At 38.1% G+C, this 144,179-nt stretch overlaps 1 long non-coding RNA gene across 1 annotated transcript; it reads right to left on the reverse strand.

Moving 5' to 3' along the window:
* Positions 1–63,882: 63,882 nt before the first annotated feature.
* On the reverse strand, positions 63,883–117,234 carry LOC110207673 (uncharacterized). The gene is made up of 4 exons (XR_002324272.2): positions 116,934–117,234; positions 104,092–104,187; positions 64,723–64,761; positions 63,883–64,111 (listed from the first exon to the last, which is right to left on the reverse strand). It is a non-coding gene; the product is annotated as an uncharacterized LOC110207673 (long non-coding RNA).
* Between the last annotated feature and the right edge of the window lie 26,945 nt (positions 117,235–144,179).

Raw genomic sequence — 144,179 nt, forward strand, 5'->3', positions numbered from 1 at the left:
GGAAACTTCCCTTTGTGTTCTGGCCATGCCAGAGGAGAAAAGCCATAACAGGAAATAGGGGACTGGGTTCCCCCCCCCCCAGTTTCACCACTGTGACCTTGTCACTGCTCTGTGACCTTGAGCAAGTTTCTTCTCATCTCTTCTTCAGTTTTCTCACCTGTCAAAGGAAGGCCAGGACCAGGTGATCTTCCAAGAGTCCTCCCAACAAAAAGGTTCTGTGATGCTCTGTGACTCAAAGGAAAGGACCCAACTCAGAAATCAAAGGATAGGGCCTTTGTAACATTTTGGTATTCCAGTCATTTTCCAGCAGGTGGATTCTCTGTTGTCACACTTAAAGAGAATGTAAAAATTTTAGTGAATCCCGTAAATGTTTAATGATATGAGTTGCTCCTTAAATACAATACCCTAGCAAGTTGCAACCACTTAATAAAATGACTGTGTGCTGAGTAGATGCTGGTAACCCTTTTCACAGTCGATTTTGGTTTGACTGTGAGCCCTGAAGCATCTCTTTTTAACTCTGCAAACTTCAGAATTCTGATGAGGCCAAATAGCAACTATATTCAATCAAGACATGTATATTCCCTATTTAATCAGATCACTCAAGACTGCCAACAACCATCTATTATGCAGTCTATGGAAAGCCAGTCTTTACATAAAATTAAATGAAAGTTTATAGGGCTAAGGCCTTAACCATACACTCTCTTTTGTGGCTTTTCTTTCAGTGTATTATTTGTCAGGTTTTTATAAGAACATTATTGCTTTAAGAAAAAAAAAATTTAAACCCTGAGAAATTACTCTCAGTCTAACGAGTTCTTTTCCACTGACTTCAGACATCATTAGGGGATGGCTATAGCCTGGGGCTGTGCATGAACTTTTTCTTCTAACTGTACACTTTATGTATAATTTAGCTTTCTTGCCTAAATTATTCAAGCAAATAGTGAGTGAAAATAATGGAGTTCACTGAAACCTTCCAGGGTATTAAAATAAAACAGTTTTTTTTAACGTTAGTTTGAATTTTTAGGCTTTTTAATCATGGATTTCAAATGGAATACGCCTGTCTCCAGCTTTTCTTCGCTTGTCCCCCTGTGCCTTTTTCAGAAAGAAAAGAAGAAAGAAAAGCAACTTCAGTAAATATCCCATTAGTTAATAACCATTACTGATGACTGCTTGAGGTTGAAATAATGGTATTTGGGAAAAGCCTACAGTTGTCAAGGAAGTAGTTGGCAAGAAATTTTCCCCAGTTTCACAGGAGCAGAGGCATGTTTGAAAAAGAATGGCAGTTGGATTAGTTTAAAATTGAGAATTACAATAGAAAGATTTGTACTCCATCCATCAAAATTAGATTTCTTTAAAGACACACAGGCACACAACACAGTTTAAGTAATAATGTTTCATCTTTGATATTCATAATCTTGAAACATTTCCTTTATCCTGGAGAGCACTGGAGAAAGATTGAAAGCAATTGGGAAGCTGTGATTTTCTGGTATATCTAGCAGTATTCCGCTAGATAGGACCCTGCTCTATTATAAATGATTGCATTGTTAAATTCAGGGAACCACAATTTACTGAGTAGCATCTCCTGCCATTCAGAAATCAGAAATACTATCAGCTCATCATTGAAAAATACTTTGTGACAGTGATATGAAAGTTTTTTTAGCCAATAAAGAAACAGTAGTGACCAGAATATGGAAGAGAAATTATCAATCAAATGGGGAACAGGAACCAAATACAGAATTCTGAATAGATCAACTGAAAATTGAGGCTAGCAGGATGACACTGGGTAAGAACTGAAACTCTTCTCTGGGGGTAAGAATTGAAGACTTATAATCTTTGTTTATTTACCTTAAAACACAGAAGGGAAGAACTCTCAAAAAATCAATTTCCAGCCAGGAGAAACAAACAAACGAAAAACAGGTATGGACAATGACTATCACAGAGCACTAAGACCTTTAAAAAAGCCCATTCTACTCATTTTATCTTCTGTAATGGAGTGAAAAGCTTGAACTGGGAAAGACAGAAACACATAATTATATTTATTATTCAACAAAGGTTTTGAGTTTGTCCCAGAGAATAACTGCAGCATCTAGAAAGATAAAGCCCAGAGAGCAAGTGATTATATGATGGAAAGAACATTCAATTGGGAGTAAAGAGGCCTGGATTCTGAGTCTGGTTCTGCCATTAATTAGCTGTGATGTCCTGGGAAGATTGTGCCAAGGGGCCTCCTTCTCCCTCAGGTGATCGTGGGTTAATCCTCAGGCTGCCTCTCTGCCTCAGGTGGAACATACTTTTAGGTGGCCTTTGATGGACCATCGCTGTCATCACAAAGGAGACCAAATGGCCAGGATCATAACTGAAGTTGGGCTTCTGTCTTTACATCAGAATGGTGGATCCCTGCCGTCTGCCCCCTCTCCCTGGAAGATGGAGATAGAGACCATAGCCACACTCCTTCCTGATGAGGACCCTCTTTTTCACCATCCCTGCTGGCCTGCAGTGTTAACTTACCACCTGTCTGTCCTTGCCCCTCTTCTTTAGAAAAGCGTCAATGCTATCAGCTTCCCTTTGTGTGTTCTCACCCTGAGGCAAAGCTTAGACTGCCCTGCCCTACCTGATTTCCCTCTGTATAGAGGAAATTCTTGGTCGGTGCTTATTGAACTGGATGGCTTCTAAGATTGCTGACAGATTAGAGATTCTGTTTTTCTGCTCTTCATCAGGATAATTTAAAAGAGTCCTGAGGTGTATGCAGCTGGATGCCCCTGTGCTGATTATCCACAAGCTGCTCTGCTATTACAGTTCCTGTTGTCTTTTATGGTCTTTCTGTCCCCTTGCTAAGAACTGTTACTTGTTTATACTATCACTGCGCTTGACTAGCAAAAGCCATTTCCCCATCTTTTCATCTGCTGCTTCTAATTTGTTGTGAACTTCAATACTAGGTCACTAGGCAACCAAGCATGTTTGAGTTATGTTTTAAATAATAAGAGCATATAGATTTTGAGGAGGACCTGAGGGACTTTCTATCACAGACTCTGAGTCGGAAGGGATCGCAGAAGCCATCTAATTCAACTATACCTCATTACAAACCAAGGGCCACCTGGTCATCTGAATTTTACTTGAAGGCACAAGGAACCTACTACCTCCCAAGGGAAGCCATTCCACTTTTGATACCTTCTGTCTCTCTCCACTCCAGTCCATCCCTATATAACGTTGCCAAGTTGATCTTCCTTAAGCATGGATCTTACCATGTCACTCACATCACTTAGTCAATATCCTATTTTCTTTAGGATAGAGTATAGACTTCTTTATTTTGCTTCCAGGCCCTATACAACCTAGCCCCAACCTATCATTTCAGTTTCTTTGGCCATTACTTCCCCTCCTTCACTCTGGAATCTAGGAATATTGTTCTTCCTTCTCTTCTTCTGTTTCATGTCTTCATCCCTTTTACATTCCACTTTGATGGAGGAGCACTCCCTCCTCACTTCTCTCTCATAGAATCCCTCTCTTTTTTCAGATTGAGTTGAAGCACCACCTTCTAAAGCTAAGCAAGTTCTAGCTTGCTAAAATTTCCAGTTCTATCATCATCCAATTCCAATTTTAGATAATTGCATTACCAACACTCAATGAAGTCTCCCATTTTGTAGTCCATGTTTCTACCACATCCTCACAGCCATTGTTTACCAGCTCCCAGAAATATTTCCAGCTTGCCTAGTGTTTTAACATATAGATCGCAGTTTTCCTCCCTACTCTGTCTGCTGTCATTAAACTCAGTGACTTCCACATCTCAATGGCTCATCTGTCAACTTGATCTTGAAGACCCTCAACTTCCTGTAATTCTATGATTTTAAAATCTACTTTACTAGAATCAATCAACAGTCTCATCTTATCCCTCATCTTTAATAAGAATTATTTTTTCTCCAAAATCTTGGAAATGAGGGCTCCTCCTCTCTGTCCATAACCTTCTTTCATCTACTTTTCTTATTCCATCACACCTACAGAACTTGCTCTTCCACCTCCTTTTTCCTAATATACAGCTTGATTTCACACAGTATATTTTTCATATTGTCTGCCCCATTAGACTCTGAGTTACTTGAGAGCAGGAATTGTTCTTTGACTCTCAATAACTCCAGGCTTAGTGCAATGCTTATGGATTGATTATAACATATGATCAAAACTTCAATATTTCCTATTCATCCAAATATCTAGTGCTGTTTTGCTTAATTTTGCCTCACTATCTGGACTGGATGCTGCAATCAGTCATTTCAAAGCTACCCTTACTAGAAACTTTGATCCCTTTCTTCCTTAATCTTCTGATATATCAGTCACAAAATCTGGGTCACCCCTCCCTCATCCCCAGTAGATGACCTCATCTCCTACTTTCCTGAGATCAGTCAAATCCATCAAGTTGGACCTCCCTAATCTTTCTCCCTTTCCGCTTAGTTTATCATTCTAAATTGTAAGTTTATCTAGATCTGACCATGTTTTCTACTTTTTCAATCTTTCTTAGAAGAAGAGGTATCCCTCCAGTATAGAGTGCTGGGTTTGCAATTAGAGAACCTAGCTTCAAGTACCACCCACCACTGGATCTATTTGAAGAGGGCAGATCTAAGATGGTAAAGCACAAGCCAGGACCCAGCTGAACTTTCCTAACATTTCCCCCCAAACAATTTTAAAACAATGCCTCAGATCAAATTTTAGAGCAGTGGAACCAATAAAAGGTCAGCGGGAGACATTTTGCAGTGTGAGACAACTAAAAGATCAGCCGAGATGTCTATAATACCAGGGTGGATGGAGGCCCGAGAGCAGGCAGGGGGACCAGGTAGGCCTTAGAGGTAGCTGCAATAGCAGCCATGGCAGCAGCAGTATTGGGACCCCTGCCCAAAGATGATACAGGGGCAAGACAATTGATCAGAAAGAAATGGCAAGGGACCCTTTGCTGGCACTGGGTGCAGCTGGTGCTGCCCATAAGCAGTTCTGAGTGGCAGTTCCAGGATGGAGAGGAGTGCTTGTGACTGGTCACAAGAGACCCAGAACCGTGGTCACAGTTTCAGGGCCAAGAGGAATACCAGGACTTGCAGCTGCAGGGGAGCAGCAGTCCTTCCTTGGTAAAGACCAGAGTGCAGACCAAGAGAACAGGGACCACACCTCTCTCAGAATAACACTATCTTGGAAACACTGAAAACTTGCAGACCCCTAGAACTAGCTCTGAAAATAGCGGCACATAAAGGCTGAGACTTGGCATAGTGCCTCCCCAGCCTGAGGTGAACAGAGCCTAACTTTAACATGAAGTTCAAAGTCAAGAAATAGACCGATAAAACAATCAAGCAACAACACTACAAAGAACTTGACCATAAAAAAAGCTACTATGGGGTCAGGGAAGAAAAAAGCATAAACTTAGAAGACAACAATGTAAAACAGCCACAAGCAAAGCATCAAAGAAAAATGCTACTTGGAACCAAGACCAGCTAGAATTCCTGGAAAAGCTAAAGAAAGTAAGTGGTAAGAGATAAAGAAAGTAAGAGTGGTAGCGGAAAAAATAGAAAAAGAATTGAGAGTGGTGTAAAGAAAATTATGAAAAGAGAATTAACAGATTGGTAAAAGAGGCAAAAAAAAATCCTGAAGAAAATACCACATTAAAAACAGAATTGATGATAGGTGGTCAAAGAATACAAGCAGGCAGTTTTCAAAAGAAGAAAACAAAGCTATCTCTAGTCATATGAAAAAAAATTCCCCAAATAACTATTGATTAGAGAAAGTAAAATTAAACAACTCTGAGGTACCACCTCACACCTATCAGTAATGACAAATGCTAGAGGGGATGAGGAAAAATAGGTACATTAATGAATTGTTAGGGGAGTAGTGAACTGGTCAAACCATTCTGGAAAAAAAATTGGAACTATGCACAAGGGGCAATCATGCCCTTTTATCCAGCAATACCACTACTAGGTCTGTATACCAAAGAGATTAAAGAAAAAAGGAAAAGGACCTATATATACAAAAATATTCATGGCAGCTCTTTTGTGGTGAAGAATTGGACATTGAGGGAATGCTCATCAATTGGGGAATGGCTGAAAAACTTGTGGCATACGGCTATGACGGAATAATTTTGTGCTGTGGGAAATTGATGAGGGAGATGGTTTCAGAAAAACATGGCAAGACCTATACGAAATGATGCAAGTAAAGTGAGAAGATCCCAGACATCATTGTGCATAGTAATGGCAATGTCATAATGATGATCAACTGTGAAAGACTTAGGTACTCTAATCAATAGAGTAATCCAAGACCCCCCCCCCAAAGGAATCATGATGAAAAAATGCCATCAACATCCACAGAGAGAACAGATGAACTCTGAGTACAAATTAAAGTATCATTTTCTTACTTCACTTTTTGTGATATGGCTAATATGGAAATATGTTTTGCATAATTTCACATGTATAATTGATACCACATTGTTTGCCTTCACAGTGGATGGGGTAAAAGTGGAAGGAAGGAGGAGAATCTGGAACTCAAAATTTAAAAAGAAAAGAATATTAAAATAAATAACTAATAAAGAGAAAAAGAAAATTACAAATACCACCACTGATGCTTATTACTTTTGACTTAAGCAAGTCACTTAACTACTCCGGACCTCAGGTTCCTTACCAGGAAAAAGAGGGGATTGAATGAGAGCACCCCTAAAGAACCCTCTATGTCTAAATCTCTGATACTATGATCTTCCTTCCTTCCTGAAAATAACAACTTCACCTGGAGCCTTGTTTTTTATTCCTTCTGCTTCCTCCTGGACCTTGCTCCATCAGGTTATTCCTACTCTTGTGTCCTCAACTTCTTCTATAACTGACATCTATCACTTTGTCTATGAACATTAGATAGGTAACTAGAGTGAGGTGCCAACATTTAGGAGATACCGATAATGTGTATGTCCCTTTAGCCAATAGAAGCAATCAAATTTAGTGCCTAGTAGGATAGAATAATTAGATCTAATAGGACATTATTAGATTGAATTTCCTCTTCTGCACATATGCAATGGTCACATCTCATATGAGTCCTATCTTTCTCCAGAAACACTTTGCTCTCTCCCAAGGATACAGCCTATCCAGAAACAATCGAATAGTGATACCATAGCTCAGGATCTTGGCCCCTATGGAAGGGTCTGAGGTCTATACTTTCTAGGGTTTTTCTCCTTTCCCCTCCTCACTCAACTGAATTTATTATCTTTAAAATATTCTTTGGTTTGATCAGACTTTCCTGCTGCTTTCCCAGGGAGCTAAATTTTCTAGTTATAATTCTGAAAAACATTCTAAGTCTTTCTATAACCTTCCTGCCCCCAAGATACCATCCTATTTCTTAGCTTCATTTTACCTTCATGCTTACTAAAGAAGTCTTCTGTAATTACTATCTCTGTTCCATCTTACCTCCACTCCTTCCCATTCCACTGAAATGGTCCTGTAGAACACCACCATTGACCTAATTGCCCAATTTAGTTGCTTTTCCCCAATTCCCATTCTCTATGTTGATCATTACCTCTTCAAAAATCTCTTCTCTTTTGGTAGCCTTCATGCCATCCACTGTTCCAGTTATGCTTCCACATATCTGACTATTCCTTCTGTGATTCCTTGACTAGTTCTCTTTTGTCCTGCTTCCTAAATATGAACCTTGTTCAAAGCTCTTTTCCCTTCTCTTTTTACTCTGATATTCCATTCCCCTTCATGAGCATGGATAGTTTCAACCATCATTTTTATGCAAATCACTCCTGCATCTGTGCTAACTCTCTGCCATATTCTAATCCTACATTTCCAAAGGCCTATGAGACATGACCTTCTAGACATATTGCCATCATTTCAAGCAAGTATATAACCTAACTTATCCTCTCTTAAAAATTAGGTGCATCTCCTAACATTCGTATTTCTTGAATTTCTGTAAACCATCCTCTGAGTTACCCAAGTCTAAAATATTGTAATAATCATAGGATCATAGATTTCAAGTTGGAAGGAACCCTAGAAATCATCTATTCTCATCCTCTTATTTTTCAGAAGAGGAAACTGAGTCCCAGAGAACTGAGTCCCCCTTCCCAAGCTCACACAGTTAGTAGTCAATAGAGGCTGGATTCTAATCCAGGTCCTATGACTCTAAATCCATAATTCTTTTCACTGCACCATCCTAATTCCCCTTCTTCCACTGTCCTCTCTCTTAGCAACCATTAACCAAGAACTAGCCATTCTTTCTTTCCAATGGCTCTCGCATTTGTCCCTTACCTTCTGTTCTGTCAGATTACCTCACCTCATGCCTGGACTACTTCAATAGTCCCACAACAGTCTCCCTATTTCCAGACTATCCTTCATCTAATCTAGATTACTTTTCTATACCAGATAGCATCACTCTGAAGATGACATCTCACTGATTGAAACCCTTTAGTGATTCCCTAATCAATTATTTAAAGAAATCTAAACTCTGTACCTTGCAGTTCAAGGCTTTCCACAATCTGGCAATATGACCCCTCCACCCATGCCTCCTACCCATAAACCCTTCACTCTGGCCAATCTGGGCTAGGCACTGTTCCTTAAGCATCCACTTTTCCCTTCCTGTTGCCAAGGTCTTTGCCTATGCTTCCCACTGTATCTAAAATGTCTTACCCCAAATTTTTGCATGATTATAAATATATGGGGTTTTTTTAACCATCTCAATGAGTGGGAGAGGAGGAAGAGAGAGTATCTGGAACTGAAAAAAATTATATATTGTATGTGCATGTGTGTATATCTATATACATATACACAATATACATACATACATACATACATACACACATATCCATCAAGGCCCCACTGCAGTGCCATTTCTTTCATAATTACTTTCTTGATCATTCTAACCAAAAATGCTGCCTCCCTAACATCATAGTCACATGCTCCTATATCCCTTTGTTTGCACCATTTATCATTTATCACATCCTGCCTTTTGCCATACATAATTTGTGCATGTCTCCTATCTCCTGCTAGAGTGACTATAAACTCCTTGAGGGAATGGGCCATGCATTTCTCATACATCTTTGTGTCCCCTACAGCACCTAGCTCAGTACCATAAACAGAGCAAGAGTTCAATCTGTATTTGCTAAATGAAACTTCAATAGATATACAGGGGATTTCCTTTGACATGAGAGCTGTTAAAACATTAACAGGAGTTAACAAGAGAGATTGTGGACTGTCCTCTGGAAAGCTTTTTAAAAAATGAGATTGATTCTTATCTCTCTGGAATGGTTCAGGTGAGGCTTAGCCTGAAGGGAGAGGAACAACTCTCTGACCTTTCAAGATCCTTCCAACCCTATATTGAATACTAAAAGTACTGACTGCTCCTTTCTCTTACTTGTGATGGATAAGGGCAGACACTGGATTTTTGTCACTGAGGCAGGGGGATGGACGTGATGATATCTCAAGGTCTCTTCCAAACATAATATCAATTTAATAAATATTTTTGAATGCCTGATATGTACTCAATATTCTTTACTGCTTTGGAGGGAACCAGAAAAAATTTTTAATGTTCTTATAGATCATTATTTAGATCCTAAATATTAATTGATATAGAGCAATTCAAAGGGACTTTTGACAAGAAGCTTAACAGACTGGGTGCATGAATCTGTAAACTTTGTCGCAGATGTTTTTGAGGCTAAGTTGGAGAACAAAAGATCTATAGAGTTGCAAAGTTGTCCAGAAAATACAAAAATCACGTGGAAAAGCTGCTGGATTTGCAATTAATAATAATAATAGTTAACATTTCTGTAGTGCTTATTCTGTGCCCAGTACTTGTGCTGAACATTTTATAATTATTATCTTACTTGATCCTCACAACAACCCTAGGAGGTAGGTGCTATTATTATCCCCACTTTATAGATGAGGAAACTGAGTCAAACAGAGGTTGAGGGACTTGCCAAGGGTCCCATATCCAGTAAATGTCTGAGAACCTGTGTTCATAATCCCACCTCTATCACTTACTGTGTGACCTTGAGGAAGTCATTAACTTCTCTGGGTCACATTTTCCTTATCTATAAAATGAAGAGGTTGGACAAGTTGATCTCAGTTCTCCCTTCCAGTTCTGCCTCCACGATACTATGGTTTTCTGTTCTATAAGGAAAGACTAAACCTTTTCCCAAAATGTTCCAATGAACAAGTCTGGAAATAAGAAAAGCCATTTGAAATAATGAGGAATTCCTTCCTAACTCTAGTCATCTCAAGTGAGTTAGATGAGTGTCTCCTTGCAAGAAGAATAATAGCAGTCTCTCTAATCAACATCCCCTTTTGAATAGGCCTCTGTAGCAATGAGCAAGACTCAATGGGCCAATTACTGTATTTAGGATTAGGTAGCTGTGCCTTCAGCATCTGATTATGATGCTGAATGATTCCACAGACTAGCAAATCCATTGATGTATCTCCAGGATGTTGTTTGCATACTTGTAAAGTTCTTTTAACTGCATCTAATAAAAAAAAACCTAATAAAATATTCCCAAGTATTTTGTAAATGCACTATATAAGAGAACCAACTAATATTTAGGAATGCATGGGGCCAGAGGATACCAGATATCCTTTGTGCACAGGCCTAACCTAAACCAGCAAAGCTGTTAAATTTGAGGAAAGGGAAGAACAAAGGGGAAAAGACCTCACCTAACTCATAATAACAATAAGAATGATAGCTAATATTTACATAGTGCTTCCCATATGCTAAGCACTGTATTAAGTGCTTTGCAATTATTATCCTCACAACAATTCTGGTAGGTAGCTGCTGTATCAGTCCCATTTTATAGTTGAGGAAGCTGAGGCAGTGATTAAGTGACTTGCCCAAGGCCACACAGCTGGTAAGTATCTGAAAATGAATTTGAACTCAGGTTTTCCTGACTTCAGGCTCAATGCTCTATCTACTTAGTCATCTGGCTAGCTGCCCCATAACTTCTTATCCTATCTTACTAGATATCCTTGCAGATGTTGTGTAAAAGGTATTATCAAATTTCTTCACTGCTTCATAGACTACAGTTCACCTCGGTAAAGTCTCCAGTGCTACACAATCTCTTCCTGTCAGTGGTGAATTTGTCTTAGGAACTTCCATCTGAGGAAGCACCCACATTAGCACCATGTTCACTTTGTACCCTTCTCCCTTTTCTCTTTTATGTTATCTTTCCCCTTTTAGATTGCAAGCCACTTGGAGTCAAGGCTTAGCATAAATCTTTTTTTTTTATTTTTTAGGCAATTGAGGTTAAGTAACTTGTCACATAGGTAATAAGTGTCAAGTGTTTGGTCTGAGGCCAGATTTGAACTCAGGTACTCCTGACTTCAGGGCCGGTGCTCTATCCACTGCACCACCTAGCTGCCCTAGCACAATTCTTGATACATAATAAGCACTTAATTATCTAGATGACTTTGGCAAAGACTAAAAGCTGTTCCTCCATCTTTCCCATCCACCCTAGGACACTGTATTGTATGTTGCTACAAGGTCTTCTGCAACTCCATTTGGAAACTGAGTTGAAATTCCCACAAAGTCTCTTCTTTTCCTTCCCTATACCTTAGCTTCTACTCTGGATTCAGTAACTGGGACCCCATTGTATCTGTTTGTATTATTGCCTTAGGTGAGATACACATATCCCCAACTCTGAAAAAAAAGTATTATATAATGTTTTGTACATAGTAGGTGCTTAATATATGTTGCGTGAATAATAGAAGGTAGAAAGAAAATATAATGAAAATATACTCAACTAAGAACCTGGAGATATGGATTCTAGTCCTGATTTTGCCTCTCATTTGTTGTGAGACTGGACACTTCTCTTTGGGTCTCAGTTTCCTCTTTTTAAAATGAGCGGCTTAGATCTTGATGGTCACTTTAAGTTCTAGAAATCAATTTTTCTGTGACATTAATTACTAGTGACTGCTTTAGATGTGGTAACTTCAAAGTCAGAAGTTTCCTGTCTAGCTTATTCTAGGGACATCACAATATTGCCAGGCTCAGAGCCATATCCATAATATGGGGGTCAACATTATTGCTCTTATTTTGTGGGTTAACTTGACTGTAAAGGAAGCCCTGCAGGAGCCTGGATTCAGCAGCAAGTAAAAACTTGTAAGGTTTGCTCTTGATTCTCAGCATAATGCTTTCAATCTCAGCAAAAGCTGTCTGGAAGCATTTCTCCCCTGAAGGGAAGTTGTTTGCTCTGAAAGCCACACAGGTTTACAAAGGGTTAGTGTAGGTTTGGAACAGATGAGTTCCTAAGGGAGTGGGTGGAAGATGTCAAGAACATTAGGAAAAACTCATCCAACAGAAACCTATGGTCTTCATTCTTTTCTTCCCCTCTCCAGAACTCTAAGTTTGCAGTCAGTCAGAAAGAAAACCAAATGCAGGTATGCTTTTGCCTAGCCTTTCATGGCTGAGGAGCAGATGAGTTTGCAGAAGAACTAGAAGTGGAAATCCTACTGAGTGTGCCATTCCTTAGCACGATTTTGCTCTACCTTCCTTATATAAACAGGGTAAGTAATTCATTTTTTTCAGGGAGTCCTATATTCATCAGAAATAGAGCCGTGATCGGGGAGAGCTACTGAGGTTTTGTTCCAGGTCACCGACATGGGGGAGGTGGGAGTTCATTCTCCCTAAAATGGTCCTGTCATTTTTATACCTCCTAGTCCGTCACCAGCACACACTATGTGGTCTTCCAACTTGTTATCATCTCCCAGCCTCTGGACAATCACCCTCAAGATAACCTACTGATTTGCTCTCTACATGACTTCCAGCAGCTAGCTCAGCAAGTCTTTGGAGAACATCTGGGCCTCAAAGCTGGAATAGTCTGCTGCACAAAGGTTATCTCCCTCTACCAACCACCTCACCTTCATTTTTATGCCTGGGACAAATGTAATTGAACAATCAAAGCTGGCTGAGATGAAGGAACAGAGATGATAGCCTACCTAAGTGTAGCCTGCCTAATATGTACATACATACATACATATATATACATATATATATATGTATGTACATACACATATACATATACATATACAAATATATATATACATATAACAAAAATTATAGATGATATACTGTACATATAATATATATTATACATAATATCCTCATATATAAGTATATGTGTATGCATATGTGTGTATGTGTGTGTTTATACTTACAGCTTATTGAAATGTTAGTATGTAGGCTTCCCATTAGCTAGAGATTTTATATGTAGTCCTGTCTGGACTGATGATGATTGTTTTAATATCTAATAAGGAAATTAAGTAGCATAATGTTTGGATTTATATATTACTCTGCTAGAGAGTAGTCCAGACTATTTGGTTTATAAATCATACCCCTTCCCCTTCAACTGAGTTTTCCCTGGGCACAAGAATTCTTAGTAACAGTTCTGGCAAGAAGGAAGGTTCATGGAAACAGAAATTGGGTGAATGCAGTGATCACTTCTAGGAAGAACTGTGCTGTTCTCTTGGACACACAGAGTCATAACTGCAAGCTCCATAAAGGCCCAGCTGTTGTCTAGGTTTTCTCGGCATCCTTTATTTCTGTGTTCTTTAATCTATCCTCCATAGTAGCAGCATAGTGCCTTGGGTGTAATCAACATGCTGGAAATATTTATTGAATGAATGGTTGGATGGAAAAAGAACCTCTGAGAGTATGTGTATTAATGGAAGCACCCCTCTCTGAGGTCTTCCCAATCAATCCTCTTGGTCTGAGAAGGGGGAATGATGCATCCTCATCTCCAGTTGACCTCCCCTCAGGGCTAGCAATAACCAGAATTCCTGGGAAGGTGGCCCATTGTCCACAGGGACTCTCTGATTGGATATAAGAACATCTTTTATGACCTTGGCCATTACCTGATGATGTGGAAGGACTCCTCCCCATGGGCTAGTCCCCCTATTTACTGGTCCAAAGTTTCAAAATATTCAAAGTACAAACGCAGCCCTGTATATTCAGAATTCACCAACACAAACCATTCTTTCCATCTGTACATTATGTATCATGCAACCACCTGGATTCCTTTTCCCCAGGGGTAAAACCTCTGACTTCAACTTATCTTAGCTCCCTTCCTTAGGGTCCCCAAGGCATTTAATAAATGTTTGTTAAAGGAATGGATTTTTGAATAAATATCAAGTTGTCATGAATTCTCTATTAAAATTATATTTGAGGGGCAGCTAGGTGGAGCAGTGGATAGAGCACTGGCCCTGAAGTCAGGAGGAACTGAGTTCAAATCTGGCCTCAGACCAAACACTTGACACTTACTAGCTGTGTGGCCTTGGGCAAGTCACTTAACCCCAATTGCCTTAAATAAATAAATAAAATAAAATTATATTTGGTGAAGATAGAAATTTTGTAAGAAAGCTTCAGTGCTGTTCAGGTCAATGTCTAACTGGTTCAGTTTCCTAGTCTAGCCCCAGGTATCTTCCACAGCAATAGTTCCAATGGTTTTCAAGTATTTTTCATTTGTTTGCTAGTTTGCACTAGGCAACACTGTGTATAACATTTTCCTGATTTTCCTTGCTTTTAAAAAAATGGCATTGTTCCAGTCCTCAAAGGGGCTATTTTACACAGGCAAAGCTGTCAACCCTAGGTGCTTCCATGGTTTCTCCCCTCACTATCTTCAGGGGGTAGGGAACCTGGGGAACCTCTCCTTAACAAAAGGATTTGTTTTGTAAAACTTGGACTCAGTCAGAAAGCCACACCCAAGGACCTAGAGAGCCACATGTGGCCTTGAGGCTGCAAGTTCCCCACCCCTGTATCTAAACCATCAGCAACAGAGCTTTCAACCTCATCATTCACCTGAAAATGCTCTCTCTGGTTACCACTGATCTCTTAATTGCCCAATCTAATGGCTTTCTCTGAGTCCTCATCCTTCTTGACCTCTCTGAAGCATCTGACCCAGTGGGTCTTTTCTTCTCTTGGATAACATCTCTTCTCTGAATCGCTGTGACTCTGCTGTCTTGGTCCTCCTCCTACCTGTCTGATTGCTTCTTCTTAGTCTGTTTTGTGGCACCCTCAACCATGCCACACCTACTAACTATGGATTCCTACCAAGATTTTGTCCTCTTCTCCCTCTATACTATCTCACCTGGCAATCTCATCAACTCCCATGGGTGCAATGATCATTTCTATGCATATGATTCACAGATCTATACACCCAGCCTTAGTCTCTCTTCTGAGATACAATCCCATATGACCACCTGCCTTTTGGACATCTCAAATTCATTATTTCCAAAATAGAACTCATTATATTTTCTCCAAAACCTTTCCCCTTCCACACTTCCTTACAGTTAAGATACCACTATCTTCCCAGTCACCCAAGCTCAAGACCTTCATGTTATTCTCAGCTCCTCACTTTGGCTTACCCTGTATATGCAATCCATTACCAAATCTTTTCATTTCTACCTTCACACTATCTCTTGTATTTGTTTTTGTCTCTTCTTATGCTGCCACCACTTTAGCTCAGATCTTCATCACTTCTTACCTAATATACCTCTGGCTTTACTCTTCTTACTCTAATACATCCTCCACTCAATTTCCAAAGTGATTTTACTAAAGTTCTGGTCTCAGGTTATCTCATTCTTCTCTCTTCTCTACTCAATAAACGTCAGTGACTCCCTATTATCTTCATGATCACACATGAGGTCTTCTTGACATTTAAAGCTCCTCATATCTTGACCTGTTCCTACATTTCTTCCTCCCCCCATTTCTAATTTTTTGCTACCACAAAAAAAGCTGTTACAAATATTTCTGCACATGTGGGTTCTTTCCCCTGCCTTTTAAAAAAATCTCTTTGAGATATATGCCTGGTAGTGGTATTGCTGCGTCAAAGGATTTTCACAATTTAGTAACTTTGTGAGCCTAATTCCAAGTTGCTTTACAGAGTAACTAGACCAGCTCACAGCTCCACCAATAGTGCATTACTTTGACATTTAAATCTCTTCACAATCTGGCCCCTTCCTGTCTATCCAATTTTTTCACCCTTTCCTCACCTTGTTGCATTCTATATTCTGGCTCTACTGGCCCACTTTCCATCCCTCAAAAATGACACCCCATCTGACATCTCTGTGCTTTTTTACTGACTGTCCTTCATGCCTGGAATGCTCTCCCTCTTTCCATCTGCCTTTTGGTTTACTCAGCTTCCTTCAAGGCTCATCTCAAATCCCACCATTTGTGAGTCCTTTCACAGCTGTTAGGGCCTTCCCAAATGAACTTCCAGCTACTCTGTATATATCTTTTATTTACACTTAGTTTATTATTTATAACTTGTTATTTAAATATAGTTACATGCTATCACCCCCTTTAGAAAGTGAATCCATTGAGGACAGTGGCTGGTTTCACCTTTCTGTGTATCACCAGTGTTAAGCACAGTACCTGGAATGTAGAAAGTGCTCATAGTAAGTAACTGACACACTGATGTCTTAGAGTGAGTATATAACTTTAGAATGTTTATATAAATAGTAATAAATGATTTAATATATTTTATTAAGGTTTTGTAAAGTGTTTTACACACACAATCTCATTTGATCCTTACAACAACCCGGTAAAGTGGATACTATTATTATCAACCAATTCTACAAAAGAGGAAACATGTTTTAGGGGGTGAAGTGATTTGCCCATCATTTTCTAGCTTGTAAGACTTTGAGGCAGGTTTTTAACCTAAGTCTTCCTGATGCTAAGCCCGACACTCTATCCACTATGTCTCTCTTGATAAACTACATATATATCTAAGACTGTAAGGGACACCATAGTTATCACTCTGCATTAGTAAAGAGTTTTCTCACCAGGAATTCCTGTACCAATAAAAGTTAGTTTGGAAGGCTTTTTAAACCATTATGCTAAAAAAATTCCATCAGCTGAACCATAAGCTTCTTGTGGAAAGAGACTAGGCTTTGTACTTTTTTATTCCCCAGAACTGAAAATGATGCATATACAGCAATAGATATTCAAATATATTTTTGATACTCAATTAAATAGATAGACAGTTTACAGTCCTACCAAGTCATTCTCTCTATGAGATCCAGCAAGTCAGAAGTCTCTGGACTGGCTCCACAACTCAAAGCTAGAGAATGTAACTCCAAGTCATGTGAACCTAGAGTTCTTTCTTCAGAGTCAAGAATCAAGAAGGATTGTGCCAACTCACTTAAGGGTTGGTCTAAGACTTAAGTCATTCAACTGAAATTGCTCTCTCCAAAGTTATCAATGCTAAATCTAATGGCCTTTTCTCAATCTTCATCCTTCTTGACCTAACCATTAAGCTGTGACCTGTGCTTGAGAGCAAGAACTGTCTGTTGCCTTTCTTTCTACCACTAGGACTTAGCACAGTGCCTAGCACATAGTAGGTATTCAGTAAATGTTTGTTGTTGTTGACCTCCCAGCAGCCTTTGACATTATATATCACCTTCTTCTCCTTGATACTCTCTTCTAAGTTTTTGGAACACTGCTCTTTTCTATTGCTCCTTCTACCTAGATGACCACTTCTCGGTCTTCTCTGCATCCATTAACCCTTTAACCCATTAATCATAGGGGTACCCCAAGGCTCTGGCATAGGCTCTCTTCTCTTCTCCCTGAATAGAGTTGAATGATGAATTCAAAAGCCAATTTGCAGAGGGTTAAGTGAGTAAGAGGAAAGGAAGTAAAACCATCAACTATAGATGTCTTTCTCCAAAGGTTTAGCCACCAAAAAGAAAAATTCTAGAACAATAGCTAGCAACAATGAATGGATCAAGTGAGGGTTTTTTGGGCTATAAGATATTTGTAGGCAGTGCAGAAGTAGCCAGTAAATAGGTAGATATTGAAGATTAATGAGAGAATGGGGATGGTAGAGGAGACAATCTCCTTGAGAAGATAAAATGGAATAGGATCACTTGTAAATGTACACAGGTAAGCTTTGGCAAGGAGAAAAGCCATCTCTTTATGTGAGATGGGGTGAAGGAAAAAGAGTGTCAGAAGACATCTGGGTTATGTGAAATGAGAAGGGAGATGAGTGAGCTGTCAGCAAATGTCCTCAGAAACGTCAACTATTATTACTGATAAAACCAATTAAAATATACATATACATATGCACACATATATGTATATGTGTGTGTGTGTGTGTGTGTGTGTAGCTTGTGGAAAGAAGGAAATATAGAGGAAGATGTAGGCAATGTAAAGTTAAAATACACCAATTAAAATCTACTTTTAAAAATATAATACAAGACCAAGTGTTTCCAGTCTTGACAGGCATTATGGTATATAGATAACTGACCTTAGAATAAGGAGACTTGGGCTCAATTCTTGCTTCAGATATTTACCAGATGTGTAGTCAGAGATAAATGGCAAATGATTTAAGTGATTGGAACCTGAATTACTTCATTTGTAGAATGGTGATAATACCTAAGTGGCAGAGTTGTGAAGAAAGTGTATTGCGAACTTTGAAAAGTTTAAAAAAATGAGTGTTGTTGATATTAATGAACCAAGAGATATATTCTGCAAATCACAGGAGTTTTATTTATTTTGGCACCTTTTTGTTAATTTCCTCCTATACCAAGCACTGTGTTAGGCACTAGAGATACAATGACAAAAATGAAAGATGCCCTGCCCTCAGAAAGCTTCCATTTTAGTGAAGGGAAAGAGATATAACAAGTACATTGATACATAAATACAAAGTAATTTATCTCTACATCCAGTGATTATCATCTATCTCTGTGCCATATAGAGCAGTACCTGAAATTAGAGAGAAAAGTGGGCCAAGGTGTTGTCCACATATCATACAAACATGCTAGACTTGATTGTAGGATGAATTTGCTGGAATCCATATCCTGGCTTGTTGTACATGCAAAGGGAGAAAATAATATAGATGTTATTCCTTCTGTTTGTTTTCAAAAAAAGGTGCAATATGGTAGTTTTTTTCCCGTGGTAGTACAGTTCATGTCAATGGCCCTCTGAACATGGAACCCCAATGGCACAGTTTCTCCCAAACATAGTCTACAAAGCCCCTACAGACAGTAAACCAGAGGCTTGGAAACCTCCAGTTTGTATTCTTTACCAACAATCTTCATGGATGGGGTAGTCCAATATCTCACTCAGGGCTCCTGTTTTCCAAAATGCTGAAGTGGGGCACCCATCTGGTTTCTATAGCAGAAGCCCAAGGCAGTGGGCAGGGTAAGAAGTACCAATGAACTGCAGCTCACATTATAGTCAAAAAAAAGGAGAGAGAGAGAGGCCAATTTAAATAATGTTTGATGATTAAATTAATTATATAAGTATCATTCTACTAAACCTTCTAATTAATTGCATTAAATTATATGTTATGTTGGAAGCCACCAGGAGGGTAGCACCAAATCATGCTGCCAGGTCAACAGGTGAAATGTGAGTCAAAATTGTTGGGCTAGACTTTAATAGCCATGATAAAAATATAAAAAGAAATGTATGTATGTATGTATATGTATATATATATATATATATATATATGTATATATATGTAGTATAATATGTGTGTATGTATATATATACACACATGCATACATATGTGTATATGTGTGAGTATAGATATATATGGAGAGAGAGAGGATTGTAGCCCTTCATTCATAACCATAATAACCCTTCATTTGTGTTGTTTGAAAGATTGTAGCACAATGAGATAGCTATCCAAAAATCCCCTTCCCCAAGTATTGCAAATAGTTTCTTGTCCTCAGTTGCTCCCTTTGATTATTAGGAATCCAGGCCTCCCTCCCTGGTCCTCCCTCTATAGAATGAATGAAGACAGAAGGGAGTGGTGAATAAAGTGAGTATGTTCTTCAAGATCATCTATGAACTTTGCTAAGCTACTATTGATCAAACACTTATTAAGTGCCTACTGCATTCCAGGTCTAAAACTAGGCTCTGGAGATCCAAAAAAAGAAACATAACAATGGCTACTCTCAAGGAGCTTCTATTCTATATAAGTAAGAAATAATGAAAGGGAATGGGGGCTATACCTAAATATCAATGATAGATTGAGCTCCTAGGTAAGGAGATTTCACTGGCTTAGGTGGCTCCCAGGTAAGGAAGCCCTCTCTCCCAATGCACATCAGCAAATGTTCTGGCTAGACAGTTGCCTATAGCACCGAGTTTGTAAGAATCACACAAACACTATGTGTTAAAGGTGGGATCTTCCTGGCCCTCTACCCAAGACATGATGCTTCCTCTGGAAATGTACCATAATCAGAGGAAAAGGCAAGCCCCCATCTTAGTGCTGTACTTTCCTCTCCTGGCTGCCTGTGGCTTCACCAATGCATTAAGAATTGGAATCTAGGAATCTAGGGGTGAGGAACCTATGGCCCCGAGGCCACATGTGGCCCTCTAGGTTCTCAAGTGTGGCCCTTTGACTCCAGATCATTCCATATGAGGCTATGCATGAGACTTGGAGTCTCAAGGTTTGAGTTCGAACATGACTTCCGTAGCTAGTAGTACAGTTTGGACCAAATCACGTAACTGCTCTGAGCCCAAGTTTCCTTGTCTGTAAAATGAGGATAATTCTTGCATACCTACTTTATAGGATTCTTCTAAGGAAAGAAAGATGAGCATCAGACTAGTAATCTCAAGATTGCGGCTAAAATCCCATATCTATAGTGTGTGCTTGGGCAAGCCCTATAACCTCTAAGAGCCTCAGTTTACTAATCTGTATAATTATATGGCTGAACTAACTGACCTCTTAAAAGGAAGCTTCCTCTTGATGATACAGCTGTAATTTATGGTGTCAGAGAGTTGCCTGGCGCACAGAAAAGTTAAATACTCATGATCATGTAGATAGTATTTGGAAAGGGCTGGACTTTAACCCATGTCTTCCTGACCCAAAAGCTGGCTTCACGTACCAGAGGGACTTAAAGAAACCTCCATTCCAGGGGTAGTGCTATTCCATATCACACTATCTAGGGCGCAGGTGGAGGAGAGCAGTTGAGTGAGCAAATGCAATTTTCCAAACATTTTGAGTACATCTATACTATTAATTGTGATTTTAAGTAGAGAAGTGCTAACATCCTTGCCCCATACCAGGAAATATTAAGGGTTATGAAAATATCCTTAAACATTTGGCATGGGAATTCTAATGCCAGCCTCACATGTGCACCAATATTCTTTAAATGGATATTTTATGTATATATACTATATATATATATATATATATATATATTATATATATATATATATATGCTATACACACACACACACACACACACGGGTTTTTTTTATAAGCATTAAGAGTGGTCAACAATTGAATAAGGCCAACTTGGGACTGATCATACAGTCTTCATATGTAACGAAGAGAGGGCTGCCTGACTTAATAAAGCACAAAGGTACGTAATTTATTGTTAAAAAAAAAAAAAGAAAGAGAAGCATGACATTTCAGAGTAAATTCCATGGAAAATGACTGTGCTGGGTTTCAATGAATCAGGCACTGAGCATATTTCCTTAGAAACCATGTCTGTATTTTCTTTCTTTTTTTTTTTAATTCAAAAGAGCTGCTTCATTCAAATGCACAAATGAATTAACATTATGTGGTTAAAATGTTGCCCGAGAAATTAAAATGATATTTGAAACATAAATCCTGCGTGCTAACAACTCTTGTTATAAGCACTAGCCAGAGTCAACAGACAGACCTTGTTTGATACCAGGTTCTTTCTAGAGGCCAATTCTTCAGTTCTCCCAAAAAAAATCTGAGCAAAGGCAGAAAAAAAACCAGTAGGAATAGAAGCCATCAGCGGTTAGGTGTGTTATAAATACATTATTACTTCATTGTAGTGGTATACAGGCTTTGGCTAGACTGCTAAATGACCTCACTGGTTGTCAGTCCTTGAGTTACTCTCAGGGAATGAGCATTCAAGAGACAGCACTGGCGGGCTCGGTATGAAATAAACACAGAAGCAGCACAGTCAATCCACCACACAAGCATTAGGATTCCATGAAGGTAGAGGAAAGCTCGGCTGATACACGAAGAACTCAAGATAGAGTTGCCTTAAACACACACACACACACACACACACACACACACACACACACACACACACAACACACACACACACACACGTCAGTTCTTAAGTAGACTTTTTATATATAGAACTCCATATAGTCCTTTGGGAGTTCTCATTCTAACTGTTTTCGCTCTTAGAAAGATACCTCCAGGAACCCCAAAGAAGCCAGCCCAGTTCCAAGGAATCCTTTCCCCACAGTAGAAAGACAGAAAAGTCGGCCTGGCTGGGACAGTAAATGTTCATGGCAGCTGGGCCACCATTGGGGGATTGTGTTCTCTACACACATGTGTAATGGAGAACTCTCCTCAGGGGCAGGATTCCCTCTTCAAGATCCAGGGAAAGCCCTTTGAAGATAAGAAGTCTGCCTGCCACCAAATGGAAAATGGTGGGTGGCCAAGGAATTGCAGCAGCAGCCATGGAAAAAATGGAAAGCAAAGAGAAAGAACACCTGGACCTGGGTTGTCCTCGCTCAGCTCAAGTTTCCTCTCAAGTCTTGGGCAGGCCTCAGAAGTGGCCAAGGCAGTTGAAAATTTCACCAGAGAGAGAGAACAGTGAGTCACAGGACCAGGCAGGTGGGAGGCCTGAGTCCATTTTCTTGTTCTCCTACCAAATCTGACTTGACCTGAACATGGCACTCCACTTTTCTGTGCTTTTCTATTCCTCATGGAGAAGCAGAGCTGGCAAGTTGCTTCTGAAAGGCTTAAAGATTCTTACAGAGAGGGAGTTGGAGAAGAATCATGAATTGTTATTATTTATCCATTCTCATAAATCTGAAAAGGCTTGGGAGAGAGCTGAGAATGAGATCATTTTAATGCAAAAATGACTGCTTATTCTTCTTCCTCTTCACCTTTTGTATCAAAAGCATTTACATGGCTCTGGATATGTCATCCTGGATATCTTAACTGATCATGACAAGTGTCATGGTACAGGTAGAAAGAACCTTGATGAAGAGCCAAATGACCTTGTTTGAGTCTCAGCTCTATTACTACTATCCATGTGACCATGGAGAAGTCTCTACACCCATCTGGCAGTCATTATTCCCCTCTGAAAAATTAGGGAATAGGATTCAGTGATTTCTCTGGTCTCCTCTAGCTCAAACATTCTAGGATTTTCAAGGTTCTAAAGAAAACACAGAACTCAGCCATTAAATCTACATGCTGTCTTGTGGGCATTGAATCATTAAATGCAATTTTTGTAGTGATCTTTGTCTAGTCCTTTTTCCCAAACTGGGATCAGAAAAATTCTCTGGAGGAAATTGTTTCTTGCCTTCCCTTTGTCTAGGTGTGGATTATCATTGATGCATCCCCTAGTTCTGTATTAGAATCAAGCAGTTTTGAATGTGGAAGTGCAATAGCATCTGAACAAATGAGCATTCTGTTGAAAATATTTTGGGAAAATCATTAATGAAACCGGAGTGTTTAGTAAGTAAGCTGAAACATATTACCAGCACACATGAAGTTGTATAAAAGGCAACATGGAGGAAATGTATGTCTGGAAAGGGAGGTGGGGCAGTTGGGTAGAAAGAGTGACAGAGAGCAGATGGTTGCCTAAGTGCTGCACAGATGTCCACACACACACACACACACAAAAATAATGAAAGTACCTAGAAGACAGCTTTTAGGAAGTTGGGTAGGTCCTTTGTAGAGGAGATTTATGTATGGACATGGATGAAAATTATACAGGACAAGAAGCCATGGATGGGTTGAGATCTGCATGGTTGGAGAGAGTACACACACTGGTGAGTTCATGAATTCATCCAAGTGTCAAAGTACTCATTTTGGAAAATTACTTTGATAACTATGTGACCTTATTCCCTTAACGCATCTCACAGCTGGTCCATGAGCTCTCAGTCTCCTTTCATCCTCCAATAAATGAATGAATGAATGAATGAACATTTATTTAGTACTTACTATATTCCAAGCACTGTGCCGAGAGCTAGGAATACCAAAAGAGAAGCTGACATTCTAATGGGGTTATATAACATATATTTGGAAGTGGTAGCTAGGGAGGGATATTTTGGTTTGGAAAGTTACAATAATGGTGAGTAAATCTTCCACAGGTGGTCTATCCAATATGAAAGGGACCTTCTTCAGGGTCTCTTGGCGTTGCAGGTATACCAATGGAGCATATCAGCACTTTTGCATCCATTTTGGCAACTGCAGACAGACTTAGTGCCATAAGATTTATGTGAGCACATCCTATTTGTTTCACACTGTTAAGAGCTATGGAGGGAGAGAGGAACTATAGATAAGTAATGATCTCTGCTCTTAGGGATTTTGTGATCTTATGGGGGGAAAAATACACTCATGAGTCGGATACCATTGGGGAATGGGGAAACATCTGGATCCATGATTTTATCGCTGTGGGAAACTCTCAATATGAAAACACCTTCCACCAATGTAGATCAGTAACTTTTTGCAAAGCTATAAGTGCCTTGGAGTGGTGCTTTTGAGATTAAAAGTTTAAGGGCTTGTATGTGCTCACACAGCTAGAATACGTCAGATTGAGGACTAGAACCCAGAGCTCCAAGATCCCCCATACCACATACAAAGCCATCTTATCCCTGACTTCCTTCAAGTCCCAGCTAAAATCCCACCTTCTACAGGGAGCTTCTCCCAATTCCACTTAATTCTAGCTCTTGCTCTCTGTTTGTTACTTTTTATTTATACTAGACGTAGCTGGTTTGTGCATAGTTGTTTCCATATTCCCTTACCCGTTAGACTGCGAACTCCTCAAGGGACAGGATCCACTTTTGCCTTTCTCTGTAAGCCCAGTGCTTAGCACAATGAGTGGGACGTAGAAGGCACCTAACAAACATTTATTGTCTGACTATGCTTGTGTCCAAATAAATGATAATGACAATAAGTGCTATGAGTGCTGAATAAGAAAAGAGCAGTAGTGGTTGGAGTAGTCTAGGAAGACTTTATGAGAGAGATTTCTTGGAGAAGGTAAGTCTTAATCTGAGCTTTGAAGGATGAAAAGGAGATGGAGAGACAGTTATGATAAGGGAGGTCATTTCAAAAAGAATAAACAGAATAAGAAAAAGCATCCAGGGATTGATAAAATTCCCACAGTGCATATTAGATAAAATCATGAGATAAGGGTATAGATTTAAGGGTCCACATACTTGGGTGAAGTTACATCAGCATCACAATTCTATAGTGCCATCTCTCCTTTCCTATCATCAGAACTAATTATTACTATATTACCTATTAAATATTATTTAATATTTGCTATAAATCCATGCATTTGTATAGCACTTCATCCTCATCAAAGCATTTTTACAGACAATATCTCATTTGACCTTCAAATAATCTTGTGAGGTATATAGATATCTACATTTTACCTATGGAAAAACTTAGGCATATAATGGCTAAATGATTTGTCCAAGGTCGTATAACTAGTCACTGATAAAGTAAAAGATAGACTGCATATTCCCCAGATTGGTAATCTGTTCTTCTCTCCATCAGTTTCCACAGCTAATCAAAGAGATGTGTTGTGAGATAATGAAACGGGCACTGGAAAAGTAGCCCAAAAAAATACGTTCAAATTCCACGTCTGCCATATACTAGTTGGGTAACTGAGTAAGTGACAGCCTCACTGAGCCTAACCTTATCTGTGAAATGGGAATGAATATATCATGTCACTTACAGAATGCACAAGGTTAATAAATGTTTATTGCCTGTAAGCACTGGGAAAGCCAGAAAGTGTAACAGAATTTGATATTGTTATTTTGAGTACACTCCCCTAGAGCTGTGTGCACTTGGTATGTGGGAGATGGGATAGTAGTAAATTAGACATATCTGGAAAACCTGTTAAGATGCAAGGCACTGAAAACTGGCATTATGATCATGATTATGGTTATTGAATTTAAATGAGAAATTAGTCACTATACATACAAAGATATCTGTCATCGTGCCCAGTAGCCCCAATCTTTGCACGTTGCTAATATGGAGTATTCCAACTCCGGCAGATCAAAATCCATGGCCTGCTGTGGCATGTCTTATTGAATTAGGGCCACTGTGCTACTTACTGGTCAGTATATTTTCACTCTGAGAATTCTAACTGGCAGAATTTTTTTTTCCTATGACTGTTCAATAAGGAACATCAGGGAAGGAAGAAGCTTATGTCAATGTGTTCAGAGACCTCAGCAAGAGATGAAGGTTACGATGAGGAGGAGCATTTTTCTGGTGGGTTTTGTGATGTGACATACGAGATATGTATCAACAGATGAAACAAGTCTAGTGGCTGAGTCACAACTCACCAGGATAGGATCTGCAGATGCATCATATACAGGCTTCTACCACTGTGGCTGCTTCTAGGTTTCAAAGGCAAAATTGAAACCATATCTTGTATGACTGAAGCCATCAGTCACTGCAAGAAGGTTACATGTAAACAAAATAATGCAAACCATTTTGCTTTTGCCAGCTGTTAAAATTTTGCAAATCCTTCCTAGAGACCATCTTAAGTCAGGGGAAGGGAGACACTTTTGACTTTAAAATTGAGCCTGTTTTTAAAAAACGTTCTGGGGTAAGGAGCAGCAGTGCGCAGAGGATTAAGCAAAGGGACCATTATTTCCCACTCCTTAACCCTTTTCCCTTATTGCCAACCAGTCCTCAGCTCTTTTATTAATCCCTTACATTTGGAGAGTTCTTTGTAGTTTTCAATGCACTCTCATGTCTGTTTTCTAATTTGATCTTCACAAAAATTTCATGAGGTAGGTAGAACAGGTACTATTATTTTTACAGATGAAACAATGAAGGCCAGAGGGGAAGTCATTGGCCTGTAATCCCACAGCAAGTTAACTGTAGAGTCAGGAATTTTAGCACATAGCTCTGAGGCTTTCTCCACTATACTATACAGTCTTTCTTTCCTGGTGTAGAATGGCTCACCTAAAGAAATGAGAACACTTGAAACATTTGCTTCCAGAACTTATGCTAGAGTTTACCATGGACCCCATAGTATTATGGTTAAATATGACTATGGAATGAAACTTTGCTGGAACCACCTGAAAAATATAATAATAATTATAACAGTATCAATAACAACAACAATAATGATAGCAACATATTTCTATAGTCCTTTGAGGTTTGCAAAATACTTTCACAATATTCCTAAGTCTGTGAATTATGTCATACAAGTATTTAAACTATTATTATACCCATTATATTTAATATTCATTATATCATAATTATAATGCTATTTATTATGTTTTAGTATTTATTATATCTATTATGCCTAATAGATATTTTCAGCATTTATTCTGTTTTTTACAGATGAGGAAACTGATGCCTAAGAGATTGAGTGCTTTGTTTACTGCTCCTTTTTTTAAAATTTCCTATTCTAGTACAGCTGAATTTCAGTTCTTGATTGGACCAAAACCCATGCCCCTTAAAGTGGCACATAAGCTAATATTGTCATTTTTATATTTAAGAAAATAGGTAAAGAATTTGAAACAATAGCTCAATTTTATTTCCTCTGTCTCTGGGGCAATAGCTGAATGGCAAAACTGGCAATATTCAGGGATCCTCATCAATCTCTTAATGTTATCTTTCTGTATGTCATTTGTTTAGGCACTTTTCCCCCTAAGAAAACAAACAAAAAAAACCCCCAAATAATAATAACAGCAAAAAACCAATCAAACACCAACTGACTCCCTCCAGTATGTCCCCACACTTCCTCAGGTCACAGACTGGAAATCTTCCTGTTCCCACAAACCATTGCAAGGCCATTCAGCTGTTTCTTTCTAATTCTATAGCTGGACTTGAAAGAGGGCTTGCTTAGAGATGTCTCCGTATCATGTTGTATGCAAAAGCTTACTATAACATGTGCTGTTTAAAAGAACTGAAGCTGATTTCTTCTAGAAGAGAATTGGCTGCCCCACTGAGGCCTCTGGTTCGACTCCTCTCTGCAAAATGCATGGAGAACTCTAAACGTTACAGTGATTTGGTTAATTGGGTAAAGACAAGAGCTTCTGGACAGCAGAGTTGATTTGCCATGTTGGCCTGGCATGCAGCACCATGCAATGAAAAAACAACTCAGCAGCCTGGGTGTATTTGAATACGGAGTTATTTTATAAAGCCTGCACTGTGTGTTTTGAATGCACATTTGCTGTTATGAATAACAGCAATTGTTTGGCTCGGCCTGTCTTTGTTTGAATGCCAGCTGGCATTGACTGGGGCTGTGACACATGACACTCCAGCTGTGTCCACATGTTTCTGGGTTGCAGTATCCACTTATATAATTTGCTTTTTTGATCAACAGTTGAACCATTTAAGTGAGCTCATCAGATTACACATGCCAGCTACTTCTCTGCAAATAATTCTATTGCCCTTTTTAAGAAAATCATTCTTCTTTTCTTATTATGGTGATATTGCAACTTCATTAAACCTAGTGCAGAAAAAGATATATTCCTAATTGAACTTGAGTATTTTTCCACTGAATACACATAATTACAAGACAATAGCTTAGCATTTAATCAAACGAACCATTAAAATAGTAACTAATGATGGTCTTACTATGACTGACAGACCCAACCGGAGCATCTTTAACTTTCTCCACATTTGATTAGGATGCCTGCATTAGTCGTAATTAGATTTGTGAGTGGGGAATGAGGCCTACCTGAGTAGAGCTAAATGATCTTAGCAGCTTGGGGTCAGGAGTTTCTGTTCTGCTCAAAAGGATTTTATTTCTCTGAAGCAACTTGGAAGAATAAAGAAGACATTGAACCCGATCCAGCCTATATGTGTATTTTTGTGACCTTTTCCTGTAGGACTAAAAACATTCACTTAGCACTGTCTTCCCAGTCTCAGAGAGTTGGAACCACATGCAGTTGCTGTTTCACTTCTTAAGAAAAACCTAAATTATGCAACACCAGGGATCAGACTGCAAAAAAAAAAAATCATTGTTGTATGGTGAAATCCATTTCCATGAGGTTTCATGTTATGCCTTCAATTTTGTGTACCACAGTGGATAGAGTGATGGACCTGGAGTATAGGAGACCTGGGTTCAAATCTGATCTCTAAGTCACTGAAGTTCTCAGCCTCAGTTTCCTCATCTATGAAATAGGAATAAAAATGCATCTAGTACTTACTTTATAGGGTTGTTGTGGAATTTAAGGAGAATTCAACCTTCTACTACCAAATAAAAGATGGAGGACAGCGTAATATGCAAATGTTCATTCATCCTACATGCATTTATGAAGTAGCTACTGCATTTAAGGACTGTGCTAGGCTCTGGGAAGATACAAAGGTAAGATTTCAGTATAATTTTTAGGTGACAATAAAAACTGGAGATCCTCATTCTGAAATGAAACTCCAATCATTCCTCGATTATCTACCTTGTACACAAACTATGAGCTATATTATTATTATATTATCATCATCCCTTATTCTCTGTCTAGGGCATTACATCATTCATTTCAGCAGCCTTGGGACTTTTCACTGTCCATGACTATCCATCCATCTATGCAGAGATTGTCCAACCTTCAGTGTTTTGATGTGGTTCCTGCTCAGAATATAGAGTTGTGATGAGCAAAGAAACACAAAGGGGGGGGGGATGAGTTGTTGTACATCAAAAAACAAGCAAACAAACAAACAAACAACTTTTTGCCCTTTTTCATTCAGAGGGAAAAAAATGGAATAAATTAAACAATGAGTAGAAGAAAGATTTCCAGCCAGGTAATTTCATCTTCATAAACTGTACATAAATCATAAAGTGCTACGTAAGTGTGTGTTGTTGTGATTATAGTGGACCCCTGTGAGAACCTTGTTTTCACTGCGCATTCATTCTCCTATTGACATGGGTAGACATTGTCTAAGAATTAGAGAAGATATAAAAAGAAAACAAGCATCTGTTAAGTACCTACTGTGGGCGAGGCACTACGCAAAGCACTATCGTCTCATGTTAGGGCAGCGAGGTGGCTCAGGGTAGCTGAGTGGTGTGAGAGATGGAACACCAGGCCTGAAGCCAGGAAGACATCTCCCTGAGTTCAAATCTGGCCTCAGACTCTTACTAGCTGTGTGACCCTGGGCAAGTCACTTCACCTTGTTTGCCCCAGTTCCTCATCTGTGAAATGAGCTGGAGAAGGAAATGGCAAACCCCTCCAGAATGACTGCCAAGAAAACCCCAAATGGGGTCAGGAAGACTTGGATACAACTGAAACAACTGAACAACAACAACAATTTCATGTGATCCTCACAACAACCCTGGAAGATAAGTACTTTTATTATTCCCATTTTATGGTTGAAGAAACTGAAGCAAATAGAAATAAATGACCTTGTATACCTCTCCTGTTTCTGTCCTGATCACCACCGTCTTTCCAGTACTCAGTCCAAAACTTGAAGTCATCCTTTCCTCCCCACCCTACCTCATTTTACCTACCCAATCATCTGCCAGATCTTGCTGATTACACCTCTTCAACATTTCTAACATTTATCTTTTTCTCTCCACCCACACAACTGCCTTCCTTGTTCAGGCCCCCGTCACCCCCGACCAGACCATGAAAATAGCCTCCCCAATCCATCTTCCACTTAGCTGCCGAAAGGATATTCCTAAAGCACAGGTCTGACCATGTCATTCCCCTGATCAATAAATTCCAGTAGCCTTTTCTTGCCTCTAGGGCAAAAAAGCCCAAACTCTGTTGTTTGGCATTTAAAGCCCTTTACAACCTGGCTCTGACCTGCTTTTCCCTTATTATGATGCATTGCTCCCTTTCACAAAGTCATCAGTTTAACCCAACTGACCTTACTGCTCCTCACACACGACATCCACCTCTGTGCCTTTGTACAGACTGTCCATAATGACTGGAATGCACTCCCTCCTCACCTTCACCTTTTAGTATCCCTCGTTTCCTCCAAAGCTCAGCTCAAGAACTGCCTCCTCCATGAGGCCTTCCTGGATCTCCTGGCTATTCCCTACCAAACTGCCCTGAATTTACTTTGTGTATATTTCATATTGCCATGTTGTATATACTTATGTGTGTATAGGTTGTATCCCTTCTAGATGTAAGCTCTTCCGGGGAAGGAATATTTTCATCTTTAGATCACCCATGTCAAACATTATGTGTGGCACATAATGGGTATTTACTAAGTGTTTGTTTATAGATTGATCTGTAGCTAGAGGATGGAGGTTCAAATTAACTACCACTTAATACTTATTTAACCTTGGAACTTGCTTCCTATGCAAATGGAGTTGCTGTATTTTACACAGCTTTCTTCTTCTTAATAGATATGGGATCACATGGACAGAAGGGTCAAATTCATGGCAGACAGACTATATACAAGGCCTGAACCAGATTGAAACTTCTCTGGGCCTCAGTTTCATAATCTGTAAAATGATGGAGTTAGCCTAGATGACCTCTGATTGATGTCCCATACAATGTTATCCATGATCCTATAGTCCTTTGATCCTAAGAAGAAATTTAAGTTGATGGCATTGGTAAAGTGCTGTGAAATCCTTAAATGGTATATCATCTAGGCAATGGCACTGGCTGATTTCTTATGTTCCTATAAGAATGCTCCAAGGAAAGGAAACTGTAGTTAACTGAGTATTTGTACAGACATTAATAGCACTATTTTTCATAAGTGATTATTACATACACTTCAAATAGTATCATATAATAAATATTCACCTGTCTTTTACTCAGATAATCACCATGTTCAACTTAATGACACTGAACCCATCCACATTTTTTCTATAGGTTAAGCCCAAACCCCCAGAAAGTGAGAAGAAGAGAGATGAGGACAGAAGCCTCACCAGAGTTTTGCCAGGCATGAGAAGTAGTTCTCAGTTTGACAGAAAGAACGCAGTTAGCATACCCAGGAAAAAGGGTTTGCAGAAGAGAGATGGACTCTCAATTCCTATAAATCTAATGAAAAGCCTTGGTATACTCACATGGGGAAAAGAAATCAAAAAAAAAATTGTGTAAAAGCATGCTTTGATTGGTTTTCTAAGGAATGCACACTCCTCCATATTGTATAGGAGAAGCGACCATAAAGCCTAGAAGAGCATAGAGGGATTAGGGGATTGAGGAGGGTGAGGTTTGGGGCAGTAGGCAGCGGCAGGAAGGTTATGTCTTACTCATGGTGGTCTTTCTATGAAATTACCAAAGTTGCTGATCAAAGATTACTTGGTAACTTGTGTGAACACAGTCTCTTAAGAGACTAGTGTCAAACTCAAATAGAAAGGAATCCCTGCTGGACTTATATTGACTTAGAAAACCCCAAATTTACATTATCTATGCTGTATCTTTCCTTCCTTCCTTCCTTCCTTCCTTCCTTCCTTCCTTCCTTCCTTCCTTCCTTCCTTCCTTTCTTCTTCTTTCTTTCTTTCTTTCTTTCTTTCTTTCTTTCTTTCTTTCTTTCTTTCTTTCTTTCTTTCCTTCTTTCTTTCTTTCTTTCTTCCTTTCTCTCTCCCTTTCTTTCCTTCAATTTCCCAGTTGCATTTAAGCCTGGTTTGGGCTGCAATGGGGAGTTTCACTGGCTTTGTATGTGGCCTGCCAGCCACAAATTTGTCACCTCTGTCCATGCAATCAAATATCAATTGTGAAGAAGAAAATGGTGTAAAATACAGCAACTCCAATTGCATGGGAAGCAAGTTGCAACATAATACCTATAAAGGCTTTGAGAAAGAACCTTATTATCCAGGTCTACTCTTCACCTGAAATAAAAGAAGAGTAATTATCTTTCACGTAGTTTTTAGTGAGTCCCCCCTCCTCCACAGCTGGGGCTCTTTTCCCCATCCAAGTACTTCCTGTTTACTTATCTATAAGTATGCTGTATCTCCTCAATAGAATGAGAGCTCCTTGAGAGAAAATATTTCATTTTCATCTCACTGTCTCTACTGAATTAGCTGGTAGAGCACTGAGGATCAAAACTGGCTTTATCCATATATCTATCTATCATATTATCATCATAATATCTATCATAATATCATATGATATTACCTCAATGATCTTGAATCTCCAAGTCACTGGGCATTACTTTCCTTGCCTAAATGAAAGGATTGGACCAGATCACCTGTTAGGGCCCTTTCATCTTTAAAACTATGATCCTATTGTTATGGGGACTGGTGCGTACACTGATCTGGTGCAGAGTACAAAGAGGTTGAGAAATTCAATACAGAACACAAGTAAGACCTTCTAAATTAAATCAAAAGATACTGGGAGGCAGAGAGAGATGGCTTCTGAGTCAGGAAGACTCTGGGCTCAGGTTCTGCTTTTTTGGCACATGCTAACTGGCTGACCATTGGCAGTACATTTCTCTTGCTATTCATCATTTACATCATGCTTTCATGTGATCAGCTGTAGTCTACAAATCTTTTTAACAGACTATTTGTTTATATTTTTCACCACTTTATTTATTAGGAAATTTCTACCAATCCTATTACTAGGCATGTATCCCATGGGAATCAGAGATAGAGAGAAAGGTCCAAGACAGACCAAAATATTCATAATACCACATTTCTATTGGCAAAGAACTGGAATACAAGGTCACACTGTACTGACCATTTATTAAGTATAAAAAGCTTTTGATCTTACAAATGAATTTATTTTCTGAATTGATACTATCCTGGACTACCCTGTTTCTCTGCTTGATAAATAAATCAATAGTTACTGACCAAGGCAGTTTTAGTCTCTTTTGGACTCCTTATTAATATCCGTATGAACTTGTTGATGTCTTTTCTTCCATCCATTTCCCCTAGGCAGCTAAGTGGAATAGGGGTCGATCAGCCTAGAGTTAGGAAGACCTGAGTTTAAATAAGATACTTGCTCACTACATGACTCTAAGCAAGTCAGTGGGCCTTTGTCTGCCTTAGTTTTCTTATCTGTAAAATGGTGGCAGTAACAGCACCTACCTCACAGGGCTGCTGTGAGGATCAAATGATAATTATATTTGCAAAGTGCTTGGTATAGTGCCTGGCCAATAGTAGGTAGTTAATATACATTTGTTCCCTCCTTCCTTCCCCCCTTTTCAAGAATTAGTAACCAATTTAAAAGTTGTGCTGGGGTTGCCATAAATATTTCTCATTTTTATTCATTTATTTTTTTCTTTGTGGATAGTTAGGCCAAGCCCTTTTGAGTGATTACAGATGTCAGGTAGCCTTTTGGCCCGGCAATTAACTGGGACTTGATTCAATCAGTACAGTGTCATCTTAAAAGAGGAAAAATAAAGTGATTGCAGAAAGCCTGTTGACCAGATTAGGATGGACGGTTAGATATACCATTCATAGAGCTCCTCCATTAGGAAAAATATGAATGTATATGTACATATGAGCATATATTTACATGTATACACATATATATACACATGTCTGTGTGTATCTGTGACATATGTGGGTGACATTGCAAATGGATGATAAGTTGGGCCAAAAGTTGAAAAACAGGAGCGCAATTAGGGTTAGGGTTTATCAAAGACAAGGATACTAGGTTTATTTATTTCTATCTGTTGTGTACCTAATCTGTTCCGCTGACCAACATTTTTATTTTTATTTTTTTACCAGTAGCAAATCAACATGATGATCGCTGATTTGCAGACTAGAAATGTGGCCAACACTTTTTGACATACCATACAAATGAACGTTCTTATATGAGGATGGATTGAGTGAACCCATTTTTTTTTACCTCAAGTTTCTACCTGAAACAAAGGCCATATTTTTAATAACAATATTATTCATATTGATATATGACTACATTATATATAGAACACTATGATCTCTGAAATATCAAAGATGAAAATCACCCAAGGGACAATAGAAAGGCTCATGGTGGGCAAGAGTAGACTGCAACACATTACAAAGAAGGGATTACAAAGGAGAAGCAGTATAAAAAAAATCATCAAAGAAATGTGTGTTAGAAAAAGAGGGACTAGTCTCATAGCAAGATGAAAGATGGAGAGCCTGTGTGATGCATTGATACCTCTGTGATGTCAAAAGAACCAGAAGAACATGAGAAAATTTCATAATATATTGTTGGCAAACTTGTGGCAGGACAATTGAAGGGAATACCTTCATCACTGAGATCACAGTTCCATTGGAATATTCTCTCCTGCCTACCAGAGTACCCTGTTCATAGTAGGCATTTAAACATTTGTTGAATTAAATCTAATTTATACCGTATAATACATATCATTCAGTGTGGTACATACCATCGGACAGTAGATATACATTTTTTCCTTCTACATACATATTTCTTCTTTGTGTGGTTGGAGAGAGAATTAAGAATTTTATATGTGGTAGGTAAAAGATGAAATGGTTGAGGAACAAAGATTCAAGCATCTGATTTTTATGCATTAAAAACAACTAATCAAATAAGGCCAATTAATAAAAGAAAACAACCAGAATACAAAATTAGGCAATCTGATTTCTAATTGGAGGAAAACTAGGGGCTTTTCAAGTTGGGAGGGGGAGAGCAAACAGGTGTAATTCCTGGAAATTGGAAAAAGAGGTGCCCCACTCTTCCCAAGTGTCTGTATTCAATCAAAGGAATGTGGAAACAACAACTAATTGCCCACTATGGGGCCACTTTCTGACGAGACATATGGGTTGCTTGAGAAGTATAATTGTAAGAAAACTCCTGGTATCAATCTGGCTCTGACTGAGTTTCTGGTCAGTTAAATGCAGACTCTTAGTTAAGGGTCTCTAAGCAATAGGTAGAGGTGGTCCAGCTTCCCAGCCATACAAGGCTAGGTTCAAAAAATGCAATAAAGTTTTCTCACAAGACCTAAAATTGGACTAGACCCATAAGTGAACAGAAAAGGAACTGAGCCATCTCCAGAATTGAGTCACAAGATGGGTTCACTCAATCCATCCTCATATAAGAACGTTCATTTGTATGGTATGTCAAAAAGTGTTGGCCACATTTCTAGTCTGCAAATCAGCGATCATCATGTTGATTTGCTACTGGTAAAAAAATAAAAATAAAAATGTTGGTCAGCGGAACAGATTAGGAACACAACAGATAGAAATAAATAAACCTAGTATCCTTGTCTTTGATAAATTCAAATACTCCAGCTACTGAAAAGAGAGAAGGGAAGAGAAGGAGCGCTGCCTACTATGTGTCAAACTCTGTGCTAAATGCTTTAAAATAGGATTTTTTTTGATCCTCACAACCACCTTGGGAAGTAGATATTATTATAACTATTATCCCCATTTTACAGATGAAGAAACTGAGGTTGACAAAGGTTAAGTGACTTGCCCAGGGTCAGACAGCTACTAAGCGTCTGAAGTCAGACTTAAGCTCATCTTCCTTACTTCCAGCCCGTGCTCTATCCATTGTACCACTTGGCTTTCTGCCACTGAGATAAGGCCTCAGTATTCAGCAAAAACTGCCTGAAAAACTGGCACTCACTCCAGCAAAAATTAAGTTTAAACCGATGCCTCATACTACATGTAAGTTCTAGATGAATACATGGTTTAGATAGCAAAGGTCATATCATAAAGAAATTAGATGAACAAAGAAGAAATTTCCTTTCAGATCTATTAAGGGAAGTATTTGAGACTAAACAAGGGATGGAAACAATTACAGGAGATAAAATGGACAATTTTGGTTACATTAAAATTAAGAAACCAATGTAGTCTAAAGTAGAAGGAAAATAGCTAAGCCAAGGGAGGGGGGAACTTAAAAGAAAGTTTCTCTGATAAAGGATTCATGTTGAAGATATATAAGGAAGTGATTCAAATTTATAAGAATAAGAGTCATTCCTCAAATGATAAATGATCAAGGGTTTTAAACAGGTAGTTTTCAAAGGAAGACATCCAAGCTATCAATAGGCATATGAAAAAAAATGTTCCAAACTACTAACAATTGCAAATTAAATGCAAATTAAAGCAACTCTGAAATTCTATCACATACCAATCAGATTGGTAAAGTTGACAAAAAACATGATAAATGTTGGAAGGGCTTCAGGAAAATGCCTCAGTGCATTAATGCACTATTGGTAGAGCTATGAATTGATCCAATCATTCTGGAAAGCAATTTGGACTTATGCCCAAAAAAAGTTATTAAACCTTTGACCAAGAAATATCACTATTAGGCCTATATTTCATAGAGAACAAAGAGGAAAAGGACCCATATGAAAAAATATATGTTTATAGAGGCCCTTTCTATAGCAGCAAAGAACTGGGAAACCAAGGAGAGACCCCGTCGATGGGTGAATGATTGAACAAATTATGGCATATGAATGTACTGGAATACCCTTGTGTCATAAGAAATTACACAAAAAATGGTTTCGGAAAAACCTGGGAAGGTTGTATTAATTGTACTAATTGATGCAGAGAGAAGAGTAGAAACCAAAAGACATTTTTTACAATAACAACAACATTACAAGACTTAAGAACTTTGAACAACCACAATTCCAGAAGACTGACAATTTATAATGCTACTTACCTCCACAAAGATGTGATGGACTCAAGGTACAAGGATGTGACATATATTTATTTGTGATATATTTTAGACACAGTCAATGTAGAATTTCCCCCCCTTGATTATATATATTTGTGACAAGAGTTTTGTTTTGGTTTTTCTTTCTTCTAATGGAAGGGGTGAGGATGATGGTAGGAAAGAGAGAAAATAAACATTGTTTAATTGAAAATTTTTTTAAGAATAATGATGAATTCAGAGTTAGGAGAGAGCAATGTTCAGATCATGTGCAAATCGTTTTAACTTCTCTAAACTTCAGTTATCTAATCTACTAAATGGAGATACTAATAATGCTCAACTCATAGGATTATTATGAGGATCCAATGAAACAATATTTGTTGTACTTGTAGAGTAAGTTCTAAAGAAACAATGCTGGATTTGGAGTTGCAGGACCTAGGTTGGAATCCTAGCTCTCCTATTTTCTTCCTATATGACCTTGGGCAAGTTATCCTCTCTGGGACTCAGTTTTTTCTTTATAAAATGAGAAAGTTGGTCTAGACTTAGACTAGTAAAGTCAAATAGAAACAGATCTCTGTGGCTGCATATTGATTCAGAAAACTACCAATTAATAACATTATCTATGTTGTAATATGATTTTTATTTATTTTGTTAAACATTTCCCAATTACATTTTAATTTGGTTCAGGCCATATTCTCCAATTTGACACTACTGGGCTAGATAATTTCTAAGGGTCCTTTCCAGCTCTAAAATTTTGATCCTAAGACTAGAACTCAGCCTATCATATTTTGCGTATTTAACAGGCTCAACTCCCCCACCTCCATAGGGGTGATTACGGTTGTTTGTTCTATATGAATGATACAGAGCAACTTTTTTTTTTTAGGCAATTAGGTTAAGTGACTTGCCCAGAGTCACACAGCTAGTAAGTGTCAAATGTTTGGTCCGAGGTCCAGATTTGAACTCAGCTCCTCCTGACTTCAGGGCCAGTGCTCTATCCACTGTGCCACCTAACTGCCCCCCAACTTTTTTGTCTATGCCATTTCAACTAAAAGTCTGCATGGCCTGATTTCAAAAGATAACTGGCAACTAGGCATTTTGTTCTCCATGTTTTAGATTCTGACCTGTAAATGGGTCCTAATTTTAACTAGCAAAATTATCTTACACATTTGAATCTGTATATGGTTAAAAATAAAAAATGCTGCCTCTGAGTAAAATGACTAGCAGAAAGTGGAATCAAGCATTTGAGCTCCAAACAGCAGACCTGGGACATAAATTTGATCTTTGCCAGGAAATTTAGCAGACCTTTCCTTCACAAACAATTTGATTCCAATAATTTGTGCAATTAGCATGTTAAAGAGATAGCATGGGTCATGGTTTTTATTTTGAGAGCAATAATCCAAGGATCTCAAGTGATATCCTTTTCTATACATAGATTATACTGCTGACCCAAAGCTAGTAAGATGAGTGTTTTGATTTCATTGGATCAGTCATGGGGCATCCACATCCCAACCTGTCTACTTGTAATGAATTGCTAGAATCCTCCTTAGAGGATGTCAGTTCAAGGTAAGGCCTGAACTTTAGGGAGGGTCATACTTGATTACATCTCAGTGAGACAGCCTATGGGGCAAAAGGGGGGTCCTACCAATGACTTGAAGCTCATACTCAGGTTGGGGGGAAATTCCTACATAAACCTCATCTTGTCTTTGGACTACATTTCCTAGAGGCCTTTGAGTGACCTTTGTTGCATGATATCAACCAAAATACACACTGGCTGTAGTGAAAGGAGTATACTTCTAGCACAGAGAATGTGAAAAGAATATTAAAATATCAGAGGGGGGGAAGGGGGAAGGAGACTAGGGGTTGAATAAGCAGGGTGGTAGAAACTAGAGAGAAAAATGAATAAGAAAAAGCAATAATATTTAGACCAGGCTTAGAACACAGATGAGGGATGGGAGCCCTAGACTGGTGAGGTACTAATACAAGCTGGCTGTCCTGGAACCAGCCCTAATTCACTTCCAAAAATAGTTGAGTGAGCATTTACACCTCAGAAATCAGCAATTGTTACAAATCAGGCCTTGATTCATTGGCTTTGTCTACTGGTCAGGCTTAAGAAAGTGTTAAAATTGCAAATTAAACTAAAAATATGTGTGCATACATTTGGGAAAGGGGGAAGAGCCCTATTGTTAAAAATGTATGTGCAACACCCTGTATTTCTCTATAAACATTGTTTGAGCTCAGCAGGAATATAGCAGAATGCTCAGAGAATGAAATAATCACCAGATAAGAGATCTGGTTACTAGAGAAATAACAACAGCCAACATTGAGATAGTGTTTTAAGGTTTGCAAAGTACTTTACATTCATTATCTCATTTGAGACTCACAACACCCCTGGGTGCAAAGATAACAGATGCACAGGAAGAGATGTTAAGGCTGTTGTCTTAAAATTCCAGTTCCCAAGAAGATGATGTTTGCTCTAAGAAGTTCTAAGTTGGAAAGGGGAGTGACCCAACAGAGGCTATTTATGAATAATACTCCCTAATAATGTGATAAGAATATAAATAAACTCTGTCATCCTGCTATGTTTAAAACATAGAGGAGCAAAAGGGTATTTGACTCAGAACTTCCCTTGGGGCAAAGGAGGGGAAACCATATAGGCATTGATGCTGAGGTAATCTCCTACAATTCAATTTCTTGACATTTATTTGGGATTTCATTTTATTTACATATATTTTGCTTTGAATTCATGTGTTATTTGGTTTGGTACACTGAGAGACTCATTAGAATTAGGAACTTATTTCTATTAACTTCATTGGATGATAGATCCTAATTGACCAATGAACCTGGGTTTAGTTTTTAGGGGACAGTATTGAAGGAGGCTCAAGCTATATATTACATCTGCCTGTATGTCTTTCTTTCCCAATCCCTAAACAAGAACAACAAATCAGAAAATGCTCCCTTTCCTTTCTTACATATACTTTAGATTGCATCCCTTGAAGACTGCATTTGGCATTCATTTTAATTGTTTTATCTTTTAAGAATATTTGGGTGATTCTTTGCAAAATAAAGGGACTACGGGAATAGAAAGTTGCATATGCTATTAGACTAAGTCAATGTGTTGGTTAGTTTTACTCGACTGCCTTCTTTACTCCTCACCCTTAATCTTTCTCTCAAGATCTATCTTGCTGGAGTAAAAAGGAGAGATATACTTCAAAATCAAGGTTACAAATATAAAATATACTAATAATATTAAACAAATCTTGATTTTAAAAATTTGGAGGAGATGAGAAAAGAGGAACATACAGAGTGTTTCCTCCCAGGTCCTTCTCCCCTCTAGGTATAACCCTCTGCTCCACTTGAATCTCAAGTGACAGCTTTGATAATAGGTACCATTTGGAAATTATCTAAGATAGGAGAAGTGAAGGGTTCGGGCTGAAAAATAATGATTTCCGTTTGGACACATTGAATTTAAGGCATCTATGGGACATCTAGTTTGATGGGTAGCTGTAAATGTGAGCCTGGAGTTCAGTAGACAGATTAGGGCTGGCTAAATAGATGTGAAAATCATCAGCATAGAGATGACCATTGAATCTATGGATGCTGATGAGATAACCAAGTGAAGTAGTACAGGAGAAGAAGAGAAAAATGTCCAGGATGGATCCCTGTGGCACATTTGTGATCTGAATTAAGATCCAGCAAAGGAGACTGAGAAGCAGCAGACAGGTGGGAGGAGACCCAGGAAACAGCACTGCTGTGAAAACCTAGAGGAGGAAGTATTGAGGAAAAGAGGTTGTTTGACAGTGTCAAAGGCTACAGAGAGTTCAAAAAGGATATGGATTGAGAAAAGACTATTAGATTGGTCAAGTAAGAGATGGTTAGTAACTTTGGAGAGAGCAGTTCTGGTTGAATGATGAGGTATGAAGTTGGCTTGTAGAGATATGGAAAGAAAGTGAAAGCACCCAATATAGATGGCCTTCTCAAGGACATGAGCCTAAAAGGCATAAGAAATATGGGATAATATATGCTGATATATGGGAGATATCATTAACAGGGAAGAAGGAATCAAGGGAGGATTTTTTTTGAGGATGGGGAAGACATGAGGATGTTAGTAGGCAGTAGGGAAGAAGCCAATAGGCAGGGAGAGATTGAAGATATGTTAGACAGCAGGTGACAGAGGCGACAATTTATTGGAGAAGATAGGGTATATACTTGTGCATATGCCAAAGGTTTGCCTTGGCAAAGAGAAGGGCCATCTCACTATGTGAGGCAGCAGTGAAGGAAGAAATAGTAACAGAAGGCCTCTGGGTGATGTGAGATGATACATGTGACATGAGATGAGGAGGAAGGAAGAAGAGGGAGCCAGATTTCCTTAACATTTGATCACATTTCTAAGGAAATCATCTTTCCTCTTCCTGGCTTATTCATTATATGAGATCAAAGTTTATTTTCCTTCAGATTATCCAAGCCCAGTACTAGGTTTAAATTTCTCTTCTTTCTCAAGAAATCTTTATGATCCAGTGTCATAACCATTTGTTGTCACTACCATGAGAGCAAACTCTAGGATCTGAATCACCATGAAGTCAGGGGGACTTTAGCAATCTTCTTCCTTTGTCATTTATAACTGATGCCTACAATGGAAGTGCAATTGCTGGGCCAATTGCAGCTGCTAGAGCTCCTCATCTAGATTGGTCTCTGATGTCTTCCTTCTTTGTACTTCCTGAGATTGAAAATGGAAATGTTTTTGGTTCTCTATGCATCACCACTTGGGAGATGACAGTCCAGGGCCCAGAGTTTCTGCCAATGAAAAAAATCTTCTGTTAGTGTAAACGACAGTCAACAAGGAGAAATCACAGAAACAGATGACAAAAAATTCCCACTATGGTTACTGCAGCAGCATTCTGTGCCAGAGACAAGCTTGTCCTTCATTTTAACTGAGAAAAACACACAGCCTGGTGATATGAAGGAGACTGACAATATTAAATATTTCTTTATCGAAAAACTGTAGTTAGGTTAAAAAAAAAGTCATCTCTAAGAATAAGTGACAGTCCTTAAATGAGAGGAATGGATGAAGGAGAAGAATGAATGGAATGTGGAGTTCTTACCAGGGAGCATGGTTATGATTCAAATATAAAAGAAGGGAAAATGTGGGTATAATGATACTGGCTATTGTGACTCTTAATTCGAGGAAAGCCAATAATATATGCCATAGAAGGAAAATTGTATGGCCATGTTTACTTCCTCTATCTGCTCCTCATAAACATACACACCTATCTGGGCCATTTTTTTGTACCATTTTTCCAGTCCCAGAAAGGGACTGGTGAAGGATAGTGACTGATTGGTAGGTAGGAGTGGAATAGGATAGGAGTAGAGAGTAAGGGTAAAACAAGCATTCAATAGCCACTACTAACTCTGAAACTGTTCTCTGTCTCTTCTCATAGTCACTATTCAGGCTTTTGAGGGATAGGAGAAAAAAATAGAAAGGGGATATGACTCAGGAAAGGGAAAAAGGAAGGAGAGGGGAGGAAAGTAGGCAAAGATAGATGGAGTTCTCAGAACAAATTTTTATTTGTTTGTAAATTAGAAACCCTATACAGAGAGAAAAAGGTCATGTGGTTCCATGAGAAGGATGATAGATTTGGAGTTGGGGGACCTGAGTTTGAATTCCAGATAAATGTTATCAATACAACCTTGGAAAGATTATTAAACTGCTTTAGGCCTCAGTTTTCTTACCGTAAAAGAGAGGTAACAATAAATGCTTAACCTAACTCACAATAATCTTGTGAGGAAGTGCTTTATAAAACTAATGGTACTATATAAATAAATAAATAAATGAAAAAAAAATTATTAAATTCTTATTATGTACAAAGTGGGACAACTAGGTGGCACAGTGGAGAGAGAGCCTGGAGTCAGGAAGACTCATCTTCCGAGTTCAGATCTGGCCTCAGATACTTACTAGCTGTGTGTCCCTGGGCAAGTCACTTAACCCTGTTTGACTCAGTTCCTCATCTGTGAAATGAGCTGGAGAAGGAATCACTCCATTATCTTTGCCAAGAAAACCCCATATGGGGTCACAGAGAGTTGGACACAAACTGAGACAACTGAACAGATGTGCAAAGCACAGTGTTCTGGGGATACAAATAGAAAAGTATGATAGCCCCTAATCTCAAAGGGCTCTTATTATAATTGAAGAAACAATACACATAGAAACTTTCAGCTGCAAGTCAGATGGAAAGGTCTGATGGTCCTGAGAGTGCAGGAGCAAACCATGGTAACCCCTCTTCTTTAGTGACATTTCCACTGATAAAATCATGTCAGCTCCTGCCATTGAACCCACTGACATTGCAAAAGACTTTGGTCACGAGAACATTTTTTTTCTTGTTGTTCAGTAGTTATGGCTCTAAATTCAAAGATTTTTACTTTTGAAGTCACCGAAAGAATTATCAGAGCTATCATTTTCTCCTTTCTCTCTTCTCATCCTTTACTCTATCCTCAAAAATTTTCCTATGATATTGGCTATCAAAAGAAATTCCTGAAAGACTACCCCCCCAAGCAAACAAACACTCCCTACCACCTATACAAGAAAAAAAAAATGAAACAGATGAAAAATGCCATTAACAATACTATTATAGGCAGTTGGACAGCCCAAAGATCTAGCCTATCAGTATATTTTATATAGACACTGTAGATGAACAGTGAACTGGTACAAGAAATGAACAGGAGAGAGTGGGACCATGTTGGGGAGATTATATAGCATGAAAAATTACGCAAAGTAGGACCTTTAAAGAAATGTATACTCAGAAAAGGCGGTAAGCCAGTCATATAGTGAGGTCAAGGGATAATAGATTCACAACCTAAAGTCTTCAGTAGTACCCATGGAATGACAAGAAACCAGAAGGAAGCTTCCTCCTCCCCCCAGTGCAGCACAGGATTTGTGGAAGGATATGGTGAAGAGTCACATGGCATAGGAAGATGTGGATAGGATTTAGTCTGCACCATTGGAGGAAGCAGCCACATGAATGAAAGCTTGGATGCATTGGGGCATCAAAGTAGTGAAGAAAGTTTTAGACAGTGTGTCACTTCTTCCAGGGTTATTTGCATTTTGGTACTTTTTTTCAGTTTTGAAATAAAAGAAATGTTAAAGGAATTTCAAACATGGTAGACCTAAGAGGTCTAGACGGTAGAGGATGGTAGCAAGAGAAGATTTAGGAGATCAGAAAGACTTTCATGGCAGTTGACCTCTTTCTGTTTATCCAAAAGGCTATTTATGCCTTTATCAGCTAAAGATGGCCGCCACATACAGGATTGCTAGAAACAAATAGTTCTCTTCCAGGACACTGTCAAATCTCATAAGATGTTATTTAACAATTTCACCATTGGTCCTGAAAAGAATCTATTTGCCTCAAAGGTCAGACAAATGTGCTCTTAATACGTAGTAGCAAATTTGCAGGTCATTTCTTTACTTGAAGTAATATTCAGCTTTCAACATTTTTTATCTGTTTCTGGTACCATAACTTCATTCTTCTCATTTCTTCATGAGAAGAAATAACTTTTATGTGTTAGAAAATAATACGTATGTATCATTTAGCTGAAAGCATATGAACTGCCCTTGAAGTAATTACTTGCCAAATTTTATTTTGAGGTGACTCTAATGAGCAAACTAGAGTAAACTGCAGTTAGGTTAAAAAAAAAGTTGTCTCTAAGAATAGGTAACAATCTTTAAATGAGAGGAATGGATGAAGGAGAAGAATGCCTTCCCTCACCCCAGGTTTTTAAAAGGGCAAAGACATGAATTTTTTAGAAAGATGAAACACTAAGAAAAGGTGCTCAGCGTTGTTTATATGTATGCAAACTTTAGTGTCAAGATTTAGGAGAGAAATGGGCAGTGTTGTGGGGTACTAGTGGGAGAAGGAGTTTCTTTGAATTCTGAGTTAAAATATAGATAGAATGTGTGCTCCTTGAGGGTAGGTAAGGGATTTTCCCCCCTCTGTATCTCCATTGTCTTACACACAGTAGGTACTTAATGCCTGCTTGTTTTCTTTTTTTAATTAAATAATTACATTTGGAAAGGGGGGTGGGAGATGGAACTACACCTCCATTGGAATGAAGTCTTGAGAAAGCTCCATATGGAATTCCATGTCTGCTGAATGCTTTAGCCTTTTATTGTTTACAAGTAGAGAAAAGTGAAGGTAACCAACTGATAGTACATCTCCCAGCCTGGGCTTCTTCTGAGTAGTGACTTGACAGCATCTCTCTCCCCATGAACTGCATCTTTCAGCTGTGAAAGGAAAAATGTGACAATAGACAAAACACTCAAAGGCACTGATAGGGAGGCAAAAATATAGTAAGGTTATAGTTTAAAGGACTGACGGTCAGAACATTACAAGAGCAACATTTTAAAACAATGTTTTAAAAAGAAAGAAACTCCCAACACCTTATATACACTTTTACCTTTTGAGTCAAACATTTGTCTTCTCCTGGCAGCCACTACAGCGGTGTTATGGAAAGTATTCAGCTTGATAATATATGCATAAGTAATGTACAGAGGTACAGAGCTTCCTGGCACAATGTCATGAAGCTCACAAAAGTTTCCATGGCCAGCTCTTAAAGCTCCGGGTGCTAATAATGTCCACTCCTCAGCCTTCCCACTGTTCAGAAAATTTCACTCCTGCAGCTTCTTGGCTAGTCAATGTGTTGGTATTTGATTGGACTGTAGGCCGTTTTTTCAAGAATGTGTGTGTGTGTGCATGGGTGGGGGTCAGTTCATTAAAAAATAAAGAAAAAGACACTGCTTATTATTAATGCCACTCTTCCTCCTATCTTCTTTAGTAGAGTGTGAAAGGGTCAGCTGGTGTCCAAAAATAAAAAATGGAAGGACTAAAAGCTGGGGTTTTTTTTTTTAACCATTTTGCCATAAGAAGGGGGAAAAGATACATTAAATGAAAAGATGCTTAAACAATGCGGGGGTTTTGTTCCAGAGAAACATTTGGGCACTTTCCCTGGGAAAGGGGGTTAAAAGGTTGTCAATGCTTTCTCCAGGGGCTCTGTCTGACAGTGAACATGTGTTTCCTCCCTTTAATCGGCTCGCCAGTAGCCAGAAAGCTGCTTGTTTTCTGCAGAGGTTGTCAAAAATGATTTCAGTCTGGAGACGATGAATGATAAAAGAGGTTTCAAACACAGTTTTGCACTGTAGCTTGCGCGGCCCCAGAGAGGAAGGATTGTATTACAATCGCAGTGCAAGGGGGCATGTTCCTGTAGGAAAAAAAAAAAGCCTCCTCCAACCTGTTTGATGCTTCCCCGTTATCTTTCTGGGCTGGAAAACCCAGACTAGGCCACTTTGGAAAATTGGACTGGGGGTGGGGCAAGGAGCTAATTGAGAAAATCCACCTCGTCTCCACGGCTGGTTCCTGGACAGTCAGGCCGAGCTTGAGAAGTTGGTTGCAGGCTTTCGTTCCAAGCAGGCAGACAGTGAGAAGCCAGCGGCCGCCGGGCCCCCCAGCGCCTGGAGCTGAAGCAGACGTTGGCGCGGGCGCCGGCGCTGGGCTGCCGCGGCGAGTTAGCAATAATCACACTTTGCCTGCCCTCCAACCGTGCCTTCCCTCACCCCAAGAAGTGCAGGCCGCTGATGGCGCATCCACGCGTCCTCCCATGGATTTATGGGCAGCCTAAGCCGTTATTGATGGGGTTTGTTTTGAGAAAACACAAGGGGTTAGTTATGCTTTTCCCAAATATATGACGCAACCTAAGCACGCAAAGAAAAATGAAGCTGCTCGGTCTCTCTGATATTTCCATTTTCTCGGGGCGGGGGAGGAGGGGAAGAGGGGGTGGAAAGAGAGACCACTGGCTCTATTTCTGTAAATCAGTCCGTGCTCTTTGGCTTGTGCCCCCACCCCTTTCCACTTGAGAGTACAGGCTGGTCTTGCTTTGAGAAAACCCGGCCAATAAAAATCTGAATTTAGGGAATAAATAAATTAAAAGGTGTTTGTGCTTCAATTGGATACTTCATTTTACTCTTACCATCTAATTCACCACAGCGCTCCTTTAGTTGTGAGGTTCTCTGGTGTTTTGGGGGTGTGATCCGATTTGCGAAAATTGGCTTCATCTCTAACTTTCTTGGGAACACGTCAATTGAAAGTGACAATTTTATACAGCAAGGGAGCACTATAGCTCTTTAGCTGCCACTTGGACAAGGGAGGACAGAGACAAAAGATTCCTGAATCTGATAACTTGTCAAAGGCAGGAGGTTTTTGCTATGATCTTTTTAATGTTATACATGGAGAAGATTTAAACCTTCCCACCACCACCCTTTTTTGGCTACATCCACCAAATTCCTCATCTCCCAAGTAGTAACTTGGGTTCCTTCCTTTATTGTTTCTGAAGACGTTTAAAATATTTTGAGTTCACTTTTCTGCCGAATAGGAAAGGCAAGCTATGAAGCAAACAACTGTGCCCTGCATATAGCACACAGCCAGGAGTATAGTTTAACAGACTGACAGGCTCCGCAGCCAACCGGCCATCTTCCTCATATGATCCTAATTAGCCCCTCTCTCCATTCAACCAAGTCACCAGACAACTCCTTCTTTGCCTGGGATCAGTAAGGAAGTGTGGGCTGAGAGTGTCAAAGAAACTGTAGCAGGTGCACGGCCTGTAAGAATGGTAAGAAATGTTGAAACTATCCTTCACAAATCAAAGCACAAGTGGGTAGCCAGTTCCAGATTTCTCCAATTCAGCTAATAACCAGCCCTGTCCGAAGACTGGTCTGACACTTGCTAGGCAGTGACAAACTTTCATAACAGGATTTATTCCAAACAGAAGATGAGACAGGCTCTTCCTGGGTGCTGAAATATTTGGCTAATGTCAGAGAGATTTGGCTAAGTGGGTTCAATCAACTGTTTTCAACCCATTCTGGTTCATAATCCCTATTCAGGATGAAGTGCCTTGCAGCCTAATGAATGTGGTAATGGAATCCTTGTGTATGTTTTTCCACAGCAGGGTGCAGATTAGCATAAGTGTCATATTCTGTTGGCATGCCTGCTATTATATCTGAGGCAGTTGCACACACTGGGAATTTTTCAACTGGATAATAATAAGATGAATATGGCATGCATATGCACAGAGAACACACCGGGTTTTTTTTTTTTAGAAAGCAACCTCTAATAAATCTCACCTGGAGGTGCATTGTGATAGATTAACTTCGCACTTTTGGTTGAAAATGTAATATTTTACACCAAGGGTCTGTAACATGAGTAAGAAAGAAGAATTGATTGAATTTCATTTCATGCAGAGATTTAAAGAATGTTGTCATTTTGGACCATAGGGTAGAGAAATACTTTGCAGCTCTTCCAGTTTCCCAAATTCATGGCAAGTTCAAAGCCCACTTTCCCATCATAATTACTCAAAGCTGATGTTTTAGCTCCCAGAGATGCCAAATGGGGACGGAGTGGGAGGGATTCTGGGGAGTAAAACATCATAGAGAAGGGAAGAGAAGGGGAGGGAGGGAGAGAAAGTGGTAGGGAGTAAATGCACAGTCTTGACCATCTTTAAGAAGCTCTAATTGGTTGGTGAGTGAAAAAAGGAAGAAAATGTTTTCAAAGGCATTTTCTTTTTACCTTTTCAAGGACACATTTTCTTTCTACTTCTGAGCAGTTCTTGATCTGAAGGCAGAGCTCAGTTAAATAGAAATTGAATCATGTGTAAGTTCATTAGGGTCAGGAATTGATGACCACAAGACAACAAAATGTCCTGTGTTTCTAGGAAACTGGTGTCTGGATATTTTTAGTCCAAACTATATGTTATGACCCCCAGTGCCTTTGACTTCACAAGCAAGGTAAAGAGGAAAAGTTGAGGTAATTATATGGGCCCAACTCTGGTACTCTTAAAGCCAAAGTAATTAATTTAATCCAAATCAGTTTGTTGTGCTACATTGATTGAATTCCACTTATTTTTGCTCTAGACTTTCATCACTTTGCCATGTAACCAAGTCAAAAGCTGAGCATTTTGTTTTTAAGAGTTTTAGAGAAACTCTTGAAGTCTTCTCTACCTCTTCTAGGGAAGGCAGTGCTAGTATTGAATAACTTCATAATTTATGACTTGATTTGGGAAAATATAGACCCAAGGAATACATACCACTTAAGCAGTGGTTTAGTATGACTAATCAAAGAGGTTTTCCTGGCACACAAAAGGTATCTATCTATCAATCTATCAATCAGTGTATCTATCAATCAGTAAAGGTAGAAAAGCATGTCTTTATGCTTTTAAGCATGGTGACATGGGAACAGCCAAAGCATATTATTAATCAGTCCAAGGTAAGTGCTCTGTATCATATTTTAATCGGATCCTTTCTGCTGTGTTAAAGAAATTATATCTGTGGCTGAAATAACATTTAGAAAAGAAATTGTTTGCCAAGTGAATGAGACAATCAAACCAGTCATTTAGAGTTGGGGATTAAATATGAATCTCATTTACCTTTATTATCTGTACATTTCTAGCTAATCATCATAACTCAGACAATTTAAACTTCATTGAAAATGTAACCAGTAATGGTGTGTCATTAATATTTGTTTGTTATGCTTCCAGTCTGGGCTAAGCATCCTTTATGAAGGCCAGTTTATTAGTGTGGGACCAATCTTCTTTTATTCTGGAAGGAGAAAAACCATGGGTAAGGCAGTTGGGAAGAACAGACTTCTTCTGATGCTAATACCCCTGGAAGCAGTCTTGTTTAGGCAAAGTCCCACAGCCGTATGGGCCCCAGTGTCCAGTCTTATTGGCCAACAGCAGCCCTTCTGAAAGGAAAGCCATTTGCCCCCTCCCTGCAAGGTAGCATATTTGCAGTCAGCTTTCCAGCAACTTGACCAAGCTTGTTAAGTGAGACTCCACCGATGGCTGAAGGAATGTAAATTGGAATTTACACTGAAGTTCAGGGGCCCCCCATTTTAATCTCATTGCCCATTTCTTTGCGTGCAGTAGAAAAAGGCTGGGTGGCAAACATATTTAAGACTCTGAGGAAAAGGGCTGTTAAGACGACCTTAGTAACTTAACTGAAACAGTATACGTGTAAATCCATTGCAAATCCCCTGCCTTTCACAACTCCTGTCCCAATGGAAATCAGATCATAGGACTGTTTACAAGAGCCTACGATTCATTTGGATAAAGAACCATGACAGCACCGCCCAGGATTATTTGAAATTTTAGTAACCTAAGCTTTAAAAAATATTCTAAAAGCAAAATAACGAGGGACAGGTAATTACTGGGAGCTAATTACTTATGATATTTCATATTTGTAATAGGTGGGCAATCTCTGTAAATGTCAGCTCATGGCACCTTTGCAATCAGTCGTAATTTTTATTGTTTAAAGAAATGTCAACATTTCCATTTTTTCCAACTTTAGACATCCAGGATTGAAGTGCTGAAATGGCTGAATGAATCGCCATTAAAGACCTTTCCCCCATTGTTTTGTCTGAGCCCAAGTGAATCTGCAATTTTGTCACTTCTCATGAAAAGAAAAAAATATATAAATATATATGGTATATTCTGTTTCCAGCCTAAAAGAGTGTGCTGCTTATAAAAGAGGGCAAAGGGGACTCCTTCTGAAGTGAAAGTTTGGGCTTTATAAGTACTGTTCATGATTTTATGAGTAAATATTACATTTTAATTACCACCATAATTAATCTTCTCCTAGTAGCATTTTATGAAGATGAACTTGGGAATAATTTTCAGTAAATTCATATAAACTGTTTTTTTTCCTTACTCAGCTTTGAAATATGTACTGAGAACATTAAATTCCCTTGAAAAAAATTATTTGAAATTTGTAACAAAAAATCATTCACTGGGAGTAATACCCAAAGGTCAAGAAGAGAAGCAGAAGGAAATGGCAAAGAAGCTAAGGAGGATAGCAGGACATTTGACTGGGATGCAGAAGACCTGGATTCTGCTATTAATTAGTTATGTTACTACAGGCAAGTCATAGCTATGAAAGAGACTAGGTATCCTTCCTGTCCTCTCTATCACGAGTATTTCATGTCTCCTGAAGTTTGCTCCAGGATCATTCAGGATCAGGAAGAAATGAAAGTAGCTATCGGCATGGTGAGATTTGAGGACTTCCAAGAAAGCCTCCCAAATTATCTTCACCTATCAATGGCTAAAATTCTATCATTAATGACACATTTCTTTGGAGACTTTGTAAAATAAAGTGGCCCCTGGAAGACAGAACCTATTAAGCCTTATTTCATTTATACATCAGTGAGTGTATCAGTTTTATTTTTTTCCTAAGCCATTACTTTAATAAGAAAGGAAGGAAAAGACCATGTGAGGCCACTGAGGCCCTGAAAGAGAGGCATAACAAAAGGAGAAAAAGGATGCAAAGAGGGGAGGCGAGGAAACAAACCATAAACAGCTCACTTGATAACCTTGAATGGAGCAGAATTAGTCTCCCTGTGTAGAGGTGGGAAACTGAGGCAAATATGAATCAGAGGGAAGAAGGTAATATATACAGCCAGTCATCAGAGCAAGAGAGTGAGAGCAATTGAGAGGATGGAAGCAGGATCACTGGAATTAGAGAGAAGAGACCCAGTTTGAATACCAGCTCTGCCATTACAGTGATGTGGCCTTGGGCAAGTAACTTCACCACTCTGGGCCTCAAGAACTTTGGAACTGATTGTGAGACATGGGAGACACTGGCACAGGGCCATCAGCATGATAACCCTGCATCAAAGAAGGCTCTGTGCTCTAGGAGCAAAGAAGATTTCACTAGCTCAAAAGTAACTCAAGATGTGCAAATTTAGAGACATCTCCACTCCAAATGTTCATATGGACTATTTGTGTACAACCTGTGGAAGAGCCTTCTGAGCTCATATTGGTCTGATCAGCCACAGCTGGACACACTGTACCTTGACCCTGACACAGTGATGTTATTTTGGTCCTCTCGGAGTGCGAGGGACAACAATAGACCAAGATAAGGAAGATAAATTTTTTTTCAACATAGTTTTACCACTGTACTTAGAATAAGAAACACAAATCTCAGAATCAGAAAGAATCACAGAGGCCACATAGCCCAAATCCCAGGTCAGGTAAGGTGTCTATCTCTCACGTGCTTGGTAATATTATGATGGTATCTGATAGCTTTTGGCTGCCTCTCTTTTGCCTTGCCCTTACCAATAGAGGAATGGTCCCCAAACAGATTACAAGATTGAGAGAACAATTTTCCTTTCTGAATAAAGTATTGATTTAGACCATGGTCCTGAGTAAGTCATATCCATTGAATTGGGGTAGAACCCATAGCTTAACAAGAATTCCCCCAACAACCAACCGAACAAATGGTCCATACAACTTTTACTTACAAAACTTCCCATGAGAACTCCTGAGGCAAACCATTCCAATTTGGGCTAACTGTAATTGTTCAGAAGGTTGTTTTTTTTTTCCTTTCTGCAACTTTCACCAATGGTTATAAGTTCTACACTTTGGGCTCAAACAATTGAATCTCTCAAATACTTGAAGACAACTATGATATCTCCCCCCAAGTCACCTCTTTTCTAGGCTAAAAATTACTGGTTCCTTCTTTTCACTCTTCTATTTCACTAAATCTCTGCCTTCGTCATCCTTCATCAAGGTAACTAGGTGTCACAGTGGATAGAGCTCTGGACCTAGAATCAAGAAGACCTAAACTTAAATCTGACCTCAGTTGCTTACTAGATGTGTGATCCTTAGTGAGTCATTTAACTACTTCTTACCTCGGTTTTCTCTTTTGAAAGATGGGGTTAATACTATTGCACCTGTATCCCAGGGTTAATGTGAGAAGAAAATTAATTTTTCTGAAGCACTTTGCAAACCTTAGAAAGAGCTGTGCTAAGCTATCATCATCATCATCATCATCATCATCATCATCATCATCATCATCATCATTATGTTCTCTCAGGTTCCAGGCTGTGGCACCCTATGGCCTGGGCCTTCCTTCCCCAACCCAGAGTTGACCTGTCACACACCATTTTCTACACCTTGTCTAACAAGTGTGTTTCCATTCTCCAGTTAGCCCATTTACATTTACCTGATATTTATTTCAGCCCTTCCTGATTCAGCTCTTTGTGGCTTCAAAAGTTACAATGGGCTAATGTGACAGAACTATGAGGGCAAATATGCTTATGGGAGAAGAATGAAACTCTAAGAGTTTTTCCACTACTCAAAGATAACATGTATTTTGTAACCAATTTCTGCTCAATGTACCTTTCTTTATTGTCTAACCCAACAAGCGCTGTACAGTGGTGCTATATTGAATAAGTTGGGGAGAGGGAAGTATTTAGGGAGACATAGTTGATATTATACAATACTCTAAGGCTTGCAAAAATGCTTTACATACATTATTTCATTTAATTTTTATAACATTTCTATAAGGCAGATCCTGTAAATATCTTGTTTGTACAAAGTTGTTTTCATGTTATCTCCCAGATTAGACCACGGGCTCCTTGAGAGGAGAGACTGTCTTTTGCCTTTCTTTATATCTCACTAAGTTTGGCACAGTGCCTGTCATAAGTATTATGTCTTTTTACAGATGGAGAAATAAGGGGCTACTTATATAGCATACCTAGAGAATTTAGGGCTTTGACTTAGCCAAGCAATATGTTCAGATTCCACTTCTGATTCTTATTACTTGCGTGTAAGAGTTATTTAACCTCTCAAATTTCAGTTTCCTTGTCACATAAGGCCAACCCCCTACTGAAATCAGTAAATGGGTAGATAGGTCTTTGTTTTCACTCTTCTATTTCACTAAATCTCTGCCTTCGTCATCCTTCATCAAGGTAACTAGGTGTCACAGTGGATAGAGCTCTGGACCTAGAATCAAGAAGACCTAAACTTAAATCTGACCTCAGTTGCTTACTAGATGTGTGATCTTAGGATCTTCTCTTAGAATCTTAGTATTTTTTTCAAATGACTTCAAGAAAAAAGATTTAAAAAAATTAGAGAAGTTGAGGGAAGGAACCTGAATGGAATGCAGAAAGAAGGCCAAGTTGATGATGCGTGATGAAGCAAAACTAAATCCAAAAAAAGAAAAGCAATGTTCCCTGTGCACTCACTAAAGTCTTCACTGCCAGTGATACAATGAAAGTAAACATTCTGAGTAAGAGAGAACTATGGACTCAACATGACCATCAACACTTATTCAAATATCTCAAAATAAAATATCAAGAAGATACAGTAATGAGAATTTTTATTCAGTTCACATAGATGAAGACTAATCTTACACCCAGATTTGTTTTAACATCTTAAATACAATCAGAAACATTTTTAAAGACATGCTATTAAATCTTTTTAAAATAAAGTATGCATCTTCGAATATGAAATCTGCCTAAATAAAACACAAGTTCTTTTTGCTTTACTGTATGCTGACGAAGCATGAATTTTTGTCATTGTGTGCCTTGTGTACACAAAGACCAAATTCTATATAATTTATTTTAGTAATCAAAGACTGGGGTCATGTGTACCTGGGATGATGTTGGCTCCAGCTGAGTCTCATCAGCCCTCTGAGAACCAGGAGGGCTTGAAAAGCATATGGATCCCAGAAGTCTTTGAGCAAAAACCATAAAACTATTGCTTACCTACTCCATGAAATCAATCCTAGCCCTGCTGAATTTTCCATGTTTCCTAGACCGTATTTAGCTAGTTAGTTAGTTGACCCCGTGGCCTAACTTTTTCTTAGCACTTAACAATCATGTTCTCCTTATTCTTTGCTGTATGCTAGATTGATATCTACCAAAAGATCCACTCCCATGAACTCACAATTATTTCACCACTTGCCACTAAACCATGATTCCATTTGACTTAGAATCTATTGTGTTCTTCCCCATTAGAATGTGAACTTCTGGAGGGTAAGGACTGTTTTTGACATTCTTTTTACCCCCAGCTCTTGTTATAATGCCCCAACCATAGTAGGTACTTAATAAATAGTTGTTGTTGTTGTTGTTGTTGTTGTTGTTGTTCCAGATCTCCGTCTTTGCCCCATGTAAAGATTATAGGAAGCTCAGAACTGTGCCATTTATTTAGCATATGTTATGGCTCCATCATTACTACTCCCAAAATATTGATGTTGTTCTCTGGGAAATTACCACTAGGAATTGACATTTGGCCTCTCTCTACTTAGGGCCACTTTTCCTTAGAACTTCAAGACTCACACATTTACTCTAAGTCAGAAAATCTGGGTCCATACTGAAATACTTTTCCTGTTACTACTCTAGCCTCTCTCTCTCTCTCTCTCTCTCTCTCTCTCTCTCTCTCTCTCTCTCTCTCTCTCTCTCTCTCTCTCTCTCTCTCTGTCTTTCTCTCTCCTACAGCATTCACCCAATAAGTATTCCATATTCAGTCATGATAAAATCATGATCCAATCATGCCAACAATGATCACCAATAATAAGCACATTTTTAGAGCCTGGAGGGGCAAGAGATTATATAAAGCTTTATTATATAGAGATTATATTACAATTATATAGAACTACAAGAACTCTCTCTCTTCCTATATAACTATTTATCTTTTTACTAATTATTTGGCATCTCTAAATTCTCCTGCTCTCATCTTTCCTTGTCATGTCTCTACCATGTCCCATTCCCTATCATTTTGGATAAACTACCTGGTCCAATCTTGACTTGATTCTCAGCATGCTATTCCCAAGCCAGCAGCATTGGGTTCAGACTGAAGGAAGAATATTAAAATACACAAGGTCCTCCTTTTGAAGTTTGCAGTAAATGACATTTCCTTAATCCTGGAAGTGAATCTCATAGAAATAGGAAATAGAGTATCATGTAGGAGGAATGGCCTTAAGTTGTATCAATCAGAATAGAAAATGCATCAGTGTTTTTAATAACATCACTAAGAGTCTTTCTAATTAGCCAACTGATATAGTCCATAAAATCTCTCCCTATCATTTTAGAGATGAGAGGAAAAACTTTTTTCCCTCTTTTTCTATTTGCTTTAGTCAACTATAGATTCAAGGTGTTCTTTGACTATTTTTAGGGGGTCCTGATTCTGTGATTTAATTGGTGGAGGAAACTCCTCATTAGAAACTTTCTCAAACAATACAGCCTACAACCTTCTTTTCAAATTACAGTATTGGAGAATTTCCTAGGGGCCACTAAGAAGTTAAGTGACTTGACCCAAGTTGTATAGCTAATATATTTTAAATGGCACTTGAACTAAGATCTTTCTGATTCCCAGACATTCTCTAGCTACTACACCATGTTGCTTCTTTTTTGTTTTTGTTTTTTTAATTAGAATATTATGTTTAGATCAATATTTCAAGAATCGGTGGCTTGATTAAATGTACTCTCTTGACTCTTTCAGATCAAGACTCTCCATTTTGCTTAATTTTTTTTCCATTGTTCTCCAATTATTTTGGGTGAACTATTTTTTTTTCTGACTAACTAAATCATAACCCCCTCAAAGGCAGGAACTAAGTCATGCATTTCTCTTCTATGCCACCATACAGTGGAAAGCATAATGGTAGACACATATCAGCTATTTAATAAAGACTCATTGAATCAAATTTAAAAGAATAAGAGTGGCAGTGAAGGCAGAGAACCAGTGTCCTTCAAACTAATAAAATCATTAAATGCCTATTATATACAAAGGCTCACCATCTATTATATATAAAACACTGTGTCTAGTGCTTTGGTAAATTAAAAGAGATGAGGTCCCTAACTTCAAGAAATTTGTGGTATCAGTGGGAAGACTTGATAGATACATACAGAATGATCAGTAAAACCTGCAGAAAGAGTTGAAAATTAAAATGGACTTTGATAGATCTGATTAAAAAAATGGAGGAAGGTATTTCATTCAGAAGGACAGGAAGAGCAAAAGGAAAAAGAGAGTGGAATGTGCCAAACATGCTTTCAGATATCAGAGAGAGTAATCTGGCTAGAACTTAGCATTTGAGCAATGTGTGATAAATTAGGGAGGGTTGTGGCAAAAAAGTAATGGTTATATTTGAATACTCCACATCTTCTCTAATTAGGATTTAAGTTTCTTGGTGGTAGGGATAGTTTTTCTTTTGCTGGTATTTGTATTTCTGGTACTTAGCACAGTGCCTGGCAAATAATAAGTGCTTAACAAATGCTTTTTGACTTGTTGACAGAAAGGACAAAAACACAAGCTAGCCCCCAACTCATGTGGTCCCCTTCTGCTTCTGCAGTGACAGTGATGTAGTAGCCAAAAAGAGAGCATAGATGCTAAGAATTATACAGTAATTAGGCCATTTATAAACATTAATTTAATGATTGGTAGAAAATGTCCAATCTTTGTCTAATAAGTTGATGATGCATGTTGGCATATGTGTATGTATGAATGTGTCTCTATATGTATACAGTCATCCCTTTACATTTGCAGGGATTATGGGCAGAAGACTCCCGCAACTGTGAAAAGTTGCTAATAACTCTAAACCCCACCCCAAACCTTTATTTTTAGTAATTCTGATCATACTTATTTAACACATAAAACAAGTACAACAAAACACTGCATGTTGTAGTTTCTACGTGAGAGAAATTAGTATCTTGCACACTCTGCAGAATCTTCATAGCTGCCAGCGCTGCAAGCAACTGCTCCATGGATTTCCTTCTCCTACCAAAAGAAAAAGATACAATGATCACTGCAGGCTGTGACTGAGTCTGGGTGATAGAGAGACAAAGAGGAGGCATTCCCAAAGAGAGTGCATAGCCCACGGTTCTTTAATGCACTAAAACATTTAGCAAAATGTAACTGCTTATAATAAATTTAGGTATGTATACTTATTGTATTAAATGATAAAATAGATTAACAATATACAGTAATTATGCATTTATGACTTACTATTTTTTTTAGTTTTCTTTAAATCTGCACATCATCTGTGATTTTCTGCAATATGCACAAATCTTCAAACATTCCCATTTAATTATCACTGGCCAAGCCCCAAATAACCAAAACTGCAAATGTGAAACCCACAAATGTTGAGGGATAAAGGTATATAATATTTATTCATTTCATTTCACCTTGCAGTGATTAAGATCAATATAAGCAAACAGATTTTGATGAAGACAATTATTTTATTGTAGGGTCATAGATTTAGAGCTGGAAGAGACCTTAGACGTTATTGGGTCCAATCCTCTCATTTTATAGATGATGAAACTGATGATCAAAGAAGTTGAGTAACTTGCCCATGGTCACCACACAGCTAGTAAGTGTCTGGGACAGGATTTAAACCTGCATTCTCATTTTATTTATCTTTCATATATCTAGCTATCTGGGTATCATCTGTTTATAGCTCATCTATCATCTATCTTCTAGATGATAATACAGTTAAATAGCTTTGGGACTGGCTGGTGACCAGATTCAAAGAGTAATCATTAAGGTTTCGATGTCAACTGATAAAGTCTCTAGCATAGTGTCCCAGGGACCTGTGCATGTCACTCTGCTGTTCAACATTTTTATCAGTGAGTTCATTAAAGATAAAATGGCATCCCTGTCAAATTCATGGATGATGTAAAGCTGTAAAGAATAATCAACAAACAGGATAACAAAATCAGCATTTAAAAAGATCATGATGGTCTGGAGCACTGGGCCTTATACAGCAAGAGCAATATTACCAGTTATTAATCTAAAGTCTTAAAACTCAAGTTCAAAAATCAACTTCATAAGTATAAGATAAAGGAAACACAGCTTACCAGCAAATCATTTGAAAAAGATCTGAGCATTTTAGTGGACCACAATCTCAATATCAGTCAATAAGGCAATGTGGCAAACAAGAAAGCTAATGTGATGTTATTCTAGATAAAAAAAAAAAATCATAACTTCCAGAAATAAGGAAATGAAAGTCTTGTTATAATCTGCCTTGGACAGATCACATCTGGACTTTGTTGTTTGTTTGTTTTGTTGTTAGTATTGGGCACTACATTTTAAGAAGGACACAGACTAGCTGGAAAACATAAAAAGAATGATTTTGAAGGCTCTTAAGTTCATGCTGTGTCCATTCCTTCTCTATTAGAATGGGAAATTTGGAAGACTTGAGACTCAAGCTATTCTTCAGGGAGAGACAAATTTTATAATTCTTAATGACAGTGGCAGTGATTGATTTCTGTTGGTTTATTGTTCATTTCTATCCCAATTAAATGCTTTCCCATTTCTATCCTGTTCCTTGAATGGGACTGTTTGTATGGTAAGCAACTGGATATCTAGAAAGAACAATTTCTGAAGCATCTAGTTTTTTAACTGAGAGTCAAAGTGAAGAAACAAGTAATTTGCCATCACAAAGTACCATAGTTGGACCTGAGTACAGAAGAGACTTGTGCTGATTATACCACAAGACATGAAAGGAACACTTTACTGCCAGCAGGGGTAAATGAACAAGAAGTCTTCTGAGATTCACAGACAAACCATAAACCTTACAAGGAAGCAGCCAGGAAGTGACTGAACATTCAGTTATGATGAAGCTTCCTTTCTATCCTGGATAATCTACTGGAGATGTTCCCTGACACACAGATAAAGCTCTTGGAATTTCCTATAGGTCTTTGCCCTATAAGTCCCTTTATCCCTTTATCTTAATGTGGTTAAATAACCCTCTTGAGAGGAGGGACCAAGTCTTTTCCCTCTTTGTATTCCCCACAGCCTACAGATACAGCACCAGCTCTCTCCACTTTGTATCTGCTCCTCTGCCTGATTTCAGCTCCATGGAACAAGAAGTCCCTTCAACCACTCCTTTGGTGTGCTGTCTCCCCCTTTAGATTATAAGCTCCTTGAGGACAGGTACTGTATTTCTTTTTATTAATTCTACTCCCAGAATTTAGCACAATGCCTGGAACATAGTAGGTGCTTAATAAATGTTTATTGGATAAGATTGGATTGGATTGGATTTGCATGGTGTCATAAGCAGAACAGGTTACTCAATACCTATTTGTAGTTGTTGAGAAGGAGAAAAAGAAAGAAAGAAAGAAAGAAAGAAAGAAAGAAAGAAAGAAAGAAAGAAAGAAAGAAAGAAAGAAAGAAAAGAAAGAAAGAAAGAAAGAAGGAAGGAAAGGAAGGGAAGGAAGGAAGGAAGGAAGGAAGGAAGGAAGGAAGAAGGAAAAGAAAAGAAAGAAAGAAAGAAAGAAGAAAGAAGAAGAAGGAAGGAAGGAAGGAAGGAAGGAAGGAAGGAAGGAAGGAAGGAAGGAAAGAAGGAAAAATATGGGGAAGAGAAAGGGAGGGATGTGAGGAAAAAAGGGGGAAGAGGAAAGGTAATAGCCAACCACACCCTGAATATGCCTGTTAGATCAGATTATAGATATTTAATAGACCCAGTTTATGTAGGTCTTCTAAATTAAATGTTTACATATGTCTGCATGTGTGTGTGCATACACAAACACATATATGTATCTCAGAGTAGCTAGACATGCCTGATGAGAATTCAAGCAAGCTTCTTTCCTTTCTATTGTTTTTGAACAAGGTATGAAATTCCCTAGACAAGGCCAACTCTAACAAAATAGTATACCATCTTGTCTCGTGTCTTTCTTGTATAATGACTCCTGAGCTCAGTCTGACTGGGCACTCATATTCAAGGACTGAGGTTCCCAGAAGGTCATTTTATTACTTCTCTCCTCAGAGTTCTAAAATGTAATCCTGAAGAGCTGTGAAGTCTAACGTTGTAATTCCTGAGACCCTATTGGTGTGCTCCCAAAACAAGTCAACCAACAAGCTCTATTAACTTCTGAGGAAAGAGATTTTAAAAGAAGGGATAAGAACTTCTGGTATAAAACCTTCTTCCCAAGCTGTAGGTTTACTTCCCCCTACACAGATAAGGTCCTTGGGTATAGAGGTTTCAAATTTAAAACAAAAATCTTCAGACACCTGTAAAGAACACTTGTGGGAAAAGAATTATTCATAGCTCCTGATTAATGGAAGTCTATTGATAGAGTCCTTATGAAGTTTCCCCTTGGGTGTAGCTTTCTTCTGGGCTTGGAGAGTTGATACCTCTGTGGAGTCCATATCCACTACTTGTTTCCATACTGACAGGTTATGATCGCTGTTGTCCTCAAGTGACTATCTTTCCACATCAGTATGCTTCCTCTTTTGTTGCCATTACCATTTTAGCAGCTACTCCATCTCCACCCTCTCTGGACCATCTGTTCAGGTTCCAAAGAAGGGAAAATACTTGGCTAGCTCACTCAGCTGCCACTTAGCTACCACCCTGAAATTTCTCCATGTCTTGCAAGGCCATTTCCTGGGCAGGTTCATCTCAAGGTTGCTGCTCAGGCACCCCCCCCCCCAACTCCCATGGCTACTGCTTCCAGCTTTGGTGGACTTTGCTACTGACTCCAATTGCCAGTGTAACTGCTGGTGGGACCTCATAATCTTTCAAATGTGTGATTACCTGGACACTATATCTCATAATATTCTTAAGATCAAAAGTAATTCGTCTAGGATAAGGAAAGAAGAAACAGAAGAAACAAAGGTGTCATGTGTTCATGGGCATGTGGAGAGGGAAGAGAAGTAAGAGAGTAGCCTGCTGCCTTCCTCTACCCATCAACTTAAAAAAATCTTCCTCACTCCAAGTCTCAAGGGAAAGAGATTGAGAGATAAGCAAGTTCTCTTGGCACATTCATTTCTGACTCATCACTTCCAAAGTCATCAGTCCTAAATCTATAGCCAATCAGAAGACTTTTTTGTCATCTTACTGCAAGAATCCCCTGAATCATCATGCATGAAAACTGTCTCTCAAAGTTCCAAGTGTTTAATTGGAATTAAATAGAGAATATCTACACTTGCTTCAAGGTCTCAATCCTCATTGGCCAGTCCTCTACAAAAGTGAAGATCTATTGAAGAAACTGAGATGTTTAACCTAGAGAAGAGGACTTCAGGCTTGTTATCATCTCTCTTTTTTTTTAAATCATAGCTATCTTTAAGTAATTAAGTCTTCACACAGAAGAGGAAATTGTCTTGTGCTGCTTGACCACAGAAGGCAGAACTAGAAGGAATAGATTAAAGCGTAGGCTTTATGTAAGAAAAAATATTCCTACCATTAGACCTATGCAGAAGTAGAAGAGGCTGCCACTAAAATGAGTGGATTCCCCCTCACTGGAGGTTTTTGAGCTAAGACTGGATGACTAACTATTGGGTATGTTGTCCAGAAGATGCTTATTCAGGTATGGTTTGGACTAGATGGATTCTCCCCCTTCAAAGTTTCTGCACTTCTGAGTACTTACCAAAGGGAAAACTGACACAAAAGGGAGAAGCACCAACCCCTATCAGGGGAAGAATTGGCATAGTACAAGGTATGACAAGGCAAAGAGCCAAGATAGACCATGTTCCCCAAGGAGAAGCTTAAACATCCATATGGTTTCCTAGGAGATAAAGAGTGAGAGCACTGAGTTATGACTACTAGGCCCACCCTTACACTGATGCTGCGAGTCATGTGGATTATATAGATGCCTGATGGAGATAGGACTACTAGAGGATAGGAGACATCTGTCTTGTAAGCCTAAGTTTTTGCATGGGAGGAAAGTCCTTTGAGTTTTCCCTTTTTTTTTCATGGAGAAAATATACAGATCAAATTCTGAAATTCCCAGGGGAAACTCTGAGTAGCTGAACATGAGATTTACTGGGAAGCCTCGAGGTAACATTATTTTAAAGGATATTCAACATGTCTATAGCACAGCAGATGCATCAAGCAATTAGAATTCATCAAGTCATTTATTCGACTCTTTAAATTGTAAGAAAAAAACCAGTTTGGTTCCAGTCAAGTTCCTTGAGTTTCGATAGGACAGCCAGCTGAATATTATTTTTCAAGTAAGTACTCTAGATGAAACCACAGTCCTTCCTAACACTCAGGAGTTAGTTCTGTTCCCTGAGATGGATTCCATTTTTGTTCAGTAGGACCAATTTAGTCCTGGAGTATTGCCTTCTGAACTTCACCCCTTCACTGAATTTTGCTGAAATTCATCAAAACTGAATCTTTGGGAAGAGTAGGAAAGTTAAAAGTGACTTTATTTTAGCAATGACTTTAATACACTAGATGACCTCTGGCTATTCTGGAAATGTTGGGGCTGTTACAAATGAACAACCCTCAAGGGGATCCCAGTCCCAATTAAGGCCAAAAGTGGGCTGTATTATAGTAGAAAGAGTACTTCATGTAAAGCCAAGAGAAAGGTCCTAATCCAGGGTTCTAATCCTGATTTTACCATTTACTAGCATAAATTACTTTAATTCTAAGGTCCCTAGTTTCCTATGAGCATATTTCACACTGGGTGAGCTATATTTAGGTCCATTCTAAATCTAACATTTTGTGATCCTGTGAATCAACAGAATTTGCAAGAACATACTATCCTTATGATCTGTGTCAACCAAAGAGCCCTTCTTGCTGGCTCTGCATTGGTCAGCATTGCATTGTAAGTAGTTCTCTACCGAAGTCTTCTCCAAACATTAAAATCAGCCAATAGTCCAGATAGACAGCAAACTTCTTGCTGTCTCCTTTGGAATGGTCTCTCTGGCCAGTAATATGATAAATATATGGAAATTCAATACTATAAAACCCAAGTACTATTTTTGCCTTCCTTAGTGATGTACTTACCAGCATCCAAAGAGCAAAGGTGCATGTCAGTTTCTTTCCAGGCTTGGTTGACTGATGAGGTGCCCTGGCACATGCAAGCTTTCTTCTCAAGCACGTGTTATGTGGCCAGGGATTTAATGATGTAGCCATGGTCAAGTCCATTTATGTGGAGGAAGCTCGTTTCTTGATCTGATGGTTTAGCGGAGACTTCATCTGCCTAGTCCATTGGACACGACTGCTTCAGCAATAGGGGTCCTGAAAATAGAATATGTTACCAGTAGCATTTCTGATAACCTCAGGCTACTTCAGGGAAAGCCAAAGGACAGTCTGAAGAAATAAAGTGGAATAGTCATCCCACAGTGACAGGGATGGTGATGTGGAATTCCTCACTCTTTTCTGATGATTTTCCCTTCTAATGATCAGCAACTGCTGGCTCATTAACTGCGGGGCAGAGAGGACTGTAGGTAGTAAATTGGATTTACAGTCATGAAAAATACATTCCTTGCTATGGATGCCCATAGACCAAGAGATAGCCTCAGAAAACCAAGTCCTTTCACTCAGGCCAGTAAACGGCCACCAGCTCACTAACTCTGTATTGAATTTGCATGATAAGGGGGAATCATTACCTGACCCCTCACCAATAAAATTAAAATACATCCCTCCAAAATATTTTAGTTTCCATCCAATTAAATATAGATAGTCAAATTTGGAATAATGCTTAACTTTTCAAATGTCTTTTTGTGCTATTTGGCTCCCCTCACACCGTGGAAGTAAACTATTGGCAGGAAAAGAATGGTGCAGAATGAATCACCCTCTGGATGCTCCCTCTTTGAAGCCAACACACTTTGCTGTGGACTCAGACATACCTCTTACCCACATTGGTCTTCTTTAATCTCAGTTCAAGTCTGTAGGAAAAGAAAAAAAATTGTTTGACTTTCACTCACTCATTCACTCAAACATTTAGGAAGAAAATGCAGGCTTATTACCAAGGAGTGAAAGCAAATGTCTCTGCTCTTAGTCACCCAGTAGCTCTCAGTGACAGAGGTTTAAAGTTTTTGAAAGCAAGGGGGGAAAAGCAACCTGGAGATGATTCAGTTCGCTTGTTTGTTTGTTTTTAAATGGAGGACTGCAACTGATAGTTTCCCTTCTCTCCAAAGAGTCAGTTAGCTTGGTGAGGAGAATTACATCGGGATCATTTTTATATTCATTTCTAGTTGTATGTTTTAGAACAATGCATATTATTAACTTCACTGACAGTGATTTTCGCCCTTTTCCATATGGCTACTTATGTATATCCCTGGGAGCTTTATCATAACATAATTCTATCACACAGGATTTAATACTGCATGTTATCCCTTGTGGACAGGTGGCCTGTTCTGAGTGGCCGTGGGTGAACTAGCTGATACCTTGTTTCATCCTAGCTGCTCAGAGGGAATCACTGAAGGGTAATTTCAGCCAGAATTAAGTTAGGATGGCCTACTTAGGTAATGACACTAGACTGAGAGATAGAGTAGATCCTCAGTGATCTGGCTTTGACCCCAGGGAAGAAATACTGTGTGACCTAGAATCAGAAGAATGATGAGCTTGATACAGAATGAATAGAAATATAAACAACCCACAGGAGGAGTAAGAAATAAATAATAGATCATAGAGAAGGAAGATAAAACAAGGAGGGGAAAAAAGGATGATATAGTGACAAGAGCACCGAATTTGAAGTCAGAAGATCTGAGTTCAAATCCCAATATCAGCTTCTCATTTGGAAGAAAGGAAAGGAAAGGAAGAGGAAGAAGAAGGAGAGGAGGAGGAGGAGGAGGAGGAGGAGGAGAACTTGCATTTGTATAGTGTCTACTATATTCTATGGGCCATGCTAAGCTCTTTATATATATTATGTCATTTGATCCTCACAACCACCCTGGAAGGGAGGTGACATTATTATTCCCATTTTTTTAGTTGAAGAAAATGAGGTAAACAGAAGTTAAATGATTTGCTCAAGTTCACACATCTAGCATCCGAGGTGGGATTTGAACTCAAATCTTCCTGACTCCTAGCCTAGCCCTCTATCCATTACACCTGCCTTCAAGGTTAAGTGACTTACACAAAATCATGGAGATCTGTCAATAAACATGTATTAGATGCCTACTATTTGCCAGGCACTGTACTAAGTACTGGAGATATATCCTGTTCTCAAGGAGCCACTATGATTGACTTGACTACCACCTTCAAAAGTTCAAGTCTCTCATGGTATGCTTGTCATCAGGTATGGAGAGCTCTGCTCTCACCACATCAAAAAGAAATAGTGTTTCCAATGAAAATGTAACAAGACAAAATTCTCCACATGTTACTTAAAATCCATAAAAAATACTAGCAATATATAGACTGAAAAGGCAAAAAAGTTTCTTGACAGTGCACAGAAACACAGGGACATATGTGTTTTAATTACAGAGTGTAGCAAGAATTAAATGATCAAGAAATCAAATTGAAAAACCATGTTTGACACCTTTACTCCTTTCCTTAGCTCTGAGACTGAGGTGGTATCTAATTGCCCTGTTTCCTCTAATAATAATCCCATAAATAACAAAAAAGTCTCAGTGTAGCAATATTCTCCCTGTATCAGATAACTATCTTGACTGTTTATGTAGTCAATGCATTAATGTTGGTTCATGCTGGCTTTTTATTTCTGCAGAAGGAGCCTCAGACAAATCCTCTTTGAGCTTTGCATGGAGCTCGACTTTGCAGCCAAAACAAATTAGTAAAGTCTAGAACTTTGTTTTTAGAGTTTGTCAAGTCTTTTCCAGCAAAATCTTTACTCGTGTTCCAGATGTTGTGGTTTTCTTGCCCTCCGTTTATATTTCCCTGTGATTTGAACAAGCCAACATCTTTTTTTTTTTGCTCTCAAAGATTTCTGGGAGAGACAGGAAAGGTTATAACATCTAGCCTGCTTGAGCCTTAGCCTATAAGCCAGAATTCGGAGAATAACATCGTTACAGTTAATGCTCTACCACTTCCGCTTGAATCCTTCCAGAGGCAGATCACTTTTTAGGACACTGACTGAACTACATTAACTTTACAAAAATAACTTTTCCCAGAAGCAAACACTTGGCTCTTGTGGACTCTGTGTACATATGCAAAGGGAAGTCGAGAATTGAGGGTGTATCAGTTTCACTTAATTTTAGCTGAAATATTTAACTGATTGAGGCAGAAGCCATTGGGGGCTTGAGCAATCAATGGAAATGCTTCCATTTCCCACTTCACTTTGTATACCAAGGAGCTGCTGAAACTAATATTCATATGCCAGCAGCAAAACAAGCCATGCCCAAGTTGTCAGTCCCATGAGGTACTAGTCCCCTAAAAGATAGCACTGAGACACATAAAACTGACTTCACCATGGCCAAATTGGGCAGGCAGCTTTCTATTCCTATATCAAGTAAAGCCACAACAACTACATAACCTCAGCCTTCCCTTGAGGTAATGCTGGCCTTTCTTGGGACATGTACCATTTGTGATTTTAGAATAAGTAAAATATTGGCAGGGTATTAATGAACTGGCTCAAAGAGTAGATGTCTTGGATGTTTGCCTTCTCTTGATTTAATATACAATTGCTTATAAATATGGCTTAACGTATTTCTATCTGCCTTTGGTTTAAAAAAAAACTTCACATTTCTGTAGTGTTTTAGGGTTTGTGTTGTGCTTTCCTTGCATACAATAGCCCTATTAGGTAGATAGTACAGGGTTTTTTTATGTTACTGTTGTTGTTGCTTTTTATATTTTACATATGAGGAAACAGATTCAGAGAAATTACATGATTTGTTTGTGGTCACACAACTAGGAAACATCTGAGGCAAGGTTCAGTCCCAGGTCTACTGATTTCAGGTGTAACATACTATAAACCGCTCCTTCTGAGAGTCTTTATAGATGTTTATGAAATGTCCTTGCTTTTGATATCCTGGATATAGCTAACTCTGTTTTGAGCATATCACGAAGCCAACCCATTAAACATTTTATCCTCTTCTAATGTTGTGTTTTGAAGACCACCAACTCGCCTGACTTTTAGGAGGTACACCATCTGACATTTTAATAAATAGACAAATCCATGCACCCTACCAAATTCTCTAATGTCAACACTTACCTCATCCAAAAGGGGTGAATTACAGACATGGGACTATGCATTATACACCACCCACTTTCTCTTCCAGAGTGTGGAGTCAGACATCATTTTCTCTATGCAAACTCTTATCTTAGGAAGCCTAGCTGGCTATTTGTTCTGAGAAAAGTCACCTACCTCTCTCAGCCCCATAGAGGTGTGCTGGAGCCCGCTTGAACCCACTCCAGAAAGCCAACTGCTAAATATTCAGAATGAGCATTTACCCCTCTATAAACACTACAGATCTATACACACTACAAACCTGTGAACTCTACAAATCAGGGCATGATTTACTGATTGCTTAGATTTAAGAAAGTGGCAGACGAAATGTTAATAATACAGATCCAACTTAAAACATGATATTTTTTCCAGAAAGCCAGTTGTTAAACATTTAATAACACATCCCTGATAGCTGGATTTGATGACCCCTAAGGTCACTTATAGCTCTAATGCTCTATGATTATGTGGCTCCAAAATTGTGTTACTATCAATCAAAAAAAATGGCATACTCAGTATTTGCCTTGGTGTCCTCACACTGAATGAATTTCTACCAGTCTGGAAATATTATGTTCAGAAATACCTTTACATATCCACATGCCCAAACTCACTTTAATCACTATCTTTACCAGTGAGAATAAAAAGACTAAGGAGACAGGAAAATCAGCTAAACCCAAACTCTCCCTCTACTCTTGATCCAAAGATAGACATTTAGTATTTTCATAAAGAAATTTGAAAACACTGATGCTTAAATCTTCCTCTGTCATCTATTCTAGGACTCAGTTTAGGATCCATCCTCAGAATTCCTTTCTGCTAAAATATAAGGCAATGATCTAATACAAAAAGAGTGATTCATAGACTTTTTTATATTTTTTTTTTACTGACTTCCAAGAGAGAAGGTTTAGGGAGAAACTGAAGAGGTAGACTCATGAGATAATTAAAGAAGGATAAGGAGAAAGTAGTTGGCAAGCCACGGCAAACTAAGCATGAAAAGGCAAATGAAACAGATAATTAAGTGAATCAATAGCTTGGATTGCTGATTGGGGAAAATTGGTAAAATTAAAACTAGAGCAAAGGTAAGGGAGAGATTGGTATGCTCTGGTAGTAGCTGCGGAATTGTTGAAACACAGAAAAGGAATTCCAGTGGGGTTATCAAGTTATTAAGAAGTTATCATTGGCTGTAAAAAGTATTAACTGGGTGCTGAATGGTTGAGGTATAAATACAACACCATAAGACTGAAAATCTCAACCACTGAAGACAGTAGGGGAAATAGTGGATTGACTTACATATAATGTGGCATACCTTAGGTATCTCTGAAAATGAGAAGAAACAACAATGACTTTGGATAGGTATACCATGTTGGAAAAAAAGGGAATAGAAAAAAGGATGTGGAAGGGAAGGACTGGTGTTGTGTAGGAAGGAAAGAAACAAAATAAAACATTTTTGAGTGTCTTCTGTGTGTCAGACACATAGAAGACTTTAAACACTTCACACGTATTATCTCATTTGATCACCACAAGAACTCTGGGAGGCAGGTGCTACTTCTTATCCTCATGGATAATGGGGATATGAACAAGAGACAAGGACAGAAGTCACTATGGATATGTAGGCTCAAATGGTTGAAATGTATGATGTTGGGAGAAATGCCCACATTAATGTGATCACAAATCCAGTGGATTACCAGAGATGTACAAGGTACTAGGCACTAAGAATACAAAGATAAATATTTAATATTAATTTTCAGTATATCCCAAATATAGCAATATTGTGTGATTATAATTTGCTTCTGGTCGGTGATTGCAATTCATTCTTCTCTGTATCTTTATCCCCCACCCTTACGAGCAAAGCAGAATTGCAATAGCTCAAAAGAAATATGAGATGCGCAAATCAGAGACTTTGCCATTCCAAATGTCCATATGGACTATTTGTGCCCAATCTGTGGTAAGCGTTCTGAACCTGTATTGGTCTGATAAGCCAGAGTCAGACATACTGTACCTTGACCCCACATGGTGATGTTAGTTTGGTCCTCTTAAAGAATGAAGGGTAACAACCAACCCCTCCTCCCAGCAATTCATTGTATTCAATCCAATAAAAATTTATGAAGCAACTACTACTGGCCAGGTGAAAGGCATCTTGGTATAATGGCCAGAGAGCTGACCTCAGAACCAGGAAAAACTGTGTTCAAACACTGGCTCTAATATGGTATATAATATAGTCTTGCTGTTGGACTCTGGGCAAGTCACTTAAACCTCTCAGTTCCTCCAGGCAACTCTAAAACTCTAAGTTACAGAACCGTTGTAGACCTACAATAGTAGGGAGAGTGTCTTTATGAGAATTTTTTCCATACCAATAAAATCACAGACATAGACAAAAGACATTATCACTAACTACTATACTAGATACAGGGAATATAAAGACAAAAACCAAAATAGCCCCTGTCGTTGAACTTACCTTACATTGGGAGAAAATAACAGATACACAGAAAATTAAAGGCAACGCAATGACAGAGAAAAGAAGTATGGAGTAGTGAATGAAAGCTGGCCTCACAGTCCAGAAACATCAAAGTTCAAGTCTCACTGCTAACTTGCTGTGTGATCCTGGTCAAACTACTTAACCTCTCACTGTTCTAGGCAATTCTCCAAGATAGCAATTCTTCATACTTTTGGTCTCAGGACCCTTTACACTCCTAAAAATTATTGAGAAGCCCCATCTCAAAGTCCTTTTATTTGAATATATGATAGGTAGAGAGATGATAGAAGTGACAGATAGATGATACATGGAGAAAGAGAGAAAGAGAAATAGTAGAGAGATATGATAGAGAAAGATAGATGATAGAGATATGATAGCTAGCTAAAGACAGAAAGATGAATGAGAGAGATGAGAGAGAGTTTACTATATTACAAATTAAAACATCTTAGTATTTTGAAAATAATTTTCATTTTGTGGATGACCCAAAAAGGTTCTGGGGACCTTTTAGGCTCCAAGAACAGACTTTGAGTACCACTGCTCTAAAATGATACATTGCAGGAAAGAAGCTGACCTGCATTGGCAGGAGGAGTTTTCCTTACTAGAGATTTCCTTATACCAATGTAGTTAGTAGTTGGACCTTTGTTTTCAGAGAGAACACTAAAAATTGGGGGAATCATTTTGTACATAACTTGGAAAGTCAGGCACAGGGATTTTAAGTGACTTGCCTAACTTAGCATAAGTAGTAAATCATAGAATGAGGATTTGAACCCAGAATCCAAGACTTTTTTTACTGTCTTGAATGAACTCTAGTTAAAGGATGATCACTGTGGAAATTAAATGATATCCCAAGGGATGAGAATGGCCTAGAAAGAGAGCAAAGCTCAAAATGGTATCTTTTTTTATTTGTCACTCAATTATTATGTGCTGCTTTTTGAAAAGTATTCAAACTCTTCATTCCCATTCCCATTCAACGTGACATTGTGTGTCTTTTCTTCAAATACATTCTTTATGTGCATGAAACATTCAAGGTCTTCAGGAGCAAGAAAAAAAGTCAAGATGAATCATGGCTGTTTTGAGGGTCAGATAGGAAAAGAGCCTACAGCAAAGTCAAATGGTCCTTTTCTTCTATTCAAACCTTTTTGGTAAAATTTTATCCATATTGCTGGAATATGTATCTCTTTTCCCTCTGGTCTCTTCCTGTCATTTCATTTCTCTCACCTGCAATCAACACTCAATTATCCCCACAAGGATTATGCACTTTAGGATAGTCTGTTGCAAGTTCTTTAATCCCCAAGTGGATTTTCCCTGACACCCAGCATGTTCCTGGGTTGCCTTTCCTGCCAACAGCAAATCTGTTCTCTGGGAATGCAAGTTCATGTTTACTTGCACAAAACATAATTAGGAACATAAATCTGCTACCAATGAAATCATATACGATGTACTAAAGCCAAAAAGAAATTATTTGGGAATTATCTGTTGTTTTGAGCTTCCCATCCTACTACTCTCATCATTAGCATGGAAAATTGAGAATTGACTACACGACAATCTATTTAATGAAATGAATGTCTATTAAGAATGAATGTCTAACAGGAAGAGTTTTGACATTAAGAGTGTAAAAGGTAATGCAACAGATATAGTACTGGACCTCAAAGACCAGAGTTGAAATGTTGCCTAAGACACTTATTAGCTTTGTGAACCTGGCCAAGTAACTTTACCTCTGTTTGCTTCAGTTTTTTCTTTTTTCTTTTTTTTTTTTAAGGTTTAGCAGTTTTTTAAAATAGTAATATATTTTAGTACATTAAATCTACTCACCCTTTATATAATCTTAACATCAAAACATGTTCAGTTTTCCCCCCAAGATTTAGTGTATTGTTCCACAGTGAAGTCATCTCCAAACTCTGCCTCTTTTTTCCCACTTCAATATACTTGGAATCCCATTTGTTTAATCTCATCCTTCTTTCCTCTGGAGAAAGTGTGTCAACATATACTGGCATTGTAAGGATCTGCCAAGGCTCCATATATCTGATATAAATGGTAGATACATCTTGCTTGACCCATGGATACAACCCAAGCATAAGCCTTCCTAGGCATTTGAGTGAGAGAGGCACCCAAACCAAGGACTGGGAACCATGTTGCAAAAAATCAAAAGCAAGAAACATAAAGTGAAAACAATATGCTTCAAACTGCATTCATAGTTCATCACAATCACATAGCACAACCTGTTGAGCCATTTCCCAATTGAAGGTTATCTCTTCATTTTCCAATTCTTCACAACTACAAAAAAAAAGAGCTGCTATACATTTTTTTTCATATAGGTCTTTTTTGCCTTTTCTTCAATCTCTTCGGAATACAGACCTAGTAGCAGTATTGCTAGGTTAAAAGGTGCACACAGTTTTATAGCTCTTTGGGCAAAGCTTCAAATTGTTCTCCAGAATGGTTGGAACAGTTTACAATTCCACCAGCAGTTCATTAGTGTACCTATTTTCCAGCATCTCCTCCAGCTTTTGTCATTTCTGAGAGGTGTGGAGGTGGTACCATAGAGTTACGTTAATTTGCATTTTTCTAATCTATACTGATTTAGGACATTTTTTCCATATGACTATTGATAGCTTTGATTCCTCTTCTGAAAACTGCCTGTTCATATCCTTTGACCATATATAAATTGGAGAGTGGCTCTTATTTTTATAAATTTGGCTAAATTTTTTATATATTTGATAAATGAACCCTTTATCAAAGAAAATTGCTATAAATTTTTTCCCCCATTTCCTGCTTTCCTAATTTTGGCTGCATTGGTTTTGTTTGTGGCAAAACCATCAATTCTATATAATCAGAATTACCCATTTTACTTCCCATGATCCTCTTTATCTCTTTTTTGGTCATAAATTCTTCCCATATCCATAGATCTGACATGGAGTCATTATTTTCCACTTGTCCAATTCTAATTTTTAAGGCATTATTTTCTTCAGTGATCTTTTGTATCTCTTTTTCCAGCTGATCAATTCTGTTTTTTAAGAAGTAATTTCCATCAGTAGAGTTTTGTTCCTTTTTTACCATTTATCCAATTCTGTTTTTTAATGTGTTTTTTTTCATTTTTTGCACCTCTTTTACCAAGTTGTTTTATCATAATTTTCTTATATCACTGTCATTTCTTTTCCCAATTTTTCCTCTAAGACTTTAATTTTATTTTTTTAATATGTTTGAGCTCTTTCAGGAACTCCTGTTGGGCTTGTGTTCATTTTTTTTTCTTTGAGACTTTATTTATAGCTGTTTTGACATTGTTGACTTTTTCTGAATTTCTAAGTTCTTCCCTGTCAGCATAGCAGCATTTTATGGTCAGATTTTTGTTGTTGTTGTTTGCTCATTGTAATCTGTTTCTTGACTTTGAACTTTATATTAGTTCTGCTCCCAGTGTGAGGGGAGTGAGGGAGGCACTATCCCAAACTTCAGGCTTTTTCATGCTGCTGTTTTCAGAGCTAGTTCTGGGGGCTTGGAAGTTTTAGGTGCTTCAGGGTGGTATGACCTGGGTAAAGGTGTCGTCACTGCTTTCCTGGTCTGCACTCTAGTCTGTCTCAGGAAGGGCCCCTTGATCCCTTGCAGTCACAAATACTATTGTTCCACAGGACCCCTCTTCTCTTGGGACTGAAATCAATACAGTTTCTCAGGGTCCCTGCTCCCTTTCAACCAAAAGCAATACTGCTCTTCAGGGCTCTTGCTTCCTTACAACTGAATACTCTCCTCTCCTCCCTGGAACTGTGACCTGGAAATATATATAGGCCATGGAGTTGGTAAACAGTGCCTGATCCCGTACCCAGTGCTAGCACAGGAGTCCTTTATCATCTCTTTTTAACCAATTGCCAAATCCCCTTACCATCTCTGTCTTGGGAACTCTCAAAGCAGCTGCTGCAGCTATTCCCCCCCCCCAAGGCCTATTGCTAGTGTTGTCAGCACTTGGGCTCCCAGCCAGTTCCTACCTCAGTGCACAGACATCTCCTAATTTATCTTGGGTTGGAAAAAAATGTCTCACCTTGACCTGTTCTAGGCTCTGCTGCTCCAGAATTTGAGTTGAGGTATTATATTAAAGTTGTGTAGAGGGGAATGTTGGAAAAACTTAGCTATCATGCTTCTTCTACTCCACAATTTTGATTGCCCCCATATTTCCTTTTCCTGTTAATCTCTTCTAAACCCTTTGCAGTCTGCCCTCTGACCTCATCATTCAACTGCAACTGCTCTCTCCAAATTGCCAATCTCTTAATTGCTAATATAATGGCTTTTTCTCAAGCCTCATCTTTCCTGATCTTTCTTGCCCTTTGACATATTAATCACTCTTTTCTCTCAGTTACCATCTCCTCTTTGAGTTTTTGTGACATTGCGCTCTCCCGGTTCGTGTCCTCTCTTATTACATCTTCTTAGTCTCCTTTGCTGGGTCTTCCTCTAGGTCATGTCTATTAACCATGCTATCCCCCAAGGTTCAGTTCAGGGTGCTATTCTCTACTCCATCTATATTGTCTCATCTGGTCATCTTATCAGATCACATGGATTCAATTATTGTTTCTATGTTGATGATTCTCAGATCTATTTGTCTGACCCCAACCTCTCCTTATTTTCAGTCTCACATCTCCAATTGCTTATTGGACATCTTGGATTGGATGTCTTGTAGAACTCATTGTCTTTCCCCAAAACCATCCCTTCTTCTGAACTTTCCTATTTCTATTAAAGGTATCACCATCATCCCAGTCACTCAGGCTCATAATGTTGGTCCCATACTCAACTCCTCCTTCTCTCTCATTCCATGCATCCAATCTGTTGACAAGTCTTGTCATGTCTACCTTACATATACATTCATTTCTCTCTTCTCAAATATCTGGCACTCTAGTGAAAATGCTTATCATCTTATTCCTGAACTATTGCTATAACTACTGCTTGGTCTTCCTCATTCAAATCTCTCCCCATTCCAGTACATCCTCTACTGAGCTTCCAAAATGATCTTCCAAAAAACAGGTGTAATCATGTCAAACACCCTCCCAGATGCACACATACATACACAGTCAATAAACTTCAGTGGTTTCCTATTACCTCTTGGATCAAAGACATAATCCTAGGCTTGGCTTTTAAAGTCCTTCCCAACCTAGCCCATCCCTTCTTTTCCAGCCTTCTAATGCTTTACTCCCAACTGAGTGCCTTATAATCCAGCACCACTTGTCTTCTCGCTTTTCTTTGCAAATGGCCTCCCATCTCCTGACTCAAAGCCCTTTCACTGGTTTTTGCCTCTACCTGAAAGGCTCTTGTGCCTTCATCTTCTAATTACACTGGTTTCTTTCAAGACTCATCTCAAATTCTACCTCCTACAGATCTTTCCCAGTCCCCACTCACCCACCTCAACCCCAAATCCACAGTGCTAATGCCTTTCCTCTGATAATGATCCTGTTTTATAAATGTATGTATATATAGTATATATACAATGAATATATATGATAAAGTGTGTATGTATCTATGTTTACATATATTAAATTATATATGTAGGTAGGTATATGTTATATGTACACAATTGTTTACATGTTGTCTCCCCAATTAAATGTGAACACCTTGAGGGCAGGGACCAAATTTTCTCCCCTTCTTTATCCCCAGTGCTTCTGTTGATGTTTTGCTGTTGTATCTACTACATTACCAACCTTTCCCCTGAAATGTTCAGGAACTTTTAAACTGTAATAGGGGACTGATATGGGCATATGAGATATGAACATGCCCAGTTTTCCCTGCCTGACATTTTAGAGCATCAACAGATAGTGTGCTTGTGGTGAAAGGGAGTACTTTTGTTTGGCTGCTGAATCAGAACTAAGAGGCAGAAAAAAGACTTCCAAAGAGGCAGGTTTTATTGTTTTTCCTTTTTTTCCCCCCAGCATGGCTGGTTCAAGAGAAAAAAAAAATTGTAAGTTTCTGGATGGTTCAAGTGTGGAAAACAAATTATAAGCTTCTGGGTGGGGCAAGGCCTTACTCCTTCATTTGATCCAATATATGGCCTCTCTGATTTTAGAGCAGGCTAGATGGCTCAATGGATAGAACACCAAGCCTGGAAACAGGAAGACCTGTGTTCAAATCTGGCCTTAGATACTTATTAGTTGTATGAGCCTGGACAAGTAATTTTACCCTATTTCCCTGGGTTTCCCCATCTGTAAAATGAGTTGGAGAAGAAAGTGGCATATTACTCTACTATCTTTGTGAAGAAAACCGAAGAGGGATCATGAAGAGTCAGACACAACTGAACAAAAATAATCTCTTATTTTCTTCTTTATATTTTTTTTTCCTGCTTTTAGGTAGATTATTAAATTAAGCTATAATTTCATGTGCTTCCAAAGTTAGAGAGAATAAGCTGGCCAGGGCACAGAACCTAGAGTTCATCCCTGATTTTACATACAGCTTAAGTAATAAAGATCAGAAGTCTAAAGCTTGACCCAAAGTAGTCTAGCAGAATGAAGGGAGCTTCAGGTGGGAGTGACTGTGACTCATCCTCCAGCTATGTCTCCATTTGGAAATAAACTTAGTGAGGCTAATGCTTTGTAGATTGTGTGAAGTTTGAGCCCATCTTCCCTAGAACTTGAGATAGCATACAGAAGAGTGTACCCTAAGACAATCAGGTATTAGAGGAGTGTGCTGGCTTCTATTCTTGTTATGTGTTTTCATTAAATATCCCTTTGTAAAAGCTAATTGATATTAAGCAGTTAAATGATACTGGGGTGCTAATTGCTGGTAATTAACATGTATTGAGAACACACTAGCCTAGGACCTCAAGCTAATGGCATTCTAGATTTTTGTTTTCTTTTGTCTTGGGCAAACACCAAGACAGGCAATAATCTATTCAAAGTTTGTGAAAATGACATTTCTATTAAAAAAAGTATACCATCATGTATTTGGAAATATAGAGAATGTTAATTATTGGATTTGATTGTGAATTAAGCCACACAGACTTTTCTTGAATCTATTTAGTACAAAGCACTGGGGAAAGTAATAAAAGAAGTAATGCAGAAACTCCCCAAGTCACTAAAGACTTATACAGAATTTGGGACCATGGATTTTGACATTTCAACAAATTTGTTGGAGAAAATAAATCTTAAAACTAAGAGGAGAATTTAAGGGCAGAGGTTGTTTGAGTAAATCAAATCATTTCACCTCACTTAAAGTAAGCACACCTTAAGAAGGTGAGAACATAATTCAATCTATGGAAGACTTTAGATTAAGTACAATGATACTCAGTCTCTCCGAGTTGATTATCTTTATAATATTGTTTTTTTACTCTAAAAATTGTTCTTCTGATTCTTTTCACTTCTTTTTTTATCAGTTAGTAGAAGTACAATGATACTCTTTGATCAACTGCAGTGGTATTGTGTAGGAAACATGTTATGTTGGCTGAGGAAACTTGGTCACACCACATGGGCCACCTATAAAATAGAAAGCTAGTTTGAGCTCAAGAATTCTGGATACCAATAAGTAGCAAATGAGAAGAGAATGTTCCATCTAACCCACCTGAACAGTCACTTAAGGGGCAAAGGGGCAGGAAAACATTGGCCTCAGATTCAGTTTCCTCCTCTCCATCCCTTGAACAGAAATATTACTTTTGTATGCTCCACAATTCATATGGGAATTGTATTAGGCAGAGCATGTGGACTGGGCTTTCATTTTCCAGTTCCCTATTCATAAGATTGACACCAAAGTAATTTTTTTCCAAAGAAGTAGAGGAATTAAGAAGAAAGTGGGAGTAGTTACAACTAATCCAACTTCAATTAATAAGCTAATAAATAGGCTAGTAGTTGAGAACCCAGGGGTCTAACCTTGCCCGGATGGAATAGCTATGCAACTAGATGATATGAAATGGGTAGGACGTCACCAAAAAAATTTAAATAATGTTTCTTCTCTATGCCCAGAAAAAATAATCTGGCATAGTATATGGCATTGAGATTGTAGTCAGAAAGACTTGAGTTTAAATCCTATCTCAGACTTTTACTAGCTATGATTTAACTTCTCTGAGACTCAGTTTCACCATCTGCAAAATGGTAATAATCATAACCTCATTAACTGCTCCATAAAGTTGTTGTGAAGGTCTAATGAGATACAAAAGTCTTTTAAAATCTTAAAGAGCTCAGAAAATGTGTTATTATTAATAGTCATAATGCGGCTATGTAACTGAAGGGCTTTGATTTCTTGGAATGACCCCAATACTGACTAGGTTTTCATACGTCTTTTGGATGGACTTTTTTCAAAGATCAGGTAAGACCTCATCACTCCGCTGGGGTTGAACAAAAAGTTCTTTGTCTCTGCAAGCTCTCTCCATGTCCAACTATCCAGAAACAACATGGTCTTTGTCCCTTACCTCTTCTTTGATAGTATCTCATGTCATTATCTCATCACTCTGCTGGCTTCATTTATCCCATCTATGCAAATGGATTCTCAATTATCAATACATATATAATGACTACATTCATATACATACATACATACATACATACATACATACATACATACCCTGACTACATTGCCATGTTCCAGTTATACATTTACAAATTCTCCCGGGATGTCTCTCTGCCTGAATGTCCTACAAGCACCTTAAACTTAACATATCCCAAACTGAATCTATCATCTTTTCTTAAATTCAATTTTATTTAATTTTTGGTTCTAAATTATCTTCCTTCCTTCTCCCCCTCCCCAACCTATTGAGAAGGCAAGAAAAATAAAACTCATTACAAATATGTGTATACATACAAAACAAATTTCTACATTAGCCATGTTCAAAGGGGAAAAAAGCAAGAAAAAAATAGAAAAATATGCTTCTATCTGTACTTTGAGCCCATCAGTTCTCTCTCTGGAGGTTAATAGCATGCTTCATCCTGTGTCTTTTGGTGTTGTGGTTGATCTTTATATTGTTTTTACTGCATAAATTGTTCTTCTGGTTCTGCTCACTTCACTTTGTATCAGTTCGTATAAGTTTTCCCAAGTTTCTTTCTGAAACCACTCCCTTCATCATTTCTTACAGTACTATAGTATTCCATCACATTCGTATACCACAACTTGTTCGGCTACTCCCCAATTGATCAACATTTCCTCAGTTTCCAATTCTTTGCTATCACCAAAAGAGTTGTCATAAATATTCTTCTACATATGTGCCCTTTTCCTCTTTCTTTGATCTTTTTGGGGTACCATCTAACAATGGTAGCACTGAGTCAAAGGGTATGAACAGTTCAATAGCAATTTGAGCATAGTTCAAAATGGTTTTTCAGAATGGTTGCTAATTTGTGGTTCCACCAACAGTTCATTAGTGTGCCTGTTTTTTATTCTCCCCACCAAAAAAAAGTTCTATGTTTTTTAATTGTCTAAAAAATAAAGGCCAAATTTATTAGCTTGGTTTTCAAGATCCTCCATAATCTTTCCCAGGCTTCTGCTTCTTCCTTGTCAATTCTTTCCTCAATCACTTGCAATCTGGAATTGACCCCTACCTCTCTATTGAAATTACTCTTTCTAAGGTCATCAATGACCTCCTAATTGCCAAAATCAATGACCTATTTTTTGTCCTCATCTTCCTCAACCTTGTTGCAAACTTTGACACTTTTGGACCCCTTCTTCTATTAACTTTCTCTTCCAACGGCTTCAGAGACATTATGCTGTCCTGGTTCTCTTACCTTTTTAAAATGTCATTTGTCTGTTTCCCCTTAGCTCCTGACCTTCTCCCTGACCCACTAATGTAGTGTTCCTTGACAGTCTGTCCTTGACCACCTTCTCTTATCTCTCTATTCTCTCCCTCTTGGGATTTTCATTCACTCTCAAACTCAACTCTGCAGATGACTTGTCATGGTCTCTCTTCTGAGCTTCAGACCTCTGTCTCTAACTGCCTTTAAGACTCTATCTGCAACTAGATGCTCTGCTGACATCTCACATGCAATATGTCTAAAACTATGATCATTTTCATATCTGTAAAATGAGGGAGTTGGACCAAATTACTTCAAAGGTCCCTTCTATATACAAATAGTCAAGGGTCAATGGTTAACAATCATTTATGCCTACCATATGCCAGGCACTGTGCAAAGTCTTGTGGATACAAATATAAAAAAATTAAAATAGTCCTTGCCCTCAAGAAGCTTATAATCTAATGAGGTAAGATAATACACAAAAGGAAACTGAAAAGATTGTGTATGGGGAGGAAATACCAATTTAGTGCAAAAATCAGGTAAAGAATTCCCAAACTAGTGCAGCTGGATGAGAAATTAATAGATATTTGACCTGAGCTCTTTCCTTAAATAGAGCTTTGGAGATCATGGTCCCACTGTCCAATGAGAAAGAGTGAGGGTGGTGATGAGGTGGAGCATCAAGGATAATAAGATTTTAGAGGATGATGAGGTTATACCAATAATAAGCTTCCTGGGGCATAGTGGAGAACCCCCAAAGTAATGCAACCAGATCAAATCTATAATGCTATTACCTTTCCTTCTAAACTTCCTCCTCACTTCACTTTCTTTCAAAACTATCACCATTCTCCCAGGCTTCCATGCTCATAACTTTTGAGTTATCCTTTACCAAGTTTTACCAATTCTGTCTCTGCAACATCTCTCAAATTTGTCCCTTCCCCTGTATTCCCACTGCCACAACCCAACTATAGATTCCTATTCTCACTCATGTGGATGATTATGATAACTTCCTAAAAGGTGCCACTGTCTTCACTTTCTTCTCTCTCTTTCATTCTGCTTCCCTAATAATCTTTCCTAGGAATTGATTTGCACATGGCATTTTTTTCGCTCAAAAAACTTCTGTGACTTTCTACAGTCTGTACAATTCAAATGCCTATGTCACATTTCAAGCCTTACGCCATGATACTTCCCACCACATACTCTATTTCCAGCCATTCAAATTGGTTAACTTTCTCTCCCCACTGAACATGTTCTGTTATCCTATGCCTCCATACATTTGTTCAAATTGATGGCTGTATCTTAAATATTCTTCCTCATTCTTTCCATCTGTTAAATCCCTATCCGTACTATAGTACCCACCACAAATGTAACCTCCTCCTTGAAACTTTCCCCATTTGCTTTATTGGTAACAACTTTCTCCCTCAAATTTCACATGGGCCCTTTGTTTTGCAACCACTCTTATCACCCAAAATGGAATATCGTACATCACCAATATCTATAACCATAACATTTCTCTAGTGCTCCAAGGTTTGCAAAGTACATTTACTTTTATTTCCTCACTTGATCTTCAATTGGAGAGAGAAAGACAGAGAGAGAGACAGACAGACAGAGAGGGAGAGAGAGAGAGGGAGAGAGAGAGAGAGAGAGAGAGAGAGAGAGAGAGAGAGAAACTAACCAGCACCTATATACACCATACGCCCACTCCTGTGTTTAGTGATATGGAAGACACAAAACAGTACATCATGTTATTTGCCCTCAAGAATACAATAATACAATACAATACAAGATACAATGAAACAGATACTACAAGTATGATTATCCCAATTTTATAGAAAAGGAACCAGGCTCAGAGAGGTCATGCAACTGAAATGACCAGTTGTCCCACACAGGATACTGGAGTCAGTTCAAACTAGCTCTCAAGAACTGATTGGTAAATTTTCAATGTGAATATTTACATATCAGAAATTAGTGAACACTACAAAACACTGCTTGATTTATTGTTTTATCGATTGCCTAGACTCAAGAAAATGATGCTGAAAATGTTGATAATATAGATTAAACTTAAAAGGGTGTCATATGCACTTTTTTTTTTCAAAGAGTTGGTTGTTAAAAATTCACCAGCACACCATTGTGTGCTAGGATTTGTCAGAGAGGAATTTGAGCTCAGGTCTCTTCTGACCTCATTTCCTACTAGAACAGAAACAAGGTGGCACAAGATCTATGTCATATCAAAACTTTACATCTTTCCAAGTATGTAGCACAATATTCTACACACACGTGATAATAAAAAGTTGTTTGGCTGTACTGTTATACTCTACTATATACTATATTGTATCTTCTACTACTCTCCTTGACTCCAGTAAAATTAGTCTAATCATTCCATGGCCTTATCTTTTCTTGCCTTTGGTCATGTCATTCCCTTCACAAAGTCCCATCTTTGTGTTTTTAAATACTACCAGTTCTTCAGGAGTCAGTTCAAATTCCATCAGCTCCACCAAGCCTTCCCATAGCTACCCAATGTAGATGTCATCTTTCCTTATTCAACCACCCTGCTTATTTTGGGCTTCTTTTAGTGCAGTGTTCACATGCTACCTTGTACTGTTCTTGGTTTCATTCCCCCACTTGATCCTAAGCTCCTTGTGGCCAGGTGTTGGGGACAGTGGAATGCACAGTTAGTGCACAGAGTAGAAAGTTTGTTGTCAGTGAATATTTGTTGAATGAGTGAATGAATGAATATATCATACAAATGCTATATCATTTTTACAAAGGAAAAAAAGTTAATGGAATCTAAGATAACAAATCTCAGAGAGCTAAAGTCTTGAATGTTTTGTTTAATTCAATTCAATTCACAGGCTTGTACTACATGTCTGCTGTGTACAAGGCATTTTTCCACAACAATTTAATTCAAGTCAGATAACATGTATTAAGCACCTACAAGCACTGTTACAAAAACAAAACCAAAAACAGTGACTGTCCTCGAGGAATTAAGAGGGAAGAAGATACATGGGTAAGCAGATAAATAAATATGAGATACAAGATAATTTAAGGAGAGAGAGAGAGAGAGAGAGAGAGAGAGAGAGAGAGAGAGAGAGAGAAACTAACCATCACCTATCTACCATATGTCCATCCCTGTGTTTGGTGATATGGAAGACACAAAACAGTACATCATGGTCCTTGTCCTCAAGAAGCTTGCATTCTAAGCTGCCAGACAAAAGTAAGATGCATGAAACAAAATTAAATGATATAATACATAACATAACTAATTGCCAAATTGAGCAGTGTTAATTCAAAGTAGCATTGATTGTTCAGAGAAAAGAGAGATTCATCTGGGAGAAGGGAAGAGGAGGAAAAGAAGAAATAGAAGAAGTAGAATAAGGAGGAATAGGAGAAGAAGTCTGAGATAATAACTGCACTTTACACTTGACATACACTATTTTATTTATACCTCATAACAATCCTATGAGATAGGGGAAGGGAACAAGCTTTTATTAAACACTTACTTACATAGCCAGACACTGTGTCAAGTGCTTTGCAAATATTACCTTATTTGATAGTACAGGTATTTTAGGAATTATTATTCCCATTTTACAGAAGAGAAAAGCAAGGCTGAGAGGGTAAGTGACTTCCCTTGGGCAGAGAGCTAATAGGAGTCAGAGGAAGGATGAAAACTCACTTCTTCCTGATTCCCAGCCCAGCACACTAACTACTATACCACACACTTTTCTGAACAAAGACACAGCATCAAGAGTGAGTATGGTGAGTTCAAAGGATAATCAGAAATCCCTAGAATTAGAATTCTTTGGTTCCAGCTGTGGCCTTTTCTGGAATGTTGCAATAGGAAATATACGTATGCCTCAGAGGTAAGGACAGGGGTGAAGAAAGAGCCTCTTGGGAAAATTTAAAATCACAGTATTTCTTTTAGAGCTGGAAATTACCTCAGAGATCATTTACTTCTATCCTCCCATTTTACAGATGAGGAAATTAAGTCCAGAGAGGCTCAGTGACTTGCCCTAGGTCACACAGCTATTGAAAACCAGAGGGAAGATTAAGACAAAAGTCCAGGGATGGTATTTCCTTTGGAAAATGATCATGATTACCCTTGCGCCTAGTCCATCTGTAGACATAATAGTTTTCCAAATAGGTGGCTACCCAGCTGAACTTAATAACCCCCTCTTAACAAAATAAAAAAAGGAAGATCCTTCTCTTCCCAGACAATACAGTCAGTCTTGTGCTCCCGTTATTCCCCAGAGTTGTTTGGACATTCCAATGGCTACATTAGCATTTTGCAGCCAATATTAAGTAAATTACAGCCAAAGTATGTTAGATGATATGAGTAACCTGAAAGAGTTGATGGGCTTCTCAAAGCACCACCAAGAGACTCAGGCTTGATACCGCGTGTAAAAACATGAAACAGAAATGACTTTGCCATTAGCAAGCAAACAATGTTTGTGCACCTAGACTCCATTATTCTCCCAATCCTTTAAAAAAACAGAAAAGAAATTAAAAGTAACTCCAAACAGCACTATTGAGTGTTACTCAGTACAGACTTCATGCAAGAAGAGTGTATATAGTTCATTATTTACGTGTTTTATCGAATCACATAGCTCCTGCAACGTATCTTTGACATCAAGAAGCAATTGTTTTCTTTTTTTTCTGAACTTCCTGTCCCTTTCCTTTTCCCATCTTTGATTTGTCAGTCTGTGCTTCTCAGTTGTTCCAGTACAAGTATGAAACTTGGGAGGATGTTGGAGGAAACAATGAGATCAATGCCATCCTACTTCTTTCTTTAAGCTAGTCTATCATCACAACTTTTCATAGAATTATCTAAAATGACTGTGACTATTGAACAATTTTACTTATTTTTCCAACTGAGATAATGCCCAAACCATTCCATTACTTATTACCCTAATTCAGGCAATCCATAAGTCATCTTCCCCTAGTTATCATCACTTCAAGTACCATGTATGGGCTGTTTTCATGGACACTGGTGTTTCAGTCCTTCCTCCTTAATACTGTCAGCCAGTGTTTCCATGAGCCTTCCTGTTTATGACCCCTACCACTCAGAGTCTTTGCAACCTGTCCTACCTATGGCACCAGGAAGAACATCCTGAATTCCACCTCCTATATAGGTCCCATCTAGCACACTGATTGAGAATAGAAAAGTGGTCAGTGGTTTCTGACAGTAGGAAAGGAGTGTGGGCAGATGGCCAGGAATTGATGAGGACAATTGGTACTTATCCAAAGATGAATGGGAGCTAAACAAAGGGTTGAGGGAAGAAGGAAAGGGTGGCAGCCCTGGGTATAGCTGGAGGGAGTTAATGTTGACAAAAGCAACATCAGAGGAGATGTCTGCCATCCCAGGGTCAGCCCCTGGGAGTGGGGTGTTCCTTACTTCCAGCAGCTTCTGACTGTTTCGTATCGTGTTTCAAGGAAGTGTCCTGTTTGAGCTTGTCTCTTCTATCATAGGGAGAGGAGGTTTCTTGCTTACCCATTTACTGATCCTTTGGATTAGTCTTATGTAAACAATGAAAACACCAATAAAGGGAAAATTCTTAGACTTTCTGATTGCAAAACCAAGCTTGCCTATATCTACTGAGCGTGACCAGCCCAGATGGCTGGGCTAAACACTTGCTAGCTTTTGTGAGAAAGGAAGAGGAGAGAAAAGAAGACAAACAAAGAATGGGGTCTAGAAAGCAAGAAGTAGGTAGGAGAGCCTGGAGAATCCATCATTGTATGAGTCACACTTGCCTTAGGTCGGTTTCCCTTGGTTCTTTCCAGTTTTCACTCCTTCTCAGGCTCTCTTTGCACTGAAGACAGATGGACAATAACCTCAGAAACATACATAGGCCTTTGACAATTTAACTATGGAAATGGCAGAAAACCCCTATGACAATAAACACATCTGGCAAGAGAAGTCTGAAAACTGGGTGAACAGAGAGCCGTAAGTCCAGGGCTATCTCAGCTTCAGGCAAAGTTGTGAAGTATTTCTTTTTGGCATCTCCAGCTTCTTCTGTATGCTCTCTTTTCCACCCTTCAGGGTGCCCCTCATGGATCCTATGCCTTCTAACTTTCTCCCTTTCAAAACACTCTCTCAAGAAAGGACCCAAAACTCTTTTGTCCTGACACCTTAAACCAAAATAATTAAGTAATAACCATAGAATTTCAGGCCTCGATGAGAATGGAAATTCACGGAAACCTTCCAAAGACTTCCAAAAATCATACTGTAAGGTCTAATCTGCCAAAGGAGGCATCTGCAGGTATTTGGGCAAGCTGCTTAACCTTCCTGGGCCTCATCTGAGGTTAAATTGTCTGTTTCCCTGACCTACGAGCCTATGAAATACGGTATGGCTGCAAGGGGAGGTGACAAAGTGAAGCTTTACTTATTGTTGAAATTCAACCAAACATATTGCTGCCTTATTACAATCACTCAAGGGAGGAGAAGAATGAGGCAGCAGTAACAGAAAAAGAAAAATGGAGAGAAGAAGTGATCATTCCTGGAGTTCCATTGTCAGCATCCTCCCTTGACTACATCAATGCCATGTTTCTCTCTGCTGATTTCCTGGCATAATGCACTCTAAGTAGACTTGGGATGAGAGGTGGCAGGAGGTAGAAACATTGGTTTGAGCTGTTCCTCTTTAGTCTTTCCTAGTATAGAACGTTCATAGTTCTTGTGATAGAAAAGAAGGCAATGATTGGAAGGAGAAGGCCAGGGTTTGGTTTACATACACACACACACACACACACACACACACACACACACACACACACACAGAGTTACAAATTAGCTTCAGCTCTGCCCATACATTAGTGTGATCTTTTTTCACTGTAGTTTTAGAATTTTTATAGGCTGTCAGATCCATGAGGGACCTAGAGATCAGCTCTCCCAAACAATAAATCAATTTTACAGATGAGGAAATTGTGCCCAAGGTGACAGAATCACTGCATCTCAAAATTGTCAAGTACCTCAGAGGTCATGTAGACTAACCTGTACCTAAGCAAGGATCTACCTTGCTTATTCAACACACCCAACAAGCAACTATCCAACCTTTGCTTGAAGACCTACAGAAATGCCCTCACAGAGCAGATAGCCAAACCCAGATGCAGGTCTTCTGACTCCAGATCCAGTGTTCTTTCCACAATACCTCTGGAATGCAATTTGGGTGATGTCAGTCACCCCAGTGGGGAGGGTTTGGGTCTGATGTCAGAAGGCCTCGGAGAATGCTATTTTGCAAATGTATGCTAAGAACCCTTTAGCAGAGTTCTTTGGACTTAGTGCTAATGAGACCAAGGTTAGGAATCATATACATATAAGGTCCATTTAGTTTTGCAGGGAAGATAATTACGCCACTGCTTAAAATCAGGCCACTAACCCACCAGCTATTTTTTTTAAATTTATTTGTTTATTTTTTGGTCTAGGCAATGGGGTTGAGTGACTTGCCCTGGGTCACACAGCTAGTAAGTGTTATGTGTCTGAGGCCGGATTTGAACTCAGGTCCTCCTGAATCCAGGGCCGGTGCTCTATCTACTGTGCCGCCTAGCTGCCCCCACCCACCAGCTATGTTTTAAAAATGTGTATGAAAAATATCTATAGCAGCTCTTTTCATGGTGGCAAAGAACTGGAAATTGAGAGGGATGCCCATCAATTGTGGAACGGCTGAAGAAGTTGTGGTATATGAGTGTAATGGAATACTATTGTGCTATAAGAAATGATGAGCAGGCAGACTTCAGAAAAACCTGGAAAGACTTGTATGGACTGATGCTGAGTGAAGTGAGCAGAACCAGGAGAACGTTGTACAGAGTAACAGCAACATTGTGTGATGACCAACTTTGTTGGACTTGGCACTTCTCAGCAATACTCATCTAAGACAATTCCAAAAGACTCAAGATGGAAAATGTTATCCACATGCATAGAAAGAAATATAGAATCTGATTGCAGATCAAAGCATACTATTTTCTCCCTTTTTGTTTTTGTTTTTTTGTTTTCTCTTTCTCATGGTTTTTCCCTTTTGTTCTTCTTTCACAATATGACTAATGTTGAAATATATTTAATATGATTATAGATATATAGTCTATATCAGATTGTTTGCCATCGGGGGGGAGAGGGAGAAAAAAATTAGAACTCAAAATCTTATAAAAGTGAGTGTTGAAAACTAAAATAAATAATAAAAATAAAATATATGTATGGAGACCTGAGTGAGAGAGGACAGATAAATCTTTGTAAAGAGCCTTCACTATCCCCAGCAAACCAACTGTAATCACCTGTCCTATTGAAGTGCCCACCTCCCAGGGCTGCTGTGAGGATCAAAAGAGAGATTTGTAAAGCTCTTAGCACAGTGACTGGCACATAGGGAGTGTTTAATAAATGTTTATGTCCTCCCCTTAGTACTACGTGCCTTTGCCCTGTCTGTCCATGATGCCTGGAATAATGGACGCTAACATGTATATAACACTTACGGTTTGCAAAGCACTTTGCATGTATCAGTCAGTCAATTGTGAGCATCTAGCAGCACAGGGAATAGAGAGCCAGGCCTGGAATGAGGAAGACTCCACCTCCCTGAGTACCTATCCTGCTCAGATACTTACTAGCTGTATGACCCTGGGCAAGTCACCTAACCCTGTTTGCCCCAATTCCTCATCTGTACGATGAGGTGGAGAAGGAAATGGCCAACCACTCCGGTGTCTCTGCCAAGACCTCAAAAGGGAAGAGTCAGACATGACTGAACACAACAAAAATGTGCCTACTGTGTGCTAGACACTGTACTAAGGGCTAGCATGTATTATCTCATCTGATTGCCACGGCAACCCTATGAGGAAAGTACTGCTACTTTACAGGAAAGAAAACTTGCCCTGAAAGAGGTTAAGTGACTCACCCAGAGACACACAGTGAGTGCCTCAGGAGGGATTTGAAACCGAGTCTTTTTGACTCTGCATCCAGTGCTCTAGCACTATTCCATGCTGCCTCCCCCCTTTAGAATACCTTGTCTCTTTTAAAACTATTCTCAAGCATCACCTTCTGTTTTAGTCCTTCTCCTTTTCGTAAAAATGACCCTGAATTTACTTTCTTCTACTACTCCTTCCTCCCACAATTGAAAAAAAAAGTAAACCTTTGTAACAAATATTCCTCGTCAAGCAAAATTAATTCCCACATCAACCGCATCCAAGAATGTAGATTTCATTCTTCATCTTGAGTTCATCATTACTCTATCAGTGACATGTAGCCTGCTTCAGCACTGCTCCTCTGGAATCATAGATGGTCATTGCACTGATCAGAATTCCAAATCAAAGTTATTTGGTTTTACAAAATTGCTATTATGTACGTTATTCTTCTGGTTTGCTCACTTTACTCTGCACCAGTTCATACAAGGCTTCCCAGGTCTCTCCAAAACTGTTCCTTTGGTAAATTCTTACAGCACAATAATATTCAATCCATTCATATGTCACAAGTTATTCAGCCATTCCCTCATCTATGTGCACCTCACATAAAGAGCTGCTATAAATATTTTTGTACATATGTGTTCTTTTCCTCTTTTCAAACATTACCTCTTAGATAAAGCCATTCCTGAACCCTCTACTTGTTAGTGCCCTCCAGCCCCCTCAAATTTCCTCATATATATTTTATATCCTTATTTGTGCAATAGTGACAGTAATAATAATAATAGCTAACATTAACTGATAATATATATATATACATGTGTATGCATATATATATGTATATGTGTGTGTGTGTGTGTGTGTGTGCACAAATCTCATTTGGTCCTCACAGCCACTCTGGGAGGTTGGTACTATTATTATTCCCATTTTGCAGATGAGGAAACTGAGGCAAACAAAGGTTAATTGACTTGCCCACAGTCACAGCTAATAACTGTCTGAGGCCAGATTTGAATTCAGGTCTTCCTGACTGTTCTATCCACTGTGACACCTACATGCTGCCTCTCCTGATAGAATATAAACTCCTTGAGGTCAGGGACTGTTTAATTTTTGTCTTTGTATCCTTAATGCTTAACAAATGCTTATTGATGGATGAGAAATTGAAGCTCCAAGAGATTAAACAGCTGACCCAAGGTTAAATAAGAAATAAATAGGAGGGAGGACTAAAACTCAGTATGCTCCTGATTTTGTCTCCCCCAATAGGATTGTGAGTTTCTTGATAAATCTTAGGTTATTTTGGGGTCTTCAACTCTTCTTAGCACCATGTTGGCCAGAGAAGACCAGACAATTTCATAAGGAAAGTCCTGTAACGTGGATCACCTTCAGAAGACGAGAAATGCCACAGTCTAGGTTTTGTGGAGAGGGCTTTCTTTGCATTTGGATACCAAATCTTTCAGAGTGTTAGTTTGGGATTTGAGCCCCTGGTGCAAAAGCACAATCCTTCTTTGTGCTCTCTGGAGCTGCCCCTGGTCAGTGACCCATATTATTGAAGGCATTAGGGCTTAGGGAGTTGTCTGGAGGATTCTTCCCTGTTGGTAGAGAGCCTAGGTGACTAGAGGGGTGGGGCACAGTGAGATCACCCAACAGAGAAGGCCACCCTTCCACTCTGACTCCCTCTTAGCATTTGTACCATAGCTACCCGCCCCCCCCCCCAGGCACTGTGTACCAATCACCTAAATCTCCTTACAACTCTGTTTGTCTCTACATCAGAGACAAACTTAACTACTTGATCTCTGGTCTATTTCTTTTAATGGCATACACCTGCTAGCTTCAATTGGAACTGTATTCTAGGGTTCTATTTGCCAGTTGAGGTCTATCTTCTTTTGATCCACTCATGAACCTGGGTGGATCCACCCTGGACCAGGTTCAGTATCAGAAGAGTCTGACTGTTTAAAACAAAGGTTCTTATACTTTATGCATCATGGATCCTTTTGAAAGCCTGATGAAACCTATGGATCCCTTCTCAAAAATAACATTTTTAAAATTAATAATCAAAAGAAATGCTAAATTTCAGTTAGAAGTTAGTGAAAATATAGGTGTAATTCTTTTCTCCATTTAAAAGAAAAGATCTAATAAAATCTATCTACAGATTCCCCAAGGAACCTATATAAGAATCCCTTACCTAGAACAAAGGTCATTCTCCATCCTTCTCAAATTCTTTGGCTCATCACACCTCACCAGAGCAGCCCAGAGAAGATCTGCTTATATTTTGGCTTCTGTCTAAGGTACTAGAGTTTCAGAACATTAGTAAATATCAATGTAGAGCATACCAAGATATTCAATGTACAATATAAATCAGGTATGTGATAGGTATTTATTTCCTATGCACCCAAGAAATATTGTTTAAGCATTCCTTTAACACAAAAGTATCTTACAAGTATTAACTGACAGAGAAACTTAAACAACATAGGCAGCTACTGCTTTACTCTGTGGGAAGATTGAGACTTAAAACCATCAAAAGTATTTTCTAGGACTGCTGAATAGCATTCCATTTCACCCAAGCTCCATGCTGTAGCAGATGTTTTATAAGGCAGGGTAGGGATTGAACTCATTCTGTGGGATGGTCATTTTCCCCAACAGCATTAGAGCAGTCAGTTACTGGGACTCCTGAAGCACAGTCATCATGGACTGAGGACCCAAAATCTTCAGACAAATTGAATTTACAAGGTTGACTGCAAACCTGGACATTGCCGTCTCTGTCATTTCAGATCAGGTGGCCACCTGGTGGTGCAGGGGATTGAGCCTGGAGTCAGGCTTTTTCAAATCTGGCCTTAGACACTTACTAGCTATGTGACCCTGACCAAGTCACTTAACCCTGTTTGCCTCAGTCTCCTCATCTGCAAAATGAGCTATAGAAAACAATGGAAAACCACTCCAGTCCCTCTGCCAAGAAAACTCCAAGAGGGGTCCTAAAGAATTGAACACAACAGAAAATTACTAAACAACAACAACAAAAAGAGGGTGGAACAGAGAGGCAAGGGCAGAATTATACCCTTTTCACTGTCTACTGAGTCATCTCTTGCTAATCAGTAACCAGTAATGGGATTGTCTCCTCATCCCCGAAGCATTGAAGTCATTTTCAGCACTACCACACACGAGTAGCTGGAGACAGTCATTGAAGCTCTGTACATGCTTCATTACTCTAGCTATGTGTGCTTGGGTAAGTCAACTGCTTTCTCTAAGCCTCAGCTTTTTCACTGTAAAGTGGGGGTGATAATGCTTTTGCTACCTACCTCACAGGGCTATGGTGATGAAAGGGCTCTGTAAACCTGAAAGTGTTTATGTAAATGTCACTTCTTGTTAATGATCTCATTTACAACTGAAGAAACCAAGATCTAAATAAGTAACACGTCCAAGGTCACAAAGCTAGCTATAGCTGAACAAACACTAAAACCCAGACCTCTTAGCTCCTGGTTCGGGGCCTTTTCTAAGATACTTTGATACCTTCACAGCTATTCCCCTACAATGTTCTTTTCTTCTTATCCTTTTTTTTTTAAATTCCCTGCATTTGCTGAGAGGGAGCATATGTGCCCACTTGGCTTTATCAGTTAGACTGAATTTTTAGTTCTGCCTCAATTGCATGATCTTGGGCAGGCCTCAGTTTCCTCATCTGAAAGATGGGGATAATTACAACTTCCAGCATTGTTCTGACGTGAACATGAGATAATGTATGTACAGCAGTCTGAGTAACTTAAAGCATTGTATAAAAAGTAAGCTATTGTTAATGATAACATTCAGGAATCTAACTGTCTGTGTAATCCTTCCCTATTCAGCTCAACAGAAGAGTGAGCAAATGAATCACAGTCATTTTTATTTCAGAGTAAGGGAAATACAAGAGATAAAGAAGGAGCTAAGAGTAAACCCAGCGAGGGAAAGTAAGAAAGAGGGGAAGAGGAATTAATTACAGACAAGTCAGGGAAAGGATGCATTGGAAAGGGAAAAGAAAGGAAGAGACAAATGGGGCCTGAAACAATGAGGGGAATCATGGCTTTCACAACAGCTTTGGGCCTTAGGGTTCATCACTTTCTATGTAAGGTAGGCACGTAGAATGAATATGAAAATTAAAGACAAATGGAGAGGCTTAGAGGGAAGTGCTTTTTTTTTTCCTTTTTGGAATTAAAATACTTCCAGATTACATCAGATTTTTCAGAAAATTTCCAAGGAAAACTTGAGATTTAAGTGAATCTTGTTTTTTGCCTCGGCAGTTTCTTCCTATCTCCCTCCCCCAACCTCTTACCTAAAACCTCTCCTTCTGTCCTCCTCTCTCTCCTCACACTCTCCATTTGGAATGGTCTGCAGAAGTATCACCTTCCAGGGCTGTTTTTTTTCCCCTCCAATGGCCCCATGGGAATTTAACTGGCTTCCCACTCCTAAAGGAAGTACTGGTTAGCACTTTCAAAAAGGCAGGCCCAGAACTGCTGGACTTCCAGAACACCACTAAATTATAGATAAAAAGCCTCTAAGTCATATTATATTATAAAGAGCTGTCCCTCCAAGGTCCATCCCTAAAAAAAGAGTACTTGTCATGTTTTGGATTAGGTTTTCATCCTCAGAGCCAAAGGTTAGCAACCAGGGTCCAAAGGCACAATACAACTAATGTGAGAGCAGCCAAATTGGGAGGTTTCTATCCTATCTCCAGGAATGTTTAGGAAGAGCCATGAAGCCACTACTAGTGGAGAAAGTTGTCAGTGTTCCGGGAGTGTCAGATACACAGGAGTGACATCTGACCCCTAAACTGAGAGCTGATGACTATTCTTGGGGACCCAATGTGGGCCTGGGAGCCCTCCATGTATCTGAGGATGTTTGATATTCCATCACAGAATTCCATAAAGGCTCCCTTTTGGATTGCAAACAGCTCAAGAAATAGTTGAAACCCCAGCGGTAAAAGCAACCATTTACTAGGGCAAGCCAATGTGATGCTTTAAAAAGTCTGACTGGATGGTATGAAACTCACTAGCTGTTCAATTTCCTCTTTGACCTGTTTTTAAAGTTACAACAATTTTCAAAGCTATTTATATAGCTGAGGATCTCTATAAAAATTTCTACACATTTTCAATTTAACAAAGAACAGACTTTGGGGTCGAGGGGGGACAAGGAGGGAGGTGAGGGAAGCCCATTACATCCTACATTATTTTTGCTTCAAGAAAATGAGTGCTCACTGCCCTGGGAAAAATTCGATCCTTCAAAAAAAAGAAAAAAATGTTAGCAGAAAAGCAGGCTTCCAAGTCATTCAGGGCCAAGCTAAAGAGCATGGTTTTCAAACACTGCCTGACCAGCAGCCTGGGTACTTGGAGTCTGAGGTTCTCTGAGGAGCTAAGATAATTCAAAAATGTTTCCTTTCAGCCAATTGTACCTTCAACTGTAGACGATGCTAGGCCTTTTTCTGCCATGCTGGCAGTGCAAAATGTGCCAATCTCTGACTTGAGCCACAGTTCCTGTCATGGGATCAAATGTTAGGATTTTAAAAGCTAAAGTTTGATGTGGATGAACAACTGCCTATAAAACGCATTAAGCTCTTACCCTGTCATGTATTTGATTTCACACTGACTGACGGTATTGCCCCTGAATGGATTACGGCAGGGGGCTGCCATTGTCCTGATAAACCACACGGGTTAAATAATACCTTGGTGTCTAAAGCTGCTCCAGGACCATTTCATATGGGCTAGGACATGAAATGAATGCGCAGCTTTTCTGCAAGTAATTTAGTTTGGTTAAAAATCAGGCCATGTTGAATTGGTTTACAGTATGGGAGCATTTACTGCTCTATTTGGATTGTCCTTTTGCCTATAGTAGTAACCCGCGCACCTGCATTCTGCCATTGGCTGCAGGACATAATCACATACTACAAGCAGGCACTCAGTGCTTGGAGTCTATTTACTTAACAATCCAGGGAGTAATCCCCTACTTGAGGGTCAGGCACTTACTTCATTTTGGTTTCATGTTTAGAGAATGATACCTCATTCTTGTCCAATTCAAGGAAAATACTCCTGCCAGGATCCAGCATTGCCTACTAGCTTCCACGTTGACTTTTTAAATGTCTCTTTTTTTTTTTTTAATGTATTTTGAAGCTATTTGTGTTCCCAATATTATCTCCTCCTGCCATCTGAATAATCATCGCATCTCACTAAGCACTTTTACCAGGCTATCAGCTCCAGACTCATTTGGTTCTGGGCCAGCTGGTGTCAGGTGGAGGCCTCCATCAGTGATGTGGAATTTCCCTCAGCTCCTCCTGCCACACCTGTAAGCATAAACAGCCCAACGAAGGAGGATGCTTTTTTTTTTTTGAAGCCACTCTGATTGGCCACTACTGCCTGCTAAGGATGATCATTTTGGGTTTTGTTTGCAACTGGTGACAATATTTGGAGATGGAAGGGAAGGTGTTAAGACCATCTGTTTGTTGCTGAGGCCAAGCACACACCTTATGGATCAGTATGGTGCAGGTAGAAGCATGCTGGGCTTGGCATTTAGGATTAACATAGTACAATGGGATGAACATTGGTTTTGGCTTCAGAGGACATGGGTTCAAATGCCATTTCTAACATTTGCTATTGGGATCTTGGTCAAGTCACTTAACCTCTCTGGGCCTTAGTTTCCTCATCAGTAAAATGAACAGGTTGGACTGGATGGCCTCTAACTTTCCTTGCAGCTGTAGATACTAAGTCTCTGAACCTTTCTGAGTTCTGGGTTCAAATACTGATTGCGGGACTGGATCAGGCATTTACCTTCAGAGAGCCTCAGTTTCCTCCTCAAGAAAATGGGGATGATCATACTTGTACTATTGATCGCAATAGTGTATTCTACTTGTTGTTGGTGAGGCACAAATTAGATAATGAATGGAAAGTCCTTTGTAAACCATAAAGTGCCCACTCTCTCTCTCTCTCTCTCTCTCTCTCTCTCTCTTTCTCTGTCTCTCTCTCTCTGTATATATGTATATGTATGTGTATATGTATATGTATGTGTATATGTATATGTATATGTATATGTATATGTATATGTATAGGTATAGGTATAGGTATAGGTATATATATATGTATAGATATATGTCTGTGTATATGTATATATAACATATATGTATATATCTTTTTATTTTTTATGGAGATTCCAACTATAAAGGATACACAAAATGCCTTTAATTTATTTCTTTTCATTTTATTGTTACTACTGTGATAAGAAAAAGGTTAAGGAAGTATTAAAGGTTTACTCATCTTTTGGCCCCCCTTCTTCCCCTCAGTCTGAAAAGAATGTTGGAAGTCATCGGAGGCCTGCTTGGGATAGAGAGTGTTAATTCTTCCATATCTAAGCCTCTTTGTGGAAATTCCCTTTGTCTCCAGCCCCGAGTCATTAAACGCTAATCCCATCACTCTTCCTAATCCGATGCACTGGAGCCGGAGTTCAGTTTCCGAAACTGTCTTTGTTGCCTTCCTAATAGACAGCGCCTCTGGATTGAAGTTGGTTCAGGCACACGGAGACCTTCCCACTTCAGTCATTTAATGAAGTGCCCTTAATGAATCTTTTCCTCCTTCATGCAGGGTGCTCGGCCATCAATTGGTTTAGTGTTAAGTAGGGTAAGATGCCCAGTCATCTCAGGGGCCTTTGCAAAATATGACTGTCAAAGGCAAAACCTAGGAAACAAGGCCATTGAAGACTAGAGCTACTGAAGTACTCATTTAATTACTAAGGATTTGCAAAAGAAAATCTGCCTTTTGTGGCTAACAAAGGACAGTGAACCAAGAAGAGATAGCAAAGGATTTTTCCAACAAATGATAGAAGAGGAAACATGGTTGAGTAAAGCCATGAAGTCTTGTTGGGAACTCTTTTAAATCTGCTACAAAAGTGTTACCGTCCTAAATATTAGGTATGCCAGGGTTGGAAACAGACTTTTTAGCCCTGCCAAGTAATGGAGACAAGAGGGGGAGAGAGTCTGATAAAATCTTCACGGGTAAAAAGTCAGTAGAATGACATCCCAGTCCACTGAACTTAAAACAAAGTATTGTTCATCACAGAAATCTCTGTGGAATTCAAAATGGCTATGGAGAAGGAAAAAATAGGCATACAAAGACAACACACACAATGGGAAAATACTTCTAATGAGAAGACATTTGTTTATTTATTTTTTTAAGTAAATTCTCTCCAGTTTTCGTAGTTAAAATGCTACTTGGATCTACAGACCCTCCCTCCAGTGGATTAAGGTGAAAACTTTTAGTGCATATTCATTTTGTCTATAATTCTCAAAATAGCCTCAAGCCATTTGGTTAGTTGTGTGGGACCACTTCTCCCTCAGTAAGTATGTTTAATACACTGTGAAATCTAGTCATTTTTCCAATTAAAAGGTGATTTGGGTCATAGAAATAAATACATAGAGACTCTTAAAGCTTTGCAGGATCCTGTACTGCTGCTTTAGTTTGCCATATAAGAAAGAAAACAAGTTAAGAAAGGAACAAATATTGTCTTAATTAGCACAACTTCTTTTGTATGTAAGGTGTTAAAAAAAATTAGAGGGTTGAAAACATACCTATTCTGAATTATTTGGATGCTGTTCTTACAAGCAAACTCATTCCCACAACAAAAGATCTCTAAGTACCAAACTTTGCAATTCAATCCAACAGGCATTTATTGAGAATCTGTAAAGTAGAAGGCACTCAGCTAAGCTGGGGATAGACAAAAATGAAACCCCTGGCTTCAAAGGGCGTATATTCTAAGGAAGGGGAGAGGGATGCAAATGTAACAAGTACACAGATGAGTAAATAAAAGTCATGGAATAATCTAAGTGCTCAGTAAACATGTTGATTGCTTGAACTGTTAGAACAGGCTCTGCAGAGTATATTTGACATCTTCATTTGTATCACAGCATTTGAAATGAGTTCTCATCTTCAATTTGATTCAATAAATACTTATCTAGTATCTACTGTGTGGTGGCCCAGTGGATAGAGTGCTAGGCCTGGAGTCAGGAAGACCTGAGCTCAAATCTGGCCTCAGACACTAGCTATGTGACCCTGGGCAAGTCACTTCAGTCTGCGTGCTTCAGTTTTCTCATCTATAAAATGAGCCAGAGAAGGCAATGGCAAACTACTCTCAATTTCTTTGCCAAGAAAACCCCAAATGGGGTCACAAAGAAACAGAGAAAACTGAAATAACTGAAAGTCACTGTGTGGAAGGCACTGGGCCTAGGGACATAAACCTGAAAAATGATACCATCTTTAATTACAAGAGTTCAAATTATTTGAGACAGGCAGCATAGTATAGGGCTTAGAATAAGGGTGTGCTAGAGTCTATTGTTAAATTTTCAGGTATGAGCATTTAAACCTTGAAATTATTGAAACGCCATGTAGCAAGGGTTGATTTATCGTTTTGTGGGTTGTCTAGACATAAGATAGTGATGGAGAAAATGTTAATAGTGCAGATCAAACTTAAAGATGTGTCAAACATACATTCTTTTCCCCCACCACTATCCCAGAGAGCTGGTTGTTAAACATTTGCCAGTATGCTGCTAATAGCCTGTCAGCCTTGTAGTAGAAAGACGTGGGTTCAAGTCTTGCTTCTGAAACTTACTGGCTTTCTGACCATGGACAAGTCCCTTAACCTCAGTGCCCCCAGAGACTCCCCAAGGCTATTGGGTGCAGAAAAGTAGCTTCAGTAGAAAGGATTTCTACCCGGGGAGTTCTCTACATCAATAAAATCACAGATTCAGACTAAAATGTAATTGATTTGAGAAAATTAAGATAACAAGAAACGAAAGGCCTAGTATTTCTAACTTAACAACCCAGAATGGCCTTATAAAAGGTGCTGTCAGAAGCTCAATGTGCTATGTTTGGTTTGTGAAATCCAGAGTTTCCCCTTATTGCCAAAATCCTCTTCATTGTACATGGCAGGTGACATCCTGGCTTTATCTTTCCCAAGCATTTCAATAAAGTTGGGTTTCTTTTATATTCTTACCAGTGCAGTTTGCCTTGCTGAAAAAAGCTTTCAACTCCCTAATGAAAACAAATCAGATACATTTACAAACCGGATAAATCAGAGCAAAGTGACTCATCTTGAAGTGAAACCACGGCATTCTTCGAAGATAAAAACAACTGCATTTAGCACTTAGGCCCCTCTTCAAATTCCAATGCATATCTGCTTCTGGCAATAAAAGTTACACTTGCACATTGTTAAAATTTGCTCATGTGCTCCAGTGCTTTCTACTTCCCTCCTAACCAACTTGCCAAGTCTCTTTCTTTGGGGAATCGAACAGCTTTTACATGCATTGAGGAAAAATTTCCTGTGCAAGCCTTTTTTTTAAAAACATCTAAATAGCATCAGTTGTGTTTATAGGACAGACCAAGGCAACATGAAGCCAGCAGCATCACCAGCTGACTGCCAGCTGTCTTCAGGAGTTGCAGCCCTTTAAAGTCACTACTCCCTGAAGTTAGGCTGCCCATGGTGAATTAGATCACTATGGCTACATTGTAGCAAAACTCTCTTTTTAATCCTTCTCTTCCTTCCCAGGCCCCCAATTTTTCTCTATCCTGCCTCCCCTCCAACTCACAAACACTTTCTTTTTGCATGAACGCGCTCAAAAAATCAAGTTTCAAAAGAGAGAAGCTATAAAATGGAACAGTGTTGTAGAGTGGGAAAAGTGAAGATGGAGCATCCAGACAGGCCTGGTTTGTAGTCTTGGCTCTGTGACTGCATGCATGTTTGCCCCGGGATTATTTGCTGATATGATGATAATTTTATATTGTTACCACCACAGGTAGATGGGATGAATTGGTGATCATTACAGTTTTGCTTTGGGGCCTAGATGAGAAGGGCAAAAGAAAATGTTGGTGAATTTTGAGGATCCCCAACCTCCCCTTCAGATGTAGATGAGTGAGAGAGTTTGGTACCATCAGGCCATCACCATGCCCTCATGAATCTGCCTGGCAATTCTGTACATAGCAGCCCGGTTCAATTCATTGCATCACATATTTATTAAGTGACTAGCATATGGAAAGGGGCAGCTAGGTTACACAGTGGATAGAACACTGGACTTGGAAGGAAGACTCCTCTTCATGAGTTCAAATCCAGCCACAGATACTTACTAGTTGTATGACCCTGGGTGAGTCACTTCACCCTGTTTGCCTCAGTTTCCTCACCTGTAAAATGGGCTGGAGAGGGAAATGGCAAGCCATTTCTGTATTTTTGCCAAGAAAACTCCATATGGGGTCAGAAACAGTAGGACACAACTGAAACAACTCAACAACCAAACGACAATAACAATATATGCAAAATGTTATGCTAAACGCCTTCTAAGCCTGGGTTTCCTTGTCTGTAAAATGAAGGGCTTAGATCAATGAGCTGCATTTGTAGAGATTTCCTCCCTAGGAGTTCCTTAAATAATGAAATCACAGATCAAACATTAATTCATTTGAAAAAATCAAGGAGATCCTACCGATGTTTTTAATGTTATACCAATCTATGACCCAACAAATTTAAGATGAGACTTCCTTCATTAGGGCATGTAACTCCCCTAGAGTAGTATCTAAAGCAGAGTTACTCATTATAGGGATGAAAACAAGTAACCTGAGCTAATTAGGATATATCTTTGGAGATACATCATCTTACTTTCCAGATTTATTTTATATGACTCCTCTTCACACAGTCTACATTCCAGCCAAACAGACCTACCAACTGTTCACTAAACTTGGCATTACACTTGTCTCCCAGCCTACAAGTCAGGCTCTTCCTGGAGCCTAAATGTATTCCCCACCCCTCACCTCCACCTCTTAGATTTGCTAGCTTGCAGCAGCTCAGATGCCTACTTTCATAGGAAGCCTTGCTGATCCCCTGATTATTAGTCTTCTCTCTACTTACCTATTTACATGTTACATCCTTATGGCAGAATGAAGCTCCTTCACAGTACCTCAATACTTGGCAGAGAACTTTGCTTACCACTGTCACCCAATACAATCATTTTTAAAAGAATTGACTTGGGGTGTTTTGTAAAGTTTTTTAACTCAGATTCATGAGGAAACGGGCATGGTCTGATGTCCTGCCGCCAAGTACTCTCATTCATCAGCATCTGAAGAGGAATTCTGGTCTCCCTGAAATTTACAAATATTTTCTTTTTCTGCTGTGATCTAGACTCCAAATCACCATCTGCCTCCTTGCCCAGTGGTAACAACACAGAATTGTCATCTTACTCCAGCTGAATCTTTAGTCAAGCAAAAGGGGGAATATGAACTGATATGTTTACCCCCCCCCATACAAAATGACAAACATAATACTCTGAGTAATTCTAAGTCTTCTTGACTTTTCTTGATTTAAATGCAATTCAATGTATGATGTTGTCAGAATGCCTGAACAAGACTGCTTGTCTACCACCCCACCCTTGGGAATAAAGACTTCAGATGTACCAAGAGCTTCCATTTATAAAGAGCATATGGCCCCTAGTAATGACATGATAAGTCTCCAATGCAAACAGTTAGGGAGTCCCCTAATGTCATTTACATGGAGACAGCCTAGCACAAACCAGAGTTGATTGGCAGCTGAGCCTGTGTGTACCACTTGACTGGTTTTTCAAACCCCAGAGAGGTAAAGGAGAAAGAAGATGCAAAAAAAGAAGAAAGTAAGCCCTGTTCACTTTTAATCAGCTGGGAAAGGAGACTTTCTAGAGGAAAATAGAGAATCGTAGGGATCCAGAGCTATAAAAATGGGCTGGTAAACAAAAGGTTAAATTGAACTGAAAAATAAATTAACCAAACAAGCAAACAAAAAATATAAGCCCACATTACTTAATTTTTAGTGATTTATCTTCTACCTAAAAGGTGCACAGCTACCTAAATTATCACTCACAGTGGAGAAATAGTCTTTTATTTGAATGTATCTGGTTGAATGTTACCATTTTTCAACCAATGATAACACTCAGTATTATGTAGCACCTTACAATTGTCAAGGCATTTTTTTCATCTGTTGTTTAATTGGATCTTCACTGCAGCCCCTGAGGTAGCTAAAATTGAGGTCATCACTCCCTTTTTATAGTTGAGGAAATGGAATCTCAGAGAAGGACAACAGCTTGTCCAGGGTCACACAATTAGTAAATGGCAGAGCCAGGACTAGAAGAAATGCTCAACTGAGAGGTAAGAAATCTATATCCTCATTCCAGCTGTGCAAATAACGTGCCACAGAACCTTGGACAAGTCACTAAACTTCTTCCAACCTCATTTTTCACATCTATAAAAAGATGGAGTCAGACTAGAAATCTCCAAGATGCCTTTAAGCTCTAAAATTTTGATTTTATGGGCATATAAATGAGAGTTTTATTTTGACCTCATCTTTGCGCCTGGGCTGGAGGGAAGGAGGGAGAGGGGAAAATATCACAGTATCTCCAAGTTGGAAGAGTTCTCAAAGACCATGTGCTCCAATCTGTTACCTGAACAGGAATCCCCCACCAACTAAGAATCTCCATTTAATTTTGATAGAGGACCTCTAGTGAGGAGGAATCCACAATCTCCTGAGGCAGTCCATTTAATTTCTGCATAGTTCTAAATGTTAGGAAGGTTTTCTAGATATGTAGCTGCAATCATTCTCTTGGTAGTTACTTCCTACCACTTCTATTTCTGCCCTTGGAAGCAAACAAGAACAAATCTAAGCTTCCCTCCAACATGAAAGCCCATCATAAAGAGAATATATTTCATCAGTCTAAGGAGTAACTGAATCCCTTGTTAAAAAACAAAATCTTACTCTAAAGGGCTTCCGAAGTGTGAGAGGCTCATTGAGTAAGGACAACCATGAATTACTGACATGAAAAACTGTGGTCCTTATCTATGACTCATCTTGCCTTGAGAATGTATGGCCTTTAAAAAAATGTCACAAAGTCTTCAAAAATGGATCTTTCTTTAATCTTCAATTTCGTCAATTTTAGTTTGTTTCAGGACTGAGTTTGAGAGTCTATTTTTATTCCACTTCATTGTTATTTATTTTTCCAAGAGAACTGAGTCATAGTGGGTCTTTTGTCAGGAACACATCTAAGAATCTCTGGTTTCTTATGACTAGAAAGAAATATGAAATGCCTGAGACCAGTATGTTGCAGCCAACAGGGATCTCTTGATCAACATGCACATAATAATACTGGGCATTCTCACCTTCTTGACAAGAGGCCTGGAATCAGGAGAATGGTGGTTGAAGCTCTATCCCTTGTTCATTATTAGACAAGCTCCCTAAATTCTCTGATGTCAAATGGGGCTAATCTACTTTGAGGGAGAGCATCAAGGATTTGTCCCATGTTTACAAAGTCTTTTAAAGATTAAAATAACAACATCGGTGATGAACAAGAGTAGTACAGTAAAAAGAGCACTGGCTTGAGAGTTCAAGGATCTGGGTTCAAAGCTTGCCTCTAATATTGATGTTTGTGTGATTTTGGGGCAAGTTATTTCACTTCCTTGGGCCTCTATTTCCTCATTTATGAAAATGAAAGGATTGAACTAGATCGCCTCTGTGGTCACCTCTGAAACAATCTGGTTGCACAGTGAATAGAGCTAGAAAGACCTGAGTTTGAATCCAGCCTCAGACACTTGGCTGTGTGACCCTGGAAAAGTCACTGAACTTTGTCTGCCTCAGTTTCCTTATCAGTAACACAGAATAGTAATAGCACCTACTTCTCCAGGTTGTTGTGGAGATAAAATGTGACAACACCTGTGAAGTGCTTTGCAAACATTCAAATGCTTCAGGTTCTAGATCTATAGCCCTGTTGCTTCATATTTTAAAAGGCTCAAGATATTTCCACTAATGAAATACAAGATCCTAACGATTAAGAGATGTTTACTTTTTTCTCTTCATACCCCCAGAATCTAGCATCTTTCCTGGCACATAGTAGGTTCTGAAAAATTCCTTGTTGCATTGTATTTGACTGAATCCTAGACGTACGGCTGGAAAGGACCTTAGGTTCCATCCAGTCATTCTGCAGATGAGAACACAGAGGCCCAAGGAGTTGGAGTGATTGGAAAGTCGGCATTAGGCTGTAGGGGCTCTGTTTCTAAGCCCACAATTCATCCCACTCCCTCCAACAGCTTACCACGTTGTCATCCAGATTCTATTTCAGGACAGCTACTGGGTAGGTCTTCCCACTCTGGTAAGAACGTTGGAGGGAGGAACACTATTTTGAGGGCTCCTGTTGGCAAAATAGAGTGTGCGTGTGAATGAGACCAAATGACCATAATCCAGAGAATTTATATTGACAAGTATTGTTCATACAGAATTAGTGTACTAGATTTTATTATGATTTTTACATGGCAGCTGGTGCCTAAGAACTACACTGAGGTATTTTAAAAGGTGATAAAATATATTAATGATTGCTAATCCTTCCGAGAGTCCCCATGTCCTTCTTCTATCAGCTCAGCCAGTCAGTAATATATTACAGTCTCCTGAAGCCAAAGATTTTGAATCTCTTGATACCAAAACTCACCCCAGGCTCTTCCAGGCCACATGGCTTTATGCAACTGTTTCGCATACAGTAGGTGCTTAATGTATATGTTAATATATGACACATTTACATATATTAACTGAATTAAACTGAATTCCCTCTCCAGATTACCCCAACCTACCTCCCAAGACAAAAAAGGAGGCAGCACCCAGCTCTGAGCTAAGAATTTCTTCCATAGCTGTCTTAGCTGGACTGGGGGGAGGAGTGTGGGTCCAAGAGCAATCAGCAATTTTATTTTTTGATCCTCCATGCCAAAGCTATTGCTACCGCTTCCACCTACCTCCTCCCAAGCACACAATCGTAAAGCTCAAAGAGATCTCTGAAAACTACAGTCCAACTTGTAAATGAATTTCAGAAATAAGAAGGTCACAGTCCCACTGTATCAGACCCCACCTGGAATATCACATTCATTTCTGGGTTCCATAGAATTGAAGTTGAAGATAGATATTGACTCACTCCAGGGCCTCGAGGCCATGTGTGGCCCAAACTAGATAGTTTCTAGAGAAGGGTAACGAGTATGGTTAAGGACCATAAGTCCTTGTCATATGAAGAGCAATGTAAAGAAGTGAAGTTATTAACCCTTCACTGTGCTAGTTGTCTTCTTTTGGATTCTCTGTAGCTTATTGATCTCTTTAAAATTTGTCACCCAGAATAGAACACAGTACTCTTGATATGCTTTAACCAGAGAGCAAACTATAATGGGACTATCCCCACCCATCCTTCACCCTGATCACTATGCATCTTTTAATACACCGTAAGGTGGCATTAGCTTTTTTTTTTTAAATATCTTACACAAACATACAGAAGATTCGTGATTTCCTCAGAATAGGGAACTCTCTCCCCTACTCCCTAATCTATGAACTCCTTCCCCATTGAAGATTTCAGCACATTTATGACATAATCAATAAATCCTAGGAACGTCTGAGTTGCCCAGGATCACACAGACAGTAAGTGTTAAAAGCAGGACCTGAACTCATGTCTTACTAACTCTAAATTCAATATTCTTTTCATTAAATTCTATCTACTACTCCATATTATTTTTCATATCTAAATCACAGCTGTCTTTGTGGCCATCACTCTCCTATTTTATGCTTCTGTAGTTGATAAAAGAAAAAAAAGTGAGATTTTATACTTATTCCCTTTAAACTTCACTATGTTATATTTGGCTTCATGTTCTAAACAAATGAAATTCTCTTGGATCCTAACTTTATAATTCAGTGTATTAGCTATCCCTACTATCTCTGTCTGCAAAACTAATATAAGCATGTTCTCTATGCTTCTATTAAGGTAAATGATAAACATGTTAAAAGCACTGAGTCAAGGATACACCCCTAAGGTACCCCATGTGAGACTAACTTCTAAACAGATGTCAAACTCATAGGACTCCCCTTTGGTTCCAGGCATTCAGTGATTTCTGAAGACACTAAACTGCATTTTTTCTTAGCCTGTAACACTCCATCAGGTCCACAAAGATAGAAGGGAGACAATTTTTAAGGCTTTGCTAAAATCCAGGTAACCTAAATTCTCTTGATATTATCTTGATCAGCATTCTCTTAATCTACCAGGCTAAAAATCATGTCCAAAAAGGAAACAAGGTTAGTTGGAAATGGCTTGTTCTTGATGAAATTATTCTGGTTCTTGGTGATCACCATGTCCTTTTTTAGATGTTCACTAATCCTCTCTTTAATGATACATTATATAATTTTTGCTAGGATTCAAAGTCAAGTTCACTGGTCTACAGTCTACAGACATTACTCTCTTCCCTTAAACACACACACACACACACCACACACACACACACACACACACAATATTTACTCTTCGTGCTGCATTTCTATTCCCCATGATATTTCAATCAATCAATAAAAAATTATTTAAGTGCCTACTATGTACAATACACTGTGCTAAGCACTGGGGATACAGAAAGAGGAAAAAGATAATTTCTCCCTTCAGGGAGCTTATAGTCTAATGAGAGAGACAAAATGAAAATAAATACATACAAAGTAAGCTATATAAGGGATAACTAGGAAATTATTAACAGAGGAAAACCACTTGAGTTAAGAGTAGTTGGGAAAGGCTTTCTTTGGAAGGTGAGATTTTAATTGGGACTTAAAGGAAGTCAGGGAGATTAGTAGTCAGAGCAGAGGAGGGAGAGCATTCTAGGCATGGGAGACAGTCAGAGAAAATGCCCAGATCCAAGAAGTGAAGTGTATTGTTTGTGGAACAGGAAGAAGAGCAGTCTCATTTGATCTAAGAGTACATGTGAAGGAGCAAGGTGTAAGAAGTTTGGAAAGGTAGGAGGTATTAGGTTATGAAGGGCTTTGAATGCCTAACCAAATATATTTCAGGGATTCCTGCTGTGGGCTCAGCAGTTACATTCACCAGGTACTTCAGTACACCAGGATGTAGTTAACCTAGGTCTCACCAGAGCTTCCAAGGGATTTCTTTTCTCCCTATTTATTTTGAAGCTAAGCTCCCTGTTAGTCACTTTTGTTCTGTCTTTTCCAGCTCAAAGGCTACAGAATCTCCGAGTTGAAAGGCCACGTAATTGTGTCCATCCCATACCTGAACAGGGATTCCCTCTACAGGCTGCTTGACAAATGGTCATTTAGTTTTTGCTTGGCCTTCTGGTCTTCCTTGCAAAGAAAGCATACATTGAAGAAGAGTCCAGTAGTTCTGCCTTCCCTCTCTTGTACATTACCACCATCCCATCCTCTACTACTCCCCATACTACTTCCCTGTGATCAAGGTTCTTTCCAGAAAAGCTAGACTTTTTCCCTCTCCTTTTATATTTCCTTCTTTTTTCTTTCTAAGGTTTGTCAGCAGTCATGCCCCATGCCTGAAATGCTGTCCTCCCTATATTAATCTGTCAAAATCCTAATCATCCCTTAAAGTCCAATGCAAATATTTCTCTCTCACAAGGCCTTCCTTGAATTCTCACTCTCCTGTGACCACCCTAGCCCTTTGTTCACACCTATTTTGTGGTACTTTATTTGCTTTTCCTGATATTGTTTTTTGGGGGGTGGGGGGTTAAAAATTCATAGTTTTTTCCCCTATAAGATTAAAATTTGCTTCAGAAGAAGAATTCTTATTCATTTTCACATGCCCCATAGCAACTGTCATAGTGCTTTAGACCGTAGCAGGCATTCAACACACACTTGATGAATGAATGAATGAATGAATGAATGAATGAATGAATGCAGTATGATGCATGGCAGTAATTTACCACCTGGTACATGGACTAATGGAAAGAATGCTAGATTTAGAGACTGAAGACCTGTGTTTGAATTCAGCTTCTGCTCCTTACTATCTACACAGATAGGGACTGAACCTGTTATTTCATTAGTATGAGGATAAGGAATATCCCTCATCTAATTCAACTTCATTCTAACTTCCAGCACTAGCACAGCGCCTAGCATATGCTAAGTGCTTAATAAATGCTGATTGAGTGACTGACAGATTTAGCAAGTTTCCTAGACTTGAATACTAAGAGAATAAATGATTTACCCACGGTCACAGTGCAAGTTCTTGTCACAGACAAGACTTGAGCCTAGTTCTTCCTACCTCCAAGTCTCTATTCACCATACTGCACTGCCTTGGGCAAATCACTTCTATTCTCCGATACTTGGCTTTCTCATCTTTAAAACGCTTTCTCACTACTCCTCAGGAATCATGGTTAGTGACTACATTGATCATAGTTATTAAGTCTTTCAAAGTTGTTTGTCTTCACAATGTTGTCATTATAGTATAAATTACTCTCTTGGTTGTATGTACTTCATTTTGGATCAGTTCATGCAAGTCTTCCTAGATTTCTCTGAAGCTGTGCTTTTCATCATATTTTATGGCACACTAGTATTCTTTTACATTCATATGACATAGTTGTTTTAACCATTCCCCAACAGGAGGACGTCCAGTTAGTTTCCAGTTTTGGGCTACCATGAAAAGACCTACTATAAATATTTTTATACATATTGATCCTTTCCCTCTTTTTTAAAAATCTCTTTGAGGTACAGGGCTAGTGGAGATATTTCTGTGTCAAAGAGTATGCACAATTTAGTGACTTTGGTGGCATAGTTCCAAATTTCTTTCCAGAATGGCTGGACCAATTCACAGTTCCACTAATAAGTATATTTACATGTCTACTTTTCCACATCACCTCTAACATTCATCGATTTTGCCTGGACTATTGCAATAGCCTCTTAATTCATCTTCCTCCTTTACATCTCTGCCAACTCCATTCTCCCACACACATCTGCCAAAGTCATTTTCCTAAAGCACAAGTCTGACCAAATCACACCCCCTACATACACATTCAATAAACTCTGATGCCTCCCTATTGACACTGGGACCAAATATTATTTCATCTTTATGTCATTCTTTTTAAATTTTCTATTTTTATGTAAGATTTATAAGTTATACAGTTATTAACATACAACTATGTTAAATAAACTTATTTATATTTATGCAAATACACATATATATATAGTGGATGGTCAAAAATATATTGAAAGATATACACTATCAAAATGTTTGAAGACCACTGTTCTAGAGAATTGCAAATGGTCTGGGAAGTGCCTGTGCCAGGCCCCTGGGTCCACCATTGAAGGACTATGCATAGAGCAAAGGCAGATTGCCTGCTGATCCCTAAGCTGTCACTGATTTGTGGGAAAAAAAAAACTAATTCTACCAGTACTTCCACCACTGGTTCTGAAAGACAAGGGGAAAGGACGAAGCTAGACTGGGAAAAACAGCATAGAATCCAAGGACTCACAATTCAAACAACAAATTGAGAGACTTTGGAATGTTGGTGTTGTCATTGTTGTTATGTCATTAAAGGGAATTGGATTTGAAATTAAACAGAGTGATATAAAAAAGAGTTTCCTCTTGAAAAATGGATGTGATGATGGGCTTGGAAATGAGAGGGAATCTTAGAAGCACAGGCATCAATGAGAACTGATGAGAAAATGTCTTTACGGAGTGGATAGTTCATGGGTGAAAGGCCAGGCCCAAGGCTAAAGTTATAAACATTCACAAGTGTCAGACACTTAAAGGGGAGAAAATACTACACAGGGCAAGTGTGGGCCACACAACCTTATTCCATCTGGAAATGTCTTGGCCTGAAAGTTTCCTTGGGCTTCTGTTTAGTGTTTTCTGTCCCTCTATTGTGCATGTTACACCTCATACAAAAACACAGCATTGTTAGGCTAGGCTCCAATGAAATGTGTAAAAAAAATGACAGCCAATTACTGAGAAAACACCTATTTATATTTCTGCTTTATTTGTGTTTATTTGCTCACAAGCATCCAAGCAATTTTACCTCTTTGACATTGCCCTGGCATCTTAATGTGGGCTTTGTGGCTCTTTAATGAGATATTTATTTGGCAATATGTTCACTTATAGCTTAGCTAGTGATTTTGTCTGTTTCTGTTTAAATTTTGTCTCTTTCAAGTGTGATGACTGTCAGCCAGTGCACCATTGGATTTCTGTTTACAGCTCTAACTCCCTTGCTGTGCTATCCACAGAGAAATGTTACACTTTACAATACACTAAAAATTCTTATACTGTGTGTGTGTGAAACACACACGCATGCACACGTGCGTGTGCGCACACACACACACACACACACACACACACACACACACACACTAGATGTAGTTCATTATGATTAGAACCACTCTTGGTACTACCATTTTTTCCAAGAAATATATGATAAATATACCCCAGAACCATTGTAAAAGTAATAACATTTATGTAGCACTTTATGGTTTATTAAGGATAACTGGCATTTACATGGCTCTTTAACGTTTGCCAAGCATTTTGCAGACATCATCTCTTTTGAGCCTGATGATAACCCCATGAGATAGATGCTATAGGTACTATTGTCCCCATTTTACAGATGAGGAAACCAAGACTCAGAGATCAAGTAACTTGTCCAAGTTTACACAGCTAGAAAAGAATCAGAGATGAGAATTGGAACCTGTCTTGCACAATCCCAATGCAGTATTCCATCCACTATGGTACCACAGTGCATCTTCATCACAACGACCTTATGTGCATGGTACAGTGGAGTCAGATGACCTAAAATCTTGCCTCTGCCACCTGTGTGATGTTAGACAAATCATTTAACTTCCCTCGTTTTCAGTTCCTTCATCTGTAAGATAAAGGGGGTTGAACTAGATGACATTGAAGATCCTTTTCATCCCCAAAACTAAGTCAAATCAGTCAAGTCAACAAGCATTTATTAAACCCTTAGTGTGTGCCAAGCACTGGGCTAAGAGATGGAGATTCAAAGAAAGGCACACATAGTCCTCCCCCTCAAGAAGTCCAAGTTCTGATCCTACTGTCCCCTTCTGCAAGATCGGGTAATGAAATTATCCAGAGGGTAAATAACTCCACCAAGGTGACCCAGCTAGTAAATGGCAGAGCAAGGATTCCAACCCATACAGGTATCCATACTCCTAGTCTAGTGCCCTCTTCATTAAACCACAGTGCCTAACTTGTTTGTCATAGAGAAGCATTCAGCCTAAGGAGGATCTGGCAATATCCATCCAAGAAGATTTTGATTTTTTTAAGTGCCCAAATTATTTCCTTATCAGAGTTTTGAATTTATATTCAAATCAACTAATTAAGCATTTACTATATCCTAGGCTCCAAGAATACAAAGACAAAAAGGAGAACAGTCATCAACCATAAGGAGTTTTTATTTTACTGAAGTGAGACAACATATATATGGATTTAAAAGAATACAAAGCCTAAGCAACGTGAATGGAGAGTGATCTGGGAATGCTAGCAATTGGAAAGGAAGGGCTTTTTTGGTGAAAGATGGCTCTTGAGCTTAGTCTTGGAGAGTTGGAGTTTCCAGGAGGCAGAAGTGAGGAGGGATCTTATATACATCTGTCCAAAGGCATGGGAGTGGGAAATGGCATATCCTATGTGAGAATCAGCAAGGAGGCCAGCCAACCCTCCAAGGATGGTTATCCCATGGCACCAGAATGTGTTATTAGTTTGTCCTAATTTCCAGAAGAACTAGAGGAGGTCACATCCTAAAAGAAAATAGCTGTACAAATCAGGAAAAAGGATTTATCCATCGCTATGAAGCAATAACTAAACTAGGGACCAAATCCATCCAATTCTGAGTCAATTTTTACCATTTTGAAATAGCAATTAAACCCCTTTATGACTGGACACATAGAGGCCTTTATCTGAAATTTGAGATTTTAGGAGCAATTACAAAATTTATATTAACGAAAAAGTCCTTGAACAAAAGTGGAAAGAATAGAAGACCTAGTTTGATGTCCACAAATAATTATGAACATCCCATTTGTTACCAACCAAATGTTGGGGTCTTTTTGTTCTGATTTCTTCAGTCTCCAGTTTACCCTATCCTTTCCCAACCCCCATACACATATGTCCTGAAAAGATTCAGATCATCTGGATCCATTTAGAGCCTAAATTTCCCAAGTGCAAGTGAGATCAACATAGCCTGCTGTGTAGTTATCACCTGAACAAACCAATGTTCAACTGATGATCTATTGGTTTGCTGGAGTATAAACCTAGTCTGAGAGTCTAAATGAGTATTTGTAAATCATTATTATTAGATGCCATCAGACAGCTTCTGTTTTATGCAAAGTCAAATGGGTGCTTTGGTCTTCATTTTAGACTATATTTGTATGCAATAGACAAAGACCAAGATTAGACTGGAGTGGAAAGGGAAAATTAACTATAACCTATGAAAATGATCAGTTCAGTCACATTAAGGTAGCACCTGAGGGTCCCTCACTAGTGGGTCCCCATTTAGCTGCTTCAGGTTCTAGGTACTTTGTAAGAAGACTGCACATGTGCTCCTATATTTGTTTCTACATTTTCTATTCAGAAGACACATTATTCATAAAAAAGATGTTTTAACTTAAAAATGATAATTTTAATACCACAGAAAAATACTACTCCCTTCTCAAACCTTTAATGCACCTTCTCAAAAAGATATACACATCCTCAGGAGCAATGCCTAGTGGTCATATATAGGTCATCCACACTAGCAGTCATATATACATCACCACGATAGGGAGCATAATGGCCATGTAATCCACATGAAGTGATGCACACAGAAACATGTGATCAGGGTAAACACATGAAAATACAACTCATAAACTGATTTCTTTAAACTCTCAGTGTCTTCTATTGGTGTAATATTGATGGACCTGGGGACCTTAACCCCAAATAGCATTGTTTTCCATACATCCTTGTTGGGCATTGCATCTTAGTTGCCCTGCATCAATCATTTTCTGTGGTGTATGAAATGAAGACTCACATATTATACATTGAGTACCTACATAGCAGTTGAGAACCCTGTTGTGTATTTTGGGTCACACCTAGATATGAACCATATATGTTTCATTTAATGATGATCCTGAATAAACTTCCCATGGGAGCAATAAGAGATAATTACCCCTATGGCTCAGATCATGGTATCTGAGTCTATGTGATCTCAGGGTCTTTGGGGGACCCTGGACCATGAGTTACACACACACACACAACACACACACAAATACACACACACACACACGTACACACAGATGTGTGTGTTAGACACTTAATAAATGCTTTTTGTTTGTTTGTTTGATGTATTGATCAAAAATCTTTGCGGTTCACTAGATGACATACCTCAGTTTCAACTGGTGTTCATCCAGCTATCTTCAGCTGGATGATACAGGTCACCTAATGACTTGTCCAACAACTACATCATAGGTGCTTTAGTAATTCTATTTCCTGAAGGGAAAAGTACAACTGTGTTAAACCATCTCTTCCAGCCACCTCCTTCATCCATAGAGGAGTGTTGTGGTTAAGAAGCCTCTCCCCTCTAGAGAGGGCTACATGTCTTAAAACCTGTTATTCTGCCTCAGTCTTCTACTCTGACAGAGCTGAAGTACTATCTTCAGAGACATGTATGTACTCCATCTGCTGGAGTTGCTGTGATTGGAAGTCTATCCTTAGTAGATGAAGGACGAAAGCTCTCCTCATCCAATAGGCATGAAGCTCTCTTTAACCTTCTTGGGTCAGCCCAGTTCAGCTAATGAGTTCATCTCCTCATCAAGGCTATGTTAAAAAGTAACAAGGCACATAGTAAGTTCAGTTCTGCTTTTTAAACTTTTCTTAGAATATATCTGTTCAATTAATCAATAATCAATCAATATTTCCTAAGCACCTACTATGTGCCAGTACTGTGCTGAGTACTGGCAACACAAAAGAAAGTTAAAGATATTCCCTGCCCTTAAAGGGTTCACAATCTCATGGTGTGACTATTCTTTGAATTCTACTATTACCTGCCCTCTCCTTTACTGTCTCCTCTGGTTCTCTCAATTCAACTATTATCTAACACAAGATTAGGAATTCATTTTCCTTCTTAGAACTTATCATAGCCCTCTAGAGAAGCAAATATCCCTAAAGCTCTGCTTTCTTTAAATGGAAAAAGAGCAAAGTAGTGATGTGGTAAGGAAGCTAGTTAAATTGCATCTCCCCAACCCCCAAACCGTACTCCTCTGTTCTATGAATATAGACATGACTAGAGTGGCTAAAGAAGGCTAAAAAAAAAAGCTCTGGACATTTGTTCTGCTACCTTAGAGTAGTGCCTCATATTTTATCAAGTCATTGTACAGTGGATTCATCTATAACTGTGAGTTATTAGTATAGCAGAGAAAGAAGTACTGTGAGGCTATTAGAGGGAGAGAACCAGTGAATAGAAGGGAAAAAGCCATGTTTACTGGGATCTTCTCATTCTTTCTCTAGCTAACCCTAGGCAGTATATAAGAGAAGGGGGAAAGTGAATTTTGCACTGCTGATGAACTTAAACTAAGCCATATATTCTCCATATGGCAGGAAGAACCTTGATAAAGGAGTATAAGGAACCACAGCCAGGTAGGACTCATGAAAGCATCATGGCTACAGATCTCTGGGGATCCTTGTATGTATATATGTCAAAAATTGTGCATGAGAACCAATCCTCTAAAAGAGATATTAGGGGCACAGGTAATAGCTCAATCCTTAAATATCATGCTATAATTCTATCTTTATGTTGAAGAATCTGGACACAGATATGTCTTAGGGGGGTGGAGCAGAGGGCATAGGAAGGAAGAAATAAGCATTTATTAAGCATCTACTATGTGCCAGGGACTATGCTGAGCACTTTACAAATATCCAATTTGATACTCATAACTTGGAGATACATACTACTATTATCTCCATTTTACAATTGTGGAAATGGAAGCAGACAAAGATTAAGCGACTTGCCTGGGGTCACTGAACTAGTAAGAGTCTAAAGATAGATTTGAACTCAAGTCTCCTTGACACCACTCCTAGAACTCTAGCTACCGTGCCACCTGGTTCCCTCTAAGAATTTACATTTCAAATGAATCTTAGAAATGACCTAATCCCACAAACTGGGCAATGGCACATATCCCAGGTTCAGCTTTGAGTTTCATATCTGACTCTACCACCTGAACTTATGCGAAATCTACTGAGAAGTGAGATCCACCAGGGACATCTGGATAAAACAGCAATGATCTTTCCTTCCTCAGAATTCATAGAATCTACTGTCTGTAGACAATGTGATAAACAAATGCACTATGCTATATCAGTCCTTGTTTCTTTTGCTATATGCACATGTCATTTATCTAGCCTTAACAGACTGGATAAGATATCCCTATAATTTTTTTTAAAAATTGAAAAGTAACTTAAATATCATTTATTCTAATTCTTTATTTTGTAGGTGAAGAGAATGAGGCCCAGAGAGACTGTGATTTTCTCCATGGTTTCACAGCTAAGTACTGGCGGTTAAAATTGGGTCCTCTTCTTCCAAATTCTAGTCCAACGTCCTTTCCACTACATCATGCAGTTGCTACGGGGAAAACAGGCTATGAATCTGACTCACTGATATCCCAGATGCTTTCACTGAAAGACTCCCTGTAAGGGGGTACAAAAAAATAAGTCTGTGGAAATAAATTTTTTTTTAAAGATTGCAACATGTTCTGTCCCAGAAATACGTTGCTTGTTGTTAAGTAGACTTTGCCTCTTGACGTGGGGAGGGAGGGGGATTTCTTCATTCTGTCTTTCCAGTTTTCTAAATACCTCACCCTAGTGAGCCTCTCCGTATCTTCTCCAGATAACGTGGCATAGTGTCCTTTTATAGTGCTCCAAATGTGGCATGATATGTCTTCCCAGGAAGCCCTAAGACAGAGCTGCTCAGCAAAATCACAAAAACTCTTTTGTGGCTCTGCGTTCCTTCCCCACATGACCTAAGCTTCCGTGTGGGTTACAGAAGTGATGTACATGTAACATACAAACATTGTCAGAACCTCAGGACTAAACTTGCAAATTCTGCCCAAAACTTGGCAGATCTCTCTCTCTCTCTCTCTCTCTCTCTCTCTCTCTCTCTCTCTCTCTCTCTCTCTCTCTCACACACACACACACACACACACACACACACACACACACACATACACACACACATACTCAACTGTAGAGAAAAACTCAGGGCTTTTCTGCGGCTTTACAATTGTCTCTTCAACCTTAAGCATGTCAGGAAACTTTGAGGAGGCAATATTTCAGCAATGATTAAAGAAATAATGTGCTGCAAATTAAAGAAATTGGGACAAAGTTACTCTATTATGCTGGTGACCTTCATTTTTCTCTCTTTTTTTTTTTTACCTTTTATTTGTCAGGGAGATGCTCTGTTCCACCCGCATGGTATGTCTACCCTGTTCCCCTCTTCCTAACAAATTCTATTGTACCTTCGAGGTCCAGCTAAAATCTGAGCTTGTCCATCAAGTCTTTTCTGACTACCCCAGCCCAACAATGACACATTATATACAATGAATATAGCAATGTATAAATATTCAGCATCACCACATAAGTTCAAGTAATGAAAATCACCAATGGAGCCCCAAAACCCATGCTCAAAACAACAGAAAAGCATTTTCAAAACTTTTGATGCTTATCATGCTAATGTTCCATTTCCCATTAAATTACTGAGAACAAATGAGGGAAAAATAATTTCAAGATCATAAGGATGAATTTATTAGATAATCATTCTATTTAGCCTGAAATAAGTGTGTGTGTGTGTATTTTAAATTAAAGAACCAAAACTTAAATCTCTATTTCTTAATGAAGCTGGTTCTTTTATCTCCAAAAAATGACAGCTAAAGTCAAAACTAGAATTTTGAGAGAGAGGAGATTTAGGACCTCCCTTCAGACATTAATAAACAGCACTCCACATTCTAAAACTATTAGACATAATTTGAAATAATTGCCCATCTTTCCTGAGCAGAGACATGGAACTCAGTTAACATAGCTGTTAAGCCCTTTCACTTTTCATGAAGACAGCAATCACTGCAATCCAGGCCACTTTGTCCATACAGAAATAGCTACGAGGAAACTCATACCTTATTCCTGTACATGCACTGAGGATTCCGGTATTTATCTTTATCCTGTATTTGTATACTACGTGGACCAGATGCATGAATTTTTTAATCACCACCAAAATGTCGTCTGTATCTGCAGTACCAAGGAAAGGACAGATTTAGGCAGAGGGAAAGAACAACATTCTTTTCTTTTTCCTCCTTTTTCAGACTCACCCCATTCTGAATTTGTCAAATCGTAAAGTTGCATAATCTTTGAAAATATTTTACTCCGCCATCATCCACTTTCTTATAGTGATTTTATGTCTAGCTTGTCTCATCTGTCTAATTTAGATCATAAACCCTGAGGGCAGAGACTGTGCATTTTCTTCTGTTTTCTCTAGCACCATCTTAAACTGCCAGAGTTCAGTAAATATTAAGTAACAATACCTGGCCCATTCCTGAACCAGGCTAACTCAGGCTTTCTTACTCTGACCTTTTGATTGCGCAACTTGTGAAACAGCTATCAAGGGTCCTGATCCATTCTCCGAACTGCTGGAACAAAATCTTCTAACACTCATCTCTGATTACTCCTGCTTGCAGGTAGCTTTTTTTTAATTGTTATTATTATTATTTTAAAGGTCATGTTGACAAAAAATTAATGTGATGAAATGAAAGACAATCAAGTCTTTCTTATTTGATTAAAGAATGACCTACCAAGAATCACTAATCTGTTGTGACAGCTGACCTTACCTTTGCTAATCTTTAGGATCTGTTAATAAAATTTTCAGGGAAAGGAGGTTCTCTTTGTTATGGGGGAGAGGAGAATAGAAAATAGGGATTAATCAAGAAACTCCTTTGTAGAATGAATGTTTCCTTTATGAAAATATTTGGATGCTAATTGTTCCCCATGTACCTACTGAGGTCCATCAAAAATATTTCAAGAAAAAAACAAATTCAATAAACCTTTCTAGCTCTTCAGTATGTATTCTCAGTGTATGCAAACTTGTTACCAGAGACTTAAGAGAAATTTCAAAGCATTTCACAGTAGAATCTGCCCAGGTACCTGCTGCGTGTTTATAATGTATTAGTGAATATATTAAGTGAATTAACTACCGAGTCTGCCTCTTGGGTTAATTACCAAGTTCAAGCTAAGAAAGACACTATAAAGTATATTTCAGCATCCTACATTAGCAGACCAGATTCTGGGGTAAGTAACTCAATGAGACCACTGCTATATCTTAGAGAAGAACTTTTCTTTTGAAAGAGAGGTTCTTGTAAATATATTTTTAAGACTGCATGAAAGTGATCCTACTTTAGAGCACATAAAAGAAAGCTGAGATAAAATTATGTAGAAATCATCACTATATTTTACAAATCATTTACCAATTAAAATGCTTCTAGTTCAAATCAATATACATACACACACAAAGAGAAAGAAATATTCACACTCATAGAGCATGGAGAAGAATATCCCACTTTACTTCTTATTAATCCTGACTTAATATAAACACACAAAAACAAAAAAAAAGTGTTATTCTCATAGCTACTGACCGCTAGACCATATCTCAGTTTATGAATTAGAAAATATACTTCTGTGGGTAAATTCAATCTTTTAAGGTCATCATGTCAATTGTTTATATCTCACATACCCATTTCAAAATCTTGTAAGTTAAAATACACAGAGAAAACTTTTGCCCTTGTGTCAAGTTACTAAGTCTTATTTTCCACTAACTCACAAAAACCTGCTGTCTCAAGGCAAAGCCTGAAACTTAACAAATTACAAGAAGCATAATCACATTTTGTAAGTACCCATTTAAGAGAGATTTTATTAATATAAGCAATAGCTATATTTAAGGCATGTGTTATGTTTATTATTCTTTAAGTTTACGAAATTGCAAAGTCAGCCTCACCCAGTATGTAAGTTTCTGCAAAGAATTCTCTAGACTTGGAATCTTGCAGAAAAATCAGACTTTTGGACATAAACAAATCAAGAGTCAGGACTGGTAATCCTTTGATTTTTAGTCTTTCTGAGAGGCTCTCAGGAAAATCACCAAATAAAAATTACATTCAAAGACAGATAATTTGATATGATCATTCCAAAATATAATCCCATGGAAAATATTATTATAAATATCCCAAATATTCAGAAAAAAATAACTATAAAATTTTGGTCTCGGTTATCTACTAAATTGCTAAATACCTGTAGCATTATGACACCTTTCTTTCAAGGAGTTCAAAACATTTTGCATGCCTACCTACCTCATAACTGTCATCATTCGGGGAGATGTATGCATGCCTGTATTTGACCAGCACACTTAAAAAATAATGGAAGAGGATTTTTTGATGGCCTTGGCTTACGCTTTTAGGAATATATTTTAAAATGACTTGACCAGCAGATATTTTGATTGCCAAGGCATTAGCAGGGAAAAGACCTCGATAAAATTAGCAACAAGACACTGAATCATTTCTTCTTTTGGTGAAAGTTACAGGCAAAAGTCCTAAAATTGTACAATTACAAAAATAAATCAAACCATTGTGTCATTTCTGCTTTTCTACATTAATAAATTAACCATGTAACATTGTTCAAAATTGTGTCAGTTACGCATATAATAATCTTTTAAATTAATGAAGTGATGAAGCAGTTTGATGACACCCATGATTTACAGGGCTGCTTTTAGCTAATGGTAAAAGCCTTTTGTTTAATAAATTGCCCCCTGGAGAAATTACCAAAAATGAATATTTTTTATGCTAAATGTTCCAAGGTTTACACTTTTTCAATAGATTAACAAATGGTGAGGGAGAGGCATTTTTCAAAATAGATCTTCTTTTACATATATTTAATTGAAATTAATTAATGTATTACTTTAGAAGGAAATGATCATGCAGAAATAGGTGCGAGATCATTTATGAGAATTCCACAAAGCAATAAAGCAGAATTTAAACTATGGAATTAACCATGTCCTTAAAAATTTTTTTTTATGATAGATTGGGAATCATTTCAAGCTTTTTGATTGAGTCAAAGGACATCTTATAAAACCTAGAATTTTATATACTAATATAAACCTTACTGTTCTGGCATAATCCTCTTTTTGGTTTAATTGTAGTCTTATATATTTGTTGGCTATTTACCGAGATTGAAGCTGTGCTATTACTAGTAAGGTTCAAAACTTTTCATTAACTGCCCAATTTTGTTGTTGTTGATATTGTTGCACTTTTGCTGCTACTTAATAGACCTTTGAAAAAATTGCCTATCTTGGGTCAAATAAATATAATTTCCCAATGTATACATGTATAATGACAAGCGAGCCTTAAAATTCAAGTCCATCATCTTTGTCTTTTAGTTGTTCTTGGAACTCAGAAAAGTGTTGGAATAAGTAGAGAAATGAAACCTCTTATAAGAGACATTAAAAAAGTTGATTATGAAATTGCAGTTGGTTTCAACCAACCCAGGGCACACTTGCATGGGATGACAGCTCAGAAAGCAAGGAGCTGAACATAGCTGCAAGGAATGCTTGGAATTAATGTTCCCGTTCCTCTGCTTATGGATTTGTTTTAGTAACATCAGGGACTAATTTTTGTTCTTCTTCTAAATAAATAATGTGCATTGCACATTGAGTCAATTCCATTTCAGTTTGAAACATTTGCAGTTATAGCCCTGAAAACAGGAATAATTAATTGGGATTTTATGAGTCCAATGGATGCATTCCGTGGAAAGCAGAGAGAGAGTGAGCAGGCAAGTAAGTCATTTTAAAATTCTATAATCGATGCCGATGTAAAGGAAAATTGGCTGTTGGCATTTCAAATTATTTTAAGGACTTTTAAACTTTCATCTATAGTATTTTTAAATAAATATATATGCATAATAGTGCTCAAGTGTTTGTATTTTATATCCTGAGTTATATAAATCAGCATAATAAGCACAACTTTAAGTATGTGATTATTTTATAATAAATGAATTGGAGGAGATATAAAAAGCATTGGAAATACAAGATTTTATTTCTCCCTTCTCTTTGCAATTTTCCATAGTATAGAAATGAATCAATGCAAGTCTTGAATACAACTATTTGAGCAAGATTCATTTTTAAAAGCTAATGAAGAAAACTAAAAGACATACTAATGTGTGTTTATCCACAAGGACAATCTTTGCAGTGGGTCCCGACTTTTACTGCAATAGCTAGCTTCAGATTCCTTTCTGTCATTTCCTGCTAACTACTCTGTAAAATCTCTAGCAGTTTCCACAGCATGTGGGAGAAATTTTGTATGAGCATTTGGGTATTTTGGTTCCACAGACAGATTGGAATTATCACATGATTCAAAACTTGGAAAATCAGACTTTATTATTATTGTTACATAGTACTGCTCTCTTCAATATTGTGATCATGAATACCATTGACATACACAATACTAGATAGTTAAAAAGATAGATATTTTGCATTGCAGCCGAAGGTGAATTTTCTTCGGAACCAAAAACTACACATGAAAGAAAATAAAGGGTTCCAGTTTAGCCACATGTCCTTAGTCTTCAAAAGGGAAGAAAAAAATGTTTAGTGAACTCTCCACATAAAAATAGAGAAAACAAAACAGCAGCAGTGATGTACTCCCATGGAATGGTATTAAATTATAATATATACCCAATGTGAAACCCTGAGGAAGTGAATTAAAACTTGTGGGACTCAGTTTATCTGACTGTAAAATATCTCTACATTGTAAAAAATGTGGAAGGATAGGCAAGAAAACACATGTATGTGCTTTGAACTCTTTGAAAGATTCTCTGTAGATCCAAGCTATCATCAACTCTTGATCATTCCAGTTTTTTTGGAGGGTAGTGATGGGGTAGTATATCAATACATAATTCTGTGGCTTAAGAATGCTTTGCATAATTCTTTGCTCTTGTTGTGAGCAGATTTACCATCCTAATGATGTTGTGCACATATACATCCACACCCTGATATATAATGGAAAGAGGCTAGAAACATGCTGGGTCGCAATAGGCAGGTGGATTAAAATCTATACTAAATAATCCCAACATGGATAATAGAATATTATTATTTTACCGGGCTTATTTTAACAAATATTTTCCATGTGTATCAAATTCAGTGGAAATTTCATATATTAGATTAACCTCACATGAAAACAGAGCTCTAGGGATTCAAAAGATTAAAGACGTGCTTAGAATCTCCATTCACTTTCAAAGCTAAATATTTTGGCTGCACTTTGGAAGTCAGGCAGATCTTTTCTTTTTTTATAATGTGAAGAACAGCAAATCCACAACTCTGTTTTTTAAAAGTAGAGCATAATACACTCTGCAAGTACAAATCTAATAAACTGGCCCTTACCCCACCCCACCCCCAACCAGTGTTAAACACACATTCCAAAAGACCATACTCAGGGGAAAAAAACCAAACCAGAAACAAAAATTCTCATATTAGTGGAAGTTAAAACGGGCTTGTATGAAAGTGCCATCTCCCTGTCCCCAACAGCCTAACCCCTAGTTGATGCTGTGATAACCCAGTGACTGCCAAATTCCCAGTTCCTTAGAATGATTCCAATCAGGCTAAGTGACAAAGCAGAGACATTTTACAAAGCCCCTTTCCTTTTGTTTCCTGTTTTCTGCTCTCACTCCACTACCACCATGACTGTCATTATTGCTATCACTACCATCTCTGCTATCATGACTCTTACTTCTGTTAACATAGCTACACCACTATTACAAAAAACTCCTGCCATCACTATTAATACCACTGCTCTCACGATGTCCACAACTAATTCCAGCCCTTCTGCTATTATCAGTACCACCCCTGCCATCAATAGTTGCTGCTGCTGCTACTGTTACTACTACTACTACTACTACTATTTCTTCTTCTAATACTAATAATAGTACTAATAATGCTAATAATAGTACTACTAATAATATTTAATTAGTACTACTAATAATATTTAGTTAGCATAACTATATGACAGGCACCATGTTAAGTGCTTTATAATTGTTAATTCATTTGTTAATTCATTTCAGCCTCACAACAACTCTAGGAGGTAGGTGCTATTATTATTACCATCTTACAGATAAGGAAACTCAGGCAAATAGAAATTAAGTGACTTGCTCAGGGTCATGTAGCTAATAGGTGTCTGAGGTAACAGTTGAACTCAAGTCTTCCTGACTCCAGAACCAGCATGCTATCTACTGTGCCACTTAGCTTCTGTTATTTTTGCCACTCTCATCACCATTACTGCCGTTGCACTTAACTACAATCACTTCCACTTCTGGTGGCATTGCCACCTCTACCACTACCTCAACCACTGCTGCTACCAAACACTGCCACTACAACTACTAAAAATGCCACTACCACCGTTTTTACCATGGGCACCACACCACATCATCCATTCCCAATTCCTAAAGAATATTGTCACAATTTCCTCTTAGAATTGCATTGGGTTTCTAAATGGGACCGGGTTAATAACTAGAATATTTCCCATATGAACTGTGCTACTATTGTCTTCACATAGCTTGATTTATTATTTTCTTAATTATTTAGACTTAAGAAAGCAATGTTGAAGAGAAATGCAATGAAGAAATCTAGTCCCTTAACCTCATTTTTAAACTAAGTTTTGAAGATTTCAACATGAAAAACTCAAGTTTCCCATAAGCAACAGCCAGAAAAATGATGGAATTTTATTATTAGTAGATTTTCAATACAATATCAACTTTTTTTTAAAGAGAATTGTGATGGCTCGATTATATTTGCCATGAATATGCTGTTTTCTGATATTAATTTCATTCTGTAGCAATTACAAAAGAAGAAATTCATTCTAGAATGGGTTTATGTTTAGGACAAATTTTCCTTTAGAGATGAAGATGGTAACAATTTAATCCAGAAGCAAAAAATTTATTTCAAATTGAAGTTTGGAGTGAAAAAAACTAACCTAATCTCAGATTAAGTGACTGATAACTGTTTGTTACTTTACATTCAAAAATCAATAAGTACTTCCATTTGCCCTTGTGCCTTAATGTTTTTTCTTAATTTTTTTGGTTTAAAAAATGTTTAGAGTGTAAAACTATCTGTTAACTCAATGCTGAGAATATAGCTTGGCAAATGCAAGAAAAATCCTTACTTTCTAAGAATGTCTTTGTTGAAATGGCAGTAAGAATTGAGGATTATAGGTTTAGCTGAAGTAACACAGGCATAAGGGAGGGAGTAGATGGCATTTTCTTTTAAACTCTGAAGAAAAACACTAACAACATAATGGATTATTTTACTCTATATATAATGGACTTGAAGACTTTTTTTTTAAACCAAGTCTTTAAAGTAAAAAAAAAAAGTCATTAATTTGATCATTCAATGAATATTTATTCTTCCTGACTGGGAAATGGCATTTTCTGTCCTTTTACTTTTACTTCAGTAGTATTTTGAGGATCCTGTAGGCACCTAAAATCTCAAGACATTGAATTATATAATCAAATGAGGTAATATTTATGAAGTGTTTTGCAGTGTTTTTAAAGTGCTATCAAAATGTTCATTGCTATTATTTGTAGTAGTAGTAATCATGGTAGTTTAGTAGATAAATCACCCTAGTGATTTACTAGTAAATTAGTACATAAACTCACAATTGAGGGCCCTTCAGAATTTAGTTCTAGTTCTGGTTAGATGGAGAAAAAAGCAAAAAATGGGAAGGTAGCCTCCATATAAAATTTATGGGTTTTTTTTCTTATTTTAGGGCAATTTCCTTGGAATGAGAAAGAAGTGACCCACTGGCTAAGTTGTCTTGCTGTTTACCACCAGATTCAGGAGGATGATTCATAGCTTTGCTCATTACAGCTGGAGTAGGAGGCATTTTCTTTCACTTTTCATGGCAGTTGGCAAACTCTTCAAAATGATTACCTCTCACAGAGTAACAGTTAGACAGTATTTAGCCAAGGGGCTGTCGAGCATGTCCATAGATCCTGAAGTGGAATAACTTTGATGAGGAAAAAAATGATGGGGGCTTTGAACAGCAGAACAAATCCAAGAGGTGACACCAAATGGAAGGACCCAGAAGGCAAAGCTGAGGCCTGGAACAAAATGGGGAGGGACAAGACAGTGTCCTCCCCCAATTTCATTTCTATCACTCCACCCAGAGCCAGCTTGATTTCACTGTGAATGTATTAATGCAGGGCAGACTTCAACATGTTCATAATTTCAGTTGGATGAGCTCTCCAGAAGTTCAGATATCTATCTAAACCTTTTGTACCCCTTCTCGCCACCATCCCCCTCCTACCAAAACCTAACCAGCAAGGAAATGTACACCTGGCCCTATGCTTATGTTTGTCTGAGCCATCTCAGAGTGGGTCAATAGCCAAGAAATGGAACAGCCTCGCTGCTCTTTGTAGAGAAAGAAAAGCTAAACATTTGTGGAGCCTGCTAGTTGAAGTCTTTTTTCTACTTTGTATCTCCTATCACTAGTCTTGCCTAAGAATGGCAAGAATGTAGAGAAAGTAGCAGACACACCAAAAAAAAAAAAAAAAGATAGCAAGATGCCAAAGCTTTTACCCTGGCCAACTAGTCAGAATATAACTTCAGAATATTAGTTCAGGAAGAGAACTGAAAGATTGTTAAGTCCATTTCCTCCCCCATGTTCTGATTTTACAGACAAAGAAACTGAGTCCCAAAGGAGTTGAAATGACCTGTCTGAAGTCATGAGGCAGGAAAATAGCATTATCAAAGATTGAATCTACCTTCCTAGTCTACTTATCCTTAGTCCCTTGGACAGATTCAAAAGCTGAGTAAATCTGACTTTCTTAATGTTCCTCATACATGGTACTCTCCCACTGTTATACCTTTGCACTGACTGTCCTGGAATGCAGTCCCATCACTTTCACCTCCACCTCTTCAAATACCTAGTTTCAAGTATTTGTTGATAAATGTTTTACAACCAGATCCTTGAGAAAAAACAATATATGCAAGACAAATTTTTAAGTTTAATTTGTATTCTTAACATTTTCTCCATCATTTTCTTAAGTCTAGGCTATCAACAAAACAATGAATCAAACTCTAATTTATAGCATTTACCAATTCCAAAGGTACAAATGCTCACCTTGTCAGCTAGGTAATTCAGTGAATAGAATGCTGGGCCAGGAGTAAGGAAGACCTGAGTTCAAATGTGACCTCAGACACTAACTAGCTGTATGACCCCGGGCAAGTCATTTAACCTCTGTTTGCTTTAGATCACTGGAGAATGAAATAGCAAACCTTTCCAGTATCTTTGCCTCCCAAAAAAAACCCCATGGACAGTATGGTCCACAGGGTCACAAAATGTCAGATACGACTGAATGACTGAATGATGATCAGAAATAGTCATCTTCTATTAGAGAAAGCTAGATAGCACCCAAGTGGATAGAGTGCCGGGGCCCTGGAATCAGGAAGACTCATCTTCCTGAGTTCAAATCTGGCCTCACTCACTAACTGTGTGACTCCAGGCAAGTCACTTAACCCTGTTTGCCTCAGTTTCCTCGTCTGTAATATGAACTGGAAAGGGAAATGGCAAACCACTTCAGTATCTTTTCCAAGAAAAACCCAAATGGAGCAACAAAAAGTCAGACACAACTGAAAACAACTGAACACAAAAATAAGAAACAAATGCTCACACCAAAAATTTAACAATCAGCTCTCCCAAGCTGGTTGGTAGAATGTCTCCAGTGCATCCTTTCTCTAGTTTCCTTCAAAACTCAGATCAAGCACAATGTTCAACATGAAGTTAAGCTTGATCTCTTGAGCTGCTAACACCAGCCATTTTGTATATGGCAGTGCATGTACACGCAGTGCATGTACATGCATGATTCCTCCTCCAGTGGAACGTAAGCTGCTTCAGAATAGGAGCTATTTCAATTTTTCTTTGTACTCCTGATGCTTTATACCCAGTTGAAATTAGGTAACCTAATCCTGTGCTTTTTCTATTGAACTATACTGTGATGCCACCTCCTCCAGGGGGTAAGTGGAGAAAATACAATTGGTTTATATTGGATCAGTTCCCATGAAATGGAAAGAATAAATCCGTAGTAAGAAAAATAGAAACTTCATTTTAATTTTCAACTACAGCAAAATTACTTTAAGCATCTTCAAAAATAAGATCTGGATTTGAGTTCTGGCATTGGATAAGTGACTTTACCTCTTTAGATTTCTTCATCTGTAGAATGAAGTGGTTGGAATAGACTATAAGATTATAGAATTTCAAGTGAAAAAAGGATATTCAAGATTGTCTCATAGTACCCTCTCACAGTATACTCTGACACTCTGATGCTATGTAAAAATCTCCATCTGGGCTCCAAGTGTGGAAACAAAAGGACCTGGGCTGTGTGACGCAGGTGCATATGTAGATTGTTCTCTGATCAATTATCTATCAAGAGTCATGAAAATGATATTATGAAATACTAGGTGAGACAATGGCTCTATGTGTATGGTTATGTCATTCAATGATACTACTGAAGTCTTCTCTTGTGAAAATGGCAGGAAACTTCAAGTAGCCCATGGAAAGAAAGAAGGAAGGAAGGATGGAAGGAAAGAAGGAAGAAAGGATGGAAGGAAGGAAGGATGGAAGGATGGAAGGAAAGAAGGAAGAAAGGAAGGAGGAAGGAAGGGAGGAGAAAAAGAGGGAAGGAAGGAATGAAGGGAGGAAGGAAAGAAGGGAAGGAGGGAACAAAGCATTTGTTAAGTGTCTACTATGTGACAGTCACTATACTAAACACTACAAATACTATCTCATTTGATCCTTGAAACAACTCTTGGAGGTAGGTGCTTTTATTATCCTGATTTTTCAATTGAGGAAACAGGTGAAAGTTAAGTGATCTTATGCTCCCAGACAACTAATAAGTCACACAACTAATAAGTATTGTGTTCAGCTTTGAACTCAGATCTTCCTGGCTCCAGGCCCAGTGATCTAACCTAATACACAAAATCATTAATTGGTTTCCTTAAAACACATCAAGAGAAACAACATTCCAGGGGGCAGGTAGTATCACAGGAACATTATTTTAAATCAAATGTATCTAAAAGAGTTTGAGGTATGAAGGAATTGGGACTGGAAGGCAGGAGTTCCCTAGAAGATACAAATTGATTTTGGTAAATAAATGAGAGATACTCAGAGACGGCGGTCCTGAGGTGGGGCTGGGCTGAGCTAAGCAGAATATATGGGGCAGGGAGTGCTGAGTAGAGCTATCAGTTTCTATCTTTTGGCCAAAGAACACATAACAAGGTTTTGTTACAGGCAGGAGTTTAAAAGAATCTATAGATTATGTTATTGACAAATAGCATTGATAAGGGCAAGTTTTATTTATTTTCATTATGTGAGCTATGATTGCATGCCTGTAGTTTCCAGGATCTTGATAAAATGGTCTTTCCTACTATTAGTTACTCAGAAATATGACTTAGCAGTACATTCCTCCATGTTCTTAGAATATAAATTTATGTGAAGTACAGGAGAAGAATCCCCTTCAAAAATTGTTGAGAAAAGACTTCTAGATATTCACAATTTGATGAGTGAATAAAAGAGTATTTATTCTCCCATTGACTCCATGTATGTTTAGTATGTATTAAGCACAGTGCTAAATACAAGTTTGGTTGTTATTTGTGAATACAAATATAAAAATAAAGATAGTTTCTTCTCTCAAAAAGCTAACATTCCAGTAGGGGAGATAATCTACATATGGGAATGATGGCCAGTTCCTGGAAGTTATAGAGATGGTGAATGGGGTGACACACTCCTTCTAGTAAAGAACAGCAGGTTTGATTTGGCCCTGGTTCCAGAACTGGAGATGAGAGGTTAGGGAGTACAGGTGTGATGACAAAGCTCCTACAAGACTTTGGAGATGTCTGGGTAATACAAATGAAGAGAAGCATGACAGGAACCTGCCTAAATAGTATGCCAGACAATCAACAGGATAGCAGGACCCCAGTACAGAAACTCTGGAGATGGACAGGTTAAAACCTCCAAACCACAGTTTCTGGGTCAGGTGGCAAAGTAGTTGTCAAAGCTGTGGAGAAGATTAGACTACCTCCAAAGGAAAAAATTTATATGCATTAATTGCATACTTTAAAACACTACATTCCAGGTTGGTTTTTTTTTCATATTGCTATCTGAATTTGTATGATGCTTTATGCCTGTTTTTTCCAAACATACCCAAATAGATTATATCATTTTATATTTACAATAACTCTATGAGACAGGTACACAGAATATTATTATATGGGGACAGTCAATATGCAGGATAAACTTAAGCATTTTTTCAAAACACTTCATTTTAGGAACATAAAAATGCTATGACAAAAAGTACTTTGTATAGAATATTATTTAGTAATGAACACAGTAGAGTGAAATCACATCTATGACTAATTAAAACTCACCGTATTGACTGACTCCTCTTCATATATACCTATTAATGGATGGGAAAACTGAAGCCTATACAGTTTCAGTGACTGGGTTAAAATCACAAAACAAGATAGCATCAGAGAGAGCACTGCAACCTAAGTTTCCCAAGACCTAATACAGGAAACTTTCTGCTCTATCTTCAGCTACACATGCCTGCCTGGAATGAAGGTGTTTTCCTAACCTGTCCCCTAAAGCTAGGAGGGATATTTCTAAGTGGGGGAAGGGAAATCAGAATGGGAGAATATACCAAAGATTTCACATCAGGCTCCCTATGGCTACCCCAGCAGGGGGCTCACTGCTGCTACCAGAAGACCTAAAGCACATTTCAAGTACATTATACTCAGACTTTTTTTTCCCCACACGACTGCAGTAGATTATATGAATCATTTACTTTCATTTGACTTCAACAATCAGAATAAGCATTTTCTGAAGTCAACACATAAACATATGTTTACTTATATACAGATATATGTGTGTGTGCATGTGTATAATGCAAATTAAAGTATCTCCAAATTATTTGGATTGCAGGGTGATCTGGTAGCCTTTGATTGAAGGATAAAGGAGAGAAATGACATCTATTATAAAACTTAATGCCCCAATTATTTTTATAGAAATTTATTTTGAGATCTAGGAAAACTACCTCTGTTATTGTATTAATCCAAAATTTCTACCTTCTACACATAAGAAGGATAAGGAAGAAGAAGATATTTGGGATCAGGTGATTAGGTCAGAGTATACACTGAGTATCATAAGTTGTAGAATCAATCAATCAATCAATTAGCAAATATTTATTAGGACAGCTCTCAGTATAAAGAACATTGTACCAGAAGTTGGGGAAACTGAGTCTCCATTCCATTTCTCTCTTCATCTATAACTTGGTCATGCAGTCCTATAATAGAGGAAATCTCATCACACCCCACCCCATCCTTTACTTTAAGGCTACCAGACAGTCCTGCTTCTCATTAATCTGGGATACTAATTTGTATATCTCATATATATTTATTTGTTCATTTCAGAATACTCTATATGTCTAAGCAGCTCCTAACTGCTCCATGCTTTAGCTGAGCCCTCTTCCCACACAAAGATGAAATAATCACTTTCTTTACTCTTAGCTCTGCGACTAACTCACTCTGGGACTTTGGGTAAGTTATTTCTCCTCTGCAGGTCTCAGTTTCTTCATCTATAAAATGTGGGGGTTGAATTAGGCAACCTTTAAGATTTCATCAAACTCTGAGAAAGATCCCGGAATTCTCTGTTTCTGCTTTCTTACTTGTTCCAAATTTAGGAAACAAAGAATTTGAGAAGCCTGTGTTCTTTATGTAGGTTATGATAGAAAGGATTATATTCTATAACAGGGACCTTAAGAAATATGTCAAGAAAAAAAAATAAATATGTCTCCTCTCCTCCTTCCTCTTTATTTTCCTCTTCTCCCCCAAATCTCTTTGAAGTATTCTATGTTCTATTCAAAAGATTCCTGAATCCTAGAGATTCCTAGCTGCCCCAGGTCAGTGGTGAAAAAAGGTTATGCCATAGCTTACAAATAAGTAAAATGGAAAGGGAAGGGGAGACTAGGGTAGTAGCAAGAAAAGCTGAGATAATAAAGACATTTAAAAGACATAAAGGCTCCAAGCCGCTGATAAAGAAAGGAGTCTTCTCCTTTAATTGGAAAATCCCAAATAATAGTAGGAATCTAGAACAAAACTGTTCATCTGGTTGTGGGGGCTCTTCCCACCCAGAGATAGCTAATTACTTTGAGCAGTTTTTTTCTTCCTTAGTTTTATTTTTTTTCTTGATAATATTTACTGAGTGTCTAAAGAAGTTCTAGTTTGTGAATGAGTAAAGCAAATGCTTTTTAAATTTCTACAATAGTTTTTTAACCTTCTTTTTTGGTTTGCATTTGGATAATAAAAAGATTTATTTTTAAGTTTCTAAGTACCCATTGATAATTAATATGAGCATAAGTTGTAAAATACCTGGTTCAAAACTAAAGTTAAATAGGCTCTGAATACCTCTCCAGTCTGCCTAGGAATCTTCTGGTTTTTTTTTCTAAAACACACAAACCTATTGAGTACTAGAAACTATGTTCTGCTTTTTCAACTTTTATCTTCAGATCGTTAAGAATTCTACTAAAATGCCTCTTCTCCATATTATCTGGAAAATGAACTTTCAAAACAATTAAAAACAAGTTTCAATTGCTCTTTTTCTGTGTTAAGTAGCTCTTCTCCCTCCTGTGGTAATATGACAAGATTTGCATTCTAATTTCCTGACCTTTTTGCATAAACATTTTCAACCTTAATATTGTATCATTTGTATAAAGGGTACCAAATTGATGTAAACACAAATGAAGAAGTTTAGGTAATCTGATCATAATTTGAACATTTAGGGGAATGATGAAATGTGCATTAAAAATCTTACCCAAAGGAAGAAGGATTATTCTCTGAAAAATATCTCAAGAATAGGAAACCATATTGAAGCTGTAATTGTAATCCATGTAAGAAAGAATTTGTATATTCTTGCATTAAAATGAACCAAGGAAGAAAAAAAAAAGCTTGAAAGACTTAGGATACAATGTAAAATTAGAAATGAACTTATCTTAATAAAAGGAAGCACTATATGACCTCTGGGCCTCATTTTCCCGATCTGTGAAATGAGGAAGTGCATGAAATTCAAATTAAATCAACAAATATTTCTTATGCACAATCAACTACTGTGTGCAAAGTATTCCTGACTGAGGCTACTGAAATAAACAAAGATCCTATCTTCTAGGAGATTCTAATTTATCTTCATTGTTTCTAAGGTCCCTTTTACCTTCAAAATTCTATAATTCGATGAAATAAGATGTGCTTCCCATTTATACTAAAGTACTTAAATCAATACTTTTTATGGCAGCAAAAAATTGGAAATAAAGTTGGGGAATGGTCAAACAAAATGTGGCACATAACTAAAAGGGAATATTATGGCTTCATATGAAACAAAGAACATGAGGGACTCAAAGAAATGTAAGAAGACTTGTATGAATTGATGGTGAGCAAGGTGCTCTGTACCAGGTTAACGAGGTACACAGTGACTGCAGTAATGTAATTGAGAGAAGGAGAACCTAAAAAGCAACTGAATAAAAGTTATTGTAATTACCAATTTTGGTCCCAGACAATAGACCATAAAAAAGACAGTTCCTCCTTTGAAGCAGAAAGGTGGGAAACTACAAGGGATAAATATTGAATACAGTGACAGAACAGTTTGGTTGGTTTTGTTTATCTATTTTTCTTTATTATAACGAAGAGTTCGGTTGTGAGGGCGTAGGATGTTGGGAGGGTATGATATTCAGGTCTGACTGTGGTATAAAGAAACAAAGATTAATTTATTTTATAAAAAAAGATAAATATTATTCATTTTTATAGGTAAATCCTGTTTCTGGGAATCCTTTGAACTTTAATTTACTTAATACCAGTTCAGATATGTCCTGATATAAATGCTGGAAAGGAGACACCATGCATTCTTCAGGGCTTGTGTCATCTTTATTTAACCATTCTTTCCTCCAATTGCCAACAATATTCAGATTTTAGAGTTTCCTTGACTCACAGAGTAAAAAATTATTCTATCCTTAACATAACCCAGGTTTTTTCTATTTAAATCCCCAAGCAAAAATTTGAGTTTGCAAAATTTGAAACTATGGGAAATTAACTTCTTTAATAAATGAGACCAAACATACAAATTATTAAGAAATAGTCAACTCAGCAGTCCCAAAAATTTTTCTGAAGATATTTCTCAGAGTCAAGGGCAAAAAAAAAATCGTTTTATCTCTTCCCCAATTCTGCAGCTAGAAAATTATTGGGTGTTCCAGTAAGCTACTCTCTTGTGAAATTTGCCCTTCCTATTTTAATTTAAGCTTGCAAGTTCAACATTCAAAATGCTGTTTTGTTAGTACGCATGCATGGGTGCACACACACACACCCCCATACACACACCCCAAGGTATTTTGGCTACATTTGAAGTATGCTACCACCAAATAAATGGGGATGTTTTCATTATTACCAAGTGGTCTAAAGGCTTATACTATAGCTTTATAGTATGGTAAACTGAGAGAGGTTAACATAATTTTCTACATCAATTAATTGTATTTTTCTTTGGTAAAAATAAAGCTCTTTATTGAAACAACTAAGCATAATAAAATTTAAAAACATTGCATTTCATCTATATAGCATGTTGAAGTTTGCAAATCACTTTGCAAATGTTGTTCCATTTGCTCTTTACACAAGCCTGTGTGGTAGGTGATAATATCCCACTTTCACAGATGAGGAAACTGAAACTGAAAAAGGTTAAATTACTTGCCCAAGGTCACATATCCGATAAATGCCAATGGTGGAATTTAAACCAAGCCTCCTTGACTCCAAGTCCTGCATTTTTCTGCCACCACAATGAAAAGTGAATAAAGTTGACTGCATACATTTTGATTGTTTTTGCCGATATTAATCACTTGCTTGTTGATAAGCATATGGATGAATTCTGGCAGCACTGGCAGCCCTTCATTTCTGACGTCTTTGACGAGGCAGCTATACTGAAAAAGATAATAGCACCCAATTCTCTGAACCACTCACCTCACTTCCATTCTTCTACAGACTTCAGAGGTACAGTAGAAAATAATCTCAAATATGCAATATACCACTACTCCCACTTTATGAGCTAAATAGCATGGATGTGTTTCTTAATATGCAAAAACACCTAGACAACTTACTTTTCTCCTGTTTTGGAATTTGATTCTATTGTTCATTTCTCATATAAAGTCATATTGGGTTTTACATAATCTAGCTATGGAAGCAACTCTCATTTTTCCATAGAGCTCTGCCTCCTGATTGCTTGATTAAATGACAATCCAGATCTTTTCACTGATTGCTCCACTTAAAACATATAGTGTACCTTCTAGGCTACCACGCCTTCCCAGGTCATCCCATGTAAATATCCATCTTCTTTTAGAGTCATTATTCAGAGGGTCAACAGTAACTGGCGTCATCTAACACCACCCTAAAATAATAACTATAGAAACTGGGAAGGGTTTTATGCTTCTGAAAGGAAAGATTTCAGAGAATCCTGGGAAGACTTTTACGAACTAATGCAGAATAAAGTGAGTAGAACCAAGAGAACAATATATTCAATAATAACAATACTATAAAGACAAGCAACTTTAAAAGTCTTAGGAACTATGATCAGTGCAATGGATAACCATGATTCTGGAGAACAGCTGATGAAGCATGCTACATCTTCACTTTCTGACAGGTGATGGATTCAAGTGAAAAATGAGACATATACTTTTGAATTGACCATTCATTTCATATATTTGTTTAACTTGATTTTGTATATTTGTTACAGAGGTCTTTTTTTTTCCTTTTTTTCCCCCAATAGGTGGTAAAAGAAAGAGAACTGATTTTTTGCTAATTGTAAAAATTGTTTAATTTTTAAAAAAGATTCTATGCTTCTGATTGATTTTATTCAAATTAACTCACTTCTGTGCCTAGTTCTTTATTCAGCTATTCACAGAATGAGTCCACAAGATATATCAACAACAAAACTTTTGTTTCTTGCTGTTTTCTACCCTGTATTACGGTATATTGTTCTTACTCAAAAGAACATCAAAATCAATGATGCAAACATCCTGTTCTTTTCTATGAATCTCCACTTTCAGAGAATGTTATGAAACCTAAGTATCTACTAAGTATTCACTAAATAATAACAATGTCTCTGACACAGGTGATGGCTCACTGGGGGACTTAATTGAGTAAAACAATTCAATTTCAATGATATTTTGTATTTTATGCCCAATTTATCATAAAAAAAGACATCAAAGAAATATACAAACATTAACTGAGCCACCAAATATTGCTGTGTGGTAAATCTTACAGTTATTTTACTGAGTCACAGAAAAGGGAAGCATAATATCCAAAGTCACAGAGCAAGTCAGTAAAATAACGAAATTTCAACCAAGAGTCCCAACTCATTTTAAGTGCGATCCCTTCATTTTTTATGGAGTTTGAATGGCTTATACTATGCCCTAAATGTTGAAAGAAGAAACAGTTCCATCATTGTTAGCAAGATGTAGCATAAAGGACAGCATTTACAAAGAACAAGAGCTACTTCTTAAAGTAACTAAATATTTAAACTAAACAATTGCTCCGTACCATTTCACAAACTCCACCATTTCACCTTACCCCTTTAACACAATCAATTAATGGATTCTGGTTGGGAACAGTTTGCTTACAATGATTTTTCCCTTTTAAATGAGAACCTTTGGCATGAGTAGTTCCAGATATAATAATCATACAATGGTAAAACAAGAAAGGACCTTAGAGGTCATCTAGTCCAACACCCTAATTTTACAGATGAGGAAACAGAGCTCTTGAAAGCCTGGGATAGTTAGAAGAGGAAATAAAGTCCAAAACTGTGAGTATGCTCTTACTGTTGAAATAATGTGCAAGATGTACATGGAATGGCTTCAAGAGCCAAAATATTGTATCACACACACACACACACACACACACACACACACACATTAAATTCTATAAGTTCTAAAAAATTGTCCATGGGTTTTATATAATTTATCAATGGAGGTGGAAAGGGTCTATTTTTTCATTTTTATTCAGATGCCAAGTTTTCAGTTCAATGACCTGAGAGAGATGGCAAAAGCTGAAGCTCTCATTTGATTACCATGACAAACCTCTAACTACAAAATACCCAGCTATTGAGCTGCAGTGAAGAATGCCATGAGGTTTGAGAAATGACCAGTGTTTGTATCAACTGAGTCTTCCCTTCCCCCATTATGCTAGTTTTATTCACATATGCAGAAACTCTAAAGATTCCATCATCTACGCTTCTTTAAAAGATTATAAATTATTATATGAGCTTTCTAAAAACAATTACTCATTAAAATGAATACATGTACATTAAAGAGTATGATTAATAATGGATGATCAGAAGTAGACAAAGTAAATTGTACATTGACAATTAGTTGGGCTAGCATCAGTCATATGTGACCTGCCTGTCTTTGGAGAACCTGTCAGTCACGGGTCTGTCTGAGTTTGTATTTTGGATCTGGCCTGATAGCACTAAAATGGTTTAGGACCTTATTACTACACATTCTATACCTGGAGGAAGAAGAAGAGGAAAAGAGATACGATTCTTCCTCTGTACAACTTTTTCATTATCACCGCAATCAATCTAAGGAATGTTCAGAACGAAGTTCTTGAAGTCAGTTTTGGTCTAACTATACCTAAAATTCACATGAGAAACTATTCAGACTAAAATAGGTTCTAAGAACCCAGTGCTCTTTCATTTATTTTGAACATATATAAATTTTTTAAAATATGTTTCTCCATTTATTACAATTCCAAAAATGATGATGATACTATACTCTATTTGTTTAGAATTTTCCAGTTAGAAGATGCTTTCGTATACACTATTTCATTTTATCCTCACAACTGCCCTTTGTGTAGTTGGCATAAGTATTGCTATTTTCATTTTCCAGATGAGAAAACTGAGACTCAGAGACATTAAGCAGTTTGCCCAATGAAAATTCAAGTCTTCTGCCTCCCAGTCCAGTGATCTTTCAGTACACTACATATCCATAAAAACAATAAATGATGATGAGGTGGTTATTGTATCATATAGCTACATAATCTTAACCTTAATTAAAATATAATAATAACTGACATTTGTATAGTGCTTTAACAAGTTGACATACTATCGTCAACCATAAACAGTTCACAGAGGAAATACACATTGTCTCATTTGAGCCTACCTTATGAGGTAGGTACTAAGAGATTATTACACCCATTCTAAAGATGAAGAATGGAAGATTCAGAGAAATGGAGTGATTTCACCCAGGTTATATGACTAAACATCAGAGGAAAGATTTGAACTGGGGTCTTCCTGACTCAGTTGCTGAGTGTGTACAGTTTTATAGCCAATGAACCAAATTTCCTCATGAAACAGAACCCAGGGAGATACTGTTCATTTTTGTTCTTCTGTTTTGGATAGTACAAAGTACTGAATCTTTAAATCCTTTCCCCTCCCTTTAAAATGACATATTATTTAACCCACAATCAAAAGATTTCACTATAATAGAGAAGAAAATATTTTGGAAATGCAACTCTTTCTTTAATATTTCCAAGAAAAAGAATTCATATCTGATAAAAGCAATACTTTTAGTTATGTCATGTTCAAAAAAGGTACTATATAATTAGAAGTGAGTTTCAACAGAAAGACAGAGAGATGAGCTGTAAGGGAGATAATTAGTACACTGTTATAATTAGAAAACACTTCTAAATCCCATGGTAACTGTGCTAGGAAAGGGACTCCCTCTGGTTAACAAATACTTCGCTAAGGGTGATTTTTCCTCTCTTTCTTTTTAAATAGAAAGTTTGAATCATTTTCTTCTTAAGGACACTTTTTTTTTTCAAATACGCTATAGTCAACCATAAACAGACTCACTTCTATATTAGTGTTTTTATTAAAAAAAACAACAACACATTCATCAGTTTTTTTTTTAAGGAAGGCAATAACTGAGAAGTTCCAGCAGAATAGTGTGCACACAAATACCATGAGTTCAAGTAACTGTATTTTGTTAAGGTGATCTTTCCAAAAGATTATTTCCTTACAACAATAAACTCCAATACACAGGAAATCTAGCTTTCTCATTAAAAAAAACATGATTCAAAATAAATGAAGATAGCTTAGTTTAAATATCTATGAATAATAGGTAGGGTAAAAATGTTCAGGAAGGTACTTTGTTGGGAAAGAAGACAAACAGTGAAGAGAACAAGGGAAGAACATAAAGTATCTACAAGATGAAAACTCAAAAATTAAATAAAAGCCTCAGATTTTTTCCTATATGAGAGTGGTAATCTAAATATTTAGGAAAAAATCTTGATTTTTAAAATTGAATGTTTTAAATTTTGTCTGGAAGTGTGGTGTGTTATTATGGTTGTGTTTCTATAAAAAAAAAACCTTCTTCAAGAATGGCAGAATGGTGTCCCACACAAATGGATCAGATTTGCTCCTCAGTTTTCACCTATCATGGCTAAGATATTCCAGAAAAGGACAGATTATTAACTTCATCTGAACAGGAATATATTAAAGAGAATACCATGAAATCCACACCTTAGCAATGGGACCAGATTTCAACCCTTTGCCAAAGCAAGATCCAAAGTATTTACTGAAATAATGTATTAACCAGAGTAGGATTACCTGGAACAAACAGTGACATACAGTGGCATTGCTGAAGTCCACCTGCCACCAGGAGAGGGGACAAACTGACTTCTGAAAGCAAACATAGTTCTCTAAGTTCTTCCCTACCCCCAAAAATGTCATTGAGACTCAGCAAAGCAGTTACAATCTTAAAAAGCCACTGGGCTATGGGTTTCAGAAACTCCTGAGTTTTAGAGTCCATAGGCTGGTAGTGGTAGGGAACAAAAACAGACAGCAGGGAAAGGGAGTGGAATTGGGAGGAATGTGGACAATATTGTTATCTTGTTTAATTGATTAGGCTGAAATAACTTTAAGAATAGTGGCTTCCAACTAATTTACAAAAAGTGTTGAAAATGTTGAGAATTTGTTCCTCATGGGAAGATCTGTTACATTACAGAACGGCCTTCCTAATGGAAGGCTAGGGGAGTTCTGACTTATTATTAATAAGCATGCATTTTAGAGTTTATGTTCTGTACAACTCACATCACTTTCTTGTCCTTGGACTCATTCTGAGTGGCCTGGTCTGGCCATGGGAGAATAAACTGAGGGGAAATCTTGGCTCCATAGCATTTTAAGATTGCCTCATTCAAATTCTTTTTTTTTTTTTGGTGGTGGTGAAGATGGATATTGTGAAAGGGAAGAAGAAAGAAGAAGAAGAAGAAGAAGAAGAAGAAGAAGAGAAGGAGGAAGAGGAGGAGGAAAAGAAGGAGGGAGACAGAGAAACAGAGAGAGAGAGAGAGAGAGAGAGAGAGAGAGAGAGAGAGAGAGAGAGAGAGAGAGAGAGAGAGAAATGCTGATTAATACCAGCAATGGGAATAGACATTTTTAGAAAGTGTTTTTAATCAGCTCCCCAGTATGGGGTTAACCAACTGTGTCAGCAGAACTAAATTACAGACTCAAAGAAAAGGAAAAAGCAAATAAAAAAGAGAGCAAGAGAGAGATTTTTTGAAACAAATTCAAACTATCCCCTCCTGGGGGTAAGAAGCTAAAAGCAATTGAGGAAGGTTCCTTGGCAGGAAGCCATGAATAAGTAAGCCCAGTGAATGTAATGGTAAAAATAACAAAATCTGTAACACTTATCTGTCTGAATCGGGTTGGGGGGGGAGTGCTGGCAAACTGTCATAAAAACGAAAAGGTGTGAAAGATGAAATAGCCAAATTTTCACAAAGGAAGCAAAACAATAGCAATCCAGTATATGAAACCAGCTAGTCAGCTTTAGACAGAAAATGTTCCACCCATATATAGGAATGTGGCTAATCAATAGGGCCCATCCCAAAGGTTATTGGTGTTTAGAGACAAGTCTATGAACATTAGCTAAAGCATTGGAATCACCAAAATACTGGGTGCTATAGTTGGATGCTTATTATAGCCATGGTAAATTTAGAATGTCCAATGGGATTCTAAATTGCAACTTAACTTTTCCAATCTTACAGTTTTTGACTTCTCAAATATGTGTGATAATATATATCTCTTTTATTGATTTCTCCCTTTCTTAAGGTTGTTATAGCTTTTTAAAAAATATATAAGATTTTGGTTTCTTTAGATATTTTAAAAAATAAAACACAAAAATCCATTGTGGAATACTGGTCTTCCTTGAGATATTTTTAAAGAATACTTAAAATACTTCTTAAAATACTTTCTCATCTTTATTGGGATGTAACAGCATTACTTGGCAGAAGAAAATAAAAATCTGTCCATATACTAAGTGTCTATGCCTTTTCAGGTCCAGTGTGTAACATTCCTGAAAAGAAGTCAAACTTTAAAATGTGTGCATTAGGGAAACAAACTGAAAACCGCCTCTTTGGATAGGAAACTTTCCTTAATATTTAAAGGTGAATGATTCATCATTTTAACAAAAATACATCAAAGGTAGGTCTAGCAGAAGCAGGATCATAGAATTTGTCATAGAGCTTAGAAGGAACCTTAGAGATCATTAGTTTTGAATGAAGAAACTGAGGCCCAAGGTTATATGATTGATATGTGACCCACATAGTATTCAAACCCAAGTTTTCTGACTACAAACACAGCACTGCTCTAGCACAATAGTATCAGGTGTGTGTGGGGGAAATCCTGTAAATGGGGCACCTTCTACTTTCTTTATCTATTTTGTATTTCCATTTATCTGTCAACCTATGTGAAGTTGTCATTTTCAAATTAAGAAAAGCATAGTCAGTTAAAAATTACAGCTGAAGAATTTGCCTGACCATTGAATGTTGGGAGGAAGAAACTGAAAGATGCAAACCAATAAGTAGCTTCATTTGTACTAATCTTCTTATAAGAGAATGGATACAAAAAACTGGGCTTCTCAATAGCTGAATATAAAAAAATGAAATTACTGTATATATATGAAATAAATATACATGTATATTTTAGGAGTCAATAATACATTTCTTTGAATAAATGCAAATGACTCACTATTACAAAGTCTAAGATAGTTACAATGGTGAAATTTTGAATTTACATTTGAAAAATTAAACTAGTTCCATGAAATTATATAAACATACATATATGTGTGTAGATGATAGATAGATAGACACATATATGGAAATAAGAAGTTTTGCTAAATGTAGTCCTGATTCAAGTGCAAAGGTAGAATGTGGGTGTTGTTTGTTTTGATGGCCACTTTGTGTTTTTATGTCCCCTAAGACACTTCTGTGGTTGCATGCCTTTGATGTTAAACACACAACTGTGCCATTAACATAGAATCCTATTATAGCATGGCTTCTCATCATATGAATACAGATAAACTGTGATTCAAATCATGAGCTCTGAAGTATTTCTACTATATGTAATAAAAGCCACACACAAAGATAATGAGCCTGTAATTTCGATATCAGTACTGTGGCCAGACAACCAGGATTAGTTCCCTGTGTGTCATTTACCATCTCATTTTTACTATATAATCATAAAATATTAAAGCTGGAAGGGATCTTAGAAAACACCTAATCCAATCACTTCATTTGTAGATAAGGAGACTGATATCTAAGGATTCTAAGTGACTTGTCCATATTTCCCAGCTAGTTCATAAAAGATAGAGGATTAAAATCCAGGACCAATGATCTTTTCATTATGCCATGTTACCTTATATCTTGAATGGTACTTCCACATACTGCCCAGATAACCTTGTTCCTCAATACTAATAGAACTATTTTAGAAACAAAAACAAAATAAAACCAAACTACAAAACATGATTGTCAAAAAGCATACCATTTACATTTACAGTCTCTTAGCGTAGGCAAGTTAAATTGTTCGTTATCATTTGGAATATGTCACTTACATTCAGAAAAGTGAATTGACAAAAAGTTATAAATGTTGGGGTAATGTTTTGGGAAGGTAACAAAACCTGGTAACAAAAGCAGGTTCCTTTCTAAAGTTACAGAAATACTGTACTTTGGAAATAGAAATTACTATGAGTCTTAGAGAAGGTTGTTCTGCATCTATATAAGTAGACAAGAGAAGCATGTATTGAGTAGTGACTCAGGCAGCAAATCTACAAAATGAAAAATGTAGACAGCAGCAGGGAACTAGCCTATAGGAAAGCATGAACTAAGAAGGATTTCTGAACTAACCCCCAGACCAAGAACAGAAACAGCTAGGGAATAAAGCTTTAGGATGAAAGCAAACAAAGACAAACCAGAACTGGAAAAGAAGTGACAGATAACAAATGTGTTTTAGAAGAACTACTTTAAGTTGGAAATGAAAATTGGGATGACCCAATGAGGGAGGCCACTCAAAGAATGATGACTTGTTGCTTTTTTTAAAAAAGTATCTTGTCCAAAAAAGAAATTAATTACAGAATATCTCTGTAAAATGTGTAGTAGACTGTCTCAATCACAGTGGGTGTTTGCAGGATCAGTAGAAAATGAAGGCTGCTATAAACTTGAAACCCAAACATCCCCAATGGGATGTCTGATTAGACTCTAAGATAATTTCTCACCTCCTTAAAAGGCCAGTTTCTGGGGATGAACAATGCTATCGATGACAGTTTAGAGGAAGTTTTTAAAATCCTATAGCAAATAAGATTCTGTCTTCTTATCCCCTTTCCTTATGTGATCTGAGTGGGTTTTCCTGCAGTTGCTTCCAGGAGATGGATGGAAACTGCTTGAACCCTGAGAGGAACAAAAGGAAAGATTTCTAGAAGGGAAGTCTCCACAGTTGTACAAAGCTTCTGGCTGCATTTCTTTTCTTTTCTTTTCTTTTCTTTTCTTCTCTTCTCTTCTCTTCTCTTCTCTTCTCTTCTCTTCTCTTCTCTTCTCTTCTCTTCTCTTCTCTTCTCCCCTCCCCTCCCCTCCCCTCCCCTCCCCTCCCTCCCCTCCCCTCCCTCCCCTCCCCTCCCCCCTCTCCCTCCCTTCCCTTCCCTTCCCTTCCCTTCCCTTCCCTTCCCTTCCCTTCCTTCCCTTCCCTTCCCTTCTCTTCTCTTCTCTTTTCTTTTTTTCCTGAGGTAGGCTAAGAGGACAACTCAGAGAAAGGAATCTTGCTGAGACCTCTCCTAACAAGTTACCCAGCCTCTCTGGGCAGGGTAAGGGGAGCAATTTGTCTTGCAGATCACCATTTCATCTCCCTCCAGTTGATTTTGCAAGGTCTCTCCACTCCCCCTCAATGAGAGGTCTAGAGAGGTTCTGACTTTATGCTTTCCTAGAAAAGAAAGAATACAAGCTTTTGGCTTCCTATGCAACCATGACTATTAGATTAAGAGTAAAGAAGGAAGAGGAGGAAGGGGGGGGAGGAGGAGGAGGAGATGAAGAAGAACAAGAACAAGAAAAAGAAAAAGAAGACAGACACAGAAAGTGTGGGTGTAGGTGTAGATGTCAGTGTGTGCGTGTGTGTGTGTGTGTGTGCGCGCTCACACACATGCACTTGTGCTCTTGAAAAAGAATGAAGAAATTAATGGAAGGGGTGAAAGGGAGAAAAAAAGACACAAGGTAGATAAAATTGCTGCATAATTATACTCTCTATACTGAAGTGGAAGAATGATTTCTCAAATAACAAAGGAAAGCTCTTTTTTCAAAAGGGTCTAATGTTTCTCTTTTGCCAGCTTAGAGTGAGTCACATAAAGTCACCTACCCTTTTCTTCCTTCCTTCCTTCCTTCCTTCTTTCCTTCCTTTTTTCATTCCTTCCTTCTTTTCTTTCTTTCTCTTCCTTCCTTCCTTCCTTCCTTCCTTCCTTTCTTTCTTTCTTTCTTTCTTTCTTTCTTTCTTTCTTTCTTTCTTTCTTTCTTTCTTTCTTTCTTTCTTTCTTCCTTTCTTCCTCTCACTCTTCCTTTTTTCCTTCCTTCCTTTCTTTGTGGAGAATTGTTTGCAAGTGAACAAGATCAATGGTGAAATAGTTCTGTGGATCCATTTAGTAAAGTCAATATGCAATCATGAAAACTCTATGATAATGCACCCACAGATTCATATAGCACCAAGTTGAAATAAAGAGGTGGTGGCTTGGTGGGGGTATTCGTATAACTCCCTTAGTAATTTCCTAGCTCCTTTTCTCACAAAGGAATGTGGCTTTTCTCCCTTTTCTTCCTTTCCTTCTTCAAATCATAAGCTTTTTCTGAGTTTCTGTCTCTGTGTTTATCTCTCATTTCTGTCTCTATTTCCCTCTGTCTGCCTGCTTCTCTCTCTCTCTCTCTCTCTCTCTCTCTCTCTCTCTCTCTCTCTGTCTCTCTC

The sequence above is a fragment of the Phascolarctos cinereus genome, unplaced genomic scaffold (genome assembly GCF_003287225.1).
Source record: "Phascolarctos cinereus isolate Bilbo 61053 unplaced genomic scaffold, phaCin_HiC Scaffold_2;HRSCAF=192, whole genome shotgun sequence".
Lineage (NCBI taxonomy): Eukaryota > Metazoa > Chordata > Mammalia > Diprotodontia > Phascolarctidae > Phascolarctos > Phascolarctos cinereus.